The sequence below is a fragment of the Paramormyrops kingsleyae genome, chromosome 1 (assembly GCF_048594095.1).
Source record: "Paramormyrops kingsleyae isolate MSU_618 chromosome 1, PKINGS_0.4, whole genome shotgun sequence".
In the NCBI taxonomy this organism is placed as follows: domain Eukaryota; kingdom Metazoa; phylum Chordata; class Actinopteri; order Osteoglossiformes; family Mormyridae; genus Paramormyrops; species Paramormyrops kingsleyae.
In genome coordinates this window covers 75,685,833-75,827,429 of record NC_132797.1, presented here as the reverse complement: position 1 = coordinate 75,827,429, position 141,597 = coordinate 75,685,833, and the positions used below count along the sequence as shown (strand labels likewise).

Sequence of the window (141,597 nt, the reverse complement as noted above, 5' to 3'; positions counted from 1 at the left end):
CCGGTGCCGCTTACCGCCCAGACTTCCAGCCCTCGTCAGCGGGAATGTCAGGACCACTTTGGATTCAGCCCGGTCCGCTCGCTTAATGCAAAGAGCCGATTCATGCCGTTTATTCTCACACATCACATAACACCAGTTAGCACTGCCGCCAGCAGCCAGACATAAAGGCTCTCACTGGATCCTGCCCCGCGGCTCCATGGGCATTTTAATGAGCGCGCGCCAGCGGGGACGTGGGAGCGCGCGCCAGCGGGGACGTGGGGGCGAGCGCCAGCGGGGACGTGGGGACGTGGGGGCGCGCGCCAACCGGGACGTGGGGGCGAGCGCCAGCGGGGACGTGGGGACGTGGGGGCGCGCGCCAGCGGGGATGTGGGGACGTGGGGGCGCGCGCCAGCGGGGACGTGGGGACGTGGGGGCGCACGCCAGCCGGGACGTGGGGGCGAGCGCCAGCGGGGACGTGGGGACGTGGGAACGTGGGGGCGCGCGCCAGCGGGGACGTGAGGGCGCGCAGCGACCGTTCTGATCCTGGGCAAACCTCAGCTCACCCAGCGATGCAGGGGGCAGCGAATCAGAGGTTACATGACTTTTTTATTGTAACACTCTTGGAAGGAGTGAAACTTCCTGTCTCTACATGCCGTCCATGTTCTTTACACCCAGGGGGGGAGCACGCCGTCTGCTGCAGCCACACACGCGAAGGAGGTACAGCAAGTAAACTCCACCGCCCCACAGGCCGAACAGTAACCTGCCGCACCACCTGCTGATCAATGCCCCCCACACACAATGGAGTGGAGGGCTCTGTTGAGTGACCCCCGCCCCCCCGTGTGGTTTCGGGGGAAGTGGATGCCTGAGTGACCCCCTATAGTTTTTCTTGGAATCATCCTCACCATGGGTAGGAGGGGGGGGCATACCCCAGCATTGCTGAACATGAAGGGATTGGCGGGGGGGGGGGGGGGGCAGTGTCAGAGGTGGGTGGGGTGGTGGAGGGGGCAAATGTGTAGGCGGCCCGCCTGAAGGGGCTGCTGGGTGTGCGAGCGAGTGCGTTACAGCGTGGGTGGGCTTCTTACATTTCCAGGAGGCCCCCCCCCATGCAGGAAACAGCCCTTTGGTTCACATTTGGGAGAGGTTGCCAATTGATGCAGGCATAGCAGGCTGTGGAGTGTGTGTGTGTGTGTGTGTGTGTGTGTCTCCCGGCATGCAGTTAAAGCCATACCCAGGCTCTGTGAGCACATTAACCATTTCAGGGTCTGCAAACTGTGATGGTGATCTCTGTCGTTATCCCATAACCCCAAACGGCTGGCTTTCCCCTTCACTCCCTGCGAGACCAGGTGCTGCTGCGGATCCTACGCTGGCGTCTCCTTGTCACCATGGTGACAGCCACACGTCGGTAGTGGTGACGTCCTGCCCGAGGTGACAAACACACTGTGTGCCTGTGAACTGGCTCCGTCTGAGGCTGTTCTGGGATCAGATTGGCTGGTCACCGTGTGCCCGGGTGAGATGCGGAGACAGTGGGATGCTGCCTCATAATGTAGCTCTTTCTTTACAGCCAGAGCCCTACTTTTCAGCCTCGGTGTCAAATCTTAACAGTCTTCACAACTTCATCGCCTTCCTTTCGCATTACACTGATCCAACACAATGATGTAGGAGAGAGTTTGGCATGGGGGGCGGGGCACAATGTAATTCTTCAAATACAGAGGTCTATTTAATGGGGGGATGAATGAAGCCAAAGTAAATATTGGGGGGTACATGCCCCCCTGTCACACGTGGCTCATACACCCCTATGTACACAGATACACAGACGACGTTTGTGTTCAGGGAAGTCAGTCTAAGAATTTACTGGAAAATATGAGTGAGCTTCCCAAAGTAAGAAGAAACAGGAGCTTAGGGAGTGGCTTAATTAATATGCATATTGGGGGGGGGGGGCTAGTTGAGTACAGTTTATTGTCTGTACCCAAAACTATCTGCGCCCTACATCATGTCTCACCCTTACTCATATGTCTACACTTTTGTTTGTTTATTAATAGCACATTTTCTTATCCTATAGCATATATCTTCATATATATTCTGTTTATTGTTATGTGTGTGTTTTGTTTTAACAGTTTGTCTGATTTATATATACCTATTTGATTTATATAGGTGGGAAGATGGGGAAGATGGGGGAGGTGGGGGAGGTGCGGAAGATGGGGGAGGTGGGGAATGCGATGAAGGCGGTGAGGTGGGGAAGATGGGGGAGGTGGGGAATGCGATGAAGGCGGTGAGGTGGGGAAGATGGGGGAGGTGGGGAAGATGGGGAAGATGGGGGAGGTGGGGAATGCGATGAAGGCGGTGAGGTGGGGAAGATGGGGGAGGTGGGGAAGATGGGGGAGGTGGGGAATGCGATGAAGGCGGTGAGGTGGGGAAAAAATACACCAGTCAGTGCAAAATTCAACACCTGTGCCAGCACCAGACCCAGCTGGGAATGCTAGGGATAATGATGTGGGAATTTGTGATACCCCCCCCCCCCCAAAAGGCCCTGTTTGCATCTGTAGCCATGTGTGGCTGCGAGGTCCGCTCCACCCCATGCAGCGACAGGCTAAATTAAAGGGCCGCATTGCTGGAGCGTCTTCATGTTCCTGGTGGGAGCCGTTGTGGTTTGCTGGGGGCGGGGGGCTCGACAGTTAGGACTTCCTCTTTAGCAGAGACGCATTAGATGCGGCCGCCGCATGCGGCAAAAACCGAAGGTCTGCAGCATGAAAGGGAGCCAGTGCAACTTTGTGATGGGGCCCAGAGTGACACCCCCGTCTAGCTGGAGGAAATGGAAAAACAGCAGCAGATGTGCAACTGGCCTGGCCTCTATCACCCCCCCCCCCCCCCGGCCTCACTGCCAGACAGCTGACACTCCTCTGCGCGGGGGGTCTGACAGCCGACGCACAGTGGGCACTGGTATGGTACCGCAGGTACTGTATGTCTAACCCGACAGGTGATGGGGGGGGCCTTCTGCCGGTCCGTGTCTGGCATACAAACAATGACAAATAACAGACGCTAAAAAACAAAAATGAAATTAATGCTCATTCACACTGTAATGTTCAAATATTAGTCATTTTTAAGGGCATTTAAATCTAGTTCCATTAACCAGCCTTGGACAGCTTCTGCTTGTGTATGTTCTCACTTTCTGCATTAAAATAATGCCAGGAGCGAAGACTAAGAGTGGTGCCATTAAAATACACCGTGACAGTATCCCTGTAATAATATTCCCCCTAACTGCTCAGTCTCCAGAGGGTTGTGGGGTCCTCCAGCATGCCCTCCGCTACCTCCACCAACACCTCCCCTCCCTCACCGCCTCCATGAAGATCATGAGGGGAGTGTGGAGCAGCACCTGCTAATCATGGAGACAAGCTGTGATCTTACCTCTTCAGAGGCAAATGGAGCTCAGAGTGTCTCCCGGCCACCCGGGGCGGAACAGCGGGACGTAATGGAAGTCACGTTCACAACAAGATGAGTGCCATGATTCACCTGCCATGTCCACTAGCAATTACTGAAGGGGAAGGGCACCGACAATGCCATGTTCGGACTGGGTTCGGATAGCCATGGTTGCCAGGCAACAGGACTGCTCTTCCACTGGTTCCAAAGTTGGGTCATCATGTTTTTGGGGTTTGTTTTGTGAGGGGTTTGAAGCAAACATCTCCTCCAGTCACATCTCCTTACCCGTCAGTCTCGAAATGAAAGGAATTTATCCTCAAAAACTTTTTGTTATGGAAATTCGCAAAATTATTAGAGGCCAAATGATGCTCAGTTGTTCTCTCTGAGACTGCAAATTAAACCCGTATTTACATATTCTCAAGCTCTTCTGTGTGACCATTCTATCAACCCTTGCAAAGTTCTTCCAATGTGACATCAGTCCTTCAGAATGACACGTAGTTGGTTTTGTCAACCCCCTTGGATTCGTATGAAGCACTGCATGCAAATCCTGTCCAATGCTCCTCTGACTGTTAGCTGCGACACCGAACCATGCAATTTCACAGATGTTGGAAAAAAATTAAAATAAAACTAAAAGAAGTGAAAAATACCGTCAGAATCGTTGCTAGCTGTATATATGGTGTCATGCTGACTGTATTTATAATGTCAAGACCTGATGCCCGGATGTTGTTTGTTCAATTCACAGTTAGTCACATGGTTGCTCATGAGCATGGTGATTAAATAGCTCCGTTAATGTGTCTTTTGTTTTTATTTATATCGGTCTTATTTTTTATTTTTTTTTTATAAATAATACTCCTAGCTATTAATGATAAAAGTGATGAATGAAAAAATAATTCATAGTGACTGGAAACGAATGTCATTTTCCCGTGTCACTCCCACCGGCGATCTGTGACAGGAGATACACGGCTTTTTGAGAGGAGTGTTGGTGTTGTGTCCTGAGTAAATGCACAGATTTCAGTTCACATCCGTTGGGAGTTCCCCAGCCGGCCATTTACGAGAAAAAACGAAATGTGGCTAAGCCGTGAGACACCCCACGTAACTAGTAACCGAGGCAGGTTGAGTGAAAATCAGGTAAAGGTTTATAAGTTATGAGCAGTGCACACAGGCGCGGCCCCGGCGGGCTCACCGCTCAGCCTCGACACTACTATCATTCCATCAGCACTAGTAGAAACAAAAGAGATTTGTGACATTCTACTGTTTATGGTTGTTTGGGATCAATGTAAAGGCAAATATCACTCGTCTCATTTTAATAAACCCTGCTATTGAACTGAGGATCTTATGCAAAATATTTTTTATTTTTCAGAGGGATTTATTTTTGTAGTATATCTTGAGACTTTATTAAACATACAACAAAATGTTACCTGCATTTCATGTGAAAACTAGCATTCTGTGTGCTGAACAACACACGTATAGTCTGGCAGAGACGCACACAAACGCAGAGATAAGCATCCCTCCCCCCCACCGCACAGAAAAATACACGCCCACGTTCAGCCCACGCGCACTCACACACGCCCACGCGCGCACGCACGCAGGCACAGGCGCGCGCACACACACGAAGCCGCGCTCCGGGCCGTGCGGGTCCCTCAGCCGCGATGTCGCTGCCAGCGCTGCCCCCAGCTCATTATGTAACCAGCCGCAAGTGGTAGTCAGAGTCCTTCAGCTCCATCTCATCGGAGTCACGACTCGGCTGTGTGGGTTTAATGTCACCGCGGTCTCGCCGGTTTCAGCGTCCGCACCCGCTAGCCGCTTAGCCCCCTTTTAGTTCACCCAGACCGTGTGTCGGGTCTCCGCGGCGCGGCGGACATGGTATCCCGGGAAAGGGGGGGTCTGTTAAAATGCAGATGGGGGGGATGATTCAACGGAACCGTATGTCGGCCCCCGCGTCGCCTCGCAGTGTGTGGGTTTTCAAAAGGGCATGAGCCTGGTTTTTTAATGAACCCTTTAGGTGACATTAGAGAGAGAGAGACAGCTACGCCGGAGCGGAGCACAGCAGATACGGGAGGTCAAACATGCGTGTCTGTAAGTCTGTCAGCTGGTATTAGAAGAAGCGAAAACCTGAACTAGACTTCAGAAACCTCTCTTACTGTGTGTGTGCGTGTGTTTGTTTGTGCATGTGTGTGTATATGTATGTATGTGTGTGTCTGCATGTGTGTGTGCGTGGGCATGCATTTGCGTGTGTGTGTGCGCGTGTGTGTCAGCACAGTGCTGTCATGCTAATGTAGTACATGTATTAAATCCCCCCTTATGTGCTACTGCTTAGTTAAATAATTCAGATTAATTACTGTAAGAGATGCCCGTGCCCGTACCCCCCCCCCCCCCCCCCCCCCATGAACACATAAACACACTTCGTATCACTCTGCAGTGCACAGGCAGGGCTTTGGGTGTCACATGGAGGCCCCCGTAAAGCAGAATAAGTGACAGGCAGCGCTGCTCAACACATTAGGCACCGTGGGCGGTCGCCTAGAGCACCGCCTTCTGAGGGGGAGTCAACTTAGCAAGCCCCCCCCCCACACACACACACACACATAGGATTCTATCATCTTTGTCAGAAGTTGTTCACTTGTCCCAGGTAATGCCCATCACGCGATCCACGGAAGTTCAGATACAGTGTGAAAACTTGCTCTACTTCACAGTGAATGGCTGCAAGTTGCATATAAGTCAATTATATAATTAGAATTAAATATAAATGAATACTTCATTCATTTATACACTCATAAAAAAATCCTGGATGAGTCAGTTCAGGAGTCCTACTTTAGGTTAGAACATCAGTGCCCTTCCTGGGACAGTCACACTTTGGTCACATTTGTGTCTCTTTTCTAAAGTATTACACTGCCCACTTACTTGGCTTGTTGCTTTTCTATCCATTACCAATACCAACTGGAGTGTTCTGCAGCTCTGGGAACAGACGGGGGCCATGGCGCAGAACCGCGTGGCGCGTGGTGGGGCGCGAGCGGACGGGGAAAGCCGGCAGGTCTGCCTGCCTCCCTGTCCCAGCTGTCCGAGACCCGTACAGGCGGCGCTGGTGGTGGAATGAGATGGGCGACTCCAGGACCCGGCCTCCTCACCATCTGCTCCACCGAGCCCCGGCTCGTGTCTCTGGGGGTGTCAGTGGTGAGGGTTTTGTAGGGGGTGGGGGGTTGCAAGCTGAGGGGGTCGAAGGTGCCCCTTGATAGAGAGAGCGCTGTGGGGGTGTTTAGGGGGAGGGGGGGCCTTTGAGTAGGCTGGAGTAGGACGAGGCGAAGTACAAAGCACTGCGATTATATCGGGAGAGTGGGAAGAGGAGCGAGAGCGAAAGATTTTTATTGTTTTTTTTTGTCTTCACAATCTGCCTGCACACAATCCTGATCGACACATACAGAGTGTGAACCTGAGATCTAACAGAGAAGCAGAGAACGGCGAGTGATGACATACCAGCCAGGCAGCCGAGGACAGCACCCCAAGGCAGCAAGTGAGCATGTCAGAAAAGCAGCAGCTAAGGACCTTAGAGAGACCTCCCGGGTACCGGGTACCCTCAGGGAGGAAGCGGCCATTAGAGTCAAATACTCACCTTAGAGCAGTGTTTCTAAATCCGGTGCTTGGGGACAAACAGACAGTACATGTTTTTGCTCCCTCACAACTCCTGGAATGTGGGCTGTCTGGCAGGGAGCTGGGAGGGAGCAAAAACGTTGACCGTCTCTGAGTCCCCAAGGACCGGGTTGGGAAATGCTGCCTTAGAAAATTACCTTAGAACCTTATGAAAAGCATGTATAATGGTCCATCCATACATCTTTTCATTTTCTACTGGCTAATCCAGTACAGGATATATCTGTATGTACTTGTTGTTTCTACAATATTGTTGTTTCTACAGCCATGTATTTTGTAATCACCCCAGTCTCTTTGAGATTGCCGCAATCAAGGTGAATCCATTCTTTGAACTGTAAATTCACATGGCAACGTTATCAAACGGCCTGGTGTCAGGAAGGTGTTTCACTAAACACTGAACTCCAGTGAAGGTGGGCAGATCAAAAGGGGTTAGAGATACATATTATTATAAGGATTGTTCTTCCTCCCTGCTAGGTGTAAACATTGAAAACTGACTGGGATAAGTGTTCATAGGATGGATGGATGGATGGAAAAAAACTTAAATGGACGACACAGATTAATTCTTTGCTGGCTGCTTATTTTCAGGGATATGTTCTAATGATTGACTGAGGAGACCATGAAAGCTTTGAGGAATTCTTCATGTTGAGGTGAGTGAATGGTCAGATCTCCAGTGGGCCAGGGGAGCTGCTCTGAGGAGCCAAACGTTGTGTCAGATCTTAATTACGTAAGGGACCCTGGATTCACATGGGTCTGACATGCACCTCTACCCCCAAAGCCTGATGGAGGACCTCTGCTATGGGAACCACTTTCAGCAGCATGGCCCCTTGGATATGGCTCAGGGGAGAACATTTATCTGAATCATTTAGTTCACCCTGGATGGGACGCCAGTCCATCAGAGGGCAAGAGGCTGGGGTACACCCTGGATGGGACGCCAGTCCATCACGGGGCACAGGGCTGGGGATCACACCCTGGACGGGACGCCAGTCCATCACGGGGCACAGGGCTGGGGATCACACCCTGGACGGGACGCCAGTCCATCACGGGGCACAGGGCTGGGGATCACACCCTGGACAGGATGGGGCACATTCACCATCATACTCATAATCATACATATTGCCTAACTGCCTGTATTTTGACGGGACCCTGTGCAATATGAGGAAAATATGCAAATGCCGTGCATGGGGCAGAGGTAGGATTCGAACCCCCTGTGCTAGAGGTGGTTCCCTCTGAGCCTCCATCCCACCCACACACACTTTCCATAACCCATAATGCTTGTCAGCCTGAAATGGTTTAGCATCCAGGTTGCCAGAGTTTCACAAACTGCACCTGAGGCTCCGTTTACCTTTTCTATGTCACGGTTGGTGGAATCCCCGTTTGACAGACTGTGGTATGGTTTGGAATGCACTCTCCACTGAAGGAAGCTTCTGGCTGGCAGGGGTGAAGGAGGCCTTAACTACTGCACACACCCTCTCAGCAGCTGGCCTGTGGACATTAAACATACGTTAAGTAACGCTGAGCTCTGCCTGGCCCTGTAGGTGGAGATATTTAAGAACAAGAGCATCGCTACCTGACAGGATGTCACCGTTCTTGAGAAAACTTGCAAAATTATGTTAAATGAAGCGGGGAGCCATTATTTTCAAACGCTCATCCTCTTTTGATGGTTTGAGGCCTGCTCAATATTTCCACCAGTAGTTTCCAGCACTATCTTTAAGGTCAGTCTTGATGTCATCGTGTTTTCCCATAAGAGCATGTTATTTTTTTATTGTTGTTCTGGACAACCCAAGCTCAACCACAGAAACGCATTTGGTCTGCATAACTGATTTTTTCTCAAACTATGTGGGTGAGGGGACAGCGTAGATTCTGCAGCCTTCCAGTAAACGTAACAACTCTCTTGATGTCATTGCCTGGAGAATGCGTTGAACCTTCTGCTGCGATTAGCATAAAAACAGGCCAGGGGTCAGTTTTTGTAATGCTCCAGGCCATTGCAGAGGCATACAGTGTAGACTCCTACATTTTCTGCTAGCCGCTGTTAAGATGGTTATTTTTTTTTCTGTTTTACTGCTGTCATATGGATTTGAGGGGAATCAGCCAACCTTCTTGTTTTAAATGGAGTCACACCACTGGGCCCCATTAGTGCTGTGGTTTAAGCTGAGGTAAGGGGTGCACCTTCAGAGCATTTTGATATCAAAGGGTTAAATTGGGTGTGGATGATATCTCCCAAAAGGAATGCTCAGCAAAGGATTTTTTTTTAATCGCCTAAGGAAATGATTGGTTGTCAGATCAAAGCTAGGCTTTCACTGCAGGGGACATGCAACAGGTCTGCAAGCGATTATGTTTCCCTTGGTATCTGGCTGAACCACCAAATGGTTAAGTTTGTTTTCCATGGCAGTAAAATCACATTAATAATAAGTGCTGTTTACTGAGAAAAGGAAGTCATGAGTCTCTCTCTGAAACTCCCCTTTTAGGTACAGCGTTACATTACACAGGAAGTGATGTCAGAAGACAGGTGCATTGTGGGTGATTGTATGTGACGCTTTAAGTGATGGAGTGAAGTGATTCTTTTAAACACATGTGACTTCTGAATGGCATGACTAATGGCATTCCCCGAAGGTCACGGTGTCTGTGCTATGCTGTGCATCATTATCGTCTGAATGTTCTCCAGAGAAAACCCAGAGAAAGCACCAGAACCAACCTTACGACTGGCTGACATTCACACTTGAATGTGTTGAGTGTGGGCTGTAGCTCAGCAGTTTTGGGATCTGAGCCCTTGTCTGGAAGGTGATGGGTTTAAATCCTGTGGCCAAGAGAGCTGAGATATGAGCACTGAGATCTTCCAGCTGCTGTCCAGATTCCGGTTCATGCTGCCGTCTGCCCTACGGCTTCCATCGCATTCACATCACTGTGAAGAATCTGCAAAATAAATAGCATGTTTGTATCTTCAAAGTAAATAAAGGCCATTTGCATTAGTGTCAACATGCAGACCCTCTCTGCATCTTACGGAACATTTCATCTGAGGCAGAGAACATGGTGAATTTTCAGTAGCTTCTATTTGTGTGCTGGTTCCTCGTCTGCGAGCATGCGTCCGATCCTGGCCAGGGGCCTGATATGGAGTTCCGGCAGCTTGCTGTATTGTGGCGACTCCCCTTCTGCGTTCCGTTGGCAGACCCTGCATGGCTATCAAAAAACAGACGTACCCTAGGAATTGTAGTGGTTGCCTGGGTAACGGTAGCGGGGCTGAGGAACGGGGAGCTGGCCATCGTCTGTCGGAGAGAAAACTCCAAAAAGACCCCCCCCCATCCTCCCCCAACAGGCTTTCTTCCTCGGCAGCGGACTGCTGCCTCCTGTCCCCACCCCTCTGTACCCGTCAAGGTGTGTCCAAAAGGGGGCTCCTGGCTGCACTATTGCCCTGGCAGAGGAATATGAGTGTGGGTCTCGCCCTCGCCGACCCGCCCGTCCACGTGCGGAGCCCGTCTGCACGCTCACTTAGCAAAAAGTCTTCCGGCAGAGATCTAGGAGAATACAATTGCCACTTCTGCCTTGGTGTAGCTGGGCATATTGGGGGGGGCGTATGCGTCTACATGGCTGTGCTTCTGAGTGTGTGTGACGCTCTTAGAGGCGGCCGTGTAGGCTGGACTGCATTCTTTCTGGTATTAATCAGACCTAGTTGTAGGTGGTTAATTTCTTGTTTGCACTGTACAAGTTTACCTAGAGGGAAATACCTGATTATAGGCTTCTCTCTCTGAAACTAATTATGTTTTTTTTTGGATACTGTTTTGATGTATTTGGCTCCCTTGGTTTTGATTCCTTTAAAAGGGCGGAGGCTGGCAGTGGCCGAGACGAGGCATGTGCTCAGGCGGCTTTCTGGATGCCTCTAGATGGACCCCACATAGGCAGCCTCAGGCCCGGGGGGCTGCTGCAGACCATAATGACCGGATTCCCCAGCCAGCCTCAAATGGCAGGGGTGAGTCAAGGGGACAGAAAGCTGAGTACTTCCCTTCTACAGTAAAAGGAGCACTAATCTGACCCTGTTTGAGTCAGTATCCAGTGATAAGCTGCATGATACAGGGGGGATGTGCAAAGTCAGCCTAGGGGTGGGATTCAAATCCACAACCCTGTAGATTTGAAGCATCCTGCTTCTCAAATAACTGTACTGACAGCCTAAATTACTGAATTTACGTTAAACTGCTTATTTTAGCCAAAGCCAATTACGGCTTTTGCCTTCACTACACAGCCAGGCGTGTTTCTGATTCTGATCCCTCCTGATTTTGGTTTCGTTCAGAACCTGACGAAGCTGAATCAGCCCGGAGCCCATTATGTTCCCTGAAGTTCCTCACAGGAGGAACCGAATGCCGTCAAGTCATCTGCGCTCAGCAGCAGTCAAACCACAGGCCATCTGAGCGCACAAAGTCAAAAAAGGATCAGAACAATTTGTGTTGCAACTGTGAAATTTGTGAATGTCCCCCCCACCCCCCACCCCCGACAGTGTTTGTTCTGTGCTGGGGATCTCCGGTGACAAAAGGAAAACATCTTCTGGTCAGTGTAGCATGGTGATTCGCATTCCTGCATCCATGAAGCCCTATCTACCCAAAAAACACCCTTCTAAATACTTTTCCCCCAGTATACAGGAAAAATAATCAGCTTCTCCTCCTCTGCCGTTAGCAGTATCATCCCTGTCTTTCTGATATCACAAATATCTCTGATTACCTCTCATCTCTGTCACCAGACTTGACTCAAGGAACTAGCTAGGAAATGTCAGCCCTGATTGATAAGGACTCCAGTGGCCCCTGATTGATAAGGACTCCAGTGGCCCCTGATTGATAAGGACTCCAGTGGCCCCTGATTGATAAGGACACCAGTGGCCCCTGATTGATAAGGACTCCAGTGGCCCCTGATTGATAAGGACACCAGTGGCCCCTGATTGATAAGGACTCCAGTGGCCCCTGATTGATAAGGACACCAGTGGCCCCTGATTGATAAGGACTCCAGTGGCCCCTGATTGATAAGGACACCAGTGGCCCCTGATTGATAAGGACACCAGTGGCCCCTGATTGATAAGGACTCCAGTGGCCCCTGATTGATAAGGACACCAGTGGCCCCTGATTGATAAGGACACCAGTGGCCCCTGATTGATAAGGACACCAGTGGCCCCTGATTGATAAGGACTCCAGTGGCCCCTGATTGATAAGGACACCAGTGGCCCCTGATTGATAAGGACACCAGTGGCCCCTGATTGATAAGGACTCCAGTGGCCCCTGATTGATAAGGACACCAGTGGCCCCTGATTGATAAGGACACCAGTGGCCCCTGATTGATAAGGACTCCAGTGGCCCCTGATTGATAAGGACTCCAGTGGCCCCTGATTGATAAGGACACCAGTGGCCCCTGATTGATAAGGACTCCAGTGGCCTACCTTTGTTGTGCCCCTACAGTAGTTGTCTGTTTTCTGCTTACCCCGCCTAGGCCTTATTTCTGCAGCCCAAGTCAGTTGATCTGAACTGACACAAAGATGGAGTTGGACTTTAATGGTCCGTAATGTAAAAGGGGCCACTTAGCCATTATTGGGTGGAGGGGGGGTGACAAGAAAGGCTGGGCTGTAATTAGGGGTAGCATGAAATAACCATGGAGTTGCAGTCGTTGTGGGTGAGGGGTCAAGGTCCACACTCCAGAAATCAGTCCCTCGAATCATTAACAGAAGCGATCGATGTCACTGTAAAAAAAATGAAAAACAAACGCAGTTTCTGCAGGCGGTGCATCTTTAATCACTATGTGCTTTGGCATATGGGGGTGTGTGAAGACCCTTCTGTGGAGTTTAGGTAGCACCAAGCCAACAGGTAACTTGGGGTATCACCGTCGCAGGAGGGGGTCATGAATCATGCCTGCCGACTGGAATAAACTGACTATTCTGTTCTTCTTCCCAGTAAAGCTGACCAGAGCGCCCCCACCCATCCTACCTCCCTTCATGTGGGATCTTCCCCTAAGCACACACTCCAGTTTAATTTAGATTTAATTATGTCACTTTGCCCTTTGCCCTTTCAGTCTCCCCAAAAAAGCCCCAAAAAAGCTGATTGGTACATTTCCTGAATGCAGCAATTCTGTTGTTAGATATATATGAGTAATGAGTAAGAGTCAAAAGTAGATTTAACTTCCCTGCTTTTTACTGTTATAATCTCCTCTGAAACCATGGCTTTTGCCATTAGTTATGCCTTTTAATCTACTCACTCATGAGCTGTTATTTTGTGACAGTATATTTAAAGGGTAGATTTGAAAAGTTTTCAATCGGGCTTTTTCCGGGGCACCTATAAGTCAGTGACCAAACTATGAAATAGGGAGGTGAAACCCCAAATGTGAAACCCCAAATGTGAATCCCCAAATGTGAAACCCCAAATGTGAATCCCCAAATGTGAAACCCCAAATGTGAAACCCCAAATGTGAATCCCCAAATGTGAAACCCCAAATGTGAGTCATTGTCAGAGCCCTGTCATTAAATCGCTGCCGCACCCCTAACAACGGTGCAGCATCAGGCCCCGAAGACGGAAGCTCATGCCCGAGCACTGCAGCAGTAACTGGGTTCGCCCCCCCAGCCCCTCCCACGTCGCCACAGAGTCCTTGCCAGGTCACGGCCTGCCAAAGCCAAAGGCAGAGAACAAACGGTGTGGTGGCTTAGACTGCAAGTGTCGCTGGTCTGGAGAGCTGAGTCAGAAGCCCTTTGACAGCAGCGCTGACCAGCATTTGTGTGTCCGATGATATTTTTTCTTCCCTTTAGTGTGGTTCCGATGGTACAGAAGTGGCTCCGCCTGGCGCTCGACATTCCGTGGCAGCTCCGGTTCACAGTGTCTGACGTCACCTTTCATCTGCGGGCAGTGTGGAAAGACAAAGCACCGCCACATTCTACACGACATCCAGACGTGTCTGATGCATGCCGTTGTCCCGGGGATGATAAACGGCATCGTGGAGGCACGATCTCTGCAGGCTCCTGGTGTTTCCAAATAAGTGTTCCAGCATTTCCGGAGAAGTCTTCCTCCAGTTTATACTTCCACTTTCCTCTGAGTTTCCTCACCTGTGTCATCAAACAAAATCATTGCCAATATCCCACTTATCCCAATTATTAGCTGGAATTGAGGTTTCGCTGCGTATTCGTGGGCTCCAGCACATGAACGATATTGCTTAATGCGTATAGCTAAATTGTTAGAACACATGCCAATGGGAGTGAGTGACATGCTTTCATTTGTCCTGGTGTTTTAGACCACATTGGCGGTCATTTCAACAGGTGATGAAGTCATAACAAATTCACTAGGAGTGTGCCCAAAATCACATACTTGTTTGCTATGTCGTAGTTGAAATATAGTATGTGACATAAGCAGTATGTCCAAGTCATCAGTATGGCTGAGACAGTAGGCAAACAGTACCTGGACGACACACTACATTCTGCTGAATCCTCAGTATGGATGAGACAGTAGGCAAACGGTACCCAGATGACATACTACATTCTGCTGAATCCTCAGTATGGATGAGACAGTAGGCAAACGGTACCCAGATGACATACTACATTCTGCTGAATCTTCAGTATGGATGAGACAGTAGGCAAACGGTACCCAGATGGCATACTACATTCTGCTGAATCTTCAGTATGGATGAGACAGTAGGCAAACGGTACCCAGATGACATACTACATTCTGCTGAATCCTCAGTATGGGTGAGACAGTAGGCAAACGGTATCCAGATGGCATACTACATTCTGCTGAATCCTCAGTATGGATGAGACAGTAGGCAAACGGTACCCAGATGGCATACTACATTCTGCTGAATCCTCAGTATGGATGAGACAGTAGGCAAACGGTACCCAGATGGCATACTACATTCTGCTGAATCCTCAGTATGGATGAGACAGTAGGCAAACGGTACCCAGATGGCATACTACATTCTGCTGAATCTTCAGTATGGATGAGACAGTAGGCAAACGGTACCCAGATGACATACTACATTCTGCTGAATCCTCAGTATGGATGAGACAGTAGGCAAACGGTACCCAGATGGCATACTACATTCTGCTGAATCCTCAGTATGGATGAGACAGTAGGCAAACGGTACCCAGATGGCATACTACATTCTGCTGAATCCTCAGTATGGATGAGACAGTAGGCAAACGGTACCCAGATGACATACTACATTCTGCTGAATCCTCAGTATGGATGAGACAGTAGGCAAACGGTACCCAGATGACATACTACATTCTGCTGAATCCTCAGTATGGATGAGACAGTAGGCAAACGGTATCCAGATGGCATACTACATTCTGCTGAATCCTCAGTATGGATGAGACAGTAGGCAAACGGTACCCAGATGGCATACTACATTCTGCTGAATCCTCAGTATGGATGAGACAGTAGGCAAACGGTACCCAGATGACATACTACATTCTGCTGAATCCTCAGTATGGATGAGACAGTAGGCAAACGGTACCCAGATGACATACTACATTCTGCTGAATCCTCAGTATGGATGAGACAGTAGGCAAACGGTACCCAGATGACATACTACATTCTGCTGAATCTTCAGTATGGATGAGACAGTAGGCAAACGGTACCCAGATGACATACTACATTCTGCTGAATCCTCAGTATGGATGAGACAGTAGGCAAACGGTACCCAGATGACATACTACATTCTGCTGAATCCTCAGTATGGATGAGACAGTAGGCAAACGGTACCCAGATGACATACTACATTCTGCTGAATCTTCAGTATGGATGAGACAGTAGGCAAACGGTACCCAGATGACATACTACATTCTGCTGAATCCTCAGTATGGATGAGACAGTAGGCAAACGGTACCCAGATGACATACTACATTCTGCTGAATCTTCAGTATGGATGAGACAGTAGGCAAACGGTACCCAGATGACATACTACATTCTGCTGAATCCTCAGTATGGATGAGACAGTAGGCAAACGGTATCCAGATGGCATACTACATTCTGCTGAATCTTCAGTATGGATGAGACAGTAGGCAAACGGTACCCAGATGACATACTACATTCTGCTGAATCCTCAGTATGGATGAGACAGTAGGCAAACGGTACCCAGATGACATACTACATTCTGCTGAATCCTCAGTATGGATGAGACAGTAGGCAAACGGTACCCAGATGGCATACTACATTCTGCTGAATCCTCAGTATGGATGAGACAGTAGGCAAACGGTACCCAGATGGCATACTACATTCTGCTGAATCCTCAGTATGGATGAGACAGTAGGCAAACGGTACCCAGATGACATACTACATTCTGCTGAATCCTCAGTATGGATGAGACAGTAGGCAAACGGTACCCAGATGACATACTACATTCTGCTGAATCCTCAGTATGGATGAGACAGTAGGCAAACGGTACCCAGATGACATACTACATTCTGCTGAATCCTCAGTATGGATGAGACAGTAGGCAAACGGTACCCAGATGACATACTACATTCTGCTGAATCCTCAGTATGGATGAGACAGTAGGCAAACGGTACCCAGATGACATACTACATTCTGCTGAATCCTCAGTATGGATGAGACAGTAGGCAAACGGTACCCAGATAACATACTACATTTTGTAAAATTCTCAATGGTGCAGCCAATGGACGCTACGCTATCCAACAAAGCAAGTACTTTGTCTGCTCAGAAACATGGCAAAGTAAGTGCTGTTTCTGTAAATTTAAGTTAAAAACAATGCAGTACAGCAATGTTTTTTTTTGATAGTCTGCGGAGCTCAAGCTATGTCACTGGAATACATTCGGATCAGGTAATATGTGTAGCGACCACAGTGTGTCTGAATGAATGCAAATAGTTCTTATGCATATATACAGTATGTACTCGTATTGTGTATTGTTTGAGTAGCAGGGTCCTGACTGTACGTATGTGATTTTGGATACCCCCAAAATGTGCGGCTAAGCTGGTTAGATGCACAGCATCACAGCATTGTCTACTGGATGCATCCAGTTCAGTGATGTATCTGAAGCTTATTACTAGAGATGGAGACATGTGGCTGTCTGGATAACCCTTTTAACCAATGCAGGATAAAGGTCAAACTGTGTACTACATCACAGCCTGTGACGAACAACAGCTATGTTTAATTCAGGTGTCTTCATTGTGGAAAGCAGGCACTGAAACACCATAGGAGTGCTCTATGGAGTTTGGGTCAGGCTTGCGCCTGCTGACCCATTTTCGTGATGCTGCCCTGTCTGTCTGTTTCTGGGCCCCAGCTGTTGAAGGTACTGCTAATCAAACCAGACTCTCTGCACCTGCTTTAGTGATGATGCTGCACTCTTTAAGGATTGACCAGAATGTCGCTAGTTCGAGCCACTATGACGGCCACTACTATGATAACCGTCAGCTCTAACTTTACCTAAAGTGTCCCCTAAGTAACCAAAAAATGGGGACATTTACTGTGGATTACATTAGGCAACGGCAACACGACGCGGCAGACTCAAGGCCGTGCTGCGCTGTCCTGGCCCGGTCGGCACCATCGGACCATGTCGGTGACAAGGTGCCCTGCCGCAGGCCGGTTCACGTGTTTGCCCGAATGTCAGAAAGTGATTCCTCAGCAGGCTTTGATGATCCGACATTCGTCTGTATCAAAGGCCACGAGGAAGAGCACCGATAAGACACTTGGCAGAGGGACAGAGGCACTTGCCTGCAAGCCAGTCACGGAAATCGGTGTAGCCTAGTTTGGTTGGTAAGCTGGGTCATGATGCAGAATGGTGACAGAGGGATTTAAATATTGACCAGGGCTGCCCCATATGAGTGTGTGTGTTTGTGTAGGTAGGCGTACGTGTGTGTGGGTGTGTGTGTACGTGTGTGTGTACGTGTGTGTGTATGTGTGTGTACGTGTGTGTATGCGTGGGTGTGTGTGTGGGTGTTTGTGTGTACGTGTGTGTGGGTGTTTGTGTGGGTGTGTGTGTACTTGTGTGTGGGTGTGTGTATGCGTGGGTGTGTGTGTGGGTGTTTGTGTGTACGTGGGTGTGTATGCGTGGGTGGGTGTGGGTGTGTGTGTGTGTACATGTGTGTGTGTGTGTGTGTGTGTGGGTGTGGGTTTGCATAGATCATATTTGAGGACCAAATTGTCCCCAAAGTGTTGTAAAATCTGAAATTTCCCTACTTTTGGGGACATCTTTTGATGTCCCCATTTTGATTACCTCAGTTTTATAAAAATCTGTGAATGCAATCAAAAAAGTAAAAATGTCAAAAGTCTCGTATTTTGTTTGGTTACTTATGGTTCAGGTTAGGGCTGGGTGGGGGTTAAGGTCGTCATGTTGGGAGTTACAGGTTACTTCACATGGGTTCTGTGCTCCCAACAGCCTCCCATGAATTAAGTGATTATGGGGGCCATTCTTATTAACATAAAGCCAGGGAGGGAAAGGTGACACAAGATGGCAGTTTCAGATTGGGACGAGAAGGAATGATCATCTTTCTTTAAAAATCGATTAATGGTGGGCAAAGGCAAAGAGGTTCTGGAGGAATACATCCGTTCCGTGACATCATAGCAGCAACATCCTGCAGGACCGACACTGGGCACTGAGCACTAGTCCGAAAGCCTGCCAGTCAGCTGCCAGCACGAGTCACCTTGCAGGTGCTGCAGATGCAAAGGTGCACGGAAAAGTTTGCAGGTTCAGATCACAGATAAGAGAAATGCAGTCGTACCTTTATGAGAACTGAATGAGAAAAATACTTATTTACTGTTAATATAAAGTTAGACCGTCATTTAGGTGACTAAAAATGCACCTTAATGCCACAACAGTGCATTGTCACAGCTTGAAGAGGAGGTGACATCATTCTGTTAGACGTCCTTTCAAAGCTCTTGCACAGAATGACTTTAAGAAGCTGCAGCACGGAGCGTGAGGCCGGCAGACTGGGAGTGCTGAGGGTGCCCCACGGCAGCCGCGGCCCCCTGGGGGTCAGAGCCCGCCCCTTTTCCCTGGCTGACCTCTTTTAAATGCTCCGTGGCACTAAAGGGTCATGGTGACTTAGTCATTCCCTCTCAAGTGGCATCTTTTTGTTGTCCATAAAAGCTCCGGTCGCTCAGGGAACATGAAAACCGTCAGCTGAGTGGGAGAGTAAAATCACTCGGGGGGCTTTAATGGCCATGGGCAGACGGGGTTGGGGGGGGAGGTAAGGGGGCATTATAGGATGTGGTTCATTCAGAGATCGGGCCGATTTGAGAAGGGACAGGGCAACCTGCTGAGCGGATCCTGGGAGAGGCGGGGATTTTTAGCCCCGCCCCGCCTTGAGGAAAACTGGGACCCATGCTGACATACTGGCAGCCTGAAGATTCCTGTTCCTGCTAAACCTGGTTGTGTGTGGACCACCAGCAGACTGTGAAAGCCCCTTGGAGTAATCCTTCACTGGCTCCCTTCCTCCGCCTACCCTTCCCCAAACTGGGCGGCGCCCCGAGAGGGACGCAGCGATAAGAACTCTCTCGGGAATGCACCTACAGAGGGGCTGGGAATAGGAAATGCTCAGTGTTTATTTACTTTAGTTCTGAGCCGTCTTTGCAGGTGTTAAATGTGCTCTTTGAGTTTCTCTCTCTCTCACACACACACACATTGAATTTTGCAGTCGTGTTCGCATAGAGAGTGTGAATTCTTATGGACAGTTTGCTTTTCTGCCTGTAAATGAAGTGGTTTAACTACACGCTTAGCGATTCTCTCTGAAATAAAGTGGCTGCCTTTCTCGCGCCTCCTTTTCGTGACAAACCGACAGGAAAGCTCTCCTTCCCTGGCAGAACAAGCGCCAGTCTGGTTGTACAGAGTGCTGCATGGCATCTCATTACGGTCGCACTCTGCGCTTTGTTAAGTATCCGCACCTCCCCCCCCCCAGGTGTCGTTAATAACCCAGCCAGCGAGTGGCCCGCATTTCACACAGAAGTCGTCGATTCTGCTCTTTCTAAAGACCGCTCACACTGGGCTTTTGAAACGGACTGACTCTCCCCTCATTCACAAGGGAGGGATGAACGTTGAAGCTGTTTTTTTCTTCCATGCCCTGCCTCTGCAGCTCCCAAGGTCTCGGCCCTGTTTCCCACGCTGGGTGCTGAGAGGTTAATAGTGTGTGGGCGCAGTTTCGATCAGTCAGGTAGCTCAGGTTTCTGTTAACGTGACTGCACGCCCCGCAGCCGCATCGGCAGGCACGGCGATCCACCGCATTCTCCGCATTCCCTGCATATCCACCCAGGCGGTGCCTTCAAAAGAAGGCAAACAGTGGCGACCCCTTGTCCCCGCTGCCTATCGCCGGTCACCTCTAGGTCAGAGGTCACGCCGGGCCCGGGATTCTGCCCTGCTCTTCCTGTGGGTGCCATCTACCTCCGGTCTCTTTCATAACAAGCCCAAACTCCATCTACTTCTGAAAATTGTTTGTGCTCTATGGCCTGAGTCAGACAACTAGATCATTTTTACAATATGGGTCTGTAGAAATTTTATACTTGAGAAAATTCCAGAAGTGTCATCCTTATCACCGTCATCGAGCACAGAATGTGTATGAACCATCCCATAATGCAGGTAATGGCAGTAGTCATCCTCCCAGCCAGGACCAGGTCGCCAAGGTTACTGCGAGCCAGACGTCCCGGGGGGCGCAGCCTCATGCGTGCTGCTGCACCAGCGCCCCCTGCCTGGCCGAGCGCTTGTGGGCGGCAGCGGAGAGAGACGCCGTGTGTCTCCCTGGGACCGTGTGAACCACAGGGCCTGATGAGCCACTGCGAGTGAACGCCCTGCCTGTCAGGCCTCTCGATGGGCAGGTCAGGACGGCTGCAGGCAGGTGGGAGGGCCTTAATTCATTTAATAGACAAAATCAAACTTATTAAGATACAGATTTTTTTTATTAACAAGATGCATTTCAGAGCAGGTTGTAAAGTACTGTAATCATTCCATTTGACTATACGTAACTGGACCATGTGACCATGTGTAACTAGTCTCATGGATGCCTTGTGAGCGTATCTTTATTACGCAGCAAAATCTCAGAGGGATCAGGCTGGCGCATAGCTGGAATGTCGTTGCCTTTCTGCTGGTTACCCGAGCGGCTCGTGTTCTCCACGCGTACCGATAGGGAGTTCATGGGTAATGCTGACTCGAGGAAAATCCTGTCGCAAAATTGTGTCACCGAGTCAGAATTCCGAAGATTCCAGGAGCATGCCGGTGACGCTTTGTTTTACAGTGTGAAATGTGATGACTTAATCGTGGATGAAGGGACCAAATGTCACTGTCATCTCACTTGTCTGTAAGCCCTCAACTTTGACCCCCTGCTAGCGAAGATGACAGCCATTCACTGTTCGGGTGGCGTCAGTCGTAGTTACGTGGTCGGTAGCCATGACGTGGTTAGCGTTAGCCGTGGCAGAAATCCGTGTAACAGACATTAGCAGTTAGCATGTTACTGTAGCCATCATAGTCATGCAGGTGCATGATTCAACTGATACAAGGATAGCTAAGGATAGCTAATCTCGCTCAGGAAGTGCAGCCAGTGCTTTTAGCAGGACACGGAGACAACTTCTGCTACTCAAGCCTAACAATGGCGACAAAGATGAAAAGGGAACAAGGCGAGTTGCTGTCATAGAGCGGGTGGGGGAGGCCCTGGGGAGGGGGGTTAGGGTGCCTCTTGGTCCTGGGAACAATGGTCTCCTCGAGATGGGAGGTTGCTGGGGCGTGACCCTCCGCAAATGTGATTCAGACTCCTGCATTCCAGCCCTGATTGGCACCTTGAGGTAGAAAATCCAAGTAGACATCAGGAAATGCCACTTGTTAAATGAGCTATTGATCGGCACTTTCTTGAGAAAGGAGTTCAGTAGAACCTCTCTAGCCGTGTATAGATGTAATGAGTGTCAGGGGTATATTGTATTGTACATATTCTGTCAATTTACAGTCTAACAAGACATGTTATTGGGACATTTTATTTGGTAACTGTCCAAGTGTCAGGATTTTGTCTAAGCTGCACTCTAGCCCTATAATTGTGTTGGTATATCCCAGTCATTAAAACACATATCTCAATGGGTTGTTACAGCAACCCAGTGTCTGTAGTATAAACAGTGTCACAATCAAAGTTCTAGAAGGTTATAAAAACTGTAGTAAACATTGAAATTACGCTATAATAGTTATTCCAAAATACAGCAGTTCATGCCATGGCGGTCGGCTTAAAACATTATATCAGGTGATGTGAAATGCACCCATAAATAAAGGGTTATGGCCTTGAATACCGCTTGTTTTTCCATCACTGATTAACGTCAGCGTATTACCGGGACGCTAATGTATAGCTGCTGTGTACAATGTTCACACACAGGAATGTTAGAAGGTTAAATTCCAGTAGCTTCTATCACACTCTTTACGATACACAGGCACATTTGCTTGGCAGACTGTCACAGCACACTGGGTCATAATCGAATGTCTTGCTTTGATTGAAATACTTTTTGGCCACAGATCTCCTGTAAAAGCTTACGTGCCCAGTGACAAGGCACTGGCCAGCGTCTGCCCACGTCGCTCAGTACCTGCTGGGCTGTTAGATATGTCCCAATGGAGCCCCACCCCGCAAAAATGGAAACTGATAAAATCTAAAGTGCATGGAAACTGTTTGTTTGCGGCCTTATGTCACAGCAGTTTCTCTCCAAGCTCTGTCACCTGCGGGGTCATTGCAGGGACTTCAGGCCCACACTCCAGGTTCTGGCCTGTAGGGACCTCCCAGGACCACCCAGCCTCTGTGATCTGGAGCAGGGCTGGGCGCCTCAGCATCAATCAGGAAGGCGCCCACACAGCCACACCCACCACGCTTCCCTGCGGGACATTATACGGGCCTGTTCAGAAAAAGCAGGCTTTGGTTAATGTACTTTAGATAATGGGATGGGCCTGGGTCCCATGAAGGAAGCAGGGCAATCATTAACCGCTAGCAACGCTGTCCACCGCACAAGGGCACCGGTATGCAGCCTGGCCTTGGGGGAGACCACAAAGGCGTCCAGAATGTGCACGTAAATTAAGAGCCGCTTGTCACATTCCCACTGTCTCAGCCCATTAAATCCTGGGGGGGGGGGGGGCCTGGGAACCGGTTTCAGTGGACTTCCACCCCTCTGCTCGCCCCCCCAAGCCCAAACATGTAGGCGAGCCCCAGCAGGACTCTTCATGCTCTCACGGCACAAGCAGGAGTTCAGTGAGGAAGAGCCAAGGAATCTGGCTGAGATGGAAGCGGATTTTGGCGAAGACGCCTCATTGGAAATGCCATGCCACTGGCGGGGAGGAGGGTGATGAAAGGAAAGACGGCTCCCCCCACAGGGACAGCATTCCAGCCTAGGACACCACAGGCAGCCCCCCCTCACTGAGAGACAAGGTGGACGGTCTTTACATTCCTGCACAGTTGCACAAATGACACTTGACCCTTGACCAACACAACCCATAAGACTTGCTGCAATCTGTCCTTCACAAGCACCCAGGAGACCATCTCCTCTACTTTGCAGGTGACACTATTCGACCTGCACTTAATGATGATGCTCTTGGGTGGCATGGGGTGGCATAAAACAGTACGGGCTTACAGATGGGTAATTCTGCCTCGGTGTTGTGTTGCTCCCACCTCCTTCGATACCCCCTGTAATTTACTGCCGCCGTCTGCAGGTCAGCATTGCTCTACTGTGGCATTCTCACGGATGTGAAAACAAAAAAAACTCAATTTGTCACCAGGGACACGATCGCGATTAAATGTGGGCCATGGGTGAACTTTGACATTCTGTGAGTGCTTTTAAAATGCCTTTGTAATCCCTTGTTTGAGAAGTCTGAAAATGTCTCGTCAATGTCATTCAGCCGGGCCGTGATTAATAAGGCTGGGATCCTTGGAGAATTCCATGAAACACAGGTGACAAATGATTTTAAGGCATGGAACGGCAGTGTGAGCAAAGTGCACTGGGCCAGTGATAATGCAGGAGCTGCAGATCTCGCAGAGATCAGTCACTGCAGGCTATTCTAATGGGCCTGGACTGGTGAACTGTTTTTTGTTTTTTTTTTAATTACGTCAATTTTAACACTGACTCCTTGGGGGACTGATTTTAGTTACTGCTTACATAATACAATGCGTTTCTGTTGATCCCAGTTGTTACACTTTCAAATATAGTTGTCCTGCTTTCAATACAGAGATTGTGTAATTCTGCCACCAAGCTCTGAGTGTGTGGTTGAATCTTCATGTGATCTCGTGAATTTTGTGCTGCTTGAAGCGGGGGTAGTGAAGCTTAGAGGTGATCTCTTGTGATCGTTCTTGGGGAAAGAAAGTCGGACCTTCTAAAGACTGACTCACAAACGACCAAAAAACAGCATCTTTAAGCCAGTCCTCATGTTCGTCAGAGGGATGAACTCCAAGGAATGTGCGAGTCATTCAAAGAATGAGATAAAAACGATGTGAATCAACACGTCCTGTTTACCCTAAATAAGCCCGAACAAACACTCGGAGGTCGGAGGCATTCCTGAAATGTGCTGCAGAGGTGAGCCCCCACACACCTGAGTAGGGGCCCCAGGGCTGAGGAATGCCCAGCCGCCCATCTCAGCATCCTATGGTCAGTAATGTTCAGCAGCTGGTTGCATAAACGGCAGAGGAAGCTGCCAGGGTGAGCTTACTGCAGAATGAGGTGGGGCTGAGGGTTCACCAGGCGATTTGAACCTGTATCCTTCTGAATCCACAAGCTAACTTCCTTAACGAACACACACTCTACTCCCCGGTGTTAATGCGACAGGATGTTGTAGCACACATGCGCATGGAAGGTCCCTTCTGGCTCGTCCTTGTACAGGGATGAGATGATTTAGCTTCAGTTCTGACATTATCCTGTCTCTAAGGGGGATTCGATCTTGAGAGGGCTTTTCAGTGTTGAAGCCATAGAATATTTATCAAGAGCAGATTTCAGAGACTCTGATGAGCTTGACGTGCAGAGTTGATCCATTCACAAAAAAAGTAGCTTGTTGCCTTGGGAACGAGTGCAACATCCTGCATGCATAACAGATCAATCCGAGACCATTATGGCCCATTTCAGTTCCTGGATACTTTCGTGCTTTTTTTTTTTTTTCCTTTTGTTACACAGGCATTTGAGGCTACTGCCCACTCAATAAATCTCGCCCACAACAGAAGGGATGTCAGGATGAAGTGATGAACATTGGAAATGCCATCAAACGTTCTGCAGAAGAACAATTATACCGTTTGTGATGGGGAAATAGGGGGGAGTTATATGCTTCCGAAACCGACAAAGTACTGACAGGTAAAAAAAAAAGACCCAGATGAAAGATGCAGATGCAGAACGTTTCATTTCGATTCATCTTCGCACTTCAAAGGCGGGGAGATTATAACATAAGCGTTGTGTCTCTGTGTGTATTCCCTTCATCACATGTAACACTTGTTGCAGTCTTATTGCATGCAATGCACCCGTTACAAATTATTTAATGAGAAAAGTGCAAAAACACAAAGCTTCAACGGAAAGGCTTCGGGCGACATGGCTGATGAGCTGTAACGGACATACTCAACAACGACCCCCACTGGCCACGCGCGGAGGTTCCCAATTTTTTGCGCAGAGTAGGAATCGCGCATATTCTCACTTTCTGCCACCCTCAGTCATATTTAATGTTCAGTGTGGGTCATGTTCGGTTAGGGTGGGAAAAGTAAGCGGGTATTTAAGAAGGAAATAGCCGGGGTTTAACTGTCACGATGGACCTTTTACATTCGCCTGCTCCATTGACTTACAGAAAAACTGCTCTGCTAAGTACAGGTGGGCATGTAGAAACGAGAAGACGGCGGCCTGCGGTTTCAAGATGATCAGAGGTAGGAGGCTTGAAATGCCTCATTTTTACCGGATTGCCGCCATAGTTTTTGACACCGGCCACCTACAGTTTGAGGAAGCGAAGCCGCCTTCCCCAGCGTTCTCGTACGAAGGTGCCCTTCGGGCCCGGGGATAAACCGAGAGTAAGTGGACCCCCGCCCCCCGCACCACGTGGCGGCGCACGCGAGCAGCACGCGGCGTATCACTCGTGTGTCCCGATGTGCGCTTTAACTTGGCTTTAACTTTGGAAGTTTTAAAAAAATGAAAGGAGGGGGAAATGGATGAATGTCATCTAAACATGATAAAACTACATGAATATAAAGTACAATGTATTAAAACTGTAGGCTAATTGAATGCAAGCCAGTATAAATAGGACAGGGTTTGGATGTGCTGCCACCTGTAGGAATAAAATGAATACAGAACAATATTTAAATTTGAAGAACTCCATACGGCTTGCATCTGCTTATCCAGTACATGATCATGGGGTCCGTAATCACTGACTGATTGGAGCAGTTTAAACACAGTGAGAGGTGCAGTGCCGGAAAATGTACTCGATTTCGATATTTAAGTAAAAATACAGATACAAAGTACAGATCAAAATGTTACTCAAGTAAAAATCCTTTTAAATTCACTCAGACAGGTTTGGGTGCCCGTTTTAAGTTACAGCACAGCACAATAAGGAAAACTGAGTCACATATATTCTTTATATTCAGAAAAAAAAATGGTGAAACTTGCCAAACGTGCTGCCGCAAATGAAAACGAAAGACTGATCTATGAGCCGAATTCAACAATGAATTATCAACATTTGGTGAGCCAGTACTTTTAGACCTCTTATAGGCGGTGAATGAGCCGACTAACACCCCTTCCTTTCCCAGGGAAAATGGCTGGTCGTGCAACGCCGTTATATAAAGGTTAAATATCGGACGGCAATTTCAGTGTATGGTTATACCGTGCATCTCTACATATTGTCTGTTCCAGCTTCATAAAGACATAAGACCTGATAATAATAATAGTAGTAGTAGTAGTAATATATGGTAATAATGGCGGGTGCGCTGCTTGAAATAGTATTTATCAATAACAACTTAAAATGCTCAAATAAAATTCATTGCTTTACATCTCTGTCGAGGTCTAGTGGTCAAAGTGTTGTTGGGCCCTTAAAAATCACAGTTACATTTTTATTTTATTTTGCTTTTTGCTATATATTTATCTTGCGCACACTGGTATAAAATTCTTGTAAAACTCTTATGATCCTGAGCAGCAAATGCGATTAGTTTAAAGATGGATGTTTCTTCATCAGAAATCAGCACCAAAGCCTTACTGAATCAAACAGCACCAGTAGATGGTAGCGCTCCCCCATTTGCGCATTCAGAGGCAGATCTGTCTTCCGGTCATGATTTTCGTAGCTTATGCTAATAGCAGAGGACTGTTCCCAGGCTCGCTCAGAACTTGTTGATAATGGTCACTGTATATATTCTTTACTGTCTGGCCGTTGGATGGTGGGAAGCTTACTTCGTAGATACTGAATTTCCTCTTATTTATAACAGTAGCTGATGACCCCGTTTGCCGTCCCACCTCTCATAGATCTACGCTTCGCATCACAAAGTAATACGAAGCGCTTACATTGTTATTAAATTGCAGGTTTCGTTCTGAGCACTAGAGGGCGGTACACTGTCAGCTGGACTCCAAGTTTCAGAGTACCTCGCGTCTTGTTAGATGACAGGAGTATTGTTTTAGCTGAAAACTTGTATTTGCAGGAGGTCGAATCAGAAGGCCTACATGCAGTCTGGTCTTTAGCCCCTCTAGCCCCCCCGTGACTACCTTAGCTGAGATTTTTCTGTCTTCCTTCATTTGACTAACTCCATTCCTCATGAGACAGAATATTTTCCCCTAGGAAGCTCTCTGTGCGGGATAATGCAGACCTACCAGGGCGAGTCATTCTGTGGCCACAAAGGCCAGTGTTTTATCCATGCTGTGTAGAATGTTCCAGTAATAAAAAGATGTCATTGCCAGTTAAACCCTCCTTGTTTGGGTTAAAAAAATCTTTCAGATTCAGAAAATTTAAGCTTCGCCAGATTGTTCCATTTTTACCAAAAGGAAAGTGCCCGTAATTATACCATAAAAGTGTCATTTATATAAACACTGTTCAATTGTTCTTCCAAAACGCATATCCTGAGAAACAATAAAATACAGCCCAGCAGCCATAAATCAATAACATAAGTTCATGCGACTGAACACTTAAGCCTGGATATTATTTCTGTATGTTATATTTAGAATGTCTGTCATCTTTTGCAATATAGTTGCATGTGTTATTAAGAAGAACCAGACCTGATTCCCCAGTAAATGATGTGGTTTTTGCCAACGCTGTGTGTATGATGCATGATGAATGGAAGGCGACTGAGAGACTCGCTTACATGCAGGAGGGCGGCCATGTGCTGGGTAAAGCGGCCCTTTTGATTGGCCGAGCTGTCTTTGAATCCACCTACCCCAGCGTCGGTATATTCTATTTTATTCCTGTCGGGACCTTGCTTGGGGGTGCCGCACGTTACCAGTCTGTGGCCGGGACACACAGCCAGCTCTCCCTTACTGCTCTCTCTGTGGACTCTGGGCAGAAGACAAAGAGGACATTGTTGCCCCTAATAAGACAGGAAGTCAGGTACACATGCATGGGGGTCAGCTAGCGCCCCCCAGTGCAGAACGCCCCGGCTGCCTCTCGCAGTGGGAGCTTCTCACGGACGGTCTTCACCACCTGCTTCTCACGAACGGTCTTCACCACCTGTTTCTCATGGATGGTCTTCACCACCTGTTTCTCACGGATGGTCTTCACCACCTGCTTTCAGTTTGAATAGTTTTACTTCTAGAGATGGACTGAAAGTTGTACAGCACTGTATGTGGCTTCTCTGTGGAGAATCTGGCATGGACACACAGCTAGTGCACACCATGTTCTCCAAACGGGCAGAACACTGCTCCAGGTATCATTAACCATCGTCTAAATGCTACATACTGCATTTAGTTTCCTTCAATGATTTCCATCAAGCAGAAAAAATGAACAAATCACTACTTCAGCTGAAGAGTACTTAAGAACGATAATGGAAAGTATGGGACATTTGTTTTAATTTTATTTCAGTTGGTTTGTTTGTGGTGCTTTTTTAGTTGTAGTTCTTGAATTTAATTTCATGTCATTCTTATTTCAGTTTACAAAAAATGTTTTCTCGTACTCTTACTATCATTAACGTTAATAAACTTACAAACGGAGCTACAGACACAGACGCACTCCCCCCAATTTGGGTTCCCACGCACATCTGCAGCAGATCCTTTTGTGAGGGAAGATTTGGTCATGAACTGGAATAAAGAAGCATTGCTTCACCGCTTAAACCTCTCCTGTGTCACTGTGTTCGCACTCTGGGGTGGCAGGTCCCCTTTGTAAGTCTTACAATAATTTCCTGAGGTGTTGATTGCACATACTGAGGGCTCTGCTCTGCTCATTACCTCCATTATCAGACGCCATTGGTGACATGGAAGGTTTCAGAAAGCAGAATTAGTGCTATTTGAAGCTGTCAAGCACGTGGCAAAGAGTCATGGTTGGAAATTGTATGTTATTTTAAGATTCATTTCCTACAACTGAGGTTTAGAGTTTAATTTACTCTGATGGATATTCTGTGTAAGCGTGATGTCGACAAGCTTTATGGGACCGTCTGCTTCCCTTAGCTCCGCAGAGCTGTGGGATGCTTCTGTTCAACATGTGTCTTTGTGGGAGTGCATGTCGGTCACCTGACCTGTCTGCCGCCTTCTCTGTATACCTGCTGCCCTCTCCAGTGTTCCTCACCTAAGGAAAAAAACAACAGAAGTAGACAAAGAGGTTTTATCAGCAGCAAGGTTTACGGCAAAATTCTGTTCCTCAGATGTGAGTCTGCATCGTTCTGTGTTTTTCCTGAGCCATCGTTAGGCATGTGGAGGATGGCTCTGTAACAGAGAGGGGAGGATCAAGGCAGTCCTGTGGTCTGCACATCTGGCCAGATGTTTGATGTTGAGGCAGTGGAGGGGTGCGGGAGAAGGTGTCTCCAAGGGAATCGGCAGCCCAGATTGAGCTGTGAGAAGCTTGTGTGCCCTCATTCTCTCACACTTTTACACACAGAGGCTCTTATCCAGGATATAAACACTGACCTCTAGAATCCGTTTGTGCAGTTCAGACGTCATTTTTAACTGCTTGGGCGTTTGCGCTGAATTATTGCTGTCCACTATCACGCTTGTGGTTCACCACTGTAAGCTGCACGCTGTGGAGTCACAGTCGGGTGCATTGTGGGTTTTGCAGTGTGGTCTGACAGAAACTGCAGGGTAGGAGATTCTGAGATAAAAGCAGCCAGCAGAGATTTTGTGTAGACATCGGCCAACCCATGAAACATCTTCTTGTTTATCCAAATGCTGTGTTGAAGCCGCTCGCCCTCACTCTGTCTGTGATAGCTATATCCCTCACCAAAACTAATCCCTTTGTTTGCTGTTAATTACCAGACATTTCCACTCTGCTGAGAGTAACAAGTCTTATACTGAAAGAACTAAGATCGTTATGGGTTTTTCATTTAATTTTTGATATTGCTGCTAAACTTTTCTGTAATTTAGAATGACTGAGTGTCTGAAAATGTGTGAGTGTGTGAACACACATCTGTGGACCATTACAGCAAGTTCAAAGAACCTGTGAGATCTTCCTTGCCGAAATCCAAGTCAGACTTATAACAATGTCATAAAGAGCAACAGAGCATTGAGTTTGGGCCACGAAAGCCTTCTTTCCATTGGATGTCTTTCCTCTGGCATTTCATGGAAAAACCCCCAAGGCCCCCCAGTGCTGGTCTTTGATGTTCAGATCTCTGAAGAGGCTGTGAGGGACAGAGCAGCTGGGCACAGGTAGGTGTTCAGGGGACACTGAATGGGATTCAAGGCACAAGAGATCACGGGCAAGAGGGCGCCCCCTAGTGTTGCTGAGGCTTTGTTAGATTTTAGCAGAAACTCAGGCCATCTGCATAGAACCGTGTTTCCCAATCCGGTCCTCAGGGATCCACAGTCAGTCCACATTTTGGGTCCTATTGGAAACTGGGAAGGAGCAAAAACATGGACCATTCGCGGGTCCCTGTGGATTGGATTAGGAAACACTGACACAGAGGAAGGGGCCAGCAATCAGGGAGCAGGTGGTACGGCTCATTTTAAACATGCACTTCAGCAGATGTATGTGTCTGACACTCTCCCAGCTTTCGTTCAGGCAAACCATCTCAGACACAATTTTCCTCCACTTTACAAATGAGGAACTTCTCATCCAGAAAGCGTGAAACCGCTCGAATCCACAAATTCACAGTGGCAGTCATTTGAAAAGTCTTGAGCTGAGGCCAGCGGTGTGTTTCAGTCAGAAGTGTGCGGCCGGACTCCCTGAATCGCACACGGAGAGCACCGCCGCTGAGCTCGCTCACGCTGCCATGACGGCGGACAGGTCGCTCCACGGGGGGGTGCGATATGGCCCTGTGCACAAGTGAGAATATTACAAAACGATGACGGGGAGGACCCGCGGAGAAGCATAAAATGTTTTGCGAACTTTCTGGGAAACACTGCAGCCATGAATCTAAGCTGCCAGTAACATTTAAATGCATGAGTCTTCTCTCCCAGAGGTCACTTAAGTCTTCGTCTGACCTCGTTGAGGATTTTTGGAAAAACCGTTGCAGAAATTTCGGTTGCTGTTCAAACTGTGAGCAAGACGATGAGTGAAGTCAGGTCTTCTGATTATACCTGCATGGGCCTTCTAGTGCATGTGCAGACTCACTGTAGTGCACAAAAGCTTCCTTAAGCTTTGAAGACCACAGTCTGTTTATCTGCTCTGCCTGGGGCTGCTTGGCAAGTTATCCACAATGAAAAGCATGAAAAAAGGATTAAATAACAGGCATATGGGACACCTAATTAATGTCACCAATACTGGTAGCGCTTTGATTAAAAGACTAAAGGATTGTTTGAGCCCATCTGTAGGTTCTCTGAGTCTCCTGTGTTTCAGGCTGTAAAAAAAGATGATTTTGGTTCTACTACTACATGTGTGTCTTTTTATTGAGATTTTGCCTGGTGTTTATTTTGGTCCTCTGTCTGTGAAGTGATTACAGTGCAGGGTGTTTCTGTCACAGGCAAATAAGTGCAGTGTTGAAGCCACGACTCAGGCAAAAATCTGTTTTTGAGTCATTATACTTGGGTTGGGGAGCGATGCCCTCACTGGCAGGTCAGAGTGTGACCGTCGGGGACGATGTGAGGCTCTGGAAACCATAATCAGAGTCTGTGAGCAAAGCAAATGTCACACACAAACGTAAACACTTCAGTCCTGGTGCAGAGGTGGTTTTCCAGAATTCACAGCTGTTGATTGAGCATGTTTCCCTGTGAATTATCCATGGTCGCCCTTTGGGGCATTGAAGCAATGCAGCATGAATCTGCTTATCAGGATGGTCGGTCTGGTTGGTCCAATTTACCCAAACAGATCCCAGTTTCCCACCATGCCTGGAGAGCGTAGGAAGTGTCAAAAGGAAAAAAACACACATATCCCAGGAAGTAACACGCCAGGGAAACGGCTAATGCTGGCCTGCTGTCCTGTGAATTACCGTCACAGGGCTGGTGATTATGTCTGACATCATCCACGAGCAGCCAGGGCGGCTGGACTCCCCAGGAGTGGTGCTGATACATCCTGCAGCTCCAACGCTCCTGTCATGGCTGAGCTTTATGGTCAGAGCCGCAGAGGATGTCTTCATGAAGGCATTTTCACAAACAGCTCATCCATTAGCAGGGTTTCTGGTAGCCGGCTGTTCTTCCTCATTGCCCATTTCCCAGCATCCTGTACTCTAATCAAGGCACACATTCTGCTGTTTGTTCAAAGTTTCACCTAGAAAAACCCAACTTTTGAAGGCGTGCTGAATGTTGCCTTCCTGAGCGGCTCCCCGGTAACAGCATTTTGATATGGATGTGATCTTAGCAGCTACTGCCTGTGATCTTAGCAGCTACTGCCTGTGATCTTAGCAGCTACTGCCTGTGATCTTAGCAGCTACTGCCTGTGATCTTAGCAGCTACTGCCTGTGATCTTAGCAGCTACTGCCTGTTTATAGCAGCACAGAGATACTGTCCCTTTGCTGGATGTTTACAATGTCAGTGACTCACTGACAGTAATTTTTGGCGATAGGTATTTTTGCATTATCTGTCTAAATTATTTATTATTTGCTTTGTTAATTTGTGACATGCGAGGAGATAGGAACACTGAATGCAAACATTGCAGCGTCTCTCCTCATTGGAGTGTGATGTCACTAATGTACAGAAAACTTGTCTGATTCCCCCTGGGCACGTATGCCCCTCCGGCATGCCACGGCGTTGGCAGCGTGTGCCGTCAGCAGACCCATGCGCTCCTGAATGCTGTGTAACAGAGGACTCCGCTTTGCCCCGCCGGGTTTCCCAGATCTGATGTCCGCATGAGGACTTTCGGGACCATCGGCACAGAGGGAGCTCGGCCTTGGGGCTTACTGGGCAAACGGAGTGGGGGATGTGAAATCTGAGGGGGGATGTTTTCAAAACTGAACTTTTGCGGGGGGGGGGGGGGGCGCATTTCCCCCGTGCCTCCAAGTTCTGAATGGGTCTGGTGTGTGTCGCTTCACCCCAAATGGCGAGTGAGCAACGCAGTGCACCTGGGGCTATAAACAAACTCCACAACCACGTTTAGCTCAGGCAAGACATCAGATATTTTACTGCTTATAAAAAAAACAAAACTAAACATAACGATTTGGACAAACAGCCCCGGGACACACAGACCACCTTGTTTTGGGAGCCCAATGATGGCAGAATCCTCTGTAGCACTTGGCAGAGCCCATCCTGCTAGACGGTCTCCTTCAGCTCTGCACCTCCCTCCTACTGCCTGCCCGCGTGGCTGTATTCCTCCTGCGATCAGTAGAAAGTTATGGAGCCTTTCCTGTCTCACGACACCCTTTCCTCCGGGATTAATGAAGACCTTGCAGCATGTAGTCTTTAGATCAACTGGAGATGTGTGTTCAAGACGCCCATGAGAATGAAGGACTTTGGTTTGACCGAAGATCAACACTTGTGACAATGTCACCTGTGAGACAGATTAGTTTCTCTGTCAAGCCTCCTGCCAGTGAGGTGAGGAAAGGCTCTGGGGCAGGAGGGACACAGGAAGGAGCCCCTTGGTTGTGTGGTGATATTTACCTCCTACCGGAATGTTCTCTGAGCAGTAATCATAAATATTCACCTGGTCAGACATGGAAAGCTACAGCTGCAGCCAAAGAAGACATACATTTCATCTGAGCGCTTCAGTGAATATGAATAATGATAAAAATCTAACTGACTGAGGGTGATTATTATCAGGGGAAGCCAATCAGCACAAGGTGACCACAATTTAGCAGCAGGTTTTTAGCACCCTGTGCTCAGGAGTTGCTGTATTTGGTTTCTGTTTTTGCCTGTCACCCAGGCCACTGGCAGTCAGGCCACTGTCACCCAGGCCACTGTCACCCAGGCCACTGCCAGCCAGGCCACTGCCAGCCAGGCCGCTGTCACCCAGGCCACTGTCACCCAGGCCACTGTCACCCAGGCCGCTGTCACCCAGGCCACTGCCAGTCAGGCCACTGTCACCCAGGCCACTGCCAGTCAGGCCACTGCCAGTCAGGCCACTGTCACCCAGGCCAATGTCAGCCAGGCCACTGTCACCCAGGCCGCTGCATGCTGGTTAGCATGAGCTAATGGGAGGGACCCAGTGCTGTGCCTGTCATCGCAACGGATACATTTCCGAGCCGGACCGGGTTCGCTTTGAAAGGCGCGGCGCCTCTCACATTTGAGCCAACTGAACTGGCGGGGGGTGGGGGGGGGGGCTTGGGAGATGCTAGGGTCACTGGCTCGGTCATGGCTGGTATCCAGCCAATGGAATGGAAGGTTACTATACCTTTGATTGTGCAGATGTGAACCTCTGCTTACACCCAGTGATGCCCCTACCCCACACGATGCATGTGGCAGGCTGCCCCGTGGGACCGCTGCCTGTGAAGCTGGCCCAGTGATGCCCCTACCCCACACGATGCATGTGGCAGGCTGCCCCGTGGGACCGCTGCCTGTGAAGCTGGCCGTGGGGGCCGGTCCTGTGTCACGGCTCTGTGGGTGTGATAATGGGCACCTGCCGCTGTTCTCCAGGCTAGCAGACGCTGGAAGCTGAGCACACCCGGAGGTCTGAGGCCGTGCTGTGGGGTTTGCTATTCAGCCTGTCCGGCTATAGGTAACATAGCTAGTTATTTTAATCATTTAAATTATAAATTATAACATAACATGTTACATGAGCATTAAAAAAGTCTTATAACCTACCCTCATCATCATCATCATCATCATCATTATTATTATTATTATTATTATTATCTTTCCCACATTATGAGAGGCTGATCACTAAGCTTCTGTCTCAAATAGAGTATAATATTTGGTGCATGAGTCATGGATAACGGCAAACCGCTGTGGGTGTGAGGGTGACTGATAGAGCAAGCTGGCTTCCCAGTGGCTCCGCATGGAATGTTGTTCTGATGACAGCATGTGGAATGTTTTGGAATGTCCTGTTCAAACAGAGCGTGCAGCCTGGCATCCTGCGTCTGCCCATCTTCGGGCCGGTTTATGCAAGACCACTGGCTCCATTCTTCATGTGCTGCCGGGAAGATTAGCAGGACCCGCCTGGAATAACCGCACGTGACCTCCACTCAGGCACTTTTTCAGTCTTTCATTTTAAGCCTTATTAATTGTGATATTCCAGCTGTTGATGGACAGGCTACACTTTAGCTAAATGTGGTGTTTTCAGAATGGTTCACATCCTTCTCAAAATCACAGCAGGTTGTACCAAGGGAATTCAGTGGCTGATAGTAGGATGTACAGTTTATTTGGCAAGGTTAGGGTTAATCTATGTCCCATAGTGTCAGGAGAGCTGAGGCCACAGTAGGTAGAATAATCAGTGGCTTATTTACGTGACCTTGTTTAGATTGCTTACTTTCATTAATTTATTTCACTTTGTCTCAACCCAGTCCTTGTGGACCCCAAGACAGTCCAAGTTTTTGCTCCCTCCCAGCTCTCAGCCAATCCAGACCACAGAATTCCATGTACAGGCGTGGTGGGAGCTGGGAAGGATCAAAAATTTGGACTGTCTGTGGGTCCCTGAGGACTGGGTTGGGAATCACTGCTTTATTTATTGGTCCCTATCACATACTAAAAAGGCAGTAATATACAGCAATTGGGAATCCCACCCACCGGCACCACCATTACTAATTCTGCCACTGCACTTCCTGGACCTCCCCCCCCAGCAGGAGCAGTCAGGGAAGTGCTGTCCATCTCCAACAATGTGCTGGTCGCTCCCTCACTAACAAGTCATTACTGTATGCGGCAGAAATGTAAACACAAGGAGGAAGAGACGCCTTGGGGCTTTTTCACTAAATGAAAAAGCGTTAGCATTTGTTCCCCAAAGACGCCATTCTCAGAATGCGAAGGAAGCGTTGGTGCTTATAACTGCCACGGCTTTCCCTGTTTTTGCAGAGCGACCTTGTTTTCTGCAATAGAGTGAGTCTGATCAAAGGACTTTGTTCTCTGTGTGTGATAATGGCGGCAGACCTGCAAAGGCATTCTCATCATGTCTCTGTTTATTTTGACAACACCTGTCATCACTTTATGAAATGATCAGTGCAACAGAGGCAGCTGGGAGGCCAACAGAGGCAGCTGGGACACGCTAGCCAGCACTGGGGCGGAAACCATAATTGAAGACTGGTGTCATGGGTCATTAAGACACACAAAAATCCAGATTGGCCTGAAAATCCAGATGAAAGCTGGCTCAGGCCCCCCTCCACCATAAACATTGGGTTGCAGTTTAAAACTTCCCCTCTCAGCGTGGCCAGGAGATGCTGTGAGAACAAGGGAGTGATGTATCCCCAGATGGACGAGGAGGAGCGATTAACACGAGAAGCTGGTAGCCAGGCTGAGTGCGGACTCCCAGGCCGGGCAAGGATTCTTGAGCCGGCTGCGGACTCCTGAGCTGACCGCGGACTCCTGGGCTGAGCATGGACTCCTGGGCTGAGCATGGACTCCTGGGTTGAGCATGGTCTCTTGAGGCGGCCACAGACTCCTGGGCTGAGCATGGACTCCTGGGCTGAGCATGGACTCTTGAGGCGGCCACAGACTCCTGGGCTGAGCGTGGACTCTTGAAGCGGCCACGGACTCCAGGGTCGAGCGCGGACTCCCAAGCTTGGGAACGGCTCGCGTCTGCTTATGTCTATATCAAAAGAATGGCATCAGCTTCAAATTATACACACAGTGGGGTTCAAAAATGGAAAATGACTGGACTGGGGAAAGGACTGGGATTCGGGCTGGTTGTCGGTGTGCCGTAAAGTTCACTAACGACTGATTACCAGAGCACAGACCTGATGGGGATTTGCAGGCGTGTGATGCACAGTCAGAAACTTAAATCACATCTTTTATGTTGCTCTTTAACTCTCCGCGGCCACTTTTCCGTCATAATATGTTTTTGTACATGTGGTTTGCAGTATGACTCTGAGTTACTCCAGTATTTGCTGAACACTACATCTATTTTTTATATGTACTTTCTCCTTGGACCTCCCAGCTCTCAGCTCACATCAGCACGATCACTTATGTGGTGTTTGGGTAAAGCCCTTTGCATTAGTGGAACCTGAAGCCATTTTGGCGTGTCTCCATGCCAACCCCAACGAGTGCATTCAGATGACTGTTATTACCCCACGACCACTGAAATATGGCAGCAGGACCATATCAATATGAAGCCAGTTACTACTGCCCACAGGCATTGACTTCATAAAGCTAGATCACCATAGCGACAGCTATGCTCCCACCCTAGAACAGAGAGAGGAGTTCCTAACATCTTTTTATAAACTGATCTCATGAAATGGGATAATTTTCTCTCTAAAACCAGTGAAGGAACCTGCCTCAGACTGGCTAATACAACATGAGGATAGAGTACCAACAAGACCACGGACCATAATTGTACCAGCTAGACCACAGACCATAAACGGTCTCTGTTGGATTCCTGTTGCTATGGGCAACGCATCTTTCTCCATGTCTCGTTCCGTGGACCCAGCGGTTCTGCGACAGATACAGTGGTATCTCTGCCACAGGAGGCCAGACCTTAGTTTCCAGCAGAACATGGACACATACAGACACAGATCAATCTTGGCCACATTTTGTCTGGGACCTGTTGGAGGTTGTAGCAAGCTGGAGACATCTGTTCCTAGGGCTCATGTTAACCAGAGATGTGTACTTCCGGTCCAGAAAGTGTAAATCCAGACCAAGATTTTATTTCAACCAACCAGTTGAGTACTCTGTGACTGTGACTTTTTAATACTCAACTAGTTGGTTGGACTTTCACTCTCTGGACCTGAACTACCCACCTCTGGTGTTCGTAATCGGTATGGGTTTTTGGAATATGGAGCCTGGGATTGTAAGCCGCTGACTTGGTGTCAGACACACCCACGGGATTTCCTCTCTGGCGTGCCTTGGAACCATCGTCCGCTTCGGCCGCCTCTTTATGAGCGACAAAACAAGGGGCTTATGCCCCCCAGGCCAGCTGTGTCTGCAGAGCATGAGGGCTACGGCACATCCAGTATGGTATTCCAGTATAGTACCCGAGCACAGTACCTGTTTTAGGTGCGTGTGTAATTCAGGACACGCACGAAACATGCAAACAGGCCGCGGGTGGGGAAAGAGTCACCATGGTTTAATGCATGACATCATAAGCCTGAGTCTCCTACAACCAAAGCGCAAAGTGACGACACACTTGGAGCAGAAGGATACAGATAGGAAACAATCACAGCTAAGGTCGGGTGGGAATCAAGCCTGCAAAGTATTATGGTATTATGATGCTGAGAAGGAACACAGCCCAGAGTCAGACTTCCAGTGCGACCACAGGGATCTGAGGTACAAAATGATGTATTAGGAGAGATCATTTTGATTAGATGGTTTAATGTTTGAGGCAGTTCCAGATTTAAAGATGAATTCATTTTGCCCAATAGCCAGACAGTATTATCAGCAGCACATGTTTCAGCTGTTTTTGCATTAATGGCTTCCTTATTTAAGTGGTTTTGGTTGTTTGCCACTGCAGCTGTGTGCAGTGATCAGCAGTGAAGTGTGCCCGAGGGACATTGCCTGTAGGTGGGGGGGTCGCTAGGCCCCAACCAGTTTGTTTTTCAGCCCTTGATTAGAGAAGGAAGCGTTTCTGTTTTGAAGCCTGGCATAACGTTTGTGTTTGGGCAGGGTCTGTGACCGTGACCTGCCCCCTGCCGGCTTCCTGCTGCCGTTAAAAGGCCAGCAGCTCGTGTTCTGTGTAAAACTCACAGCCGTCTAACGGCTTTACCAAAGGCAGCTTGCGATGCTTATGGCCGATCTGTGGCCCGTACCCGGGTTGCTGAATTGGACCTGCACTTACATCCAGCACTGATTGATGCACCATTTGTTAGTTAATTAAGGCAGGCTGTCTTTGAATGGGGAGACTTGGGACCTGGGCTCAGACCCCCTGCTGTGACTCTGTATTGCAGGGCAGGGCGGCAAACCTCCTTTGGGCAAGGTAACACCTCTCGCCCCCCCCCCCATCCCACTGGACACGTCGCCGGACATGACAGACAGGAGTGTCGGCAGTATTCGGCCCGTCTGTGTCGCATATTAATGAAGCGTTGAGCAGACGATGATTTCCAAAGGTGGAAAAGCTAATACGTTTGTGGTTTTTAAAAATAATGCATTCACTTTGGGCTCTATTTCAGTAGCCAAGACAAGAACTAAATGAGTAAAGTAATGTCTTATAAAAACTGAGCCAGAAATCCTGATATAAAATGTTTTATGATGTGTTGTATGAATACTATCATCACTTAGTATGATCATACCATGTTGGCTTTCCTGTCTTTCAGCGATTTGCGTAAAACCCTCAATTTGATTGATGGTTAGAACTGGATCACTGAGAACCTGGTTATGTTGTCACTAGCCTGCAATCTGCCAGAACACACAACCTTTGTATAAATCGTTTTGGACGAAGCCAAGGTCAGCAAAACTAATCTACAAAGAACTAAAATTTGAACAATTTTGCCAGAAACTGACCACTTCTAGAGCTTAAAATAGAAATTCCGGCTTTACCGTGTCGAAAATTTGTGGTGTGACACTGAGTTAGAGTAAGAACTATGTGCTTTTTTGCAGTGTGATGTAGTTACCATTTCTTCACAGACATGACTCACTTTACAAGTCTGGCAGGGTGGGGGCCAAGGCTTCAGGGACATGCTTCAGACAGACGGCTTTTACTTCCAGTAATTCGCCAAGGCTCTTGGCGCGATGGCCTCGGATTTTGGGACGAGTCTCCCTGGGGGAGCCATTCAGACTTGGGGAGTAAAGGACAAGGCTTACTGCCTGGGGGGGCTTACTGCCTGGGGATGAAGGGCGACAGTGCGAACGAAACTGCCTCGTGTGGCCTCTGTGTGTGACCCCCACAGCCGCGTAACCAGCGTGGTCACGTGACGTGCGTGACATTGAGGCTGTTTAAATGGAAACCACATCACTGGAGCACTGCAGACTCGTTTCACCATGATTCTGCTTCCCACCCCCCCGCCGCCGGAGTCACCGCAAAGCGTGTTTGTTCTTATTTTAACTAAATGTCACGCCTCAAATGTTCAAAACAGGAAGGCCAAAATTTCTATTCTAAACACAAAGTGCTCAGTTTTGGCACAATATTCCAAATTTTAGTTCTTTGCAGGGTAGTTTTGCTGACCTTGGCTTTGCCCAGGGTCAAAGGTGAACAGCTGTTATAATTGGTGTTCAACAAGCCAACATCCACAGTGCCTCACTGTGCCTCTGGCTGCCCAGTGACGCCTTTTACTGCGTCAGTGTCACGAACGGAGCGAATGTCCGCATGACACAGTGGAATTTTCCAGCAGTTCCTAAGCTGCCGACTTGTATGCTGGCGAGGCCGTGCGGAGCGAGAGAGAGCCGACCGACGCTCCGGGGTGACGAGTGGCACACGTGACTGTGCATGGAAAGATTCGGGCCCTTATTGCTGTGCGCAGAGTCGAAAAGCCCATCACAAAGACAGACACTCCTGATTACTGACGTTAAAAATACACACTCTGCTGGCCGGAGCTCCGTCCAGACACCTGAGTGTCCAGCTGCGTTAAATAAGTTCTTGCTGCTTATTGCAAGTTTAGAAGAAATGTTAACGTTACTGTGAAAAGAAAGGCTTCGCATTACCCTGCATGTAGGAGGCACAGTGCCAGAGCTACGTCATCACCCACTCCTCTGTTGAGCTACGTCATCACCCACTCCTCTGTTGAGCTACGTCATCACCCACTCCTCTGTTGAGCTACGACATCACCCACTCCTCTGTTGAGCTACGACATCACCCACTCCTCTGTTGAGCTACGTCATCACCCACTCCTCTGTTGAGCTACGACATCACCCACTCAGTTGAGCTACAACATCACCCACTCCTCTGTTGAGCTACGACATCACCCACTCCTCTGTTGAGCTACGTCATCACCCACTCCTCTGTTGAGCTACGTCATCACCCACTCCTCTGTTGAGCTACGACTTCACCCACTCCTCTGTTGAGCTACGTCATCACCCACTCCTCTGTTGAGCTACGACATCACCCACTCCTCTGTTGAGCTATGACATCACCCACTCAGTTGAGCTACGACATCACCCACTCCTCTGTTGAACTACGTCATCACCCACTCCTCTGTTGAGCTACGACATCACCCACTCAGTTGAGCTACGACATCACCCACTCAGTTGAGCTACGACATCACCCACTCAGTTGAGCTACGACATCACCCACTCCTCTGTTGAACTACGTCATCACCCACTCCTCTGTTGAGCTACGACATCACCCACTCAGTTGAGCTACGACATCACCCACTCCTCTGTTGAGCTACGACATCACCCACTCAGTTGAGCATGTGTGTATGGAAACAGAGAAAGTTTATATTATGACAGGAGAACTGAGGTAGCGTTCTATGACACCTTGCAGCGGTAGGATACAAACAGCCATTTCCAAAATCAGATGAAAGTGAAACTGAATTGTTTTTTTTTTGCTTTGGGTGCCTGTATGCTAATTAGCTTCATGTTTGGATGGGTTAATATGACAAACACAGGACACAAGACAGAGGACCACCCTGGGAAGGACAGCAATCCACTGCTGGACACAAACATTATGGGCAGCTGACCTCAATACTTTTCGCTATGGTAGATTCTTCTCGTGACCCATGTCTTGCAGATGAAGAGTAGATGAATGGGGTTTTTGGGGGCTGAGATGACCTGGTAAATAAGGCTCTTTGTTGGCCCCTGCCTCACCCTGGACACGTAATGTGGACAAACTGAGTCTCTGAAATTGGAGACTCATCTGAAATTGGTGAGAAGGGGGGTGGGGGCACAGTGCCTTGGCCATGTGCCCATTGTAACCAGTACAGCCCTAATGTCGCTCGGTGCCCCACAGCATTGTGCTGTGGCTCCTGCATTCTCCGTTTCCCACGTTCGCTTTTTGAGTTGTGCCCATGTCCCCATAAGCCCTGGAGAGGAAATCCCACCCCCCAAATGCGTCTTCACTTCCCAAACCCCTGCTATCATGCTCCTGTTCACTGTCTCCACCGGAGATGTTCTCTCTTCAGCCTGTCCTGGGATCTCAGCTTACAGCATTACTTCAGCACCTTAAAGTGCGGCAAATGTGTGGTAACCTTATATGCATTATGCTGCACATTATGGCAGACTGAGGCCGGACAGGGACACCCATGCAGATGTGTGGAGCGGAAGAGGAGCAGAAGATACAAAAAATCCACCGCTGTCTCCCCATCGTGTCTCCGTGACTAAGGAGACCATCTCTCCTTCTCCGTCTCGCTTCCAGCTCCCCATATTACGTGATGCGTGCTGCCTTCTTGGGGAGTGAGTCACTCAGCATAAACTGCCGCTGTCTGGGGCTGTTAAAACATCCAGCAAACCCTACAGGACCAGCTGACCAGCAGCAGAACACAGGCTCTTGGATATGTGATTATGTGTGTGTATAGCATGTGTGTATAGCATGTGTGTGTGTATAAGTGTGTGTATAGCGTGTGTACATATGTGTGTATAGCGTGTGGATCTATAAGTGTGTATAGTGTGTGTGTGTGTGTGTTTGTGTGTGCATAGCGTGTGTGTGTGTATGTGTGTATATATGTGTGTGTATAGTGTGTGTGTGCAGTCTTTACTGCTGTAGATCTCCGAGATAAAAGACATAGCATAGCTTTTCCTGGTACCCGCAGCTTGCCTGCCTGCCCATGTGCAGGATATTACCTCACATCTGGAAAGAAGTGTAAGTGTGTTTGCCAGGCTTCTGTTCGCAGACGGTGGGAGCGAGTTAACGGGGGTCAAGACGGTAACAGCAAGATTCGTCTAGAATACACACCACTGGTAAACCGCTGTGTATAAACGGTCAAAACCTCAACGAATTTAGATGTGAGAATGCGTTCATGTGTTTGTGTGTTTGCGCTGCCTGTATTCCTGAGGCTAAAGGAAAAACAGTTAAGTTAGCTGGGCGTCATTCATTCAGAGTGAATGGGCCTTTTCTGCCGGGGGTGAGGTAATGCAAGCCGGGATTTATGTCACCCGCTAGCTCGTGGTGTGGCTCGCAATCGCTGATGGCCAAGGTATAATCGCTCAGGATGTCCCCGTGTGTCCCCGTTTGTGGATGCCGCCTGTGCATTAGCATCACCGGCCGAGGGAATGTTTATCGACGCTGATGTGCTCCCGGCAGTCTGTGGTTTGGCTAATTACAGATCCCTACAGAGGGCTACTTATGTTCCAAACATAGATGAAAGACACTAGTCCTTAGTGCTGTTTACCAAGAGGTTCGAAGCCCCTGCCTGATTGGGCGTGATCTTCACGTTACAGACTGTGTGTCTCAGGAAACGTTTGTGCTTGGGAATGGGAATGGGAATGACTTTAATTGTGGCACAGAGCTACCTGACACTAAGAATATTGCTCATTTAACCTCGAATGGCATAACACTGAGAATGAAGAGTGAAGGTTAAATTACCATTCAGTGTTAATACAGAGAGTTCATTCGGCGCTAAGACTAATGCACTGAGGTGGCAGGTTTCACTGTGAACTTTCTGTAAATTCAGAAATGGCAGCTGCTGATTACTGGGTGGGACTGTGACCCAGTAGCGGGAGAACCACTGGCGATAACGGCCAGTGATACCAGTGACCACACTGCATCTAAACCATAAAGACCTGGAAAAATGTTACTAATAGTGAATCAGCACTGCAGCTGATGTCCGGCACAATCACTGATTGAGTTTCTTATAATATCATGGATGTTGCAGCTAACAAGTATTTCAATCTATGCCAAAAACAAATTGAATCTAGTGTCTATTCCTTTGCCCCAAACATTAGACCACCAGTTGCATCGTTTTGTTTAATTACAGTTACCATTTCCCCCCACAAAGTATCACAACAACCACAGACTTAAATAATCTCAATTACATGATTACAGTAACTTGTAAAAAGCATGTATTTACCCACAAGGCCTCTAATATAAAACAGAGCATGACATAACAGGCCTCGGAGGAATACTCTGAACCGTCCTATTGAGCTAAGCTAAATCCAAGTACTGTGCACTAGCCTTTGGTTCTGCAGTTTCTGTAACAGTGAACCCAGGAGGACCACAGCCGACGTCAAGACCGCTGCAGGTTTCGCTTTGGCGGAAAACGAGGTGTGGTTGGAAACGTGGCGTGTGAGGCCCAGTGTGCGGGCGTAGGAAGCCGGGGCTGAACACTCCCTACTTCCTGAGCGCCGTCCAAACCAGCACTGACTTCCTGTCTGTGGCTTCGCAGCCACGTCGTGTCAGTGTCCAGCCAGGTCCGGCAGGATGCCGCGTTCCGGCGCAGAGCCGCTCTCCCAATCCCGGATGTTATGGTCAGTTGCTGTATGGTAACCCTCTTCACAGCTACAGCGCGATAATTATGGGTCATTTTTAATAAAAGTGTCGCACAGGTTACTTCAGAAAGATGCCTTTCTTAGCTTGAACCAAAGCATTTATTGACACGTTGATATAACAATGTTTTCTTTGACAACATTCAGACCTTTTTCCAGGTCTACGTTAAAGTTAAAAAAGAGCCTTTATACAAACATACGGAAACCTTATCCTGCATAAATCTCTTCACTTCTTATTTGCCCTCGGGATAACGCGTCCCACACTGTCTGAAGAACATCAAGTAAGTATGAATCATTTAGTTCCTCATAAGTATCACAGTCTGTAATGGAGACTCGGTCAAACAAATTATTTCCCTAATGTTTGCAAAAAAACCACACCACATGTCACTAGAACCAGTTCAGTATAACTCAATCAACCATCAACGGTCAATCAACCATACTCGAAGCCCACCAAAGTGTAACAGTAGCATACAGGTATAATCATTCCAGGTTTTCTATGTGTAGGTTCAATGAAAGAGCTCGACTTTTGCTTTGAGCCTGTAGACACTGGGTTACAGATACAAGGCAGATAAAGTTAATGTGACTTTAGAAAGATTTTTTTTCTGCTTTATTTTACACAAAGCTGGCTAAGGTATTTATGAAGAACCCTATATTAGACACTCATGTTATAATGTTAAGCTTTTCAAACAAAGAATAAACACGTAATTTCAGTATATTCCAGACCGCCGAGGACATGGTTTCCCGAGATCCGTGTGAGAAAATGACCTGCCTGAGTGATCCCCTTGGGGGGGTCAGTCCCCGCCCGGCGTTTGCTCTCCTCCCCCCGGACCCTGTCTGTTCCGTGGAGGGCACGGAGTGCTGTGCGCTTCCTGACTTTTCTGGGACAGGTTCCAGCGGTAGAGGGGATCACCATCACTTTCTGGGATTTTCTTCGCTCCCAGACGTATATAAAGTCTCTCTGTGCCTCTCCTCCGGAAACAGAACCATCTGCTTACGCTTCTCGGAGATGGACCCGGCGGCACCGCGCCCAGGGAGAAGCGGCGATCAAAGATAGATAATCCGAAACAGCTCGGGTTGTAAGGATACCTGTCATCCAGGGTGACAAGCAGCTCCGGCATTTGGAGCACAAGCATGGCGTTTGGCTGGAAGCGTTTGCCGGTGCACGAGAAGGACGCTGCTGGGAAAAACTCGGAAATCTGAAGTTTTGCGTGACATTTAAACTCGGCGGTTGTATTATGTATTATGTATAAAAAGCGTACGACGCAGCCGAGCTCCGAGATACATTTAATTGCAGGATTTTTCGCAATATTTTTTTTAAAGAACTTTTGTTTCTAATTGACTTCCTTGGGTGTTAAATAATCATTTTGCGCCTGCCTGTCAGATTGTAATCAAAAGAATCGGATTAATTTTGCTCTGCGGTATACTCTGAAGACATCGCCCTAGCACGGTCAAACGCGGGCTGTTTTAGAAAGGGGGATTACTGGAGGTTGCCCAAACCTATGTTCCGCACTTGGACTATATTTCTGCTGCAGTGGGTTTTCCTTTGACGGAGGCTGGACATGAAGCGGACGCTGGCGCTCAGCGTGTGCCTGCTGTGCTGCGCTTTATGTCGGCTGGGGGGAGCTTCTCAGCCGGCTAACGGACGCACGGATCTCAGGCGCCTGCGGTTTTCTACTTCGAGACTTAACAATACACGTTCCCGGAGCCTGGTTCTGGGAAGTGATGCTCCCTCTATGTCCGTTTCCTCCTCGCCGGAGAACCGTAAGAAACCCAATGAAATGCAAGCAGACCAGAGGAGCGTGCAGCCTGGCAGAAGGCACCCTGGTCGTAATCAGCCGAACCCTGGACCCTTTGGCATGGTCCAGGACGACGGCATTCGTACTAGGCAGGCGCGCATGCCAAGTGGGGCCGGTTCCCCAAATCTCCTGGCGAGCTTTGCTGGAAAAAGCCGCCTGCTGGTCATCTCCGCCCCACACGAGTCTGATGGATATTATCGGCTGATGATGAGCCTGCTGAAGCCAGATGTGTACTGCGAGCTGGCAGAAAGGCACGTGCATCAGATTGTGATGTTCCACCAGGAGGGAGAGATGGGCGGCAAGGTGAGGCGCATAACCAACGAGGGCAAGATTCTGGAGGAGCCCCTGGACACCGCGCTCATCCCCAGGCTGATGAACTTCCTCAAGCTGGAGAAGGGCAAGTTTGGGATGGTGCTGCTGCGGAAGACACTGCAGGTGGAGGAGCGCTACCCCTACCCAGTGCGACTGGAGGCCATGTATGAGGTGATCGACCAGACACCCATGCGCAAGTTTGAGAAGGTCAGGCAGAAGGGCTTTGTGCAGAAGTGCAGAGCAGCTGGCTTGGAGGGCCAGGTGGTGGAAGGTGCTGGAATGGGAGCCTCCAGTTTGGTCCCACAGCCAAAAACACCTGTGGGGAAGAGACCTGAGAAGGAGTGGAAGCCTGTGAAGAAGCCTGTGCCCCCCTCCTCGGCCCCAACATCTACGAGCACCAAGCCACCTAAAACCACCCCCGCCACTACCACAACAACGACGACGACGACAACAACAACCACTACGGTTCGGCCAATGCAGTCAACAACCACTACCATTCCCCCCACCACTCAGAAGCCCACTAAAGCCCTGACAACACCCTACTGGATGCTTCGACTTACCCCCACAACGGAATACTACTACCCCCCAACCAGGGACCACCGCAGGGGTAAAAACCATCCTAAAGCAACACCATACCCCACTTCTAACATGGGTTACTTCACCAAGGCCCCAACGGGCAAGTATAGAGACAACCGAACAGACAAAGACGACAGGAGCCCCAAAGAGGCGGCCGTCGAGCCAATAGACCACAAGCCTAACAAAAGCAAGACCAAGAAGAACGAAATGAAGGTGCTGAGCAACAAGTATGATGGGAAGTTTGATGCGGGAAGGCCCACTGTCGCCAATCCGGAGGAGGTGGAGGCTGTCCCAAGCAAGAAGGGAAAAGGCAGACATGACAGGATGGAAAAAAGGAAGAAGAAGGAAGAGAAAGCCCACAGGTCGGGCAAGAGGGACAAATCGGAAAAGCGTATCAAGAGCGGTAAGGAGGGCAAGGGGCAGAATCAGGACAGAAAGTTTGGGAAAAAGGCAGCGAGAACTCAGGATAAAGATGACTTCCAAAAGCCTTCAAAGAAGCCAGTGACTCCCAAGGGAACTTTGTCCCACTTCCTGGATTATTTTGAAAGCAGGCGACGGCTCATCGTAAGTACAGGCTAAGCAGGACCCAGCAAATTATATTCTTCTTTACATTTTTATATGTCCGCTAAAATGCTGATATTTCAGCGGCATGCATGAGAAATGAATGGCTTCAGGAGCAGACCGATGTGTTGGTACATGTCACAGTGCATCTGACCACCGAGATACGTCTGTGCTTGTGGCTTCTCTCGCTTGCAGCTACACGGCTGCTCTTACAGCTTGAGATGATATGACCTGTCATCTCACGCTATGATCTTACTTAAAAACACTTCAGAAAAATTCCTGATCTTGGACTCCTTCCCTTGAAGGTTTTTTTTTTAAATTGCTGGTTTATACACCCTTATCACGAAAGATGCATTCACTGTTCTTTAAGTTGCCTTCCATTTGTGGCCTGGAAGTAACCTTCACCAAACTGAGTTGTTGTTTTGTTTGAGTAGACTGTACAAGGTGTGGTAGACACCTGAAACTCTGAACGTGTCTGAGGATGCCTGGATGGATGATACCACCGCGTTCCCCACACAGTGCTGTATCTGGCAGTACCGTCTGTCCTGATACCAAGTAGCGAGTGGTTTGTTTATGGTTTTAAGGCATACCTTCATATTCCAAAACATCTGCAAGCCCAGCTTGCCGAGAGTTTGCATGTCCTTCCCGGCCTTCTGTCCTTCACATTCTCTGCTTTCCTTCCTGAGTACAAAGATGTGCTGTTCAGGGGAACTGGGAACTGCCGAAATTGTCCCATTGGTGGTGCTCACCGCCGCCTGCTTCCCAGAATGTGCTCCTAATCGCTGCCAAACTGAATGAGCAGAAAACAGATGGATATTTAAGACGCACACAGAGTGACTGACCACACCTACACTCGCTCTGTCTATGCCAGGTGATCACTACGCCCCATGACGAGCACAAAATGTACACGCAGCAGAGGGATGAGTACCTGGAGAACGTGTGTGAGATGGCTGTCCGGAGAGTCTCCATCATTACCATCTTCGGCACCCTGACCAACAGCACCATGAAAATCGACCATTATCAGCTGGGTAAGATCTCTCTGCCCTTATTCTCTGTGCCACGTCTCCCAAACACATGTATACACACACATTTCTTGAGCCATGTGGTCTGTGTAGAGATCCAGCAAATAATAATCATGAAGGTCATATATACACACACACAGTCACAGTCCTGGGTAATAAACTGGGCCAAACCCTACTTGCACTACGTTACGCGGGTGTCGTGCTGGCACAGGGCTTGGCCGTATTTTCTCACACCCCAGGACTGTGTGTGGAGTTTGCTTGTCACCGTGGGGTTTCCTCTGGGTTCCCTGGTGTCCATGTGTCTTTGGAGAGCTGTAGTCCCGTCTGGGCTCTGCTCTGTTCAATGTAACCTTTCTCTTGTTCTTCATATGCCAAATAGGGATTAGGAGGCGGTAGCTGAGCCTGAGCTGCCAAATTGCAGAGAAAGTTATTACGTGTTTTTATGTAGGAAAAAAAAAATAGCTGAGTGCGGGTTGTGCAGACACATGCCTCAGAGGCTGCACTGTGCCCTTAAGGTGTCGGCTCACCTGAAACGTCTCTGGCAGTAATACAGGGCAGCTTTGTCTGCTGGCGTCCTGCATGCTCGTGTTTAACTGAGCTCTCCTCCCCCTTCCAGAGCACGACAGGCCGATGAAGGGACTTGGTCAAGACGACCTCGTAAACCAGGACCTCATCATAGATCTGCGGAAGGAGTTTGGGATGACGCACGACGCCTTCTTTATGGTTCTCACTGACTTTGACATGACGGTGAAGGTCAGTACCCCCTCCTCAGAATGTCACAGGAGATGAAGCCTGCATCTCTAGCATCTGGGGCCGACCCACACCTCCAATAAGCTGGTGCCGTATACTCCAACTGTGTCTTCTGAGTACATATGACTGTAATGTAACTATCGCCTCTCCTTCATGCACCTCAAAGGCTGATGGTGTTCAGCATGAGCCAATGACAGCATGTTTGGCTGCTCGGGGCTTTTCACAAAGAGGCCACGGTGCACCGCCGTGCTGACAGAGACCCAATAGTTTAATAAGGCCTCCTCCATCCCGCAGACGGACCTTCTAGCTGCTTATTGTACAAAGAGCTGGGCTTCTCACATGCACTGAAATGACCAAGGTGACCACTTCAGTCAGGAATGATCAGGAAAGGAACATCTAAAAACGTATTAAATATTAGCTTTGGCTTCAGGAAGGTGGTTTTGGAATCATCATGAATCTTTGAAGGATTATTTTTGAAGATAAGTGAGTAAAATTCCCTATGTGTAAGCTTTGTAGTAACTGATAAATATCTTTTTTTTTTTAAGCTGAAATCGGTGCCTTTAGTAATACTTTTGCTCTTTAATAGTACAACACACGTGGTTCCACTCTTCGACTCTTAGACACACATGTGAGGCAGAGTATCTGCTTAGTAAATTTGTGATCTTCTCGAGGGTGGAGCATTGAGCTGCTGCTCTTCAGGCCTGCTGTCCAGATGGGTTTAGGAGGCCATGCAGAGTGATTCAAGAGACCTTCTCCCTCATTCGCTGTCCCCAGCAATTCTACGAGGCGCCCATTGGCATGAAGACTGTGCTTAACTACATCGACACCTTTACATCGCGCATCAAAGAAATGGAACAGCAAAAGAGGGAAGGTGTGACATGCAAGAAAGAGGACAAGCCCAGATCCTTGGAGAATTTCCTGTCAAGGTAGGTTCAGATCCATGCCCCAGATGTGCGGCAGGTTGCCCCCCTACCATGTACATAATGGGCACAAAAATTTAATGAAGTTTGTAATCATGGGTCCTGTGATTAAACTGAAATATATGCTGCATTTAGTTAGCTGTGATTATTAAAGATGACATAATTGATCGACAACATTTGCAGAATGCCCACGTCCTGCTGCTGGGCAACCAGATTGCGCTGCATAGCCAGAAACTAATCGAGAACGAACGGGCCAATCGCCATGGTTACGCATTCCTCCGTGATGAATGTCAGTGTTCTGAAGGACGACAAGGATGATGAGAGGATGAAAGTGTGTGGGCGAGCAGAAGGGAGATAAAAACGAGTCAAGGTCCATCAAAAGAGAGAGAAATAGCCACGTGAAATTCAAAACGCAGTGTAGATGCTGGCATCTCAGATGGCTATCCAGACATCGATCATGTGTCCTCTCTGTGTTGTCGACTCTTAGAATTACCATACAGACCTGGTATTTATCTGGGTAAATCTTCTGCAGCTTATGACATGCCTTATAAGTTTTTTACAATGCCAGGATTTGGGGTTCTGAGGTTCTGACTGGACCGTTCATCCGATTCTAGGTTCCGCTGGAGACGACGGCTGTTCGTTATCTCCGCACCCAGCGATGAGGAATGGGCCTATCAACAGCAGCTGTATGCTCTAAACAGCCAGGCATGCAACCTGGGTGAGTGTAACATCAGCCAATCACGTTTGTGACTCCAGCAGATGAAGACTGCGATTGGACATTTGGTTCGAGTTCTTCGTTTTTTTGGTTTCCAATTGAACTTTCTAGGTGATCGTTGGTTGAGCAAAAGCAGTGGCAAACAATCATAAAATCCCAGGCTCTGTCCTGGAAGTCTGGTGTTTATCATCCAGAATGGAGGCTGTTCATGTACACGCATCCACATTTACATAAAAAATAACCTCCCAGCCTCTTGCAGTGTGTTGACTCTCTGCTGCAGATGTCTTAGAGAGTTGGGCTTTTGGAGCGAGCGCTTGCATTCACAGTCCAAAAGCAGTGGCCTTGGTTGCTCATTAGAACAGGGTGATGTAACCCACATTTTACTTTCAGGTGTCTTGCAGTAGAAACATCTAATTCCTTTGTCAAAAGGGACGTGTTTGTAACATAGTTTCATGTGCATAAATAATTGCACTGGATCGTTTTACACTCTTGCATTTTTTCATGCGATACAAGGATAGGTGAACAAGGCCAGCCCAGTCACTCTTATAAAATTGCCGAATTCCTTTGTAGCTCCTTCTCAAAAATGTAGAGTCTAAGACCTTTGATAGCCTTCTTAGCAATTTATCAGGATTGTGGCCCAGTGCCACCCAGAGATTGAGCAAGCGGGAGATCGACTTCGGGGCTTCAAGGTCCAAATAATGCGGGGGGGGGGGGGGGGGGTGGCACTCCGACAGACATTCCTGGTTACCGGCATATCGCATGACAAGTGGAGCAACCCTGCACAGCCTAAAGTTCAGCTTCAGTAGTTGGCATGTAAGGTAGAAATGCGACAAGCACCGATAACCTGAAGGCTCAATCCTCAGCAGAACATCTGTTGTTTTCACTGAAACTCTACATTTTATTTAAGCAATGAAAGCTGGCTGATAACAGTTTGATGGCACGTAGCGGTCTTTGTGGCACTGACTGGCTGCCCCCCCCCGCCCAGGCCTGCGTCATGTGTCCATTCTGAAGCTGCTAGGCGTAGATCCTCTGGACACGGGTGGCGTTCTGGAGCTCTACCCCATTAACGGTAAGCGAGTGTATCTGTCATATGCACAGTGAACTGTGCAGTGAAGGTCTTACTGTACATCACCTACTGCTAAACACAAAATAGCACAAAAACACAGATCAGATCTGAAAATGCCCTCTGCAGCCACCCCCATCCACGGGGCAGGTGGGCTGCTCTGGCCCTCACCTCAGGCAGGTAAACAGCCTCATTCTGGGAAGTTTAACCATAAGGCCGGATGTTCATCTGGGAGAGCACAGGCAGAAATAATATTTTGCAAAGGGGGAAAAACAGAGAGTTAACATACTTTCTGAAAAGGACCCGACCGCAGTCATTTTAGCGCCTGTCCAGTTCAGCAGTGGGTGAAGTGAAGGAGCGTAAATGAGGAGGGGTAACCAGTAACAATCACGCCATTAAGTCAAAGGCTGGTTATCCGGGCTTCATTAAAGCTGACGTAACTAGTGTATTCTCGTCCCTTTAAATGAAATAGTTCTAGGATGCAAAAAGTTTTGGAGAGTTTTGGATGGAAGTATACCAGGTGGGAGCCTAAGAGCAACATTCTCCCCAAACATCTCACTGGTTCCACAGAACATCATCTTGGCGGTAGAACACAGGTTCCTCAGCATGTTTGTTTTCACAGGAAGCGCAACCGTGGAGCGCGAGGGGCTGTCCGCTTCCCTGGTGAAGGACATCAGGAACTACTTCCAGATAAGCCCAGAATACTTCTCCATGCTCCTGGTGGGGAAGGACGGCAATGTGAAGTCCTGGTACCCCTCTCCGATGTGGTCTATGGCCATCATCTATGACCTGATCGACTCCATGCAGCTGCGTAGACAGGAGATGGCCATCCAGCAGTCTCTGGGCATGCGCTGCCCCGAGGATGAGTATGGTGGCTATGGCTACCATCAGCATGGCTACCAAGATGGCTACCAGCATGGCTATAATCAAGGCTATGGTTACTAAGCAGAGCAGTGCAACCGCTGACCACAGTACTTTTTTGTATATTTCACTGAAGACATGTACAGGGATGAAGTGCCTCTTCTTCACTGTTATTTTAAGTAGCTCCAGCCAGCAGTCAGATGTTTGAACGACACATTTCACACTTGCACCTAAACAGAGGAGTATTTTTACTGTAGATAAGGAAACTTGTATAGATACCTTTTTTTTAAAAAAAAAAATAAAAATCCCGTTTGTATTTATTGGATATCTGCTCAATTTAAGACATAGAATTTAGTAATCATATCTAGCGTTGTTGAGAATAAACGTGAAAGATACTCTTATTTTTTTTGAAGATTGCTTTTACTGGTCATTATTTATATTCAGCTGGGCTATAAGAGAAATAAAGTGTATTGAACTTTTTTTGCATATGTTTCTGTCTAACCACAAGCAACCTGAGAGGACGATTTTTTACCTTTGTTCCTCCTGTTTGAATAGCTGTAATTTGTGTAAATAAGTTATTTGCAACATTATTGTCTTGGGGAGTTGAATATATCAAAGTTCTGAAAAATGATTATAATCAGTTTGCTATGTAAGTTGTCGTCGGGTGAAGAAGCATAGATTTTAACTTAACAGTAATAACAGGTAACTAACGCAAGGTACCAAGCCAGCTGCTGAAGTTTGTGGATTTGTCGCCCTCTACTGGAAAATTCTGTGGCGTGCAAGTGCTTATCATTGACAAAATACAGGTAGATCTCGACTTTACGAGCTAATTCGTTCTAAATTATCGCTCATTAATTGGGAGGTTTTTGTCACAGAAAATTATCGTAAAGATATAAACTCGTAAATCAGGAGCACGGAACGCGAGAACTACCTGCATGGCCTAAGCGTAGCTTCAACACTTCCCGTGTTACCGTGGAAGTGAACATTCTATCCTTGGACTTCGATGTGCAAAATGGCATAAGGGAATAGTGAGGAAGCATGCAAGTTGAAGGTAAAGTTGAATTATTCATTTTAATTTTTTACAGTTCAATATTGTACAAAAATCATACATTGCAAAGAAAATAGGAACAAAATAAGACCAAAACACCAAAATATTATTCATCACATTAATGTCATGCCTCCTGTCAACACAAACAAAAGTGCTGCACTTATGAGGATAAACATTATTCAAGTACAAGAGGTCTTGTACTCAGCTTGTTTGACGCAGAATGGTGTTTCTCAAAAGATTATAAATTAAAATGGACAAAATATCCTTCAGACTCAAATTTAGAGATATCATATCACAGCACAATGCACTGAAATTGTGTATATTATTTAATCATGGTGATGTAATTCCTTGACAAACACAAGTCAGTCCCTTTTAATACCCTTTAAGGAAATAAGGATTTCAGTAAAACTGTAAATCAGACACTTTAAAAGTCATTATAAGCTGATCAAGTTAAGAAAAACACACACGGGTGGGAAGAGAGACATTATTTGGCATCTTCTGCAGAAATGCTTATCAAAGAGTCATTATAAAATTGCAACGTAATGCTTTTCTGGTACTAAAGCATCACTAATAGCACAGAAATACCTTCGAACGAGGGATGTGTAACTTCTGTAAATGAAATGATTCCCAGCAGACTACAGCAAAACCAGCTGACAGTTAGGACCTCTGAGTAAATACCACTCCTGCACACAGCACTGCATGCATCCCGCAGACCTGATATCTACATGACATACATTTGTCCACTCTGACAGTTGTCACAGTTGCTGAGTCTTCCTAAAAACAGAGGACTGTGTGCCAGCTGTACAGGGACCAGGCGTGTGTTGCATCAAGCTATTTACAGAGCGTCCCTGGGGCAGACATAGGGAATCCGACAAGCCTTCCAGACTTTCATAGAGAATCCTCCTCTGACTCGCTGTCCGATTTTGTGAGTCTCACAAACTCCTCGCCATCCTACGAAAAAAAAGAGAATGAAACCACATGCTCTTATGAGGCATCATTATTAAAATCAGGTCTTACAGACTGGAACCTTAACACCTGCTTATCAGCATCAAGTGCAACAATAAAGTCAAACACAGCGCTAAACACCAGACAAAAAATACAAATGGCAGTAACTGCAACTGGGATCGAACAGTAGAACAAACAACTCGATTGTCTAGGGGAATGACTGATAGGTTTCCTACAACTAAAAATAGTCGAAATTACCCTTAATGAGTCACCTGCTCCATCTTAATATGAAGCATCACGTTTATGATCCTCCCCTTTGCTGCACAGGAGAGCTGGGTGCTGTTCTCACATTCGAATATTTGGTTTCCGCTAGACATTACACCTACTGAAGTTCTCAGCCTTTTTGGGTCTCTTTGAGCAGTTCTAGGACTTGACTCAAACCCGCCATCTTTTCTGTTTTACTCGTGTGTTATGCACGTGTTAATTGTGAGAAGAGCTTTATCTGCTGCTATGCTGCGGTCAGAATATGAACTGCACAATGATGGGGACTAACCAGATATTTGAATGCTTTCAAATTTTTGAATTTTTCAAATATCTTGAATATCTGTTTCAGCACTACTGGGGAGAGACGGGTGGCTGAGAAAGGGACCGCTGGGGGCACTGCTTACCCCTCGCAAGCGCTCAGACATTTCCCCGTTGATGACCCGCAGCTTCTCCTGCTGCAGGGCGAACTCGGGGTCCTGGGCGCGACTGCTGTTATAGATGAAGATGGCCAGCATCACCACGGGCGCCTGCAGGAAGAAGTCCAGCGAGGGCCGGAAGTCGAAGGCCAGCAGCGAGATGGTGGTGACAAGGACAGTGGTGACCTGGCTCGTCAGCACGTGGAACATGTTGTCACGGAACTTGAGGATGAAGGCCACTGATAAGCCCAGGGCCGCCGTGACGACAGCAAGGGCCAGCGAATACGTGTTATGGCCGTGAAGAAGGCCGCAGTGCAGAACCATGGAGCGAGAGTTGGAGTGCAGAGTCAGGGAGAGCATGTTGAAGACCACGCCGAACACGTACAGCCTGCTGTTCTGGATGAAGATGCTCTCGGCCAGCTGGTCGCCTTCCTTGAGGATCTTCTCATTATAGATGTTGGCCATGGAGGAGATGAAGCACTGCAGAAGAAGCAGGACGTGGCCCAGGCCAAAACGCAGATCATGCACGAGCGTCACGTTCCACGAGCCCCCAGCCAGTGCCCCCCCCCTGTCTGAGGCGCTGTGGTTCAGCCGCTCTTCCTCCAGGTGAGTGTAGGACAAGCAGCTGTTGGAGGAGACCAAGATTTTGCCGGGGTGGAGCCCGTGCACCGCCGTGGCATGCTGGCTCCCCCCTGTGCCCATTGAAAGGGCTACCATGGACAGGAAGAGAATAACCAGAGATGCCCATTGCACTGTGGACAGACGCCTCCTGCAGGACAAACCATGCAACAGCATCAATGAAAGTATCTAAACCCACAAAGAGATGGGAAAAAAGTCTTGCATAATAATATAGTGCTACTTACTTTAACACAATCCGGAACAGTATGGCTGTGGTCAATATGACAAAATTGGAAAATAAAACTGCCAGAGCCTATGGGGGGGGGGGGGGGGGACAGTTTTTTTAGAATGGAAAAAAAAGATTATCCAATACTTGAAAATTTCTATAAATGACAGACTTACGGGCTGCAGGTATGTGAGCACGTAGAAGATGATGAGGTTGTCGAGGAAGTAGAGGAACGCTGGAATGGACCATTTCATGAAGCCCAAGAACTCCGAACAGGAAGAGAAGCCAAGTTCTCTGCACGGTCGTCCCTCTGAAAAGGAAAGCGTGGCCTGTCTAACGAAAGTGGCCAAAGAAAACCCATGAAAGAAATGCAGGATCTGGGAGCTCAGACTTACCCTTGACTATTACCCGCAAAGACATTATGATGCAGAATACCAGTTTAATACCCTCTGCCATTAGATTGACAGAGGCAGGTAGGAAGTCATACTTGTTTTCTGCAAGAACAGGCAGAAATAATATGCGTTAGAATATACTTTGCAAGTGGCACCCTGTGGGAAAGGGTAGCCCATGCTGGGCGGCACAGTGGCAAAACACCTGCATTAGCAGAGAGCTTCAGCAGGAGAATTCGCGTTGTGCCCAGGGAGATGAAACCAAGGCCCAAGGCCAGGGTGTAGGCTGATGACCTAGAGCAGGGGCTTGGCTGGCAACACCTGGCCATGGCTGAATCCTGCCTGGGCAATCAGTAAGACAGGGCGGGGGGTGCCCGGTGACTGGCGGCCTGCAAGGACAACAAGCAGGGTGAATCCCGAGGCGGCTACTAACCTGACCATAACCTGACCAGCTTCAGCAAAATATGAAGGGAAGTAACTGATTAAATATAAACAGCAAATACATGTCTCACAACTAAGCAGGCAGTTCGTCGGCAAAATTCCTTAAATGCTTCCCCCTTTGCTGACATTGCGATTGTTACTAGATAAAATTCATTCAAAACATATGGTCTTGTCCTTCAAGAAACATATTTGTACCTTGTTTCAATGGTCTTCTAAGCATTTATGCATAAGTTAACTGCAATCTGTTTTATTATTATTATTTTTAACAGTCATCACTATACATAGATAGAAGCCAGGTTCCGCCACATAAAACAAAAGTAGTACGTCGTAACTACTGACGAATACATTGTGAATAGTTTATCTGGTAATTTCGACTGTGTACCTCGTGATTCATACTTAGTATCTCAATTATTTTTTGTTTTAAATGACTTGATCTCCACGCTTTAAAATCCACGTAACAATTCACACCGTCCAAACATAAAAATCGAAACCCAGGAACCATGCAAAGTGATTAAATAAACATGTTTTAAGTACAGATAATCGTTAAACCGATTCAAATGTATAAAAAACTGATCGTGGCAATTGACTTTCAGCCGTCCGCCCTGATATTAAAATATTATTAACACCTTACTGCTACATTGACACGTATAGTGAGTGGCTATATGTTACTGTCTAGAGAAACCAGGAAGGTAACAGCAGGAGACTAACAAATTTACTGATGCATTAGTAATGAATAACAAAAGAGTTGATCGATTGGTTATATCAGGCAGACTTTCTGTAAAATTATTTTAGGAAATTTCGCTTTACCTATCCCATCGGCATCATGCCAAAGTCCGCACTTCCCAGATCGCTACCAACTACAATGTTATTTTTAATATGCGCATGCGCAATATGCTGTATCTTTCGGACGTGTATTGTAAATATGCTATATTTATTTTTCCACATTTAAATATTTCATGTGAATTATATGTGTATACAGCCTATAATTTGTATTAAGCTAAAAGTGTAAAATTTGGCATTTTAAATTTATCATCAACAATTTTAAGCCGCTTAGCTTATTTACTATGCCGAATCTAAATGTGTACTTGAAATCCCGCGAGATTTGAGATACGGAAGTAGTCGTCAGGTGACAGGGGTCATGTGGGCCGGCGCTGGCGTGGTCTGTACACACAATCCACTTCTGTTTGCGCGTGAGGGCGGAAGTGCGGTGGTAGTTCACTCAAAGGAGAGCCCTTTTTGGAGGCTTTAAGTTTGCAGCCGTGACAAGAGAGACAGCAGGTTGTTTTGGAACATGCAGAACGTTATAAATTCCGTAAAAGGCACCGCACTGGGAGTGGCTGAGTTTTTGACACCAGTATTGAAGGTAGCTGAACAGTTTAGCTGTCAAAGGACTAAGCAAATTATCTCTGATGTTTAGGATGCGTGCATATCTGCCTGCGTTAGCTAGCTCAAGGCAGGTTCTTACTTAATTGGAATGCATTTCAGATTTAGATTACTCGCTGTTTTTGGAATCTGCTAATTTCAAAACTTTGTTGTCCTGTTGTTTCGTTCATTGTTAAGTCCAGTTAGCAATGCACTGGATTCGGCTCGGTTGCTGTTCGGGAATGATCGCGCACGTTTTCGAATTAGTTGAGTCAGTCTGTTCAATATACAGCTTACTATTATTTTGTCTACTTGCTGGCCTGTGCTGTAGATTCAGCTGAAGTTTTCGTAAAGGAAAGTTAATCATCCTGCATCAAGTGGTGTGTCAATTTTGCCTTTGTCAGAGTTTTAAATACAGCACGTGAACGGCGAGTTTCGTTTACACTTCTATTTTCCCGGGAACAGTTTGTATGACTGGTTTAATTTCGAAACCACTTGGGAATATTTGAATATACGGCTTTCAGCAGCAGAGATATCTTAAATTCGAAGGGTCTGATCCGCGTATAGGTCAGCATTTCTTACTTTGCTATTTGTATTGTTTTCAAGTGAAAACATTCCGTATGTGTGTTTACTTTCCGCCACAGGAGTCCAAATTTAAGGAAACTGGAGTTATTACACCAGAAGAGGTAATTTCCCCTTAGTGTTTTTGAAAGTGCACATTTCAGCGAAGCAGTTCTGCCTTAGATGAATAAATGAATAATGTAACTTAAGTATTTCCTTGTTGCCTTAAAAAGCATTTTCAAAGTTCTAATATCAAGCCATTTTACAAGAATTTTGAGGATAAAATGAATTTTGCAGTTCTGCTAATTCTGTGGCATGAGTTAAAAATTGTAAATGTCCTGTCATCTTTAGAAGACAAATTGATATGTGATATGTTCTTCAGAAGTCTTGAATAGAAAGAGCCCGGTGTCATCTGGATTTTCTTTCCTTCAGTTTGTGGCTGCTGGAGATCACCTGGTCCATCACTGTCCCACCTGGAAATGGTGTGTGTGTCTGTGTGTGTGCCGGGGGGGGGGGGTTGTTAAGTGTCCTTTTGATGCTGAGCTTTTGGTGCTGAATGTATTCAGATTTCTTCATTGGTCACCACCTAATGAACAGAAGTTCATATGCTCTGCTCTGTTAGAACTTAGTTGGAACTTGTATGTTAATTGTTTTGTGTTTTTCATTTCTGTCAGGTCAACAGGAGAAGAGGCAAAAGTAAAACCTTATTTACCAAAGGACAAGCAATTCTTACTAACTCGTAATGGTAAGAGAGTACAGATAGATAAAGGAAAGTGACATTGTGAGGACATCCTCATGGAGAATCTGCTTTCATACTTAAAAATTAAAAATACTACAGTGCTTTTATCAGGATCGTTTCATTTCGCGTTGTTTGAATGGGATCAATAATAATGTATAACACTGAATCAGTGGGATGTGTGTGAGAGAGTACACGGGCAGTAAGGTTACTGCATTAATACTGGATCAGTGGGATGTGTGTGAGAGTATGATGGCAGTAAGGTTACTGCATTAATACTGGATCAGTGGGATATGTGAGAGAGTATGATGGCAGTAAGGTTACTGCATTAATACTGGATCAGTGGGATGTGTGTGAGAGTATGATGGCAATAAGGTTACTGCATTAATACTGAATCAGTGGGATGTGTGTGAGAGAGTATGATGGCAATAAGGTTACTGCATTAATACTGAATCAGTGGGATGTGTGTGAGAGAGTATGATGGCAATAAGGTTACTGTATTAATACTGAATCAGTGGGATGTGTGTGAGAGAGTATGATGGCAATAAGGTTACTGTATTAATACTGAATCAGTGGGATGTGTGTGAGAGAGTATGATGGCAATAAGGTTACTGCATTACTGTGCATTCTGACATCGCTGCCATGTGCATGTCAGTACCCTGCTACAAGCGTTGTAAGCAGATGGAATACTCTGATGAGTTGGAGGCCATTATTGAAGAGGATGACGGAGATGGAGGCTGGGTGGACACCTACCATAACATAGGTGGGTTTCTCTTCCACATAGCAGGTGCAGCTGCGTCAGTTTTGTCTCTTCGGAATGTCTGTCGTATCCTGATCTGAGGTAAACAACATTCGCTGTTTCTTTCCAGGTGTATCAGGTATGACTGACGCAGTGCGAGAAATCACATTGGACAATAAAGTAGGTGTCAAAGTCTCCTTAATATTTTTACATCTTTTTAACAGCTGCATTGAATGTCCATTTTTAAATTCTATAAGTAGCCTCAAGCTCTGTCTGGGCAACAGGGTTTAATGATTTGCTTTCGGTTTCCCATGAAGGACAATATCAACATGAATGTGCATGTGGGCGCCAGCAGGAACGATGAAGATGATGATGACGACGAAGAGGCAGCTGACATGGAAGGTGTGTGCGCTGCCCACATGAAACCTCCAGATGGCCTCCATCCCTGTGACGTTGCTTTAAGCCCCCTGGTGGTGGCTTTGCGTAACTAATGTGGGGGTTGCCTTCTCGTTCCAGAGTACGAGGAAAGTGGCCTTTTGGAAACCGATGAGGTATGGAGTCCATTCCCGTTTGTTTACCAGGACTCGCACGTGATGTGTTGTGTAATAGGTCCACGTGCCTGTTTGCATGAGGGTCTGTGGCCTCTGTGTCCCTCCCCAGGCAACATTAGACACCAGCAAAGTGCTAGAAGTGAGCAAATCGAAAGTGGACCCTGGTGGCGAGGATGTCATTCTGCAGACACGGACCTATGACCTCTACATCACCTACGACAAGTATTATCAGACTCCGCGCCTCTGGCTCTTCGGCTACGACGAGGTGCCCGCCTCCTCCAGCGCGTCGTGTGGGCCGGTCGGCCGTGAGCGTGTGGCTGCTTGCATGTTCAGCTTCTGACAGTGTGACTGATCTCCGTCTCACAAAAGCACAGCTTCCAGCATCTAGCCTTCCCTTTCCCAACATCCAGAGCTTGGCTCATCGTCCTTTGGATGTGTGTGATGGTCCCTCACATGGCTGTCGGCTGTCCCACAGGATCGGCAGCCGCTGACTGTCGACCAAATGTATGAAGACATCAGCCAGGACCACGTGAAGAAGACGGTCACCATCGAGAACCACCCACACCTGCCCCCTCCAGCCATGTGTTCCGTACATCCCTGCAGGTGAGTGCTGGCCCGCGCCTTCACGGCCGCACCCCCCTGCCGGCTGAGCTGAAATGGTCACAGGTGCTCTCGCCCTCTTCTCCAGACACGCAGAAGTGATGAAGAAGATCATCGAGACGGTGGCAGAGGGTGGAGGAGAGCTGGGAGTTCACATGTATCCTCTAGAATGTGCCGGGGGGGTGAGGAATCGCAGGTAACCGGCCGAGGAGACGACTCCTCTGTCAAAGACTGAAACATTCAAGGGGGGGTGTTAATTAAGCCTCTTTCCATTTCATCTTCTGTCCAGAAAACTGGGATTCCTTAACGGTTCAGAAGCATCACCAAAAAGTCATAACTTTCAATAAACACATTTACTCATTGATAAAATGAATTAATTCATAACAGCTCCCTTTTGCAATATTCCAGCATATTTTAATAATTGAGGAACTGACAGTCTGGCTACTTAGTTGATCACTGTCTGCTTTTTCAGTTCTTTCTGTTCACTTTCCCAGCTTGTGTGGTTTCTCTTAACTCCCAGTTTCAGGTATCTTCTGATCTTCCTGAAGTTTGTGCAAGCCGTCATTCCCACCATAGAGTACGATTACACCCGACACTTCACCATGTAATCTGCACACGGCAAGGCGGGGACCGCGGGGGCCGTGCTGCGGCTCTCCTCGCACCTGTCTCCGCTTCCCCGTTTCTTTCCTGGATTCACTTTCGGAGCGTTATGGGTCGTTGGGATTTTCAAGAACTCCTTGCATGGGGATTCAGATCGTTCCGGAAATCAAGACCGACGGGTATATTTTATGTTTGTATTCAGATCCACAACGAGCAAATTACACGCATATTCTGCAGCTTAATGTGGTGAAATGGTCCATCTGGGCTCTAGTATGGAAAACTTGTACACCGTCCCCAATAAGTAGAATCATTAATAGGAATCTGAGTTCCAGATTGTGCACAAAAAGCTACCTTCTACTTCAGAACCATTCTGCCTAATCTGCCTCAGAATGTTAGGTGAATGTTTTTAAATCCTCTTTCGCTTCATTCTTTTGAAACCTCTTCATAAGCACATGTGATCTCTCCTCCCTTCCCGTTCTACAGAATTTATTGCGTAAAGCTTTCGCTGCGAGCATAATAGGTTAAACTTCGTGAAGGTCGTAACATCTGTGGCTGGGGACGGTGGGTGTCCTTAAATGTTATAATGTGATTGGGAGCGATTGGATGGGTTCTCGATCCCCCCCAGAGTCACGGATTTCATGTACATTGACATTGTGCTCCTACCTCCAGTGTCTCTTAACCACCTGTGCTGCTGGTGCTAAACTGCAATGTGTGTCAACCACCCTAAATCTCCTGATATCAGCACCATCCTTTTCCAGCAGTCGTTTGGAGCCGTAACTAGCTGCAATTGTCATCTATAGCAATTAAGATGTAAAGCTTCGGTTTGGAGTGAGAATATGCACTTTTTGTCTAGTAATTTAAAAAAACAGCCCCTCTTTCAGGAGCTAGCCCATCAATTTGAACCTTAAAGCGTGATTGCTTCCCTCTACGTAAAGCTTACAAAACGCCTTTAGGATCGTGTCACAAAATATGTTACTCGTATATTACTCGTATTCCGGTATATGTCACTAAGTCATGTGTGCCTGTACATTTTAAGAAGAAAAGTTGTCGATGTTATACGTCTAACAAAAAACAACATGATAACTGAATGCGGCGTTTATATTACGGTTTTAGACGTGGTGTGTTTGCTTTTTGTGTCCTCCATGTAAAGCACTTCACGTACAGTGTGATCTAACACTGCAGTTCGCTGTGGGCCCACGTGCGTTATGCGTCGGCAGTGGGCAGTAGGAGAGATGAGTGATTCTCTGCACGCGAGTAGCCAGGGTAGTAATTTACATCGGATTTTTATCTCTGTTACCTTACTTAAAATATGCAATTAAGCGAACGAAGTATTTCTTCATTTTAAAATACTTATACCTTGCCATTAGACATTTAATTGAAAAAAATACTTGCATAGTTACGACTGTTAACGGTAACTGATTAAAAACGAAAAATTTCTGCATCCTCACATTTATTGTACCATATAGCGGCTAATTAAACAGCTTTTCAGGTGTTTCTATCAGCTAAGTCGTCTGTATGTTCGTGTGGAGCTTTAAGGCGATGTAAATTATGCGTCAAAACGTACAAGACGCTTCGTGTGAAGATTCTTATTTTGCTCAGTTTCCTATCGGCTTCATTTTTCATTAAATAACTGGCTTGCATCATAATTCCCGATGTCCCGATGCCTTGTCTGTGACTGTTGTTGGGGGGGGGGGGTCTTGAATGTTTTACTACATATAAATAAAAGTCTCACAAACAGTGTTTCTGTTCATCATTGCGGAAATAGTGAAGTCTGTAATTGTCGATTTTCAAATAAAACTACTGCTGATGCACAATTTACATCTATATTACAAGTAATCTAGTTGGGATTGGGCGATGTACTTGTAGATTTGTTTTACACACATTTCATTTTATGGCAAAGTTTGGCTTAAATGTTTGTTATAAAATGTATTTGTTCTAAAGGAACGATAAAATTGAAAATAATTCCTAAATTTATTATTAATAATAAGAATTCCTATTCTAGGCCTACCCCATGCCAGGGCGTACTGTCACAAAAACAATATGTTGGTTTTAATTCCAAATCCATTATCTGTAGAGTTAATTATAAGCCGTATACTTACAAGTTTCCATTTTAAAAATTATGTTTAAAAATCAGACCTGAGCTGTCGATTAAGTCCATTGTGAACTGTACAAATGGCAGAGTTTTAATTTTGTATAGAAAGAATAAAACCCCGGCTCTTTGAAACTAGAAGTGGCAAACCACGTGTACGCGGCTGTTTTATGCGTTACATTACTATTCCGCTTAACTTCTAATCTTCTGTAACAGGGCTATTCAAATCACTGTCCTCGAGCACTGCTGGTTTTCCAGCCTTCCTTTACCTGTGAGCCAGGTGTGAAGCCTCTGACCAATCAGAATCAGTAATTATTAAACTAACTACCTGGGAGAACTGAAAACAAGGCCTGGATTTGGAATCGAGGTCCAGATTTGAAGAATCCTGCTCTATAATTATATCACCCCAACTGATAATTCTTCTCTTTAAAAGGTTGCAGATGGGCTTGTTTCATAAATTCCCTCAGAGGGTGTTTTGAAGCTGTAATAGATTCAGTTTCAATATTTAGTAGACCATTTACAAAGAATGCAATGGAATGTTCATTCCTTCTGCTGCACTGAGTACAAAATTAATTGATTAAATATTTCATTTCTGCCTTTGCGGCCTCAAACGTATTTGATCCAGTTCTTATAATGATCATTCGTGAATTCCGGAACAATAATAATTGCAGGCCAAGTGAACTAAAATTTGCATGGATTACATGACTTTCATCAGCAATGTTAATATTTTACTTGTATTTTATGTATCGCTTTTTGTACTTTTGTCTTGCACCAAAACAAATTCCTTGCACTTTTTGTACTTGGCGAATAAAACATTCTGATAATGATTCAAAGTGACAAATCTATGATGCAATAATGTGTCGCTATTTCATTGTTTTGTTGCTACTTTAGATGATGCAATGCCGATGCAATGCCGTAAACTGACGCTGCAAATAAAAATGTAGTCTTTTTTAATGAATGAACATTGCAGAGTACAGTTATATAACCATAATACAATAACAAGAAGAAACTACGGAGCGCTTTTTACAATTCTAAATAAATAAATATAAAATCTTCATCACGGAACAGAACTGTGACGTAGAAATTCTACAACGGAACAGAGGGGGTGCATTTAGCAACCGCGACCTTCCATCGGCATTTCTGGTGAAATCAAAGACGATTCCAATTGGACGAAACCGTTAGACACGCCTTTCACTTCGTAAAAATCCGATTGGCACGACGTCGGTGTCAGCATTCTGTCTCCGCCCACCGAATGATGTTTCGCTGACTGCCGCTCGCTAGGAAGGTCAAGCGGCAACTGAAATGTCGGAAGCATGGAGGTATCCCACGTTTTTATTATGCGTTTATGGGTTTTTCTCAAGCCTCAGGCCTTTAGAACCCTTCCTTACCGCATATTTAATGGGACCTGATAAAAACTTAACCGAGACCGAGGTAAGTGGACGTGGATTTTACTTACTTAACCCGACGGCTCTAATAGATGTTCAAATAACACAAAATTTGCAGATATAGTTAAGTTGTATGTCTTTTTGCAAAGCAATCATTGTGTACACGGATATATTGTGTAAGCCGATATTTCTACGTGCGTGCGGATAAGGTAAGGAAGTGCTTAGGGTATGCAGTATGTAACTAACAACTAAATACAATTAATGTACGAGAATTCATACTGGATTTTACACATACAAAACATCAAGGCTGACATTGTGTACAGGCTTCTATTTCTCCAGCTCGTGATCAAGTAGCCTAATACCCAGCAGCACGTCGGGTATTTCGTAAATCCGGCGCCTGGTGACATGTAATACTTTTATTTGAGCTGGATAAATGGACACGCCGGTTGAGCGGCCCCTCTACAAATAATAATAATAATTAAAAATATTAAAATTTTCAAAGCATCAGTGCGTGTATACTGTTTATCAAAAATGTTAATCTCACTGTAATGTTTACATGGAATTAACGAGCACAAGAGAATACTTTCCCCCTCTTAGAATTTTTCTTTAGCTGTTCCCCAGTACAGCATTTCCTTACATGAACTATTGTATTTGATGCGATTTCTAATATAACAGGCTTTAATGGCTTTCCATGTCATAAGGCTTTAATTGGCTGTCCATTTCATAAGTACGAGTTGTCCGTAAGTCGGGCGTTTTTATACCGGGGACTGCCGGTACTTAAGCATGTTCTTTGAACTGTACACCCCCCCCCCTCCCCCCACATGACCCCATAACCTTCACATTTAGCCGGTATCCATGCGCTGCCTCCTGAGTCATGTACTGTTTAATGTTTCCTCTTCTCACTGTAGGTCGTCAATGAAATATACCCAGTGTGGACCTACTCCTACCTGGCACTGCTGTTTCCCGTCTTCCTGGCCACAGACTACCTCTGTTACAAGCCCGTGATCATCCTGCAGGGGGCGAGCTTCGTCGTGACGTACATTATGCTGGTGAAGGCCCAGGGGCTACGGGCCATGCAGCTGCTGGAGTTCTTCTTCGGGGTCGCCACGGCGACTGAGGTGGCGTACTATTCGTATATCTACAGTGTGGTGGAGCCGGCGCAGTACCAGAAGGTCACCGCCTACTGCCGAGGTGTCACGCTGCTGGGCTCCACCGTGGGCTCGCTGGCCGGGCAGGTCCTGGTGTCTGTGGCGAAGGTCCCCCTGTTCTACCTCTGTGTCGCCACACTGGTGTCCATAGGACTGGCTTTCATTGCTCCCTGGTTCCTTCCCATTGCCAGCAGGAGTTTGTTTTTCCACAAAAGTGACAGCATCGTCCTGGCGGTGACAGAAGACCCTTCAAAAGGGGCAATTTGTGTCTCCATGGAGAATCTGAGCAAGGAGAAGGTGGAGGACAATGAATGCAAGATACTGCTTGAGCACAACATCCCTGCGCCTGTGACCAAGGTCAGCCAAAATGCACTCTGACGTGGCTCTTTAAATGCATTAATATTAAACATGAATGAATGACAAGCTAAAGTCCCGAGTGATTCTGTGGAATGTTCTTCATATGCAGTGCTGTGTACTAGAACATCTTTCTTTAAACCAGGTTCCAAAGCCAGTCGTTGGGAGCGCTGGTGCTCTTGATGTGTTGAAGACACTCTGGCGCGACTTCCTGCATTGCTACTCGTGTCATACTCTCCTGGCCTGGTCTTTGTGGTGGGCTTTGTCCACCTGTGGCTATCTACAGGTGGTCAACTATACCCAGGTCCTGTGGGAGAACATTCTTCCTTCTCAGGAGTTTATGATCTACAATGGCTATGTGGAGACGGTCTCCACTGTGCTCGGTGAGTCTGCTAACCAAAAAGCAGCTATTTTTCCATAGCAGAAATATCTAGTTAATCTCTGGATAACAATATCTGTCAAGCATCTGAATGATGTGCTGAAATTGCATGGTCTCTGGAAGGTATTAGCAGGCATGTAGACCCAGTGTCATGATGCATCTCAGCAACACTTCTCTGCTCTGTCCTGGACCAGGTGCTTCCATGGCATTTAGCGTGAGCTTTGTGACGATCTCCTGGACAGCCTGGGGAGAATTGTGCCTTTGCTGCTTCACTGTTGTCTTAGCAATAACAGTGTATCTTATGGACACGGTCAGGAACATATGGCTGTGCTACGCCTCCTATGTTGTCTTCAGAGGCACTTACATGCTACTCATCACAATTGCCACGTGAGTATGAGTATGGGCCATCAAGATAGAATGAGGTCTTGTGAAGGTCCACCTGAGCGATGATCTTATTCTCTCCATCAGCTATCAGATTGCTGCTAACCTCAACATGAGGAGGTATGCCTTCGTCTTCGGAGTGAACACCTTTATGGCCTTGTTGCTACAGACCATACTGACTCTGATTGTGGTTGACTCCATTGGACTGGGCCTTGATATTTTTTCTCAGGTATGTCTACTCTCTTGCCATTTGTTGTTTTTCTCTTTTTTTTTTTTTTTTTGGTAATATAACTGAACTCTCTTGCGCTTCACACCTGCCTTTCCCTCCCTCTCAGTTTTTAATCTACGCTTGCTACTTTGCGACGATCGCCGCCATCTTCCTGGCAGCCGCCCTGCGCCGGCTGGCAGTGAGGTGCCAGGCCCAGCCGTCGAGTCAGAGCGGGAGCAAGGACACGGACTTGGACTCGCTTGGGGGCGTCTCGTCTCTCCATGACGCAGAAGCGAGTCTGCCTGTGGACGACCGGCTGCCCCCCCAGGGTTAGGACAGTGAAGACACCATTATTTCTGTTACCGTTTTAGGGAATAAAGATGGACCTCTTTTTCCCCAGGACTGTTATGATGTGAAGAATGGGGACTGCAACAGCCTTCAGTGTCTCTGTAAACCTGCCTTTGCACACGCCACATTATCCGCACCAAAATACAATTCTTAAATGATGCACAAAGATACTCGTAGTAATGGCAGGTCCAGATCTTGCAGGCAGGACACTCTGTTGGCATGGAAGGAAACCAGATGGACCAACATGACCTATTTTATGAGGAGAGTGTTGATACTTGAACGGCCGATAGTGTTACCACTGTTTTGGTACAAAAAAACAGTGTTTTGTTTTCTATGAATGCAGATATGTTATGTTACGCACAATGAAGTATTATGCTACTGTTTTGATAGTAATGGGGGTCCCGCGACTACCCCAAGTGCAGCTCGTCATCGTGGTGGGAAAAATAACATGCCTGTGGACAGAGGAGTGTCACAGGGGCATCGAGCACTTGACAGGGCCCCAGAAATATGTAAAACTGGGTGGGGTGGGGGTCAAGGTGAAATTTCAGTTAGGGGCCCCAGGACTTCAAGGTGCCCCCCTCTGGTCTGTATGACAGGAACGCAGATGAGCTGCCATGGGTTTTGGCCACATCAGAATTGGGAGGAAGGTAAGAGAGCTTCAGTGTGCCACGTGTAAGCCATGTGTAAATGTATCAAAAATCCATCACTGCATATAGCAATGGGAACCTCTGTGATTTACTACTCAAAATATAAGATTTTCATGAGATTTATACCGAATAAACTAGATATTACCTTCCTTGGCAAACAGTGATTGAAAGGAACACTTCAAAATGTACTTGCACCATGTGCCTTAGTATTTTAAATGGTAAACTTGTAGTTAAGAGTCGTTCATTGTTACGTTAAGATGAGAACTTAAATAGATGTATACACGTAATTTTGTTTGCACAAGTATTTTTATAATAAAGAACTAAAAATGTGTATTGGTGTATTTTTTAAACTACCAATGAATAATGAAAAAGATTTAAAGCCTGCTAGTTGCAATGAACACAATAAGCACAGCATCAGCTGCAACATTTTCACTCTTGTGCCCAGTTGTCCAGTAGTAATCTGATTGGATTTCAGACGTTGGGTTGGATCAAACCTTAAAAATGGAACATCGAATTAGATCATGTAATCCAGTTTTGGTTTTGATCTGGATCGAGCCTTCAGTATGTGTTCAAAACCTTTTCAGTAGGATTGGGATACCTTTGATAAAAAATAGGATCACCCTGATCCCAGCAAAAGGGTGGATTCAGGGTGGATTTCAGGAACAAAATGTAACAAATTCTTACAATGCAAAATGAATAATACAACCTTTGTATTATGTAGTATATGTGTACTTATTCATTTTGCTATTGATTTCTTCAACTATTACAGTGAAAAAGCAGATAGAACAGACATTAGTCTACCTCTTACGACTTTTAGTACAGAAAACCTAAAAGGGGTTTTGTTCCCATAAAATAATCCCCAAAATAGCTGTCAATATCAAACAAAACTATTAAGTTAACTGTAGATGTCATTCATCACTGTAAATTGATTACAATAGCATAATCATCAGAGATGAACCAGCCATAAGCAAACTCTAACAATTACATGCCTTCTTGTTAACTACTGAACCTTTATATGATTTAAAAATGTGTTCAAAATACAATGTATTTGTGAATACTGTATATTTGTTTTATTTAATGATGTGATAACGTATATTTGATTTATTTAATGATGTGATAATGTATATTTGTTTTATTTAATGATGTGATAACGTATATTTGATTTATTTAATGATGTGATAACGTATATTTGATTTATTTAATGATGTGATAACGTATATTTGTTTTATTTAATGATGTGATAACGTATATTTGTTCATGCTACACCCGTGATCGGAAAGTTGCTGGTTTGAGCCCCAGCCTCGGCAAAAAGGTCACATGTCCATTGGCCCTTGAGCGAGGCCCTAACCCCCCAGCTCCGCCCTGCAGGTGGCTGCCCTTCACTGCCAAGCTTGCTGCCACCTATATATGTGTCTGTGTGTCATAGACAGCAAGATGGGGTCGGCGAACAGAGAATTTACCCACAGCGATCAATACAATGTCATTTTTATCATTATTATTTATTTGTTGCTAGTCAAATGAGGGCTCTGACTGTTTAAAAGCAATTGAAAATTGAAGGGGATGCTTGTGTTATTTTATTGTTCTATCTTCTGTCTATTCAAATAACACTCATAATGACCCTTTACCAGAGGTGTAAAGAGTACCTGAAAACCATACTTGAGTAAGAGTACAGATACCTTACTGTATAAATTACTCCATTACAAGTTACAAGTCAACAATTCCAATAAGACTTGAGTAAAAGTCGTAAAGTATCCAATTTTAAAAGAACTTAAGTATTTTACTCGTACTGAATGTAGGCTCAAAGAACACCAAGAAATGTGGAAAACAAGGAACTATTTATTTATGAGGCTTTATTTCCTAATATAGACATTAAATTGAACACCTCAATGTTTCAAAATGGCAGAAGAAGAAAATAGAACAAAAAGTCAGTCTCAGTCAAACTCAAATGTTCAAAAAAAAGGTAAAACAATAAAAAAAACTAATAAAAAAACAAATTCAGAGCTGACTTTAATGGTGTTTTAAGGGCAATTCTTAAGGGCATTTCAAGCAAAAATGGAGCACTCATAGTAATAAAATAATGACTTGAATTACACCATGATAATTATCAATATCGTTTGATATGATCATGATAAAAATATTTTTGCTATATCGCACAGCCTTAATGGATGCTACCACAGTGGCTTTGCTAACTAGCTAATAACTAGTAACCCATAGGAAGCAAGCTGAACAGTCGTTTGAGCAGACAGTAATATCTGATGACGCACAAAGTCTTTAAGTGTCAAGTCTTGTTAACTACATGGAAGCTATATTATCAGCAAGAAGGTCTTTACCTAGTTACCATAGTTTTGGTAGTGAGTCGGCTAGATAGTCAGCTAACTGATGGAAACGTTTAACCAGCAGCAAAACAACCACAAACAACCATGCGGGTCCCACAGTAAAATCTTTGTGCAGTAATTGACAGTCAATAGTGTGTCTAGCAGAAACATTAACAAACAAAATAATAAATAATAGATAGCACTGTTATTACACTGGGATACTAAAGATTTTTAACTTAATGACATAACAGGTACTACAACGATTCCGTTCTGCGAGTTCGCTTTGGCTTCCGCTTTAAGACGTGTTGGACAAGGGCGTGGCTTTCGCGGTACGAATGGGCCGGGTTGGATGTGGGCGGGGTTGGATGTCCAACCCCGCCCTCCTGCAGGCTGCAGCCAGACATACTTGAAGAAATTAGCCGTGGTAGATAAAGATCCTGACTTGTCGCACGCAATCACAATGTAGCGAGTAACGGTAAGCGTCCGTTCAAATGTAGTGGAGTAAAGAGTACATATATTCAGTCACAAATGTAGTGGAGTAGAGAGTAAAAGTTGCTTATATTTTTGATACTCAGTACAAGTACAAAGTAGCCAAAAAAATACTTAAGTACAGTAACGAAGTCCATTTACTCAAGTACTTTACACCACTGCCCTTTACATAGCTAGTAGCCTACATTGTGGTATGTAGCCCCATTCAGAATAACGGTAATCCGGATTTGGAAATCTTAAAAAAATATATATCTGGATCACGGTGATGCAAACCAGTGTTGTTTTTGTTAACCGGCACAACAGTAAGATGGACTACCTGATCCTGGAGAACAAAACATGGGATTTCCAAATCAGGAGCATTCGGATCCAGATGAAACTTATTGAACAGCCGGGGCCGGGAGACACGAAAATGTACTTGATCGGAGACAGAAGGAGCTCCTCCTTGGCGCCCTGTGATTGGCTCTGTGCTGACACGTGACGCGGGCAAGCGCCACTGCGGGAATGTTTGATCTGCCTTGGTGGTCCGGTCATCCAAAAGCGGGATCTAATATATTTATTTATGTTTAAAGATTCCTCTGAATTAGCATGAGTGTGCAAAACTCGTACTATTCGTACTATGTCCTTCAAACACTAAAATAAAGCAATCCTGAGCGTTATTTTATCCCTTGAACATTGCTGTAATGCCCACTAAATAAAACAATAAAGTAAAATTTGCTGAAATGTACAATCTCAGCGTCTAAAATAAAATCATGCGTTTTCTGCTGTGCATGTATTTATTCAGTTCGACTTTGTCCTTTTTTCGGGGGGGGAGGCACGACGGTCTTCTCCGAACTCTAGAGCGAAGGGCTACGGCCGCCCCAGACCACCCACGAACCGTTTTCTTCCGACGAGGGGGGACTCGCCAGCTGGGGTGGGGAACCGAGAGGGAGAAGGAGCCGTGAGTGCTGGGCGCCATTGTAGCCAGCAGCTCCGTCTCTCCGTTCGGATCTGCCAGTCAAGGCGAAGAGGAAAAAGTTTCCAAGTCGTGCAGCGGATCGGACCGATATCTGCGGCCAGCTTGTCGGATGGAATGGAGACATGAGGGTTGGAATTAGCGCGTACGAGGTAAGCAGGCGGAGAGGGACGTACCGGATGGCCATTGTGCGGACAAAGAGAAAGTTGTAAGTCGGTACCGCGGGGTATAGCATCGTCCGGGTAGGTCGGGCGCAAACGCTCTCGATGCATCAAACTTAGATTTTGCTTTTTCGAGTGCGGAAAAATATGAGTGAACGTGCATTTCAGGCTGTACGAGCCAGATTAACGAGGCCAGGGTCACTTAAAAAGGGGCCTTGGCAATTCATTAGTTACAATGCATGTAGATGAACCGCTTATTTATCTCACGAAAGATTTAGATCTTAAAGGAGCGAGGACAAGACATTTGTACTTTTCCCCCTCAAACAAACCATAGTAGTAAACCATTTTAGGAGTTGGTGTATGTGTGTAGTAAACGTAAATTAATGCGCAATATTTAGAATGCTAGAAAGAAAACTTAAGTTTGTTTGGGCCGTAAAGGAAACGATTGGCGAGACTAGAGGAAATCCTGAGCCATTAGGTGGGAAGCTCAGCAATGCCAAAGAAATGTGCGATCGGCCTCCCAACTCAGCCAGTTTAGGGAAAGTACGAGAATGTGTTTCAGTGACACTGCGTCTGTTTGGTTGTCTTAGATATAATAAAACTAATTCAATAATCACATTGTTTTTAAAAAGATATTACTTTTCCCCAGAAATTCATTGCTTAAAGACGGAGTTATACAAGCTTAATTTTTGATACAATGCTTTTAAAACATTAATCAGAAAAATTGTATTCAGGTTGTTTCAGTGTTTATGGCGGTAATTTTGGAAGCGTGTTAACGTGTAGTATATTAGATGTTATTGTGGAAACTATTTTAAACCAGTTTCACTCCAGTAATTAAGGGAGTGTAGACATTTTCCTACCTGTCCCACAGGGCCATGAAGCCCAATGTTGACTGGGCTGTCAAAGTGTAGCCTGGTGATGTATGAGGGAAATGAACGTGAGGCTGATGAAAGGCCGCCAGTTTAAAGGTCTGAAGGTCCCCGCTGGTGCCTCTGTCCCCCTTGCAGTATCCCAGCATGCCTGTCTGGCTCCAGTGGGGCAGTCCCTCGGAATGAACAGCAGTAGGAATGGGTCTGAGGAGGACCGGTGGCAGAGTGGGTCCAGCGGAGTGGTGGTGCTGGAGTCCGTCTCCCTGCTGGCGATCACCCTGCTCGCCTGCCTGGGCAACCTGCTGGTGGTGGTCACCCTGTACCGGAAGCCCTATCTGCTGACTCCCAGCAACAAGCTGGTGTTCAGCCTGACGCTATCCAACCTGTTGCTGTCCATTCTGGTGCTGCCATTCGTGGTGACCAGCTCGGTGCGGCGCGAGTGGCTGTTTGGCGTCGTCTGGTGCAACTTCACCGCCCTTCTCTACCTGCTGATCAGCTCTGCCAGTATGCTCACCCTGGGAGCCATCGCCATTGACAGGTTGGGGTCCTGCCCAGTGCAGATGGGCATTATGTTCTGGAGGCTTGTGGGCGTGCCCATTTTCTGACATCAGTGATTAAGACCAATTGCTTGCAAGGACATGTCTTACACATCTGTGCTGTAGAACAAACAGTGACAAAGCACTATGTATGCCCTCAGATCCAGTCTTCATCCAGTCGTGAGATCTATCGGGTTTTGTTACTGCCAAACACAAGGTTAAACTTCATTGCTGTTCACTTGATTTTGTTGTTGTTGACTTCATTGGTTTCATTGTTACATACAGAGCTACTTTATGACTTTGAGACTTGCTGTCTGCTGCGTCGTTCTCTGTGATGATCATTATATCTTACCAGTTTCTACCTGTAGATGGATGGTATGGCGGTAAATCCATCTTGCCATTGAGGCCCTGGGCTCAGAAAGTCTCTCTCTGTGTCCTTCCAGGTACTATGCTGTGCTCTATCCCATGATATACCCCATGAAGATCACGGGCAACCGCGCGGCCGTGGCCATCGTCTACGTGTGGCTCCACTCATTGGTAGGCTGCCTTCCGCCGCTCTTCGGCTGGTCCTCCTTCGAGTTTGACCGCTTCAAGTGGACATGTACGGCAGCGTGGCACCACGGGGCCTCCTACACGGCCTTCTGGGCCGCCTGGTGCTGCCTGCTGCCCTTCCTGGCCATGTTGGCCTGCTATGGCGTCATCTTCCGGGTGGCCCGCATCAAGGCGCGCAAAGTCCACTGCGGCACTGTGGTGGTGGCCCAGGAGGAGTCGGCATCCAGGAATGGCCGCAAGAACTCCAACGCGTCAACCTCCTCCAGTGGCAGCCGTCGGAGCCTGATATATGCTGGCAACCAATGCAAGGCCTTCGTCACTATCTTGGTCGTGCTCGGAACTTTTCTAGTGACTTGGGGGCCCTATGTGGTGGCCATCTGCACAGAGGCCCTCTGGGGCGAGGGAAGTGTCTCCCCAAGCCTGGAGACTCTGGTCACATGGCTGTCATTTGCTAGTGTGGCCTGCCACCCGCTCATATATGGCCTGTGGAACAAGACTGTGCGTAAGGAGCTTCTGGGAATGTGCTTCGGCGACCGCTACTACAGGGAGCCGTTCGTCACGCGCCACAGGACTGCGCGTCTCTTCAGCATCTCCAACCGCATCACCGGTGAGTGCTGGGCACGTCTGGAGGATGGGTGGAGAATAGGTGGGGTATGAGCTCTCCCTCTTCACCTTGTACAGAGGGACTGTTGTCCTGGTCGTGCTCGGCGATAAGCATTTTGTAAAGTGAGCTGTTTTCCTTAGCAAGTTCAGTCAGGCTTACTGATCATCTAACTACCATCCCTTTGCAAAGATCAGCAGCCACCCCCAATCACTGTTCGTTAAATAAGATGTCTGTTGAGAATTTGCAGTTGCGGAGATGTGTGAATGAAATGATGCTTTAATTTGCCCTCTGCATGAGTACAGGTATATTGGATGTACCATTTTGTTTACCTTTGAGAAACACACACACACACACACACACACAGCATGGGGCCAGGCTCAGCGTTTTGGCTTTTGATCACTGGCACAGAGTCACATACTGCCTCCTGCTTCTATGCCCATATGAATTGCGTAACCTTCATAACCAGTGACAGTCTCAGCTATGGACAGTAGAGTGACTTTGACTGGGGACATTTGGAAATATTTCTCCTTGTGTGTTAGGAATGTGAGAACTCCCCATTTGGGCATGTTGTCCATGTCAGAGGAAAGCTTCTATTTAGGCACAAAATCAGTACTGTTCTACTCGACCTAATCTGAGATACGGATTGTGAAACAGTGTTGCCAGGCACTGTCTGTCAGGCCTCCTGGTATTAACTGTAGCGTGAACCAGGCACTCACGACTTCACTGTGCTGTCAGGCCTCCTGGTATTAACTGTAGCGTGAACCAGGCACTCACGACTTCACTGTGCTGTCAGGCCTCCTGGTATTAACTGTAGCGTGAACCAGGCACTCACGACTTCACTGTGCTGTCAGGCCTCCTGGTATTAACTGTAGCGTGAACCAGGCACTCACGACTTCACTGTGCTGTCAGGCCTCCTGGTATTAACTGTAGCGTGAACCAGGCACTCACGACTTCACTGTGCTGTCAGCTGAACACTTTACCTTGAGAATCCAGCTGACTTTGATTCTATCTCCTATGTGAAGATCAGGTAAGTGTTTTTGTTTTAAAGCAGTGACTCAGGTCCGTTGCATCACTTCCTGTCACGCATGGCTGCAGATGGTATGCATGTGGTCATACAGGGCTGGCTGAGTGACTGCGTCTCCTTATAGATCTGGGGATGTCTCCACACCTAACGGCTATACTCGCGGGAGGGGGTCAGCTCCTGGGACACGGCAGCAGTACAGGGGACACCGGCTTCAGCTTCTCCCAAGACTCAGGTGAGCTAAGTACACTGGGGGGTGGGGCACGTTCGTCACTCCTCCTCCACCCTGCGTTTCGTAATCTTTCTGCCCCAGCTTGCCCGGGGCTGCAAGACGCCCTCCCTGAAGGCAGAGCTGTTGTTCACCTGGTTTTTTTCTGAGTTGCTAGTTAGATGTCGCCTCCTCCGCCATTCACTCGGCCCCGGAGATGGGCGTGCAGGGGTGCTGTGCACACTGCCTTTTCACTCCTAGGTGATGAGAGCCGTTGCAGGAAGCGTCCCTGTCTGAGGTACGGTGGCGTCCAACATCTGCTGCTCTTCTACTCAGGTACAGACGTCCTGCTTCTGGATGACTTCTCCTCGGATTCACACCCTGCCCAGCACACTGGCAGCTCGACAGCGAAGAGGAGGAGCTCTGTGACGTTTGAGGATCAGCATTCCCGAGGTAAGTGTGCCATTATCTCAACAGGCTGCTGCTGCTGCGTCTGGTGTGCAGGCAGGCCTAGGGTACACAAGATCCCTTCCCTATGTCTGTCTTCAAATTCAATTTATAGGCAAGTCGGGAAAATAATACAATACTGTGAGCCAACAAACCGCCACCTGAGCCTCACACTCATTTTTTGAGTATCTTTATACTCATTTTATGTTCTTGATTCCTATATTTTCTTACAGTTTAAGGTTTATCCATCTTCTGTAATCACTTATCCTAGGCAGGAAATAGGCCAGGAGGGGGCGCCAACCCATCATATTGCGCACACACACACACACACCCCCCTACGGACAATTTGATAACTTCAATTACCCGCAGCATGTTTTTGTACTGTGGGGGGAACTGGAGCTGCCAGAAGCAGTCCTACAGTGACAGATGTGCACCCACACCCACATGGCGTGGTGGAGATTCAAACCCAGGTCACAGACGAGGCGGCAGTGCTCGCCACTGTGCCACCCACATTCGATTCCTTTTAAATGGAAAAATATGCCATGGAAAATACCATTAATAGAAAAAAATGGGTAGCAATTATGCAGTAAGAACTTATTAAAATAACATTCTTCATTGTCTTTTTTTTTTTTTACATTTCATATATTTACATGATGGTTCATTTTTTTAATTGACCAAATGTTAAATACGGTAGAGCACACGACGTTACACTGCAAAAAACAGAAGCTTAGCACATCTTTGCTAACAATCAAATGAATAACCTGAGAGTCTTGCAGACAGTGCAAACTTAAACTTAAACTAGGTTTTATCCAGCTTGAATATTTGACCACAGTGTCAGTTTGCTGATTGCTGACAAACTGCACTTTTCTTGTGAATTTTTTTTTTTTGCAGGTCGAATTCTTTGTTGCAGTAGCCCTTCTGTTTCCTGCAAAGTTTGGCTGAAATTTAGTATTTTGATAATTTACAGTTAGACTTTGATCTTGAGCAACATTACTAAACTATGAAAAAAAAATTGCCAGGAATACTTGTTCACAATGCATCCCAAAATAAAAGGGTGAATGCATGAAAAACTGCCATTTTAAAATGTGACCCATTAGCTAAGGACCATCCTAAAGTACTGTCACCTGGAAAACTGTGGCTGAAGTTCTTTTATGTCCGTTGCTAACTTTTTTTGTGGGATTTTTTTTTCTTTAGCAAATGTTGGTTCTCCTCCAGTCCAAGTCAAGGCTGAGATCCACAAATCCCTGGACAGCTACGCCTCCAGCCTGGCAAAGGTGATTGAGAGCGATGCCAAGCTGCAGCTCTTTGGGGAGGAAGGCATGCTGCCCGGGCGCACGGCAATGCGGACGCCACGCTACCTGGACGGCCAGAGGCTGAGGCTGGAGAGCATCGATGAAGGCATAGTCAATGACCAGCTTGAGGCCGTTTGTGTTTAGTCAGTTTTTTGCTTTTTTTTTTTTTTTTTTAAATTGTGTGGTTAATTCCTGTTATATATATATTGTAGTGTGGGGTATTGTATGTTTTTTGGAAACTTTTATATGTTCATTGGAAAATTGTACGCATTTAATTTGTGCAACTAAACCTTTTCCATCATGGTTGTTGCCTTGGTTCGAGTTTGAATTCAACGTTCAAGGTTATGGGTAAAATCCACCTTTCTCAAACAGAATCGGCACCCCACTTCGGGCTGTGCAGTGGTGCCTTTTATTGACAAGGCAGAGGAGTCTTCCGTGGCAGTCTTTGACACCAGGGAGCACTGTGTGAACAGATTTTACTTAGTGTGATTTCTGGCCATAAGTTTACATGCAGGTATACAAAGTCTTTCAGCCTTCAGCTATGAAGAAAGCACACCTCAAAGGGTTAAACAATAGCTTTTGGGGCAGAGGAAAAGTATTGCACTTTAAATGTTCAAGCTCCAGCCACTTTAAAACCTGGAACCGGACCCCGTTCCAATGCGCCCGTAGACCCCGTTCACACTGTCCTTTACACAAACGTTAGTACTAAAAAAGGGGAGGAACTGGAAATTGCACTACTGTTCTGTTACAGAAATATTCCACGCTGGTACAAAACAAAATGTTCAAGTACTCTGTAGCAAAAGTTTAAAAAGAACAAGTCACTATGGCTCATCTTCATTCTCCTGGCCGGAACCTTCTGAACGATCGCCCTCAGCTCGGTCTGAGGAAGAGAGAAGAGAAGGCAGCTCTGACAAAGGACAGTGGACACTGAAGGAACAAGACTTGGTTTTAACAACGGCAACCCAAGCAAACTTTATAGCAAAATGCACCTGGTTAATACAATGCCAGCCTATTCCTCTAAACGGATGCTAGCTAAGTTGCTTAGTACAGATGAAGCACAAACACAGATGGACAGAGCCTGTACATTGCTAGACAAAATTATTTATTTTCTTAAGCAGGTTTTACATGTATTCATTCGCAATGCTTGATTTTAGTGTCCGCATCAGGGATGCAACACGCTAAAGCAGCTGTCCCTGGGTGTCACCATGCTGGCTGTTGGCTCTGTCAACATGCTCACCAGTCCTGATGTGGTTGAGTGAAGCTAGCATCCTCAGCATGAAGGAGGCAGGGACTGTGATGGTGTTCCTGGTCTCCTCCAGCATCAGCTCATTGCGTGCTATCACCTGTGAGGAGATCCAGGTGTTGACTCAAGTGACATAACATTTTGCATTCAGACTCACTACCATCAAGGGAAGGTTGGCTTGATGCATTCATACGATGTGCTACTACCAGAGAACAGGCTTTAGAGTGGTTTGGTTCATGAGCAGCAGGACAGGTACCACGTCAGATACCTCCTACTTGGGGGATGCAAAGCAGGGAGCAACCAGAAGAATGAAGTTCTTATAATTGTACATGGACACAAAACAGGCAAAACGTGTTCAGAAGGCAGGAAGGCCACGAAGTCTGCTTACCTCGTCGGCAAGAACCCTGTTGAAGGACGGCAGCTCTTCCAGGGGGGACCAGATCTTGATATCATAGTCTATTCCAGAAGAAGCCAGGACTGGAAAAGAGTGGAAGTAACATGAATGAGGAACCACTGACCACAAAGTTTTACTGCCATGTACCAACGTTGTGTGAAACCAAAGTAACGCATTGCATTGTGGGATAATCACTGGGGTCGTAGGGGTGGGGTTGCAGGCAGTTGACCACATGGTTGTCGGCCTCCAGCAGCATCAGGTGCTCCGCTGTACGCCGGTCCCAGATGAAGATGTGGCCGCAGTCAGACCCACTCATCACAAAGCTGTTTCCCCAAAAGCAGGACTCTTTGATCTGCAGAGAAGCGAGTGCTTCTGTTAGGCCGACGCACGCCAGGCAACCCTCCAACACGCCTGAAGGAAAGCCTGCTAAGCAACGCCTGCAAGTCCAAGTGCTCCGTGCTGTGCAAGACCACTGGAGAGACGGTCTGAAGTATTGGGCAAACTACTCATGATGATGCGTCTTGAGGAGTTACACAGTCCTCAGCTGCAGTACACACCATTGTCCTGGAGTTGCGGTGGCCCTTGTATACCATCTTGACTGTGGGCCTGCGGATGTTCTGCGTCTCGCTCTCCTCCATCTCCCGCCTCTCCTTCCTCCTACGGAACAGCTCCTGAATGCGGGCTGCCGCCGAGCGCCTGGGGTGGGGCAGGGGGGGAGACAGAAGTCAGGACTGGAAGGCAGCTGCACCTCCATCACACAAAACCTATTTGCTTCCGATCTTTCATGATGAAGGTAATCTGATCACCCAAGGAGCTAAAACTCCATTTCCAAAAATAAATCTCATGCTCACTAACCACAAAATGCCACTGATCGATTGTGAAACGACCCCCAAGAGATATACTTGGCATACAAGCCAGCATCCACACCGAGATGGTAAGTGCTAATGTTCTGAAGTGAGAAGTCGATAATGCTTGAAAGTCCCAAACAGAAGCCTTTTTCTGCCTGGAGAAATTGAAATTCTATTTTTTTTTTCCTGTGAAACAGTCTGTAAACATCAGGCTAACGATCATATCTCCAGTAATTTGGCCAATAGCACAGTCCAGATTTCTCCAATAGGTTTCACTGAAGGGTTAGGGTACACATACTCATTTAGCTCAGATACATGAAGTACTCTATCTTTGTTCTCAAATACCAGAAAGGGGGGATTTGATATTACTTAATGCATTAATCAATAAACTACCATCTGATTACTCATCTCTTGTAATTTCAAGCCAATCAGATAACTGCATGCACCCAGTCACTCACTGACGAGCTTTTCTGAAAGCTGGCTGAAAACTCTGCTCAGCAAAGGATATTTATTAGGCATATTATAATCTGGTATGGGCAAGGTATTACTATTTAGTGTGAAATTAGAAGATGAATATTTAAAACTATATAGTGCAACTATGAACTTGACACAGAAATAGTTACAGCTCAAGTAAAACAGACAGTAAATATACTTTTCTTCACTGTGGTTTTACGTCACATTGCATATGCTGTATTTTTTGTGCATTTCCATTTTTAAACAGCAGTTATACATTGCTGTGCACATTTTAAATGTTACATTCATGCGAGGTGAGCCTCATGGGTTAGGGTGCTATTAACACCACAGAACACAAGTCAGACTTTAGGGTGAGGTAACCTCTTACAAACAGGTTCCATATCATTAACAAATACAATGTAGCCATTTATCATGCAAACAATGCGAGTTGTATCTGAAAAAATAGCACACTAAATCCATACACCGTATTTATGAAAAACTGCTGTGCTCATCCATTCCTTGGGCCCATAGCTTCTGGGATGGGCTCCGGACCCCCCGTGACCCAGAAGGATAAGCGGGTTGGAAAATGGATGGATGGATGCTGTGTTCCTCATTGCTGAGGACTCGAATGGCTCGACCAAGCCAAGGGGACGCCCACGACCATTTCCGGATGGTGATACTGGACAGTGTGACGGCCTGGGGGGGGGGGGGTTTTCACCAGCCGGGATCCGGAGGGGGTCTTGTTGTGTGGTAGGTGTGGCGATGCACTGAACCTGTGCATGTTCCCCAACCTGACCTGACCTGCTCCAGTCAAGCTCTGTCTGACCCTTTCTGTTCATTTACATAGAATATCTATGCAAACATTTTCTGAACTTCAAACATTCATCAACTGAAAGTGAAAACTGTATGCAGTAATGTTTACAGCCGCCATATTAGACAGGCACACTGCATGCCCCCAAAAATATGCCTGTCATGCCTGGAAGAGAGAAATCGGAGGATGTTGGGGGAGAATTTTTATTCTGTGTGAAGCCAGACCAGTGGGTGCAGGACCTTCTACTCTGGCAAAAGACTAACGGAATACAAATGAGATTGCAATTGTTTAGGAAAAAACTAGCGAGCTACTGTTAGGAAGATGATTAAATGATTTTAAAATGAGTTTCTCAATTGTTTTGGCACTCAAATGGCAATTAGCCTTTGCACAACAATGTGTAATCCCCACACCATGAAGTCACTTCTACACAGAACATTCCTCATTAAACTTTCGCAATGTGTGAAACAAACTTTTGGAAGGATTCAGGAATACTTTCCACAGTACATGATTTTGGTTGATTTTGTCTAGATTTAGAAACTCCATCAGATCTTTACATGTGCATGTGAGTGTTTCCTCTTAGCAGTGAACTTACTGCAAGCCCAACAGAAACTAGGGCCTTTGACAAGAATAATGGTGCTTTTCCACTGGCATTCGGGAATCGAGCCGCACCGCAAAGAGAACCTAGTTACAGCACGGTTCCAGCTTGCTTCATTTTTGCACTGCAGAAGAGTCGGATCGGTAAAGGCGTTGCTAGATCTGGAGAGTGAGAGTGATGTAAAACCGAAGAGAGTCTTATTTAATTTACTGTTCATATGGTGTATATCATGATTTACTGTGTGCTAATTTCCACTAGCACATCTGTGAGAATTGCCATGTTATGTTAGCATCAAGTGCTAGCAGAATTAGCGTTCACTTGAGCAAATTTGCAATGCAAATCAGTTCCTTTCAGCTGTTCTATAGTACTTTAAGCAGGAGGCTGGAAATTTTCAAGGTCCGAGTTATTGGGAATGCATCAATACATGCGATGTGTGATACTACTAATGAAGAATATTCAGAAAATGCCCTCTTTTCCTTCAGATATTCCATGCATAGATGCAGATCACCAGCGTGTCTGTGCTCTGCGACCAATCAGATGGTGGTGATGCATCCAGCTTGATTAGGTCATGCTTTCAGTCCTGCTATTAAACAGGACCACGTCAGCTAGGTTATGGTCTGCGTATGGCTAAGATACATTACAATGGAAAAGAGTTCGGTTCTTCGTGGCAGTGGAAAACCACCCAAAGAATCAGTTTGCTTCAGAAAAATGATCAGTCAGTGAGTGAGAACGAAAAAAATGATTATCATTGTATTAGAATTGTAGGGACCAGAAGCATTACCTGCACTGGCATTCTGACAATATATCTAAGCATTTTGACTCATGGCTGAAACAACGATGTACATACTTTTTGTGGCAGTGACTATGTCATTGATGGAATCATTTACTTCTGAGATATGAGTTAGTTTTGGGTGCAGACAGGGACATACTTACGGCCTTTCGCAGTTTAATCATACTGTTGTGCTATATGCATAAACTGATTTGAGAAATGCTCAGTCACGAGAATGTTATGTTTCATGAAATGTGCCAAAGCAATTGAGAAAGTTTCAGTGCTCTGTCTCCATTTACATCTCTTAAAATTACCTTCAAATATTTCCAATAAGGCTCATGATTTTTAAATTAAGTACTTTGCAATGAGCTTAAAGGGTATGAAATGGACCCACTAAGTAGAGTCAGACAATTCACATTTAAAGATTAATATATTATAAATTAAAGGTACATTTACATTAGGTTATGCATCTTTAAATAATAGATTGTTTCATTATAGCATCACTTCATCTGCTAGGACCAGCGTTTTATATTCTTAAAATGCCGTATCTGACAGAACTGGGCAGGGCAACCCCGACAAACTAATATTTTACCAAATCTAACCACATTAGCTGATGATATTCAGGAGGAAAACAAAAAAAAAAGAAAATTCAAAACGTCAAGCTTCACATTCAGAATTTAGCAAAGATCCATTCCAAACACATGCCAGGTCACAAACACAGCAAGCATTGCATTATGGGAATCTCATCTGGGGGTCGCAAATCCAAGAGTATGGATGCTGCTGCCCATTCCCAGTTTCCCCCACCACTTATGACAAGGGCACACAGGCATAACTGAAATATTCAATGCAATTAATTCACAACCCCCCCCCCCCCCCAACCTAGTGGTGCATGGGGCTGTGCAAACCGGCTCCGTACGCAGCCACGTACTTCAGTGCTCCACAGAGGTGCGGTTAGTACCCGACACGCGCAAGCTGCCGGGTCGAGCTCCTCAGCACACAGTCTATAAACCGTGACTTTAGAGGGTCAGACAGAATCAGCCAGAACCTCCACATTCAAACCTCATCGAGGTGTTAAAACAGGTGCAAGTTATAATGGACGGGAAGTGAGAGAGCGGCCTTTTACCTTATCATCCTATCACCTACGGCCGATCCTCTGAAATTAAATCTACGGGGAGGAACACAGTTCACTTATGACAAGACTAGACATTCTTTAGAAACATCTGGGACAGCTAGAGGGGAGGGGGGGGGGCACAGCAAGAGACAGAATAGAGTATTTTGGAACAAAGGCACCAGTTTGCCATCTGAGTAAAAATGTAATTTACTGGGAGCTGGTTGAAAATGACAGATCAGCTTTAGGGAGATACGGTGGGGGGGGGGGGGGGGGTTGGCAGGGTTACAGGGCAAGCAGCATGAAGGCAGGCTGCACTCAGAGGAACTAAACTGTGGATCAACATGCCCTGGTTACAGGCTTACAGATGCTATTAAATGCCTTCGCCTGGGACCCCCGTGATCCGGGACAGCCAAAGCCAGACATTAATCCTCCCAAAGCAGGAGAGGGGGCCACAAAAAAAACTGCAAAGCCACACTTAGCACCACGTCATCTCATTTCCTGGACGTGGGAGACGAAGCTGCCTCACTAGAGGGCGCTCTCTTAAAATGTGCCCGTTACAACCCCAACAGAGCTCTATGGTGTGTTACAACCCCAACAGAGCTCTATGGTGTGTTACACCCCAACAGAGCTCTATGGTGTGTTACACCCCCAACAGAGCTCTATGGTGTGTTACACCCCCAACAGAGCTCTATGGTGTGTTACACCCCCAACAGAGCTCTATGGTGTGTTACACCCCCAACAGAGCTCTATGGTGTGTTACACCCCCAACAGAGCTCTATGGTGTGTTACACCCCCAACAGAGCTCTATGGTGTGCTGCTCCTCTTACCTGGGGCTCTGTCCTGAGCGGAACCGCGAGTGTATGAGGATTGGGTCATCATCACTGTCGTCGGAGTCCTGGCGGGCCTGAGAGCCCTGCGACGCAGAGCTTCTCCTTCCCCCCGGCTCACCCCTCCAGAAGGACTCCCTGGGGGCCTCGGGGGTCTGTGGGTCCAAGAAGCCCTCTGTGGGTGGCTTGTCAGGGCCAGACTGCCCCAAGGGGCACTCTACACCAGTGGAGGCCTTTTCCGGACCACTCTCAGTGCTCTGTGCTTCTGCTGGGGTCTCGGGCTCCATTCCACTCGTCCCGGGTACCTCTGATACAGGCGGATCAGCTGTGAGACATGACAGAGTACGGTCTGCCTCAGATGCATCCATACATAATCGCTGCAAGATCCAGAGACATCACACAACTAACATCTCAGTGCGGAGTCAGCAAAGGCCAACATGTTTTTTGGGGGGGAAATCTACGCTCAGGGTCACATGTCCTGTCTCACAGCCCCCCCCGCAGGTCTCACCAGGCTCCCGGGTGGAGTCCCCAGGGGTTGACGGCTCCATGCTCGGAGGGCTCCGGCTGTCTACTTCGCCCCCCTTGTGGCTGCTGCTGTTACTGCCCCCCCTGGAGCTACAGCCCCGACCACTCCTGGGCAGTGAGCAGGAAAAGGAGGTGGTCACTCCCAGAAGCAACAAAGCCACACCCAGGGGGAAGGAGGAGGCGGCCACACCCAGGGGGAAGGAGGAGGCGGCCACACCCAGGGGGAAGGAGGAGGCGGCCACACCCAGGGGGAAGGAGGAGGCGGCCACACCCAGGGGGAAGGAGGAGGCGGCCACACCCAGGGGGAAGGAGGAGGCGGCCACACCCAGGGGGAAGGAGGAGGCGGCCACACCCAGGGGGAAGGAGGAGGCGGCCACACCCAGGGGGAGGAGGAGGCCACACCCAGGGGGAGGAGGCCACACCCAGGGGGAGGAGGCCACACCCAGGGGAAGGAGGCCACACCCAGGGGAAGGAGGAGGAGGCCACACCCAGGGGGAGGAGGCCACACCCAGGGGAAGGAGGAGGAGGCCACACCCAGGGGGAGGAGGGCCACACCCAGGGGGAGGAGGCCACACCCAGGGGGAAGGAGGAGGAGGCCACACCCAGGGGGAGGAGGAGGCCACACCCAGGGGAAGGAGGAGGCCACACCCAGAAGCACAGAAGCCACAACCAGGCTCCAGTGTCACACTTGCACAGACAGACAGAGACAGACCATGGAGTTGTGGCAACGTTCAGTATTTAGATACTTGTGTCTAGATTCCGTTCCAGCAGACAGATCATACGGGGAAATAGATGCAAGTCAGACTGGGATAATCAGACTGATTGATAATCAGGTGTGGGAATCTCACTGGGAGCTGCGTGTGAGACTGGAGTGGTCATGCTGCTGGGAATACAGCCGCCTGAAGTTTATGCACATTTACTCAAGCAAAAGACAGAAGGCTGTCACAGGTTGGGGGTCTGGGACAATCCGTACTCAGTCCAAAATAATACTCAATAAATAAGGAGTTTGTCCAGTGTTTCCAGTCCAGTCCCTGGGGACCTCCCAGCACACCAGTACCAGGTGTTTTCATTGTTTGGTTCAGGTGTGTGTGTGTGTGTGGGGGGGGTAAGTGTGGTAAGTGTGGCCTAGTCAGTAAGTACCAGGTCACTGGCATTACCTGAAGCTTGCCCCCCCCCCCCCCCCAACTGTGCACTCACCACTCATCTGTGAAGTCCAGCTTGATGGTGCTGGTGGTCGTTCCCTCAGTGCTGTAGTGCAGACTCAGGACGGGCTCTGCTGCTCCGGATCGCACACCAGCCGAACTAGAACTGGAACCACTGCCGGTTCCGGGTTCTGTGCCTCCTTAGATGAGCACAGAGAGGGACGGCGCAGAGCTTAAAAAGGCTGCGGTACACGCACACGGAACACACGTCCCCTCGACAAGTCGGAGGGAACCTGAAGTATACAGATTACAACCCCCAGTCCTGACAGATGCACACACAGCATTTTGTGAACTTAAGAGCTAAAGGCTGCACTGTGTGCGAGACGCTCAGCGTTACACCAGGACCTGCCCCCCGCACACTCCCCATCTAAGCAGTAATGGCTTCTCCAGGGGGGCACTCAAAATGGCATCGCACACGTCCTAGCGTGGCTGTGACACCCATGCAGAGGGGACACGCAGGCGCGAGCCATGCATGGAGGCAACATGCTGAGGACACTGCGCTGGAGACACTGCCTGCCAGAGCCCAACACCGACAGGGAGACGTGTTCAGGCACTACCCAACGTAAAGGCTCCTGCCAGGTGAATCCTGTGTCACCGAGACCGACGCCAGTGACCAGCTACTGCAAGGGACACAGAGCCCTGACTTTGTATGTCCCCAGTCTAACACACAGATTCCCACAGTCTTTGTCAGGACAAATGACACAAATGAGAAAAGGGTGAGAGTTCTGAGGAAGAAAGAGATGGACAACTAAGAAAGCACAATGAAAGCTTTGGGGGGGGGGGGCGGTCACTGGCAGTGGAACCACAGCTGCATCTTGATGGTAACAGACTAGAGGTGCAGTAGAAGACAGCCCACACATGGGGCAGCACGAGTCCCCTGAGCACTGAGCACCAGTCCGAGTACAGGGCACTGGAACACACGGCTGGGCTGCCGATCGCCATGGAGAAAATGTTTCTCCACAGATGGAAAGAATGTCACTGTCGAGACGGGCCCCGAGACTGGAAGGACTTGGGAGAGGGGGGGGGGCTGTCTCTCACCACAGGCAAAAAAGTGCAGCTGACGGGAGCCGTATTAAGCGGACGAACACCGCATGCTGAAACTGGGGGCAGAATAACACAAAGCGGTTCAGAAAGGGGAGGGGCCAAGTCGACATGGGGGTCAGGTGGAGGGGCAGAGAGAGAAGACGACACGCAGATGAATGAGGGGGGGGGGGGGAGAGGGAGGGGAGGGAGACGCACCCTGCTGCTCGTCCAAGGTCATCGATCCGAGCTGTTTGTTTACCATGGACGAGGGAGAATCTGGAACACAAAATCAAACTTTGACCAAAACATCCAAGGAATAGCATGTGTGCAGAACATCAAACAGACGGAGGGGAAGAACCTCTTTGGAAGGGACCGGACCGCCTAGAACAGGGGTGTCAAACTCCAGTCCTGGGGGGCCGAAGCCCAGCACAGTTTTTGGTGCACCCTCCTTTAACACACCTGATTCACCTCCTTGTGCTAATTACCACACAGCTCTTGAGCGGAATCATTTGTGGTGGAACAGGGAAAGAACTAAGCTACACTGGGCTCCGACCCCCCAGGAATGGAGCTTGACACCCCCTGGTCTAGAACCATCTACATGATGCTAAGCGTCTGTCAGGAAGGTGAACTGGGGATCCAGTCACCGGCACGGGCGATTACCGGGACTGGTGAACCATCCAAAAAGCCAGCACCATTAAACCCTCTCGCAAACGCCTGGAGCCACATTCCAGTGTGGAAAACAGGACACTGACCAAAGACCGATTCTCCAGTTTCTGGGCCGATTCTCCCTAAAACTGCAGTGCCCTTTAACGCACCTAATTACAACCAAAAATAAAAGCAGCACCTCCAGGCTCTCTTCAGATTAAGAAGTACCTCAGTGCTATGAACTGCACGTCATGAGTCGAGTTTTAAAACGGGCATCTTCATAGACGGCGGCACAATGGAGAGGCTTAAGAAGGACCCCGCAGTATGACCGGGGACAGTGGCACTCTTGGTCTGAGTGGCAGTGCTGGAGTCCCACAACAGATGGCGCCATTACTGTACATTCAAGAGCTTTCTGGCAAGGATCTCTCAGTCTTATGAGACATCAAAGAGCATTAAGGAGCGCTGTTTCAGCATTAAGTGGCATAAGCCATGGACATATTTTTGGATGCATGTTCAGGGGTAGGGGGGCACCTTTTTGTGCTGGGGGGAAGGGGATCCAAAAGCAGCAAAAGTAGGGAACAGAAAGAGCTAAGGAGAGGAGACTGTGTAAACCAGCGCAGTGTTGAGTTAAAAGCCTGCCACTGCAGTCACAGCCGTTGGTGCGAGTGAGGGGGGGGGGGCAGTCACACCACAGAAGCAGTGCTCTAGCACACCATGGGTGATCTGGAGGGGGGTTATACAAAAATCAAGTGTAGCCAAGCATTAGAGCAGAATTCCCCAATTCCGGTCCTGGGGGGGCCAGTCTGTGACGCAGTTTGCACACCTTATTCAGCTCAGCAGCAATTCGGCAGGTTTAGTAGGTTTGTCTGCAAACTGAGCCACGGACTGGGCCCCCCAGGACCGGAAACGGGGGACCCTGCATTAGAGGATGCGTCTGGTTTGAAAAATAGCACAAAATGTTGATGGTTGGAGACCTGCTGTGGGGGGCACTGAGGCCCCCGAGGCCCCCGAGGCCCTGCGGGCAGGGCTGGGGCCCTCAGCGGGTGGGTGGGTGGTCGTGCGCTCCTGCGCTCTCGGGGGCCCCGGCATCAGAAGCAGCCGCTGCAAGCGTCTGCAAACTACACTTACCGGCACGCCGTGACGGGCAGGCTCTGACAGGGCAAAGAAAGGGAAAGAAATACAGAGGAATGAATGGTGGGGGGGCGTGGGGGGGTGGGGGGGGCGGCGCAGAAGGAAGGAAACAGGCAATGGTAGAGCGAAAGAGGGGGGAGAGAAACATGAGGCTGGGGTGAATGGGCCCTGAGTGACTATGGGGGGGAGGGCAGAGCCCGGGGGGGCGGGCAGGCCCCGGGGGGGGGGGCGGGCAGAGCCCGGGGGGGGCGGGAGAGCAGGTCCAGGCTCACATTGGGCCTCCGGTCTCAGCAGAGAGCACTCAGGCTGAGGCCCCCAGAGATAAACAAGACTGCCTGCCTGCAACAACTACAGTGATGAATCGACTCCATATAAATAGCACTAAATCAAAATGAGCAGCCATTTATACAGGAAGTATGAAGCAGTTCACTTTATAAGGTATAAAAAAGCACAATGTCAGTCATCCTGCCATATTATGTTTTAGTTGGGAACCATTACAGGCATCCCCCAATCTTACCAGACTGTAATGGCTGCGTCGTCTGCACAGAGTCTGTTGGGGGGGTAGAGTCCGATGTGGGGGCGGGGGCAGGGGTAGGGGCAGGGGCGGGACAGCGGGCGGCGGCCAGACTCTTCTGTTCCACATCAGGGGAAGACAGCAGTGAGGACGAAGGCGGGCTCTCCAGGGATGAGGAGGTAGAAGGGGGCGGGGCAGTGACTGTGGAGGAGGAGCTGGAGGACGAAGAGGCAGACTTGGGGAGAGGCTCGGCGGGGGTCTCCACCTCCATGGAGGCCTCGGGGGGAGCAGGGCCTTCCTGGGCGGTTTCTGGGGCAGATGCGGACCCTTCAGGCTGGGCTCTGGTGCCTGCGGCAAGCAGAACAAAATCGGCCCTTTTTCACTCATTGTCAGTATGAGCGACTCGAGAGTAACTCAAAATTCCCTCTCAAGACAGACAGCCGGTTAGCCTGCGGCTAACGGGGGAGCGGGTTACCCCTGGGCCGGGGCTGGGGCTGGGGCTGGGCCTGGGGCTGACTGCGCCCCCTGCTGCTCTGTGCTTCACTGGCCTCCTCGAACCACCGCGACAGCATGTCTGACATCCTCTGCATCAGAGACACGTTGGGGCTCTGTTCACCTGCATGTGGGGAAGAGACCAACGCTAAGCCCTCTATCCACACAAGGCCACTGAATCCCAAATCAGTCCTGCCTACCCGCCGCCGTGAGGTAGCTCTTCATGTGGGGATTGGCACTACACTGAGCAAGAGCGATGCTAGGAATATTAGCATTAGAGAGATAAAGATAGTACAGTAAAGGCTTACAATTTGTCTGTACTCCCTGGGATTAGAACCCAAAACCTTTGCATTGTTAGCATCACATGACGGATCTGCTAGGAGTGTGTTGTGGTTCTGCTGAGGTTGGCATGTCGCAAGTTCAGCTGCCTTGATAATGTGTGGCAGCTGTGTCTGTGCGGCCAGGCAGCTCCCTACCGTCTCGCTCCCGCTCGCTCTCGGGTCGAGCTCGGGGGCCCGTGTCGGACCAGTCGCCCCGCAGCCGGAGGCGTTTCACCGGGGGCTGACGCAGCTGGGAGGGCGATAAATAACCCGTCACTCTGTGACAAGGGCAGCAGCTGGTCAAAAATAGCCCTGCTGGGCACAATATGACCATCACTGACAGCCGCTACCATGTTAATACACCTTAGAACAGGGCAGCTTGTGGGAGAAATGCAGTGGAAAAACAAGATCTCAGCTCAGCGTGGGAGGCAATGTGTCTGGTCAGTCACCCAGTTATCCAGCTCCCCACTGGTCACTTCTCTGGCTTTACACTGTAATTGCCAGCCAGGATAAACCCCACCCACTGAGCCCCTCACAGCCTGGTTTCTCCGGTCTTGACAGAGCCATGTGGTTTCAGTTCTAGAGTTAAGCCATTCCCAAAAGTACCATGTGAGCAGAATCACAGCCGATAACATGGAGCAGGTGAACCTACAGCTGGCCTAAGGCCACCAGAGCTGGGCTATTCCTGTCAGTGCAGGAACAGTGCGTGCAGAACTCGGGGGATGGGGCTGGGGGGGGGTGCCCATATTTGGAAAGGCATTCCAGCTGAATCACTGCAGGTGCAGCTGAACACACGGTGTCTGGAGGGGGTGTCCCTAATCTTCATACTTAGTGCCCCCCCCCCCCAACCACCCCCACAAGCAGAAAGTGTTGATGGGTCGTCTTCGAAAGAAAAGGAAGTGGCCACTGAACAAACAACCAGGCAAACGTCAAAATCAGAGCCAAGCCAGAGGTAGGGGAGTGCCGGTGCATCTGCTGAAACGCACCAATCAAGCCAGCAGGTGGGCGGGGCTCCAGAAGCACATCACTACAGACAGAGCCTTGTGTCACTTCCTGTTCCCTCCTCTCTAGCCACTGCATTACCAAATACCCAAATTGTTTTGCATGCACCTCCAAATTCCTGCCATAATAGTGCTCTGCTTTCCTGTGATTTTCTGTAGTAGTGCACCGAGGGGAAGGGGGGGGGGGGGGGGGGGAAGAGGCATTGAAACTTGCCAGAGCTCATTGTCAGAAAACAAGAGATCAAGCTGCTAATCGTATTTAATAATGACTCATAAACATGTTGCACTCTGTTCTAAAATTTACCCCCAATCCTGTAAAACACATTATGGATAAAAATCTGGAGCCATTTATCATGACCCCCCCCCCCCCCCACCCCACCCAACACCCTCCATTGTTTTGGGGAAACGGTGCAGCTTGACCACATACAAAAGCACATGTGAAGTTCATCCTGCATCTCCCAGGCTTCTTTATTTAGCATAAAGGTCCCAGTTCCTGTCCTGCAGTGCGAATGCAACATGCCAGTAACCAGGGACTGAAAAAGTTCACGGTTCAGGCCACCCAGGAACTCGGAACCTGGGTCCTCCAGGTGCAGATGATTCAGGACAGCAAACAGAAACAGCAGCTCATGACTGTGACAATGTCTGAGGACATGCCTTCCAAAACGCATGACTTTCTAAAGTTGTGTGCAAATACAGCGGTGTTCTAAAACTAAAGCCTCAGGCTACGGGAGAATTAAACCCATTTCCTGTCAGGTTCTGAAATTCCAAAGTGCTTGACTGCACCTTTAGGGTTTTTCCGGAGTCACGCCATCTCACTGTAGACAATGGTAAAGGCACTTCCATGCGAGCTCAGATCATTCAGGGTTCCATCCACAAAAATGTGCAGCACTGCAGCAGAAGGAAGTTCAGAGAAAAGCCACAAGACGAAGGGACCGAGACTCGGCGATGGATCAGATGACAGACGCAGCTCACCTCCTCCCTTCTCTCCTCGGACGGCCCCTTCAGCTCTCGCGCCTGGTCGTCCTTCGGGTTGAACAGGTAGATGTAGTCTGAGGAGTAGCTGACCAGGATCTCCTCCCCGTCGCCGCTGTAGCACAGCGACGTCACACGGCAGGACTTGCTGGAGAGGTGCGCCGGCACGAAGCGCACGCACATCCCCGTGGTGCCACGGCCCATGTAGTTCCCTGGCGGAACCGGAATCCAAAGAACCAACCAGAATTTCACAGGAACACGCAAAACTCCACGGCAGATGAGGGCGGCGTCCTTGCGGAGGCTGCAGCACTTACCTGTGGCCCGGGTACCCAGCATCCTCCGGTCGTAGATGCGGACAGAGCTGTCGGAGCATCCCACGGCCAGGTAATACGGGACCAGTGGGCTGATGGAGATCGAGGTCGCGGCACGCCGGCAATTAATGAGGATGTCCTGCGTGGAGGAAATCGGACATGTGCGGCGACAACGTCAGAGGCGATTCTTCATCCGAGTCTTATGGACCTACATGGTTAACAGGTTCTAACAGACTGCTTCAGAGAGTGAACTGAAGCAGAAAACTCAGTGCACCACATCCCAGGCTTGAAATGGGAAAAGCACTATCAACATATCGAAACGGCGGAATCACATCTGGGCAGGAGGCCAGAAAACCCATACACCACTTTTCATTTGCACAGAGCAGCTCAGCTGGGACCCATTTTAACTGGAGAAGCCAGGTTTGTCAGGAAGGCGGGGCTTAACTGAAACGCGCAGATTCACATGACATTGAAAGATGTGCAAGCATGCGATCAGCCGGCACCTGGAGACGTCTCCTAACCACACCCCAAACTCCACCCTCATTTTACACGGCGAATCCACTGGTACCTTGTGGAAATGCCACCGTCAGAATCCCTTTAATTCGAGCATAATAATGTACAGTGAACGTTACCATTTTTCATGTTAGTAATGTACTACTCTGCTAATTTATCAATTACCATATGTAAATACAGGAAAACCACGCAAATGTGGGGATTGAGGATGGGTTACTATTAAGGATGGTTTTGGCCATATGGGGCGCATTCCCCAGAACAGCTTACTAGAACTGGTACAAAAAATGCTTTTTGCAGATGAAACTGATGGTGCAGATAATACAAGACTTCAAAAGAGCAAACAGGAAGGTTCTTGGAAGAAACTGCAAACGGCGGCAGCTCTTTCTAAGTACAGCACTGATGAAAATGTGCTTACAACCTTCAAGGAACTCGTGCAATGGAGCAGGCGACAAACGAGAATATCCGACTGCGGCATAACCCACACTGGGATACATTTCCCAGAAGCATAACTGCTAAGTGAATGGGTACAACTACGCAAGTCACTAACGGGAGCTTGTGGGAAAGGTAACCCTGCACGGCCATCTTGTGAAGCTGCTTAATAAAGTAATTCAGGACATTTCCTGGCACTCATATGCATCTGTGCTTTCATCTGTGGCTCATTGCTCGTGGCTCCGAACTGCAGCCACCAGAGGCGGGTCTCTAGGAAGCACTCAACCAATCACTGTGACCGCTGTATCGTGATGGGTGAGTGACAGCTCGCATTTCAAAGCTTATTTCATATTATGTGCGGCATCATTGAAATAAATGAATATATAAATAAGACCCAAAAATAATTAAGACGGAAAGAAAAAAAAAATCTTAAATTTATCGCCACATTTTACAATAAATTAATGTGTGCATCAATAAATATAATAATGTCTGAATAATCTCTCCATAATCTCCCACACTTACATCTTTGCAGTCCTCTTTTGTGCAGCTGGTCTTCATTCGGACGTCGAACCACCGCACGGTACCGTCCTCGCCACATGACAGGAAGGTGTAGGGGTCGTTCGGGACAGTCATGATCTACCGATAAAGAAACCAGCTTCCATGACTCACCCTACAGGCATCTACGGCTACCGCTGCTATAAAGAGCCCAGCTTAAGATGAATTAAACATGGCCAAAGCAAACACTCCATTACCATGAAGTGACATCTGCGCCTGGACCCTTCAGGTTGAGCGAAGCGCTCGCATACTTCATGGATACGGTAGATGGGATTACCTCGTAGGCCGTGCCATAGTGACAGGTGAACTGGCACTGTCTGTTGAGCTCGGCGCTCTTCTCTGTGTTGGTGTAAAAGATGACGCCGTCGCCGGAGCAGGACACGATCTGCTGGTCGTTGGTTTGCGGTATGAACTTCGCGCTGAAGATATTGGCACGGTGCCCTGAGTTAATGGTAGTCTTGACCTGATGAGGGAGCAGCTGTTTGAGGTCTCATAACCAGTGACTTTCCTCACCAAGGCTATTGCCAGATAAGTTTTTTTTTTTTTTTTTTTAACTATATATCAAAGCATCAGCAAATGACTGATATTTGGGTTTGGTCACAACCACCAGAATGCAACCAATGGCATTAAGTCCGTTTGGGGAACTTTCAAGTCATTTCTGCCTTTGCAAATCTTTTAAATCTTCCATTTACTTATTACTGCAGTGGTTAGAAGCCCCTCAAGGAAACAGTGTTGTCCCACAGCCGTTTCACTTGTTCTGCTCCATAATGTTTCGGTTGTATATAACGGTCAGAGGAGGTATAGCTTTAAGAGATGCACGTATCATCAGGGTAAGTGATGTTGGCAGAATATAATTAGCAGTGATGAAGGTGAGGACCACAGGGGAAAATCGGGTGGCTGTGAGCACAGGAACTTTCCAGAATGGAAGCATCACACTCGGAGAGCCCAGATGTGGGAAATGCAGTTTGAGAGAGAGACTGAGCTCATTCTACCTTCCTGTTGTATGGGTTAGTGATGACCAGGTTGGTGTCATCGGATCCTGAGAGGATGTACTCGCCGGTGTCATTCCAGCAGATCGTGTTCACCTGAGCAAGAAAGTAGAGCAAGAAAAATGAAAAACCGCACCACAGGCAGATGGGCAACAAGTACAGCAAGGCTGGTGCCGTATGTACAATAAAGCCTCGGCCGCAGATCCCAAACCAGCTCTGCAGTCAAAGCCTCCATCGAATGGTGACGCTTCATGCATGCAGAGGACGACGTAACGCACCCAAAATCCCAAGTCAGAAACCTTCTGTTCCGTTTCCCTAACAGCTCAAAGTACCTGACAAGCCAGCTGCTGGAGTTTCCGCATCTCATCTGGCTGATGTTCCACTCTGAGGGAAGGCCCAGGGATGTAGGAACCAAAGAGCCCCTTTGCCAAATCCTGTCATTTGCTCTTACAGCGCCTCTAAATTGCACCTCTTGTACAATCGATCTTTCATCCCGGGGGAGAGATGAGACGACATTGTTGTTCATCAGACTCCTGAGCTAATGAATACTGCATTTCACTAGTGATCAACGCTGAACGGACTGGAACAAGGAGCCAACCCTGAAAGTAACTGATATGTCATCCAGACCACGGCCTACCTGAGACAGTGACGCAGGAGGCCCCGGAGCTGCCAGCAGGGCTCAGGTGACTGGGCCACCCTGCTTAGAGGCAGCCAGTGTGAGATGTTCCCCATCAAACTGGCAGCTCTGGCTTCGCAGGACTTATACATGTTGAGGTGAACACCTCTGCAGGTCACCTTCTAAAGAGCATGGGTCTTGTGTTCAGAAAGATCATAGGTCAGGCTGACTCATCTTTTTCAAAGCAAGATGGGAAGATCTGCCAAAGGGAGCTTTACTGGACAGTGAAGAACAGACTGACTCAGTGGATCTTAAGGCTGGGACAAGACATTCCAGCCCAGAGGTCCAAGTACACTGCGAGCAGTGTCACATGCACCCTAGATGGTAGGCAGACACCCAAGGCAAGCTGATGCCATTCTCAGTTCACTTTCAGAAGCTGTCTGTCCAATCATAAAGCCAGTATATAATTTGAAAGAGGTGAGGGGGACAATCAATGATGTCATATCTCCATCAATGATGTCATATCTCCATCAATGATGTCATATCTCCATCAATGATGTCATATCTCCTTGTGTGCCAAAAATAACTAGCTTGTAAAGCATCAGGTGACAAAAATAGAGGCAGTACACTGTGTAGTGACCAGCTAAACCCCCTGATCACACAGGATAGGAGATAGGCTGCTCTGACAACTCAGAACATCTTTCCAGGAACAGAGAGAGTTCTGAGAGCAGTCGGGACCTGGGAAGACTGGGTCTGTGTCACTGACAGATGGAAGGACGACAACAACCATACAGGAGGACTAGGCGAGCTCTTAAAAACAATATTTTAATTTTAAAATACTGGGAGAAACATTAATTTAGGCTTCTCAAAGCGTGCAAATGTGATAGGTCATGAGCTGAGCTGGGGGGTGGGGGGGGACAACACAACGTTGAACTTCCAAACTTAGAAGAACAGAGAACACAGTATCACTGCAACGGGTAATGGGCAATAATAGCCATAATCTCTCTGAATTAGGCTAGCTGGCTGCTGAAACTGAAAGCAAAATCATAAATCCTTCTGCCGTCTTGCTTGGTGTGTAGCCTACGTTACCTTTCACGACAGACGATAATCGCTCGTTACTCACCGTCAGATACTGACACTGGGATACTTCTCTGATATCCGATTATATCGTCATACCACCCAGCCTTAATACACGTACCAGTCACTGAGCCCCTGCACTGCGAGGAACCTTCACTGACATGACCGTTCACTCAGCTAGCCGGCATAAGACACGCTGCCTAAATCTTCAAAATCTTTTTTTTTTTTTGTGATTATATTTTTATTGTCATTTCATCAATTTGTCAGAAGGCATATACAGGACAGAAAATCTTTAAAATCTTAAGTACCAAAAGCAGAATGAATCATAGTATAATCAGTAGAAATAAAGCCTGGAGCATAGATGACAGGCAGATTAGCGGGTTAAGGAACAGAAAGCTGAATGAGGAGATATGTGCAAAGACAGATCACCCATAAGGCTTCAAGCCATTGGAACAGCGAGAAATGCAGGACAGAGGAGTTTATTTAGCAAAATAAGCCTGCAATCTTAGCACCTTCCATGGTGAGGTGATTGATAAAGGTGGACAGGAGCTGACAGCAGCATGGCCCGGCCCCCGGGTACTCACGCCCGGCCCCCGGGTACTCACGCCCGGCCCCCGGGTACTCACGCCCGGCCCCCGGGTACTCACACAGCCATCGTGCACAGTCAGCGTGGCCTCCAGTTTGAGCCTCTGGACAAACTCCCTTCTTCCTGAAACAGAAGGCAGACAGGTTTCCAGCATTGAGCTGATCTTTGTACATATTCACATGCAGACAGAGAGAACCATAATTTAAAACGCTAATCATGCACAACAGCAACAGATCAGTCAGCTGACAGGCAATGATCTTCGGGGAGCTGCTGCAGGGGCCAGAACATGGATGCTAATACCTGGGCCTGCACATGGATGCCAATACCTGGGCCTGCACATGGATGCCAATACCTGGGCCTGCACATGGATGCCAATACCTGGGCCTGCACATGGATGCCAATACCTGGGCCTGCACATGGATGCCAATACCTGGGCCTGCACATGGATGCCAATACCTGGGCCTGCACATGGATGCCAATAACTGGGCCTGCACATGGATGCTAATACCTGGGCCTGCACATGGATGCTAATACCTGGGCCTGCACATGGATGCCAATACCTGGGCCTGCACATGGATGCCAATACCTGGGCCTGCACATGGATGCCAATAACTGGGCCTGCACATGGATGCCAATACCTGGGCCTGCACATGGATGCCAATAACTGGGCCTGCACATGGATGCTAATAACTGGGCCTGCACATGGATGCTAATACCTGGGCCTGCACATGGATGCCAATACCTGGGCCTGCACATGGATGCCAATACCTGGGCCTGCACATGGATGCTAATACCTGGGCCTGCACATGGATGCTAATACCTGAGCCAGAACATGGATGCTAATACCTGGGCCAGAACATGGATGCCAATAACTGGGCCAGCACATGGATGCCAATAACTGGGCCAGCACATGGATGCTAATACCTGGGCCAGCACATGGATGCTAATAACTGGGCCAGAACATGGATGCTAATAACTGGGCCAGCACATGGATGCTAATAACTGGGCCAGCACATGGATGCTAATAACTGGGCCAGAACATGGATGCTAATAACTGGGCCTGCACATGGATGCTAATAACTGGGCCTGCACATGGATGCTAATACCTGGGCCTGCACATGGATGCCAATAACTGGGCCAGAAGAGGGATTTTCCCCCACTTCACTGAACCGCTTGGAACGCAAGATTTAACAGGACAGGTTCCCCCACCACCTGCATCGACCTCGCAGGCATTTCCTGAATATCGTCAGTTTGACAGTGCTCTCACCCCACCTGCATCAAGAGTAACCAGCTTTAGCAACTCATTGCACAATAGTCATCCATTTACCACACAAGTTGCTATGGGTCTCCTCTCCATGCAGGAGGGCACAGAAATCGTGTCACAGCTAGTTCAGTCCATATAACAGACCCTTCAAAACTGAACAGCTTCTTGAGGCTAGCTGAAATTTTCTATTACAAAACAGGCTTAAACATGAAAAGCTCACTTTAGATGCAACTTGCCTGCCACATGACATCACCAGGGGTTCCAGAAGAGAGTTCCTGCCCACCCCACACCCCCACCCCCTGCCACCCAAAAGGTGTATTTTTAACCTGTGCTTCAGTTTACAGACCCTCACCACCATTCCGTTGTCTATATTTAGGTTGTTTGGTGGTCCGTCTCACTTCTAAGCGTGCACGAGCCTACCACCAATGCATCATGAGAGCCTATGATGACCTCATCAGAGGATCATAAAACTGGTCTTTATAGTTTCTGGAACTGTGGCCCAGTTTCAAGATGCAACTACCATCGATTCAACTCACAGACGTCCCACAGTGGTCGCCGGGCCAAAGAGGACAGACTGATAGACGCATGTAGCCCTGGGGAACCCATGGGGTCATTTATGACCCTTCCTTTTATTTCTGCCTTACACTCAACCCACTCATCAAAGTTAAGAATTTTTTTTTACTTTACAGTTCATTGTACCATATACGACCCAGTAACAGTGACATCCAGTGGTTACTGACTGATTTAACCAGATTTTTCCCCACATTAAATATGCCCCCACCGCATTTTGAGGTTCTTGCTGCACATGCTGCAAAGATTCACCTGTCTAGCTGTGAATAGGTAAGTGGCAGAAATTTTGCATCATCAGTTATAATGTGTAGATCTTATTGAACATGTACAACTAGGTTTTGGATGTTTTGAAACTTTTCTGGCAACTGTGATGATGATGTTCCATGTGCTCAACATCAGCCTCAGACAAAAACAGAGGGAATACAGGTGGAGCACCAGACCTTACAACCCACCACAAGTAAACTTTCTGTGTGCAGTGCACCTTTTTGCAGGTCTGTTCACTTGACCTGGTTCTTGATGGGTTGGCATGTTTGAAGCCTGTGTTTTATTGCCAGCACACGGTGAATGATGAAAAGAAAAACTCAAATGCATTTTGAAAATGAGAATGTTGCAAAGATTTGGTTTTTTCTTCTTTTCTGTCCTTATTTCATAGGTGACATTAACAAGTTGGAACAGCATGAACAGTCCAGTGGGCCGTATATGGCACATTCATAACATGGACTGGGAAAGGGTTATTTTTACAAAACACCTGTTTTTGAGTTCACTGGGTCTGTATGATCATTTTAGCCAATGGACATATTTTTCCTATAATGATAAGGTGGTCTGGGTTCCCCAGGGTTAAAATAGAAAAAACACATTTGGTAAACAAACCCATGTGACGCCACCATTACATCATGAAGCCACAGAATGGGGACTCCTTCACTGCCACTAAGCATTACCCAATTAGCTTTGCGGAAACACTGATTCAAAAACACCCCAACACCCCCTGCCAACCTTCACAAAGAACAAAGGACCAAATGAAAACTCCCAACCCTGTGGAACAACTTCGGGATAAGAGGTATGGGGGTATGTTCCAAAAATACCCCTCCACCCCAGCATGGAGAAAGACTTTAAAAATAGACCAGGCGTGATACACAACAGGCTGGATGACGCAGACCAACTCGGAGCTTCTGGGCCTGAAGTGGGGTGGGGTAGAGCACCAAGCCCCCCATCCCCCCCACCACAGCACAGCAGCCAAAGAAAGTCTGGGGTCTGTACGCTGCCATCACATCCAGGCTAATCCTCCAGATAAGATAGATAAGGGAGATTTTTTAATTATATGTGACAGAAAGCTGAGGGAGGCGGTTCACTGTTGGGGGTAGTGGTCATGGATTAGTCACTCCCACCAGGAAGAGGTAGGAGCAGCCTATAGGACAGCCTTTGACAGCCATTGCCTGAGTACCGTCTTTGGGAAAGGCAGCATTTCCAGAGTCCAAAAAGCGGCGTCTCTCCATGCTAATCAGCTATGCGTCAGTGTTTGCCGATGCAAATAGGAGGATGGTGCAGAACCAAAATTACAGCTCACAGTCCACAAATTAATAGCAGCAGGTTAACAGCTTTTTCTTTTTAATCATGTTTAATAAAATCCAAAGACAAAACAGAGTTCTACAACACAGACTGAAAGTGACTCAAAACAATAGCTGCAAGCAGCAGTTCTGAAATCTCTGCACCAGCAGGCAAGCTTCAGTCTCAGTGAGCACAGGTAGGTCCGTTTCATGCAAGAAAAAGCTTCAGGCCCCGTCATACAAGAGCAACACTGGGGGGTCAGCGAGAAGAGGACGACTCCAGCCAACCAGAAGGATCTGTGTGGCATATCACAAGATGGGCATCTCCAAAGGGCACCATCTCACCTGCATGATGAACACCAAGCGACGACCGAAACGAAGCCTCGTCCCCTGGGCCAGTGGAGCACTTACGGTTCCAGGGTAGCGTTTCCACTGCAAGGCTCTGATCAGTCGTAATAAAGAGCCTAGAAGCATCTTGCTGTGGCTCAGAGCTGCTTTTTTGCAGAAGTTGGCATTTCATCAGCAAGCTTTTAAACGTCCTTTCAAAGGCCAGAAATGACCTGAAGTAACTGGAGGCACGTGTGAATTTCACAGTCATGATCAAGACTGAAACAAACAGATGCGGTAAACCAGAGGAACACAACGGTGCTCTTGGGGGAACAGACGCACTGTTCGCGTTGGACTTCATTACAGTAGGGACCTGGTTTCCTAGCCGGGCCACACAGCAGGCCAGGGCAGCATCAACAAAATCGTCCCCGGCTGATAAGAGCGGCGGGCCAAGCAGAACCAGACCCCGGAAGAATGGCCGGCACAGCCCCCCCCCGCCCCCCAAGGTGTCTTACTCAACCGGTATGACATCCTGCAATATCCTACACAACTGATACAAGCAGGGAGCCTGATCACACCCACTCGCCTGTGGCAAGTAATTTAGACAAAGGGCAAGTACAAAAAAAAAAACCCTTGAATGCCGGACTATATTCTTTACTGAGCTAGCCTGGGTGGCTAGCAGCAAAACCTCTTAAGCTCCACCCATGGATACAAGTCTCTGGCCAATCAAATCAGACATTTAAAAAAAACCCAAAGTGGGACATCAGCTCTCTGCACAGCTGCTATCCATCTTAAGAGGACCCCAACAGCTAGGATTCATTTCCGACAGTCAGGTCAGCAAACTTACTGAGCTGGGGTAGAGCACTGCAGTGCATTAATGAGACCAATGTTAAGGAACGTCAAGCATAAACTGGTAAAGCATCCATGTAACTGTATATGCTGTGCATTTATGGCATTAATGGAGAAGTTGGAAGACTACAGCTGCACAAAGCAGGTCTGGGATTGTGTCCACATGCAGTCCTCAGTCACAAGGCTATGGGCATAGAAGGGTGTCTTAAACTGCCGCCTAAAATCCGCAGGCACTGGCACAGCACCTGATTGGCTGCAAATCTCACAGACTGGGTTTCAGGAAGGTGAGGTATTGGTCATTTTCATAAAAGGCTTGCATTCAAAATTACTGAACAGATGGTCATCCCCCCTCCCCTCTGTAATGCTGTCATGATTTGACCCAAGAATCTGGAGACAAATGCATCTTCAAGCACAGATTGCTGGGGTCTGGCTACAAACTTTCAGGTGTTTAGCGAAAAGCATACTGGCCTTGAATAAGGATGGAGTATGTCACACTGTGCTAGACAGAGCAACGCAAAGCCACTTCAGCAGACCAGCCAGGCTCATTCTGAATAATTCACCTGTTACCTTGCAGGGCTAATGCAAATTACATATATTACTAAGGCAGCGATACTAGAAACATAGGTGGGTGTACAAGAAGGGACAGCAAGGGAAGACGCAGCAGGTGTCCGATGGGATCTGCTAGGGTGTTGTCAATCTGCATGAACTACTCAACAGCCAAATCTGAACTCGCAAAGCTAAAGACTGCCTGCCAAAACAAGCCACACAACAACTTAAGATGGGAGGACAGCACAAAAATGTCTGTACACCAAAGCCAGAAAACACAAATGAAGCACGGCGGAGTCGACTGAATGCAGTTTGGACCAAGGTCATGCCGGCACTGACACAAACACCCATGGGCTCTGCGTTTCTGTACAAGGCCCAGCATCTCCGCAGCCAAAGCAGACAGATACTCAGCCCAACACCCGGGCCTTAGGCACACACAAGCCCTTCTGCTACACTGCCGTCTGGAGCAGAATCCAAAAACAATAACTCAATCCACACGCTCTTCAGACCGACACCTGACCACTCTCCAGCCTCTGCTGCCCTTGAAGCAGTAAGTCCACCGCCATGAACTGGGGGGGCATTATTGTAGGTGAACCTACCACCCCAATGGGCAAACTTAACAGCCAACAGACAATGTATGTCCCCATAGCTAAAAACAAAAACAGGTCAACAATGGTACCCCAGCCCTGGTCATTATTACTCTGAACTGACAGAGACAACCGAACACAAATGCCTTCATCAGCTACGAACTTGCCATTCTTCATCAAAACGAGTCACCGAGAAACTGGTTTATAATACTCCTTTTCCGGCTACTACAATCCCATACCGGGGTCTGATTTATCTGACCCACTGAATTAAAAAAAAATCTATGGGCTGAGTGTGATTGCAGTTTACTTTATGTACTGCCAAAAACAGCAACAGATTTATTCGACAAAAAGAGCATTACAGATATTAATAGCCAAGGCAGTGCGGAGACGACACAAGTGACCTTAACAGGGCAAACGGGCAGGTCACAGTCTCAGTGAGCACAGGTAGGTCCGTTTCATGCAAGAAAATGCAACACCTCCAAAGCCGCAACAAGAGCGGAGGATTCGCAATATGAAATGCGATATGCATTCACTTGGGTGACTACAGGCCAACACGAAACTAAATTTATAAACATTTAGACATTATGAAAAAAGAAGCTTGAGTACAAAAAACTATGGGACTGAGCAGAAAATAGTTTTCACAGAAACCACAAACATTTCTAAAGGTATGATATGCAAGTTTTTTTGTTGTTAAGTACTTAAAACCTAAACATCAATCGACGGGAGCGAAAGCTCAGCACGGCAAAGGGCGCACGGCGGCCTTATTTCACTCTATGCTTAATTTAGCGTAAAAAAGGACAACGCCTTCTGTCTGATCACATTTTCCTCTTTGACGAGTGATAAAAACAAACTAAACCGTGAACTTGTAGTCGCAGTTTTAAAAGGCAGCCTCCCGGCCAAATGCCAGGAGAGCCTGTAAACAAACGCACATCTGAACGGGACTGCGGACTGCGACGTAAGCTTACACGCTTTTAATTACCGACCGCTACTCATGTACAATACGCGTATCAAATATTAAACTTCAACAGTTGTAGGCATTATTTAATTGAATGCCGTTAACACTAATAGATGTTATTTTGAGTCAACAACAAACAACCAAATTTAGGGAAAGAAGATAGAAAAAAACAACCCCGTGCGGCCTGCGTGTGTTACTTGACTGTCGTGTATATTCAGAAGCTTTCTTTAGGACAATAACAGGCAACTCGTGAAGCAGATAAGGGGAAAGAGGGAGACGAGGCGGCGAGAAAAGCGCCCGGCTGCGCCGAGGACGAGCTTTAACCATCAACGCAGCGGGAAGATGATTAACCAACTAATTATCCAACTAATTAACTAACTCTCCGCAAAATAGAAAGTTTCCTAATGTGTATTAGGGTCGGCTTGATGTCTCGGGGTACAAAGTCTTGAACGGGGCAAATGTATATAAACTAGCAGCCCGTTATGATGCTGTGACGGACAGAAATCAAGCACATTCCGATAAACAACAGAAAAATGAGAAAACTGTACGCGGCTAAATAAAACACCCACAAAGACACTGAAGACGTCGACGGCTTGGAAATGAAACCGATCACTCCGTGGCTAAGAGGCAGCCCGCACGGAAACAGAAATACAAGCATCTCTTCTTCTGACAGCTGCAGCCTGCGAGCCCCTGTCCCCGAAGACGGTGCCCCTTGGCCCTGCCTTCGCATTATCTTACCCAGGTAGTTAATCCTGATCGAATTCGGGTCGTGAAACCCGATGGAGCGCTTCCTCACATCCCAAATTAGATTACCGGAGCCGGACATGATGCTCAAACAGCCCGACTTTTAAAAATAACATTGAAAGGACTTTGATTCCGCCGTTGTCAGGCTTGCCTTCCCTTCAGGTTGTTGTCGCACCGGGAACGGAACTAAATCATCGCGTCCCGACCCCCGCCGCCAGGCTACACGGGAAGCACAGCGGTGCCCCTCGGTAGCTCTTCGGATATTTACTTCGCTTCTCTCTCCAGCCCTGCAGGATCTCTCGTCCAATGAGAGGCAGGCTCTAAACATCGCGATAACACAGATACGCCACGCCCCCCAACTGCGTCGCGGCAGTGTCACAGTCACGTGTCGCCACGCAGCGTCTGTTGTGGTTATGGTTGTGGTCATAGATATATGACCCTAACCCTAACCCATCTATGGGTTGTGGTGTTTGTCCTCGTAATCGGAGGCGTTGTGTTCCTTATCCCAGCCAGTTCCGGCCATCTTACAAAATATATAACTTTGCGGTGAGAATCTTTCGCTAAGGCTTATAAGACCCGAGGTTCTGAGAAAAATAACACACACTGCGGCCAGGAGGATGAGAGTTTGACATCCCTATTAAAACCTTAGCAAAATCCGTATTTTAAAGGAATTGTGAGTTAAATCCGTTTAACTTTTTAATTCACGAAGCCGTAATTATAACACCCAACGGAGTTGTATTTGACATCTGTAGTTCTTAATATCACAAAAGCCCAACCAACATTCATTAACAAGTTAGTTGTTTGAATCAGGTAAACGTCATTAGCCTACTTATGGGTTTCGATAAATACAATATGTTATGCAGCTCATATAATGGCTAAATCATGTTTTGGAACATTTCCAATTATTATACTTATTATTAAGGGTCAGGATATCACAAAATCAACACAGCTGCCCTCTTGCTTTGGGGGGCGCTGTTGAACGTGGGTGGATGCGGGGTACTGAATATGCCTCAAACTAGTCTATTTCGTTCTAATCCCAAATAGCCTAAATGTAACCCGTCCAAAGTACATTAGATGGTTGTCCGTGTACAGGTGAAAAACATTACCAACCAATTGTATATGCATTTAAAACGACATCGTTACGCTTTAGCACCTAACAATGAAATGCATGGTTACAATGAAACGCCTTTGGCGGAAAGGATCGGGGGCGGGAGGTGGCCAGCCAATAAGATGTCACCGAGGGCGGGTTATGCTTTACCGGTTGCAGTGACTGGTCCGCGGAGCAGCATCCTTAGACCAGCGCAACAATGGAATTAGCTTCCCAGTAGCTGAGGATGAGCAACTATAGGTGTTCAATGGGAGGTCCTGACTGGGACAGGGAACAGTGAAGGGACAGCATCGGCATACTTTGGTCGATCGATCGTACTCCGCATTGCTTCTGACTGAACGTGCTGTTATTTTTTAATATACACACTACTTCGGTCGTCGTCACATCAGTAAATCCGCGTTCCCGAGAAAAAAACAGACATGGCTTTCGTCGGACTGAGGGCTACTTATCACAGGACCCTGGACAAGATCGAGCACATGCTACCGGCTAAACTGAGACCCTTCTACAACCACCCAGCAGGTAAGAAAATAGCGATGCATGCGGCGGACTAGCACGCAGAGTGCTTTAGCCGTATTTGAAGATTGAATTTAGCGCCATATGTTCGCGTTTTTGTTACCATGAGCCATGCAATATGTGAACTAGTCAACCATGAAGGGACACTTGGGATTTTACGCAGTTAGTCAAAAATCATCCACGCACCATGTAGGACTAGTTCCAACACCAGTGAATGGGGTCAGCTATTCTGCAGAGAATCCTGCTCCACAATGAATAAATGACCTTATTTTTCGGAGCCCTTTGAATAATATTACTTAAACCGGCTGCATTTAATTTCCAAGGTATTTGTGATTTAAACAAGTTTTTTTTTTTTTAAAAAAAAAGAGATCTATATATGCGTGTCTAGGTGTAATGTCCTTTCTGCCTTTCATCCAAAATACGCCAAAGCGAGTGACATGATGCTTTTATCATACTCAAAAACTGGCAGTGCTGTAGATCTGTGGAGATACCGATCATCCGGCATCTGCTTAAATTTAACCATGCAAGCAACGAGGTTAAAAATACAAACGAACTCAGTCCTGTGGTCTGAAACGTTTCACGATCGTCCTTAGTGTATACATTTTTTTTTGTATATCTTACAACTATTATTATAATAATAAACGCGGAGAAATCACTGCGACAATTTCTTAATAATCTGAGGTGACTGAGGTGAAGTTTGCCGTATTTCATAATGCGGTACAGAAATGTAACCCCTTTTTCCGTGCAATGTCACAGTTGTGCTATGCAGCCATATTACAAATACCCTCTGTCAAAAAAATATATTTTATGGGTCCATGCATTTATGAATCAGCTGCATGCATTTAAACCATTGTTTTAAAATAAACCTCTTGTCTCTACTGTGAAGGTGAAGTCATTTTTTCATTGAAGGTCAACTTTGGGCTATCACAAAAGATTAACCCTAGCGATTTGTGTACAAAACACAATTAAGACTCTGTATCAGTCCGTATCCAGCCAACAGTGATACGATAGAAACCCAGCACAGCAAGTGACTGAAGAGGAGGCGCCAAGACGACGCCCCGCAAGCCGATTGGCTGAGAATGTAACGGAGAGTCCAGATTCAGGAAGCAAGAGCGATCTTCTGGAATGAGCCAAGCCAGAAGTGCGCACATGTGTTTATTTATAGAGCCGAGCAGCTGATGGGGAGGTCTAGCCTGTCCGCACTGAGATCCATAAAAAAACGCAATGACACGCTATCCACAGACAGTTAATAAACCTGAGTCCAAGCCAGAATAAGAGGAAAACATTATGCTGCAAAACTAAACATTTGGGCATTTGCTGAAATACAATGGTATGAAAATGAAACCTATAAGTTTTACTGAAATACCCATAGTTTAAAATAATCGTGTTGCTTATGCTAAAGCATGATTTTAGAAAGTTAGACCATTTACATTATTAGAATATTGTATAGTGTCACAACTTAGCCTGTGAAGGTTTCCAGACTTCTTTGTTCTTAGGCTCAGTAAGTATCAGTGAGTCTTTAACCTTTCTGCCAGACAGAGTCTGATATTGCCGTTTGTATCGATTCCCTTCCTCACAGGGCCTAGGACTGTGTTTTTCTGGGCTCCGGTCTGCAAATGGGTAAGCAAAAGTAGTTTCGAAATACGGACTTCAGCATCAGATCAAGATGCAGCCATAGTGCTGAGCCAGGCGAGAGGGCGAGTGATGTCATTTCAGCGAGGGTGTCCATGTCTCCTTTTCCTGCAGGGCTTGGTTATGGCCGGCCTGGCAGATATGACTCGGCCTGCGGAGAAACTCAGCGCGTCCCAGTCTGCAGTCCTGACCGCAACAGGTGCGGGATCACTAGGGAATCACATGACTTGCATTTGCTGCTCCTGAACCTGCTGCAGCAGACACAGGACTTATAGAAGTACCTGAGGTTTGGGATGGTGAATCCAGTCTTTCCATCCTTGTTCTGTTTGGCCCACAAAATGTCAGGTCTGTAAAGGCTGCACTATGTATTCAACGTTTGTGCAGCTCTGACAGACAGGCTTCCTCCTCATTGACACTGTTCTGGGATCAGCGATAGGGCCGAGTGTGTGATCGTATGAGCTGCCTGGTGAATGCTCATCCTTGACCACGTGTTGGGTATTACCTGATAACACCACACCACAGTTTTGCCTTATCCTGGATTCTTTGGCCTTTGTGTGCTCTTCTCATTGGTCCACAAAGTGTTTATTTTCACCAGAAACTTCCACCTATCCCTGGCCAATCGCTCATCTAACATAACAGGTCTGTAGGGTAAATGCAACCCATTCAACTCAGAAGGCAAAAAGCAAAAGGTATGTATGTCATTTAGAAACACTGGGGTGGGAAGCTTCAATATTTGACTTGGCTGTCTATTGGGAAATAGCTGAATATTTGACCCCCTTGCTGTAATACTCCAACTGTGCAGCTAAGTTCAAACTCCAGCCGCTTCTTCCCCCCCTCAGTCAGGTTACTTTGTTTTTAGTTAGTTATTTGTCTCTCAGATCTGCTCCTTATGACTCTCAGATGGGAAGCAGAAAATCAAAGCAGCTACTTACGTTGCAAATTCAGAGCCAATACTTAACGGCTCCATATCCCCCCCCCCTCCTAAAATATGATGTCTGCTTCTCCCCTGGGAACCTGCAGCCTTTGGATCACATGTTCAAATCTTAAATGGTGCAGCTGCAAGTGCCAGATATTTAGTCAGCGGTCTATTCAGTGTGGTAGTCTGCTTAAGGCAGGCCTCAGGGGTAAGAGCCACTGTTCTGTACCTCAGTACCTTATGTAACGCAGACCCAGCTGGTCGTGGTTCACCCTGGTGTAGCTCACTGGAGGTGTGTCCCACTGTGAGTCACCTTTGTGGAACAAGATATGTCACCTTGTATGCAAAGACACGGGGGCTCATTGACGCCAGAATGGACCATGTGCCGTTCCATCTGTCTGTTGCTCTGTTTACGTTGGAAGGGTCAAGCACATGTTCACGTCAGAGATCCCCAGATCCCATTTTTGTGTGTTTTTTGCTGGTTCCTGCTTCTGTGTTCCCAGCATGCACTGCTCCTTCATGTGATGGGTGAATGAGGTCTCTCATTGTTGAATTGTGGCAGGCTTGCGGTGGGATGTCTCACGCCCTGTCTTCTGTCCTCCAGGATTCATTTGGTCCCGCTACTCACTGGTCATCATTCCCAAGAACTGGTTCCTCTTTGCTGTCAATTTCTTTGTGGGAGCTGCGGGCAGTTCCCAGCTCTTCAGAATCTGGAGGTATGTGTCTCCCCACCAGATCTAGATTCAGACACACAGACACACACACACACACACACGCACGTGTTTGTATTCATATCTTTGTGGCGACTCTCCATTCCATTAATTTCTACTGACATAACCCTAATCCCAGCAATGACAAACCATAACCCCTACTCAGCCCTAACCTTAACCATAAATAACCAAACAAAATAACTAAAAATGCCAAAAGTCTTGTATTTTGTTTGCAATCACAGACTGAAACAATGTCCCCACAATGTCAAAGTAATAGGTTTCTATTGCCGCACGCACAAATACTGTACATTTCATTTTTTATCCCTTCACTTCTTGGCCACATCTCGTTATACATTAACTTTGTTTTTCCTCTTTAATGTGAATATTCTGTTACAGCTATCTCAGCATATTTGAGTCTAAGTCACATGTCTGTCATCCAGTTGATCGAATGAGTTTCGGTCTTCTCAGTCTCCCAAAGACGACCATGTTGGCACTTTCTCCATTGGTGTCCTCATCTCTCTTACTAAGATCTTAACAACATTGTTTTTCTGTAGGTATAATCAGCAGCTGAACAGGACGGGGCAGAATGTGTCATAAGCTCTGCACTCAACGTGTTTGATCCTACAGCCTGAAAGGAATTTCTCGGCAAGTGGAGGAGGGGGTCGCGATCAAGGCCCTCCCCCAAAGCTAATCTTTCCAAGATAAAATTCATTAAATTGAGATTATATAATTTATCAGGGTTTGAGGAAAACACCAGTGTTCTTGATAGTTCTGTAAATGTTCTTAAATATGAAGCAGTCAGCAGTGCACCAGTTTTAAAAAAGTGTTTTTGACCATATGTCTTTGTATGATTATTGTTTTAATTTTAATTGTTAATTTTTAGCATTTGTCACCAGCTCTGTTCCATTGATGAAATTTCTAGTTTGACTCTGTAAGGCAGTGTTTCCCAACCCAGTCCTCGGGGAACCGGACAGTCCACGTTTTTGCTCCCTCCCAGCTCCCAGCCCCCAGCCAATCAGGAACACGGAATACCTGGTACAGGCGCGCTGGGAGCTGAGAGGAAGCAAAAACGTGGACTCCCGGGGTTCCCCGAGTACTGGGTTGGGACTCGCTACTGTAAGGAATGTCTCCTAATAAATGCAATACTTGAGATTGACTTGTTTATATCTCGTTTTTACTTTTAGCTGTTTTTGTAACAATGGAATACGCAATTACAGATTTCTACGGCCACACTAATTTATATTTCATTTAGACAAATAGCGATGTAATTTAAGTGACTCTGCACTGTTGACTCAGTATTGCTGTGTATCCTTATTTGTAACGCACCGACTTCATCCAGAACTACAGTGCGTTACTCCTCTCTTTCACAAAGCTGGACATTAACTGGGCGTCTTCAGGATAAGCGAGCGACGTCCGAACCCCGATCCGTTTCTAGCGCAGCAGCCGTCCGCCACTTTGCGATGCCCACCGCTAAAATTAGCGGCTCCAGACAGGTGTAGCGATGCGACTACCCCACTTCTATACCTTTCCGGGATAAATCGGAATGGACTGCTTTCAGTTATTCAGAAATTCAGGAACAAATTCCACGTGAACGGCTCGCAATCTGGTCTCCAAAAGCAATGCTATCAGAAGACACAAATACACATTTTTGAGCAAACCTAATGGACAAGCCTTATGTCAGATCTCAATTTTGTGATACGCAATTGTACCATTCGTTATAATTTCCCTTGGTAAAAATGTAAGAAGTGTACAAAACATTTGTCTTTAGTGTAACATAGATAGATAGATACAGACATGCATACATACATAGGCCAACTTTACTGAGGAACTTTACTATACTGTAATTATAACTTCTGAACTTCGCCATAACCAGTAACATTACAAACGTATCTACTGTCTCTCAACATTTCGGTTGGTCATCTTAAAATAATGGTTACAGATCTTAGCTGTAAACCCTGTTACGGTGTTCTGTCGAGTTGGGCTACTTTGTCGAGTTAGGCTACCTTAGTGCTAATCGATAGCCCTAACTCTTACCCTAACCCCCGAAAACCCCTAAAACCTAACTCTAATCCCCAAAACGGTGGAACTGCACATGCGCTAAAAGGCTCGATAGTACGTCTCGATAGGTAGCTCAACTCGTCAGAACAACGGATAAGGTATGGTTGAGGTAAACACTGCATCTGCCTTAAATGCACACCTCGAGATGACCACTAGGTGGCAGTGAAATTCTACTATAACGAACAACAATCAGGCGCCAGTCAGCACGATTTACTTAAAATGTACTAGATGGTTTAAAAGACTTATTTGCTATGTAACAGTCAGAACAATGAAATAAATTGTTATAACAACGTAATAAGGACATCTTTAGATTACATAAAGTAACGTCTTAATTATTATGTGAATATACGGTAAATTGTAGTACGGTTTACTTGTACAGGAATGTACCGTGTATTAAGCAATAGTACGTGCCTCGATTTAATAATGCCATCTAGTGGAAAATGCTAAAATCCTACTTTCACAAAATGGAGAACATTGCCGTGACGCACCACACGGGCAAGAATCCTTAGCATGATCGCCCTCTTGTGGTAAAGACAAGTAGTGCACTACCAACCCATAACAACAATTTCCAGTTTATTTCGAAAAGAATTATATATTCCAAGACAAGAATAATGTGTTCTACTGAGATCAAGCCACCTGCAACAGAAGGATGCAGAGAGGACAAACAATATGCTTCAGTGCTGTTCCACGCATCATGGACATTTTAAAATGTTTCCTCTCACAGAAAGACATCTCTGGACAGCAGAGTGAATTGACAAAACTGGCAAAACAAGCATAAATCACAGCATTTTGAATCTTGTGTAACTGTGAAAATCTGAGAAAAAAACATGCAAATGCACACCCGACATCTTTGGAAATATTTTTCATAATCAAAGAAAATAAAAGGAGCTAAAAAGGCTATTAAATACGTTCAGACCTGAGATTAACGAGTAAACAGCTTTTAATACTGTATCACTTCCCAAACGTGTTCACGATAAATCGAACGTGATTTTTAGCCACTGTTAAAATGGACCAATTTCTATCAGGATCCATCAGTACAGGAAAATGAGCTTTGCCCGATTCTGAAACGGAATTTGTCACAGACCTGCTTTCGTTAAACTGCGATAATGGCTTGGTTTTATTAAGACTAAAAGCCATTGATGGTGACGACACTAGCCTCTGTCTCACAGCAGTGAGGGGGAATGATCCCTGATGGAAGAGGCTGGAACCAGGAGCAGCCGTTGCCCAGGCAACGAGGATGACTCATCACGGTCACATCAAAAGGCAGTGTGAGTGCAGTGGCAGTCTCGCAGCCAGCCAGTGATAATATCTGGTCGGGCCCCCTTGTCTGGAGTGTTTGGACTCGAATAGTCTTGGCACCGTGCCCCTGGGGGACAATGGCAGGAAGCCTCCAAAACACCCTCCCCCCCCCACACACACACACAAACCCAAGAGAAATGCAGTTTAGAGTTATGCCAACTAGCAGTATGGAGGCATACACACACACACACACAGCCATGTTGCTCCCATGCATGCCTGGATGATGTGCAAAGTCTCTGTCCAATCAGGGAGAGCCAGCTAAATATACCCATGCACGCACAATGCTGTGTGATTAAAGACGTACAACTGGGGGGTCTAAAAATAGCAGGCGGAGCCACCGCCAAGAAGCAGCCATGACGTCACAGGCACTACAGACGCAGGAGGACGTCAGCCCCGCCGGCGCGCCGCACAGCCCCCCCCAGGACCCCATCCCCCTCTCCTCCTTCAACAAGGCTCCTTTCTTCAATGCTGTTTGGGGGGGTGGGGGGGGGCAGCACTGGTGCTCTGGTTTAAAAAAAAGAAGGATATTGGGTTGTCATCCTGCAGCTGGAGCACAAGCACATAGCGGTGCTTTGGGGAGTAACGCGCTTGTCTGTCGTGCTGCGTGGCTTCGTGACGCCACGAGACCCGGCGACCGCCACACGAGACCCAGTGACCGCCATGCCACAAGACCCGGCGACCGCCACACGAGACCCAGTGACCGCCACACGAGACCCGGCGACCGCCACACGAGACCCAGTGACCGCCATGCCATGAGACCCGGCGACCGCCACACGAGACCCAGTGACCGCCATGCCACAAGACCCGGCGACCGCCACACGAGACCCAGTGACCGCCACACGAGACCCGGCGACCGCCACACGAGACCCAGTGACCGCCATGCCATGAGACCCGGCGACCGCCACACGAGACCCAGTGACCGCCACACGAGACCCAGTGACCGCCACACCAGGCGGACAGACACGACATCATGGGGGCAGTTACACCTCCGCCTCTGCACAGGGGGGGCTGGCCCTGCGGTTCCCTCACTAACAACTCAAGCATTTCTTTAAAAAAAAATCTGTTGCATACATAGATCACACATTTTTGCTTTTTAGCCTTCACTAAGGAAGCGATGAGTTTGTTTTTCTCCACAGTGAACGTCAATATAGAACCAAGACATCCTGTCGTCTGGAAAGAGGAGCTCAGCCGGCTCCAAGGAAGGTTCAAAATTCAAGTTCCAGGGATGTTCCGCCCTTGGGTAACGCAATAAAAACATTAATGCAGTGAATGCTCTCAAACCCATAGTTTGAAGATTGTGTTATCTGCTACAGACGACAACAGGTCATGACTGTACCCTGAGGGTCACAAGCAAACACTGCAAATGGGCGACTTTCTCATATGCAACCAAATGTGTGATCTGTACTGATCCAGCACTGATGAGGAAGCTGGGTTTGTTCTCAGGCTGGTCTGATGAGACTAAATTCTGAACTGTGGGTCACATGTTACTACTGCATTAATTAAAGTTTTTTTTAATAATAAAATGAACAAGGAGTCAGTCAGGCAGAAACATTCAGCTGTGCTCTTTGGCCAAGAGGAGGTCCCATAATGTTAATGTGTCCTTCTAACCTCAGATTACCAAATTCTGCAGTGAAATATCGCCAGACCAATGATGGAATATTTCCCCATTTTTTGCATATGATTGTTTTAGAACGGTATGGTGGAGTAGATCCAAACCAAAGGATTAGTGTTGGTGATTGTTGGTGATTGTTGGTGATTTTGGCCTTAGGAACGAAAGTAGCTAACCTGACTAATCGCTAATGAAGGCTTCCCTATATGACGAACCACAAGATGCCGCTGTCTGAGCCTGCCTGTTAGGCCTATAGAGCACAGTGCTGCTGTTTTGCTAATTGCTCTATTTTTCTCTCCTAAAGTAACATTCAGGGAGCAATATCTGATAGTATATTTCACTCCCTACTTGCACCACAATATCTTCTTTCCTTGCCTTACTGGTCATAATAAACAGCAAGCTGGGCCCAACATGGTGTGTCATGTGATTTAGACTGAGATAGGATATTTAAGTCTGTAAGCTTGGCGATGAAAGTTCCTAAAGTGATAGAAAATAAATAAATAAAATGACATATTTTGTTATTTTAAAAAAGTATTTTGTTACAAATTACATCTGATTTTTTTTTCCGTCCAAAAAAATATAAATTACAAAATACTTAAAAGTGATTAAATATGTATTTTAAATACTTTTAATTAAAATACTGCCCATCTCTATTACGTGTGAATTAGGTGTCAAACATTCGCATGCAAGGATTCACAAATACGAGCAGCCTGCAGCCATGAGAATGCGATACGCATAATGCTTTCTTACCAGTGATTACGTCAACAGCAACATTAGCAGGGACGAGTTTTCATGAACCAGGGTTATTTTTTACATATTTCTTTATTGTTTACTGTGTTTACTGTGTTTGAGCTTTATTTTGCATTTCTGCTCTATGAAATTTGCTGTTGTGTACACAAGAATCCTGGGACCTGGGTTAAAGTCTAAATTGTCTAATTTTGTCCAAGATGATGACTGGCTTACGATCCAGTTTAGGCTTCCAAGAACCATTCACCGACTGTGATAATGGCGCTTCAAATCACATCAAGGTCTATTTATCCAACGTACAACAGTACAGCGTCCAGCAGCGCATGTGGGCAATGTAATTACTGCAAACATAAGTGATCTGTGATCAGAAGTAAAAGCTATTTGAATTTATTGTAAATTTAACTTGCATTTGGAAACTAATTTAATTATGTGGAGGATTGGATGCTTGGGCTCTCTATCTTTGCTTCTCCTGGAAAAGCTGACAGTCGCCAATGAGTGTGAATGAAGTTGATTTTGTCGATTCAAAGCTGCTTCATTCTATTCATGTTCACGTCATCTGCAACGCCGACATGACATCGACGGATTCAGCAGCTGGACGGCCTGCGTCAGCTTTTGATTCTTTCGTTTTGAGTCCCACATACCAGATGAGTATCAGCCAACTGCTCCAGCACAACATCCCATAACAGGATATCCCCTCTTATAGATTCATACCAGTACATGTGTAGTTTGAGGGCAAAGATGTGGTTTAGCCACTGACGCCCACACTGGTCCTGGGTACAGCGAGTAATTTCTTTCTGTCTGTTTTCATATCCAACGAGTTCTTTTTTACTTCAGGTATAACGTGTTCTGTAGAGCTGATACAATTTACCGTAGTGCAGTGAGTTGGTATAGTGGTAGAAACGCAAGTACTGTAGTGCCAGTCAAAAATGAAAATAATCTTTTCACCTACTGAAAATCATTTGTTTTTCACTTACTTCTTGTGAACAGGAAAAGTGCTGTGACAGATGATCTACCCCCAACCGCCCCCCCAACCTAAACCTTATAGACGTGATTTGGGATGAGTAAGATCGAAGAGGAAGGGTAAGATAGCCAGCTTGTGCCCTGAACTTATGGACAGTCCTTCAGGCCTGTGGGAGAAGCATTCCAGGTTGCTACATCTGCAAGCTGGTTGAAAGAAAGCCAAGAGCTTGATGGGCCGAATGGCCTCCTCTCGTTTGTGAATTTCTTATGTTCTTAATAGTCTGCAATGCAATCATTGAAGCAAATGGGGCTAATGACTTCACTGCCTCAAGGCCTTTTACTACAAGGTGAATAACAGCTAAAACAGAGACAAATGTGTCAAAAGCAGGTGCATCCGGACTTTGGACTGGTACTGAACGTGTCATAAATAGTTGGAAAATGTACATCTATACATGTTCTTCTTTGTGATAAATGTACTTTGCCCATCACACTCGTCACAGTTCCTGTACTTAATTTTTGTCACTATATTTCTGACTTTGCAACCAGAAAGGTTTCATTTGGGTATTGAATGAGCACACAGTTCATTTGCATTGACCATTGTGGGCGGTAACTGGGCAGGATCTCAGATTTGTGGATGTACGCACACTTACAAGATTAGTTCCTATTTATCAAGGGGAAAGTGCATACATCTGTGTGCATGCCAGCTGTCATAAATCCAGATTTTTATGTGCATATGCAATTTTATGTTTCTGTACATACACATTTTTTTCACAATGAAATTTACACAAACGTTGATAAAGGAGAAGCCTGGAGATTTTAGGCAATACAGTTTATATACACTCAGTACATATTCAACACGCTCAGTGCATGAAGTGGTACAGATGCATAATTTATTATGTTCAATCTAAGAACTACACACAGTATGATGTATGAATTGCACTTGTATTACTACATAATATTTTATGTTTAAGATCTGCAATTTATCATTTTGAATGTGAACATTCTCAATTAAGTTATTCATAATCCATGCACAAGGTCACAAGTCAGTCACAATTAGTGTGCTTCTAAAACCATAATTAAATAGTTTTTTTACTGTTATTTTATGAAGCTGCTTACAATGTCCTGTGTTAAATGGAGCTTGGGAATTTCCTGTGAGCCACCATTTGTCCAGGCAGTGAGAAAAAATACAGAATATAAAGAGGAAAGTGCTCCTCTAGGTGAGTTCCACTGCTCCTCTAGGTGAGCTCCACTTCTCCTCCAGGTGGCGCTCCACTGCTCCTCTAGGTGAGCTCCACTGCTCCTCTAGGTGGCGCTCCACTGCTCCTCTAGGTGAGCTCCACTGCTCCTCTAGGTGGCGCTCCACTGCTCCTCTAGGTGAGCTCCACTGCTCCTCCAGGTGGCGCTCCACTGCTCCTCTAGGTGAGTTCCACTGCTCCTCTAGGTGAGCTCCACTGCTCCTCCAGGTGGCGCTCCACTGCTCCTCTAGGTGGTGCTCCACTGCTCCTCTAGGTGAGCTCCACTGCTCCTCCAGGTGGCGCTCCACTGCTCCTCTAGGTGGTGCTCCACTGCTCCTCTAGGTGAGCTCCACTGCTCCTCCAGGTGGCGCTCCACTGCTCCTCTAGGTGGTGCGCCACTGCTCCTCTAGGTGAGCTCCACTGAGTCCCTGTACCTCAGGTCCTCTTCAGCTTCTGCTGTCAGACCAGTTTCCAAGCTGCTCATAGCTGTGAGCTGAAGGAGAGTAGAAGATGGAGGACGGGTCAGGTGTCAGGATGATCTAAGGCTCCCTCCCCCACCTGCAGACAGGGGGCTGTCTCACGACATAGATCTTACCTCCTGGGGGGTGCTCATTCTTCTTCGTAAATAATCTCCAGTCTTAAAGGAAGATGGTGGGACGGTGTGTGTGTGGGGGGTGGGGGGGTGGGGGTGGGGGGCGTGATGCTGTTGCTAAGGAGAAAGCGAACACTGACTTGTCCTTCCCAGAGGGTCTCTGGGGCTGTGAGTGTTTTATAGACCCCCCCCCCCCAGTGCCTGGGACATTCTGGTGTAAATAAAAGGTGAAAGTGTCCTCTGAAGGATCTGATAAGAACTGAGGCCTGATGTTCTACAGGAGAGATAAGTGAGCTTCTCGAGCGCGGCTGTATCTACTCGCTGGAGTGCCGGACAGACGGCAAATAAACCCAACACACGGTGTTAGGAGACTGCGGGCTGGAGCTGGGAAGGGGCTCGCATGCTAAGTGCAGACGTCTGCCCTATCTGCTCTGGGCATCACGTCTGAGTCCATCCACTGAGCTACTGTTTAAAAAGGACGTGCAAGACTTTCCAACAGATGTAGCTGGGTTCAAAAATACACAGCGGAGACATAATCTAATCTGCTTGTAGCAGCTGAGATAGGGTGCAGGCGCAATGTCAACAGCGAAAGGAACAGGGAGAATAAAAACTGCTACGAACAATCATTGTGTGTGTGTGTGTGTGTGTGTGTGTTTTATGTTTATATTACATTGTGGGAACCAAATATCCCTATAATGTGATCAAAACCTGTTATTTTGACATTGTGGGCTCCCCACAAGGGGAAACTCAGTTTTCAAAAAATCTGTAACTACAATAAAAAACTCAAAATGCCAAAAAGTCTCGTATTTTGTTTGGTTACTCATGGTTAAGGTTAGGGCTGGGTAGGGGTTAAGGTTGTCATTGTTGGGATTCTGGTTTTTCCCATAGAAATGAATGGAGAGTCCCCAATATGATACAGATACCTAATCTGTGTGTGTGTGTGTGTGTGTGTGACTGAGGTGGTGGGACAGTTATCAGTTTCTTTTTTAAGCCTTTATCTCCTCCGGCTTGTTCTGCAGGTTCACCCCGTGACCCCTTTCCCTCTTTGCACTGGCATTGAAATGCCTACAGGAGAGAACGTATGAATTAATGGGGTCTCTGTTGTGCAGTGCGGTCAACTGGTGCAGCCTTCCCACAGATTCTTAAAGGGACAGTGTCCAAGAAAACAAACCACACAGTGTCCTGAGCATCGCCTGCTCTTACTCAGCTTTCCAATAATAATCGCTAATATACCTGAATATTACTCATCTGAACAAAAATCACTAAACATACTTGAACATTGCCAAGGTTTCCAAACATTACTAATACACCTGACCATTACTGATCTGAGCAAACATCACTTCAATTCAATTCAATTCAATTCAATTCAATTCAACTGAGCAGCTTGAACATAATGACCATTAACAGAATGGCATTAACATCACGTCGGACCATATCTGGAAATCTTACAGCTGCACTTTGGTTAACAATTCAACTGTATATTGTATATCAATATTGTGTATATCATTAATAGTTTTATTTCTTTCATTTATTTTTATAATGTAGCATTGGTGTGAAAGCACTATGTGCACAATGACAATAAAGGTATTCTATAAAGATCACCCGGCTGCCTTAATCTCACTATGCTGCCTTAACATCACCCGGTTGCCTTAACCTCACTGAGCTGATTGAACAAACACCATTTCCCGCTACACATTTCACACCCTGTCCTTGACTTCCTGAACATTCTACCTGCAAAAAAATACTATATTAATCGGGCTGCACAGTTGGAATGGCAGATCTGATGAATGGCAGGTCTGATGAATGGCAGGTCTGATGAATGGCAGGTCTGATGTAGACCAAACGTAGGTTATTTGATTGACACTAACACCCCCATTCTGCACAAATTTTCTGCAGCATTACTCATAATTGCTAAAGTACACAAAAACTAAGCTGCGAATACAGTATCTCACATTATCTGTGCTTGATAGAGACACCATTGAGTGTCTTGCATTGATAGTCCTACTGTAGGCAAACTTGAGACAGTACATATTTACTGTGACAATGTCTTTGTAAGGAAATGTGCTAACAGCGTGTCTGGATGAAGAAGAAACCACAGCAGATATGATACAGAATGAGAGTGAATACAAGTAATGTAAAGTCAAAATCCTGTTTGTATTTTACTTTATTGACAAGCCTGTGTACTTGCATTCATGACCTGTGTCTCCCGATAGCTCATGTCTGTCACGAGCTTTGTGGAGAGTCAGCCATCTCTGATCTCACCGTGAATCCTGCTCTGCAGGAGGAGGTGCAGGCTGGCTTTGGAAGGAGGAGGGAAATGAGATGTGCTACTAAAGCAGAATGGAGGAAAAGCAGCATTCTGGGGGCCATGCAGAGTCACTAAAATACGAAAGATCAACAATGGGTCTCACTGTAAAATCTGTTTTACTATTGCAAGATTGTTTTGAGATTTGAACAGGTGGGCGGTGGTTTCTCAATCAGGATTATAAAGAATGTTGTCGTTATCGCTACAGTGCCACTCATTCTGGTAAAAAAAAAAGCACAGAGCTCCTGACAGATATTCACTTAGTGCAAAAAACAAGGCAGTCTGTATACTACACCAGAAAGAAGAAAAAAACAATTTCCTGGATGAATTTACCCAGCGGAACTGTGGTGTCTGTTCTGTGTAAACTGCTTGCCAAGGTCCTATTTGATCGAAGGGCTGTTCTATTAGAACTTCCATTAACTCCTGTCAAACATTAGATTGATCGATTTTCAAGGCTCAGTGTTTCAGCTGGAAGGGAAAGCCACATCTTCACACTCTGCATCACATCGAAAGCCTCTCCAAACCTCCTTTGAGACCTCAGTTTATGTCAGAGTGCAGAGATTACCATCAGGACTTTTAAATGGCACATACAGGCTAACAAATCATCAGCAACGTTCAGTTCAATTTAGCTTATACTTATATCGTCCTAGTCTGGGGCATAGCTTTCATATTAACTTTGGGGGGGCGGGTGTATTGCGGTCAGAGGTGTGTGTATTGCGGTCACCTTATAATACGATTCTGTATGCAGTTTGTTTTATTTTTGGAAACTATTGCTGTCATAGTTACAATATATAAAGTGAAATTTATCTTTCCATTTTACTGTTATTCATCTTCACTAAAACGGAAGTTTAAGTACGTTAAGTCCTGCCTTATGTACGCTGAATTTGCAGGAATTGTTAAAATCATGCACAATCCGCGAGATTCCACCACGAGTGTCAGGCCATTCATCGTGGAAGAATGACCTCACCTCAGGGTCCACGATGATGCCCCTGTCACTCCCCTGCACCCTGTCTCTCTCACAACCATCCTAACACACACAAAATAGTGACTAGAAGATCTTCTCCTTCCTGAATCTCTTCATAGTATAAATGGGGCTTTCTGGCACCACTATTTATGAACTAAATGAGTTTCTAGTAATTGAGTGACTTACCTTATGGTAATAAACGCCAGGTCTGTCCCCACTTTTGATGGCCTCCTTACTCATTCTTATAAGATAAATAAGATCAAATAAGAAAATCTCTGTGAAACTTAATCGACTTCAGACGATTAAACTCCACCCTTTCACTTAACCATTTATTAATTAACTGTTGCTTATGATAGAAGGTCTTCAATAAGTTAAGGTTACACACAAAGTCGTACTGCGCTTCTGCGCTCACCGCTCTCTATGTTAACCGGCTCTTTCCTCACGGGTCTGGAAGTGAGTGCAGAAGCACGGTGGGAAAAAAAAACGTTTTAGCGAAGGGTTAGGGTTAGGGTTAGGCTTAGGGTTAGGGTTAGGCTTAGGGTTCTCCAAATAAAAACTGTAAAAAAAAATTTTTAAAAAACTTTAAATTATATAGTAACATATATTATTAATATATTCATTGTTTTTTGTAAACCAGGCATTATATGTGATGCCATTGATATTATCTCAATTCCCACCCTAAATCTGCCTATGGTCTTGCACTAAGATAGCTAGCAAAGTTTAAAGAACAATTTTGACAGTGCATCTCAGACAACCTCAAAACAAGATCACAGACAGAAGCATAATTAAATGTCAACGTGAAACACAACCAACAGGCAGAAAATGAAACAGAAATTAAATTTATGCTAGATTTACAGTATGCCAACCTTATACCAGCTAATGCCTTTTAAGTATTTATAATGGCCCAGTAATTCAGCTTGATGTCTGCTTGTTTATCGACCTGTGGATGTCACAGCCTGTCTTTGTTCTTTTAATTGTCAACGCTGACAGAAGTGGCAGGAGAATGAACAGGACAGGCTGCTGGCAGGGACTTTGTATTGTGTGACAATACTTTAGATGCTGATTAACAGTTGTTATTAAAAGAAAGGTCAAGTCCTCACGTCGTCAGGGATTGATTTATGATGTCTGGCAGAGATGTTAATAGCATGAACATTCTGCTGGGTGGAACACTGTCCTCTCGCCCCCTAACTGTAATCCCTAGCAGTGCACATGTGATGGATCCAGTGCTGTCCCCACCGCATACCAGTGCCTGAGTCATCAGAGTTACCCGTAAAGTGATTAACAAAGATTTAGCAACAAGAATAGCATCGTAACTGATCTGCCAACCAGGGTGTCCCCTGCCTCATGCCCTGTTCCTACTGGGACAGGACCCTGTACTGGATAGGCAGTTATGGAAGGCAGATAAATGGATGGAAGACCATCATAGAGGGACATAGAACATTAAAGTTAAGTATGGAGCCACATGTGACCGTCTGGGCAGACAGTTCGGCAGGACAGCCAGCGGTGCCACTAAATATGGGTCAACAAACAGTGACTCAGGGCGAAGCAGAAGGTCACCTTGTTCTGGTAAGGAGATACCCTTGGTCTTTCCCCGAGATGTTGCCTTGCCTTTGCTCTCTGAAGATCACAAAAACAGATCCTACCACTGACATTGTCTGAGAACCAGCAATGTGATCATGTTAGATGTTCCCATCCTTGACAAAACAGCTACTCTCATTAAACCATAAGCAATACTACACATGCAAGCCATTAACAACCCATTACATTTTAGTGCTTAGCTGTTAAATGTAATTATCTGTGGGTCCGTGTTTGGATATTACATTTGTAGGAAAAGATATGACTAAGAACATCTTGTTCTGTATTAAATACAATGTAAAAGAACATAAGAACATAAGAACATAAGAACATATGCACTTATGTTCTTTCTTACAATGTAAAAAAAAAAGTTCTTGGTGTGCCAATATGCCGGAAGGTATATTCTGTTCCTGTTTAGCAGCCTGTTAACAGCAAAGGTCCGGGGTCCCCTGCACACGGCTGCCTGGGCCACCTGGACCACCTGGACCCCTCCCCAGATCCATCGCTAATGATAGTGTTAAGTCATGCTTAGAAGGGCCTCTTAAGCCATGTCACCGTGGGTTATCTCAGCCCATTCAGCACATACCGTTCAAGCAAAGGATGATAATAGGGTCCCCATAAGCCACAATTGATCTGTGGCATGTAAATATGGGACCTTGATACCCGGTGTTGTGGTAGAGTACAGCTAGGAACTCGTCCGGATCAAAGCAAGCAGACTCAATACCGTAGATGCTGACTAACGTCAAAGAGCTCCAGCCAGGCCGATTGGCACTATCGATAAATAGGAAGAACAATAACATTCTTCAGAAGGTGATGGCAATCGGGTCTTTGTTCATTAATGCATTGTTTAAAAGCGAGCAAAAGAGCAGTGCATTGTCTATTGACAGAGGCATTCTTTGTCTTCTGTCTGTCTTACCTCCCTGCTGCCTTGCGGCTACAATATTCTGGGATCAGATCTAATTTGTCCACATTGATGACGGCGCCTCTAGCATTAGCCTTTTGTTGAAGGATCAATGCAGGCTGTATGCCTGCAATTCCACACACAGTGCCGCCCCGAAAGGGAATGCGTTTCCTATTCTTCTCTAACTTCCAATGGCCACACAGCTTAAATAATGAGCCCTGAAATTCATATGTTTGCATGTTTACCGCTCCAACCTTTACCAGCATTATGCAGATATTAGCCATCTGTATAGCCAGGTATTTAGGGAAGCCGTTCTGGTTGGGTATCGCATATGAGCCTTTTGGGGGATCAGAACCTGAGCTCAGTTCCGGGTTCTTTGTTTTCGCCTCAGGAGAACAGCGTCCCGTCACCCAAAGCTGGTGTCATGTCTGCTTCATTTAATCTGTCTTCCCGAGGAAGCGGGAACAAAAACTGGGGAGAGAACCAGTAAGGATTATGGAAGCAAGGGGACAAATCTAGGATGATTGCTTTCACTGTGTCTAGAAGCTTTGCAGACTGGAGCTCCGTGTTTCCTCATTTGCTGCTGGAGAAACATGCATAAATAAATAAAAATGTGCAACAAATGCGGGGGGGGGGGGATGGGTAAACAGAGAGAAGAGAATGACCAGGGGTGTTCATTAGCAGCCCCTGAGAGAATCTGGCCCTATTCCCCAACCCCCCACCATACCTGCTGCTTCCCCATGTGGTCCCTCCCACTTGCCCCACATCTCCCAGTATGCCTCCTGTCTCAGTAAGTGGAAAACCTACGTTTTGTGCTGCTTCCGTCGTTGAACAAGCCAACATCATCAGGTCCCTTCACCACAACCTGCAAACATTTCTCATGTGTGGTTCGTCGATGGTGGAGTGAGCTACCCATTCCCATCTGGTCAGCACGGTCCCCCTTGACCTTCATCAAATGCCTGAAGACCCAACACCTCAGCTCACTCATATAATGACTGAGATACTCTGTCTTCATCTCTTATCACATGCTTATGGTCACTGGTCAGTACTGGAAGCCCTTGTATTTTTGCACTTGTCTTGTAGGAACCTCATCCTAATGGTGCCTTTGATTGGAATGGCTCCCCTTTTGGGTTCTTGCAGGGTTTTGTCCTGCATTCAGCTCTTCCTTTTGTTCAGCCAATATCAGTCCAGTTGACATTATGCCTACTTGGCCCATTGACAGCCATATGAGGGTAACATATTATTTGCCTCATTTGTATTGCACCTTGGACAAAGCATTGGATAAAAAAATAAGTACAATTGCAAAACACTCTGTGCACACCCTCTATTCTTCTTACTTACCTTTCAGTAGTATTTATATACCCTGAAAAGCTTAGTTTTCGGAATCCATACCCATTTCAAGCGAAAATGACCTGCAGTTCAGCAGAAACAAAAACGTTTGTAAGAGTAATAACAATAGTAATAGTAAATGCATGAACATGGCTTGGAGCATCAACGGCACAGATTTAGGGTTCATAGTAAATGGTGTTTGATTATGGGATACTTTCCATAAATAACACTGTTTAACAAAGTAATGTAGGCTTTCATCCATAGTGGCGCCTGGCAGACATCAGACACACGAAGAAATGAGAGGTGTGATGGGGCCACTGCTTAGAAGCAGTAGCAAGAAATACAGTGAATCAGGAAGAGCAACTTAAATTGCAGGGCAGAAAAAGCAGCATTTCATAGGGAACGGGAAGGATTCAGGACTTCCTGTCTGAATAGAGTGACGTTGTCGGGTATGCCTGGTCACCTGTCCTTTTCACTTTCAGGACTGCCATTTTTGTTCCATGTCAGTCTGCAACGGATGGGTCTGGGCAATGTCGTCATGAGAACAAAGTTCTAGTGTCCTGATGATTCCGCCTTTATCTGGTTAGTACCGGTTAGGGACACAGAATGAGCCGAGGTTATGGCTGTGAGTTGCCAGGTAAACAGTGAGGCGGAAGCCTTGCCTTTATCACGCATTAAGAGTTCTACATGAATACCTTTCTTGGAGCTGGGCTTTGAAGAGGGACCTCCAAAGCCGGACCTCACATGGTAAAGAAAAACATTTGAATGTTAGCTAATCGTTTCATCGCTGCGAGCAAATAATTATAACAGACTCTTTCCAAATAAATTTGTTGTTTATGATTGATCCGTTCCAAAATTAAAATCCCAAAATTTAAGTGCATTAATCAAAAGAATTTTTCACAGACAGAATAGAAATACATTTGGGAGCTCTTGATAAATGTCACAAGCATCTGAGGAACAAGCCAAGAATTTATAACACTGGCTTAATACGATTAGGGAACATTCAAAGCTTCTGAACTAAATCAGATTTACGCTGCTGGAAGCGGGATTTCAGTACCTCCTCTTGATTTAAAAAAAAAAAAGTGTTTTAGCACACAGTTTCGGAATGGGACCATGTGACACAAATGGACAGCAACACCCAGGATGGTGAACAGTGGCTGGAGCGAGACTGAATGGAAGGTAATAAGGTGGAAGTGGATCCCTGGGAATGCCTGACAAATCCTCCCACACCCAGTGATGTTAGGAGTGACAACAAAAGCTGATTCAGCCTTATTTCCAGACATACAGCATGCAGAATTTTCTTAGTCTTGCTGAATATACACAAAAAATGAGGACTTCTGGGGTTAATGCTTATTTGATAGCCTTCTCTGAGTGACCAGTAGAGGGCACTATGGGGTACTAAAATGAGAGCATTGGTGCTGAACCCTGGTTTAAACAGCATGTGGATTTCTCCTGGCACCTGGCATGCTCTCAGTGCCACACGGTGCCCACCCCAGCCCCTTCCGTCCTCTCTTGGCAGTGTGCAGTTTGTCCTTATCTCCTTGGGTGAGATGGTGCTTAGCAGAGAATGGGCTGTTCCAGTCCGATACAGGTGCATGGAATAAGATCCTCATGGAAAAATGTACTATCCGGGGTTTGCCTTATGCTGGCTGTGTTCCATGCTTACCGTGGACACGGTTCTAAAAATGGGACTATGAGGCCCGACTCAGTGGCTGTCATTGATCCTCCGAGAGAAGAGGCCAAAGTGACCACAGCTAGATACTTAGTCCCAGAGACCCAGTTCCCCCTAGAACTAATGCAAAGTCACAGTTATCTCACGGTGGGAAACGTACATGCAGGCCTGCCCAAGTGTAACACAAAGAACCATTGCTCAGTCCATTCCTCTGCTCTTTATTGTTTGTATTAGCTTGCCAGCTTATTTCTGCTAACCGCCATTGTGTTGAAGGCTGGGCGACTGGGGTAGCGTGTGGCTCAGGGGGCTAAGCCTGTGTGCCTGTAATCACAAGGTTGCCAGACAGCTTACTCTACAAACAGCAAGTTGAGGGAGGCATAAAGACAATTTCCCCACGGGGATTAATAAAGTATCGATTGTTATTATTATAGCGCCATTTTATCAGAACCACACAAGAGTCAGACAAAAGACGAGACTTCCATTGATTACACCAAGTCAGTAACTCTCATCATTAGTGCCGGCAACTGTGTACGAGGCCACAGGACAATAGGAAAAGTGTAATGCATGCTAACCATACTGTATGGCCCTTCCTGATGTTCTGTCAGAGTCCCGCTAACAGCAGTCACAGCGCTGCACTGCCGTCCTTATCAAGTTTAGCTACAGATGCTTGTGGTTATCTCAATGCGGTTTACTTACGTGACGGAAACAACACTATAGTTAGCTACAGTAACTGGGTGACTTTATCTAGGTCTCTTGCAAATGATAGGTATGCTATGTGCTTGTTTGTTTTTAGCTAAGTTAAGCTTTGAAGCTTGTTGGTCAGCTGCAGGAATTTTTTCTTAGGGAGTGGATCATCTTCATGGTTCACCCAACAACAGTGCCACACAGTGAAGCAATAATGCAATGAGAAACCAAACTGCCCAAAATGGTTTAGAGGCTGAAGCAACGAATGGTAAAGTGGGTGTGATATGGTCGATAGAGAGGTTAGCAGAAGAGTACAAAAACTTGTCAAGCAAGGCCCCCTTCTGACTGCTGCAGGGCAAAATTCCAGCACCTGTTTCCGAGGAATGGAGTTACCGAGAAGTGAGGAGAGGGGTGGTTAGTCCCTCGGCGTAGGGCCAAGAAAATGGCGGCTCCCTCCCGATAGAGCGTGGTGACCTGTAATGGGCTACAGGACACAGGGACAGACAGACCCTAAGGACCCCGCTGAGGAACAGTGTGCTGAACATTATGGCAACGATGTATGTTTATGAAGCACCTTCATAAGGCCCTTGGCTTAAAATGAACCACCGTCACACTGAATGATAAAAAACCTCAGAGTCCGCCTGGCGTATCCAGGTACCATTAATACACAGCACCCATAATGATGTCTAAATCACTCATCCTCAAGTAATGCTTCACACAGAAATGAGAGAATGCAGTAATACCTGTGATGAAAAACTCCTGGCCTAGATTTCTGTGCCGTGTTTGTGTGTTTGATGTGCCATCAGAGATGTTCTCACTTTTGTTGACAGAAAACACTTGCTTCAGCTTCAGCGTGGAAGGATCCTCTGAGACCCCCCCCCCCCCATGACTGCAGAGAGGTCATTACAACCCTCTTGGTTAACGAAGACTGTTCCTAATGGCCTGGATGGGGACAGTCTAGGAAAGGTGTCAAATGACAATTCAATGGTACAAAAATGTTTCTCAGAGTCTATGTCTGTACCTTAAAAGGTACGATTACGTACAACTAGGGTACAACTGCCGGACCCTCGAGGGTGCAGCCCCAGTGACAAGCAAAGGTACAAATTGGTGCTCTTTTTCTGAAAGTGTACGTATGAGCTTTGTGCTGTGTTAAATTGTTTTAAACAAAAAGAGTAAAACGTATTTTTTCCACAATTGGCGATGACAGATATTTACTAGTCAGAGATGCTAGAAAAGGTCTGAGGTCCCTCACGCCCAACCCAACATTTCAGCAGGATGTCTGCACACTCTCTCCTCACGTCAGATAAAAACAGACGCTCAGTGTACAGAGCAAACTCTTGTTGGTGGGGGTGGGGGTGGGGGTGGGGCTGGGGGGGCAGCTGACATACATGAGACTTTGAAGAACTGAACCAAGCAACTGCTGGTTCAAATCCCAGAACAGACCACCATAGATAGCAAACAGGCAAAATTGGTTCTTTTGAACCATCCAGCTGTATAAATAAACTGCAGTATATCATTCAAAACAGTCTAAATGACTTGAGATTAAATTGTTAGCTTAGCGAATAAGTCCTGTAGTAGTAATAGACATAACTGTGGTTCAGTGTGCTGTACTGAGCAGTGTTATGGGGCAGACCTGAAGGTTGGGGCCTGATTGTCCTGCTCTAGCTCACGATCCTCTGCTTACTGCCCTCAGGCTGAATGTAGACTTTGGGCAGACAGAAGTAAGAGGAATGACTACCTGTCACAAAGGGCGTGAGACCAGCAGCGGGGCACGTGTGGGGGGAGTGGCTACTACGCATGCTAATCTATCCCTCGGCCTATCCGCTTTGACCTTGGGGCGGGACTACTACGCATGCTAATCTATCCCTCGGCCTATCCGCTTTGACCTTGGGGCGGGGCTACTACGCATGCTAATCTCTCCCTCAGCCTATCCGCTTTGACCTTGGGGCGGGACTACTACACATGCTAATCTATCCCTCGGCCTATCCGCTTTGACCTTGGGGCGGGACTACTACGCATGCTAATCTATCCCTCGGCCTATCCGCTTTGACCTTGGGGCGGGACTACTACGCATGCTAATCTATCCCTCGGCCTATCCGCTTTGACCTTGGGGCGGGACTACTATGCATGTTAGGTCCGCCCTCGGCCTGTCCGCTTCGACCTTGAAATCCCAAGCCTTTTCCCTTCTTACCCATTTATGTTAGCACCCCTATAGATTAGCTACGTTAAGTGAGACGTGTTCAGCCGTGGTGGGGTGCAGTTTGTAGTATTTTTGTGTTGTGTATGTGTGTGTGCACTTTTTATGAAGGCCTGATTCCATTTACACATGCTGAGGAGTGTTTACAGTACACATTAAGTTACAGCAAACTTTGACCTTGACAGGGTTAGGGCACCTTAAATGCTTCACCGGTATAATTCAATATTCTCTAGGGTCTGTTTAACAGATTTTAGTTACATACATCTTATAGCTTCTTCCGTTATTTTGATAGTTTTTTATTCCCACGTAATGCCCCAGTTGTCTTCTGTTGATATCTATATTACTTAGTTTTATTTTTTCCCTCTGCTGTTTGTTGGGGAGCAGTTTTAAAGCAGATTCCACAAATGATGCCTCTTCGAATTAAAATAAAAATGATACAATGCAGTCCTGCCCGTTTAAACACAGTTCGCCAGATTATGGCTGTTCTTTCGGCACCCGATGGTGAAATAAAAAATAGCAAGAACTTTCTGATGCATGTAAACCCTCCCGCACAGATTGATGTATCACATTGTCACTGGTGGACTTTGGCACCTATAATATTTCACCCATATGAAGCACATTTGGGATTCCTAAGCTGACCACAGAGATCTAATATGACATCATGTTGGACTCTCCTCTGTGTGCGAGCTGGGAAATGTTGGCCTGACATCAGTAACTGTGTCATTTTCTGCAAGGCTCCCTTTCCCACAGAGTAGGGTGTGAGGCACCGGGCCTTATTTATATGTATTTTTATTTGTTTTTTTTTGGGGGGGGGGGGTTGTGGGAGAGAAATGCATTGGACTGCAGTATAAACTGGAGAGAGTCCTTGATGTGAGGACAGTGTTCTGCTCTGCTTGCACTGTTCCACTCAGCAGCACAATCAAACAGACTGCAGAGCTTTCCCAGTTGTTGCTAATTGGCGAGCCTGGTGAGGCTTGTAATGATCATGAAGTCTCAATAGGGGGCAGACTGACCCTTGTGCGTGATGAATGGCCTCACGACTGTGCGGGCAGATCACAAGGTCACTACACTGACAGGTGTGTATTTAGCAGGCGGCTGATGGTCGGATGTCAGTGAGCTACTCCACCGTGCGATTTCTTGAGCCTCAAAAGCTGGTCGGCTTCCGGTGGGACTTACGGCTTTCAGGGTTCATGCCGAACCAAGATGGAAAACCGCCAGATCCTTCGTCGCTCGCCTGACCTGGAAAAGCCGTTCAGAAAAAGGGCCCGAATTGATTTTAGAAATCTGTTTGTCGCTGACCAAATGAATGGCTAGTGTCTGAGAGCGGAAGAGGCGAGTGGGGTGACTTTGTGCTCATGGTGCACACCTGTCTCAGGCTCCCTGTGCCGATGAGGGACCTGTTCGGCAGGATGGGCTAAAGTCGCTGCTGCTGCTGCTGCCAGAGCAGAGATGTCTGCTCTCTTCTCGGTCCATCTCGGCTGAGACCTGCTGCAGTACAGAGGGGTGTCCCCTTGCAGAGTCGTACAGGTTGGGGAGCGACCGGCCCGCTCAGCCCTCACTTGGAGTGAGCTGTAACCCGACACCGGGCGCTCCTTTGACAATGACAGCATTGTTTCTATTTATGAGCACGACGTGTAGTCCTTGCTGGGGAGGAGGCTCAGGATGCACTGGAGGGCAGGGCAGGGACACACCGAGGGCCTTACACTGTCATCCAGTGCGCCAGTGTGTTGATGGCTGGCTGTGTGACCTTCCAGTTGTTTCAACCCCGACCCACTTGCTCCCCTTCTCTGACACACCTTCCAGCAGTCTGGTGGGACCAGATTCCACAGGATGAGCAGGTTGCCCAGCCAGTATCCCAGCTACCCTGGGGTTGGGGGTCAGGGGGTTCACAAACATGCAGGTCGGCTGATCTGGGAACAGAACGATCACCCTGGGGAGGGTACAAAAAATGTGAGTGGGCTGTTCTGGGAATGCCAGGTCACCGTGGGGGGGGCACACATGTTCCAGCAGACTGATCTGGAAACAGTACAACCGCCTCAGGGAACGTGAGCGCTGGACTGGAAGGTAGTAGCTGAAGGTTACCATGCCATCATTAACGGTGGGGGCTACATTTGCATGTGACCTCGTGGGGGGGGGGGGGGGACACACATGGGTAAATATGTGGGCGGAGCCTAACTGAGCTGGACTCCTGCACTGGAATACCCACAGACTAGTGCCTGAAGTGGAACTTGTGACAAGTTTGGGTTTTCGCAGAGTGGGTAAATCTAGCCAGAGTCACCTCCTTAAAATAAATATTTGTAAAATAAATGCGCAGACTTCGGTAAACTGTGGAAGTAGGTGGGAGGTAGAGGAGCACTAAGGCACAGCTAGACGTCTGGGCGTGTTGCCTACTTTCCTAAACACCTCTGAACAACTGCTGTCCCAGATCCTGACTGTCAAGTCAGAAATGATGCCAGTGTGGCACCGTACCTCGTTGGCCTGCTGCTCTGTGGCAGTTAGCATCAGCCTTTTGATGACTCAGGCACAACGGCGGGGTCATTGCGGGGTCATTGCAGGGTCATTGCCGGGTCAGAGGGCTGACCTGTTTTTATCCTTCATGGTAACCCCTTGGCCTCAGGTGCACTTACACACAGCAAAAAGGAAGGAGGACTGGCCAATCGTAAATCTTTTAAATGGTGCATAACTGCAAATCTCCCCCAACAAATACAGGTGCACACACACACACACACACACACCGTGGGAGAGGATCATGCAGGTTCCCCTGGCATTGAGAAACAGCCGTGACTTGAGCTCTGGTAAAGCAAGGGCCACGAAAACCCCGACACATGTCACCGTGTCACCGTGTCACCATGTCACCGTGACGGCACGAGTCAATGTTTGGGGATAAACAAATGCAAATTCCTTAAAAATATAGGAATGCTGTTATTTCCTTTTATTAATGTGTTTGTGTGTTTTAGTGTGTGTTAGTAAGTTTTCTCGTTGCCAAGCCTCTCCAGAAAGACCAAAGAAGGTCACAAAAGTCTGAAGGCCGTGGGCCTTGCCAAGCGGCCCCCCCTTGGAGAGCGGCGAGCACGTCCCGCTAAGAAAGGCCTCATTGTGGTGTAGCGTCAGCCCTTCTCAGACACGGCCATGGTTTGGAAAACAAGCGGCGCCCTTCTTCACAGCATGCTTTCAGGATAACTGCCCTCAGTCTCCACCTTTACATTCCACACCCCGGCAACCGGGCAAAGCATGTTTCTGGGTAGTTTTAGCCAGATTCCACCAAGCTGAGGGGGTTCTCTCCAGCCTGTACCGGAGAGGGGGCCAGTTACACTGGGGGGGTCTGCGGCTCGTCTTCCTGCTGCCTGGGAATTAGGGCAGGCCTAGGAATTACCTCGCTAAGAGTCAGAATAAAGCAAATTTGCCATTCTGTGGAGTTCAGAATGAAAGTGAGGGCTTGAAGGAGGTGTTTGAGTGTCCGTCACATGTCAGAAACCACCTGGACAGCTGCACAGGTAAATCCTTCAGGTCAGCTGAGTACATCAGAGTGACACTAATGTAATTGAATTGAATGTGTCTTTCCTCTAAAATCTAATTAATCCATGTATTTATGCTTTCTGCACAAGCCCAAACAAGACCAACATGTGCAGAAGCTTGGAAAGGTGATCATTTTGTTTGGATGACTTTCAAAGTTCTGAAAGTCAGTAGCTGAACCTTAGTGGAACATGGATCCCTGTGTGCTGCTTCAAGTCCTTTCAGGTCGAGTCACTCGACTCCGTCATTTTAGGTGAATGGAACGAATGGAGGCACCGAAGACCTGGCAGTCAGGGTGGGTCAGGAACACGGTCCACTTGTGCTTGGCCGTCTGACTCACGGACCACAAAGGACAAATTGTGGAAGACAGATTAATTCCGCTCGGTTTGTCTATGAAGTCACAGCAGCACGGAGTGGCAGCAATAATAGGCCCTTTGTAACTGCTGTACCTCCGCGTCCATTGTAACCGGCGGGGAGAGCTGGGAAATCAGGCCCCGTAATGAGCGAGGGCTCTGCAGTTACCAAGAGCTCTTTTTGTGAGTTAGCCACAAACCCCCCACCCTGTCCCAGAATGCACTGGCTGCCCCCCAATTTAAGATAACTACCCTGACCGCATGTTGACAGAGCTGCAAAAGGTGAAACAGAGAACCAGAGAAAACTCAAAGCCCATCAGCAGGTCCTCATAGACACAGAGATTCGCCGCTCGCCATGGTGGCACTCAGAGTGCTTTAAATGCTTCCTGGGTACATCAATAATAAATGTAGCTCTCTTGGATTCTAAAAGCCCTTCATTAATTTGAATGTCTATTTGATTGCAGTTGACTCACGTTCATGACTGCATTAGAAGTGCATGTTTCACAACATTTTGTTAATTTCGCTTGCAGGTCACTGCTGAAATGTCAGTCTATCTCTGTAAAACTATACATATGTGGCTGCAAGGGCTAATCAAAACACAAATGTCCCTTATAAAAAGTTACCATGGTATTACCTTGTTAGCATGGATGTACTGGATTGTACTTTCAGTTTTTTTTTCTCTTTTGTGCATGGTACATTTATGGTATTATGACATATATGGTATATGCTCAGAGCATTTGAACAGTGTTTTATTTTATACTATTGCACTTTGTTCTGATACCATAGTATTCTGTTGTGTCCCATGGTACTATGGTATTTAGTACTCATGGTATTGCCAAGAATCACATATTATATAGTTCAGGTTGGGTCAGGTTGGGGAACATGTATCGCTGCAACATGACAAAACACATCAGGATCCCGATTGGCGACCCCCCCCAGGCTGACATGCGGTCCAGTCCCACCCTCCGGAGATGACCGTCTATCTGCCGCAGTCGGGTGTTGCGTGGACGTTCCTTTGGCCTGGTCCAGTCGCTTGGGTCCTCAGCAATGAGGATCCTGCGAGCCAGATCACCCTCAAGGAAACACGCCACACTCCAGGGTGCTCTACAAGATGAAACACCTCCTTCTGGAAACCCTGCATGGCAACACCAACGCAACCCTCAGCAACCTTCAGGGTCTTGTTACGGAAGATCTCCCATATCACATTAGAATCGCCAGTTGCACCCAAGTCTGCAAGTTCCTCACACAAACTGCATGCAATTGCATGCAAGCTTACTGGATCTAAACTGAATCTTCAGAGTAACAACAATACGTCTGTGGCCAGAATTCACAAACTGGGCACTTCTGTAGACCCTGCAGTTCTGCAGGAGCCTCCAGCATCTGCCCACGAGGATGTGATCACTCTCCTTTGCTGCACCACCAGTACTGGAGTACCAAGTCCAACGATGCGGGTCAGGGCACTGGATCCAGTAAGCTGCCGCCCCTGACCTTGTACAAAGTCAAGGAACATGGAGTCGCCCAGCCCATGGGGATCAACACAATCCTCATAGCCAGCCTGTCAGTGCCAGTGGTCACACTGAAGTCACCTATGACCAGAGGAGAGTCACCTCATGGGCAACCATCAACCACCTAGTGAAGTTGCGAGTGAATTGACTCCCTCATTGAGACATTACCGCGGTCGGAGCACACACTGAGATACTCAAGGAGTACTCTAGCCTGAGTCTGAGTAATATGCTCGTTGAAAGGAGTGAAATCAGACAGCATTGGGAGGAGCCCATCCGCCACAGCAACAGGTACTCCCAGAGTATGGCGGCCGTCAGAGCAACCAGACCAAAAGTAGGTGTACCCAGCTACAGAGATCTGGCCACTCCCCGGTCTGTGCACCTCAGAGGCCCGCCACCCAAATGTGGAGTTTATGAAATTCCCCCGACAGAAGAGGAACATGGTCATCTTGCCGGAGAGACGTTTCATGCGCCTCCCCGGAGGGTCGCCTCAAACTGGGACCAAGTGCCGCCCTGCAGTGGGTGACGCCTCAGCACTAAACCAGCCCCCATCCCCGAGAGGCCCGACCCCAGTGGCTCTCTGGTGGGTTCCACTCTTCCGTAGATGAGGCTGCCGAGGGCTTGGTCTCATCTCCTCCACGATGCGTGCAGCCTTCCTGCGGGCGGCTGTGTCAGAGCTACTCCCACGGAGAGCAGAAAAGAGTCCTGTCTGCTTTTTACAGAGGCTGGAGTGCCAGTCTAACCACCAACACCCAGATTTTTCCCGGCAAGTTGGAGGATGGCTTGTAGAGCCGGATGCAGTTTAACGTCACACCCAGGACACATAATATCCCCTCACAAAAAAGTAACTGTTAAAAACATTAGACATTAAACATTAGCTGCACTTTGCCAATGAAGAATTTCATCAAAGCAGCAGAAGTCAGTTATTATGACGCTACATTTTATTTCAGTCATTTCAAATAAAGTGTAAAATGTGAACAGTTTTATTGTGGGTTTTCTGGACATGATTTTGATAAAGAAAGTTTCCTTCAGCTTTTGCCATTGGTATGTGGTTCATTGGTTTGATGGTTTGACTAAGCCATAACAGATACATTTCACACATAGTCCATTTAATGTAATTATGATGTCTAATTTCAGTGCGGCATCATTACAATACTATGGCAAACATTATGTAAAATGCTACTGAAAATAAGCTTACATTACCATAGTATAGCATATTTTGATTGATTGATTGAGCTTAACGGATTACCATTGTATTTTAACTGAAAACACATTGTAATACTATGTAGTATACCATGGTATATAGGTGGACAAATTACAATGGATTTACCATAGTGCTACTACTGTGCTCCTAGTTTGATGATAATACCGGGGGGCTGACAGCCCTTAGCACAGTGTGTGCTGCTTCTCGTGATCCACAGCTTCCAGTGTATATCACCCTCCACTCTGGTGGGAGCTCCCTGCGCCCCGCGGTTGCACTCGCGCATTACTCGCGCATGCGATGCAGCATTGTGCAGAGAAAGGGCTGCTCATAATTTAAGGTGCAGTTGTGAAAACTGAGAACCTTGAAGGACCAGTGCCTCGGTTTCAACACGTCTACAGCCAGACGTTGAATGTGAAGAATATATATTTTACAAATCATGGAGATATTTCTTCAAGGCACTATCTGAACATGTGGCTTCTCACTAAACTGTAATGCTTCTGGCTAAACTGGAATGCTTATGGGTAAACTGGAAAAAGACTTCCTTTCCTTTTCATATGTTTTTTTGCAATTACAGCTGACAGCGCCAATTACAGAGCCAGATCCATCACCATATAAATTATACAATGCTGGCTTTTTAAATTTATCTAGGATTAATGACCAGTTCCCTCAAATGGCTGAATGATGGATGATAATTTGCACCTGTCCCGATTTATAAATGAATCAGGGCACATCAGTCATGTGTACTTTGAATGGTGTGTTTCTATAAGCCAGCGATTCATTTACAGAGAAGGAGACTGAGACAGGACTGAGGTAGATGTTTTGCGGAAAACAGATCCATAGAAGGGAAGGATGTCCTCTGGACCGGATGGACAGAGAGAGAATTCAGAGGCTCTGGACGCTGTGATTTGCACGCATCGATAGCCATGTTACCTAAACAGAGAACCACTATAGGTAGGGGTGAGGTCACGCCACCTGTTGTCATAGCGATGGTTCAAACACGCCCACGGTGTCATGGAAATCGCTGACTCCGGGGCTGGATGGAGTATTGAGTTCATTCACAAACCTGCCCCACCTTACGCTCTCCCTGGATTTGCCCTGGTGGGTGAAAACATCATGTTTGTACAGCATCAAAGAATGTTTGTGAGTGAATAGTTTATTTGCCAAGAAGGCTGATAGACACTCTCTTATAAGCCTGTGTCACTGGATGCCTATTTTTACGGCCTCGGGCAGCTTGGAGCGATGGAACCACAGGGGGTGCAGTGTGCATGTTGTGCCCATATAAACTAACAGGAGCTACTTTCTGACAGCGGACCACATGCAGTGTGAAACAGGCGCTTCCCTGGCTTCCCGAAGGCAGCCAGGCTCACCAGGCCCCCGCCAGCAGGGTCACGTGCTTCATCGATCGCCGTGGTGATTTCTCCCATACGTACGGACACACCAGTGCCAACACAGAGTCAAGACGCGGACGCTGAGTAGCTACTCACACAAACACAGTCTTTATGGCTTTTCTTGTTCGCACATGGGACAGCACACAGCCTTTAGACTCATTTCTTTAAAATACTCACACACACCCACACAACACGCACACACACAAGTTTGTATTCATATCTTTGCGGGGACTGTCCATTCACTTCTAATCCCACTGATGACAACCTTAAGCCCTACAAATAACCAAACAACTAAACAAAATATTTTTGGCATTTTTATTTTCTTGATTGCAGTCACAGATTTTTATAAAATTGAGTTCCTTTTGGAAAAACAGGTTTTTGTCACGTTGTGTTTGTAATACATACAGGACACACACACACACACACAGATAATGATGAAGGTCGTTGCTAGCATATGTTTGTGAACCTCCTATTGAGTCCCATTTTATAATAATTCCCAATCCATTGCCCCAGTAAAACAGAGACTGACAAAAAATGATAAATAAGTACTTTTTGAACTTTTTCTTTCCCGTTATGAATGAACTGTTCAAAACATGGCTGTAAGAGAAGCTATTTTGTGGGGGTGTCTCTTTCGGGCCATGTCTTCGGGTTAGCGTTAGAGGTATGTCCTCACAAGGAGGGAACAACCCACAGACACACACGCCCAAGCACGCGTGTGCGTGTGCACTCAGACCGGAGGACAAACTGGCTTCCTTCCTCACCTGTTGCCAGATATCAGGCTGTGCAGCTGTTCCAGCCCCCTAGTGAAAGGGCTAAACATCTTAGCAGCTTCTTAAATAAACCAGGACCCTTGGAGCCTAGTCCCGTCAGGGTGACCCCTCACCCCGTCTCACATGCTGACCCTTGTTTTACCAGCTGTTTCATCACTGAGCGTGCTCACACCGCCTCTGCTATCTGCTATCCTCTCATGCGTGCAGGCTGCCCGTCCCATTCCTCAATATACAACGTGTCACTGGAAATAAAATATCATCAGTACATAGGCCTGTTCCTCCTGTGCTTTCATACCAGCCCTCGGCAAGTAAACAGCTGCAATTCTGAAGTTCAAACGAGGTTGTAACTTTTTTTATCATTTCTTTATGACCATTATAAAGATGCCCTTTCTCGGGTTCTGGCTGCATCGCAGAGGGGCAGCGGCAGGAGGAACCTGAGCCGCGGCAGAGGTGATACACAGATACCAGCTAACAGGATAAGCAAAAAAATTTTTTTTCTAGTCGTCCCATAATAGAACTGATGTTTTGGCTGAGGGGGCACACACACACACGCACATGCACACACACACGCACATGCACACACACACGCACATGCACACACACACACGCACACACACACACACACGCACACACACACGCACACAGACACACACACACGCACACACATACAGACACACGCACATGCACACACACACGCACACACACATACACACACACAGACACAGTCGTGTAATCATGTAACATAACCTAAAAGTCATGATTGTCCAATAGGAATGCTCCTTACCTAAACTCTTATTGGACAATCATGACTTGTAGCTTAAGTTAACCCAACTAACTGAGAAATCCTGCTTAGTTGAACACCTTTTTGAGGTCTGCTCTGTCCAGTATAACAAATCTCGAACAAAATGGTGGCACTGGGGACGTCACAATACCTTCGCTGTCCAGATAGATTAGCAGAAGCAGCTTTAGTCTCTCCTGGTCCATACATGGCCTAAATGTTGGGGTTTAACTTACTGTAACTGGAAGTGGTCTAGTCAGGCTCGCTGGCTTAGTGGGAACTCTTAAAAACAAGACTGTTTTGGGACAACCTATGGTTTTAATCACATAATCTGCTCCTAATGAGGAATTATGGTATGGCTATGTTGGTGACTTAACTGCTTATCTCCAGGCTGGAGTGTTAATCCCCAATTAGACTTCGCAGTATCGTGTTCCTTCTCTGTGGATCAAGCCCCTTCTGCTGCACATAACTAAT

General features: G+C 47.0%; 7 protein-coding genes across 14 annotated transcripts; 5 read left to right on the top strand and 2 right to left on the bottom strand.

The window, feature by feature from the left end:
- Nucleotides 1–45,644: 45,644 nt before the first annotated feature.
- ccdc80 (coiled-coil domain containing 80) lies at nucleotides 45,645–53,870 on the top strand. Its single transcript, XM_023800847.2, has 7 exons — nucleotides 45,645–48,062; nucleotides 48,931–49,087; nucleotides 49,698–49,834; nucleotides 50,606–50,757; nucleotides 51,366–51,469; nucleotides 52,452–52,535; nucleotides 53,152–53,870. The coding sequence occupies exons 1-7, from the start codon at nucleotides 46,374–46,376 to the stop codon at nucleotides 53,472–53,474; spliced, it is 2,646 nt and encodes an 881-aa protein (XP_023656615.2). The 5' UTR covers nucleotides 45,645–46,373; the 3' UTR covers nucleotides 53,475–53,870.
- A 572-nt stretch (nucleotides 53,871–54,442) lies between these two features.
- On the bottom strand, nucleotides 54,443–58,761 carry slc35a5 (solute carrier family 35 member A5). 2 transcript variants are annotated; one of them, XM_023800850.2, is made up of 7 exons: nucleotides 58,545–58,761; nucleotides 57,502–57,685; nucleotides 57,303–57,401; nucleotides 57,084–57,217; nucleotides 56,927–56,994; nucleotides 56,052–56,832; nucleotides 54,443–55,389 (listed from the first exon to the last, which is right to left on the bottom strand). In XM_023800850.2, the coding sequence occupies exons 2-7, from the start codon at nucleotides 57,623–57,625 to the stop codon at nucleotides 55,327–55,329; spliced, it is 1,269 nt and encodes a 422-aa protein (XP_023656618.1). In that variant the 5' UTR covers nucleotides 57,626–57,685; nucleotides 58,545–58,761; the 3' UTR covers nucleotides 54,443–55,326. The 2 variants fall into 2 exon arrangements, with proteins under 2 accessions (XP_023656618.1, XP_023656619.1); XM_023800851.2 differs by lacking the exons at nucleotides 57,303–57,401; nucleotides 58,545–58,761 and having other exon boundaries at nucleotides 57,084–57,240; nucleotides 57,502–57,641.
- Nucleotides 58,762–58,878: 117 nt separating this feature from the next.
- Nucleotides 58,879–64,626, top strand: atg3 (autophagy related 3). Its single transcript, XM_023800852.2, has 12 exons — nucleotides 58,879–59,100; nucleotides 59,744–59,785; nucleotides 60,093–60,142; nucleotides 60,335–60,405; nucleotides 61,052–61,159; nucleotides 61,266–61,315; nucleotides 61,453–61,537; nucleotides 61,652–61,686; nucleotides 61,796–61,951; nucleotides 62,162–62,289; nucleotides 62,375–62,443; nucleotides 62,813–64,626. Exons 1-12 carry the CDS (start codon nucleotides 59,029–59,031, stop codon nucleotides 62,892–62,894), a joined length of 948 nt encoding a protein of 315 aa, XP_023656620.1. The 5' UTR covers nucleotides 58,879–59,028; the 3' UTR covers nucleotides 62,895–64,626.
- A 1,566-nt stretch (nucleotides 64,627–66,192) lies between these two features.
- slc19a2 (solute carrier family 19 member 2) lies at nucleotides 66,193–70,156 on the top strand. The gene is made up of 7 exons (XM_023800769.2): nucleotides 66,193–66,406; nucleotides 67,269–67,865; nucleotides 68,008–68,245; nucleotides 68,436–68,628; nucleotides 68,710–68,851; nucleotides 68,958–69,159; nucleotides 69,231–70,156. The coding sequence occupies exons 1-7, from the start codon at nucleotides 66,278–66,280 to the stop codon at nucleotides 69,239–69,241; spliced, it is 1,512 nt and encodes a 503-aa protein (XP_023656537.1). The 5' UTR covers nucleotides 66,193–66,277; the 3' UTR covers nucleotides 69,242–70,156.
- Nucleotides 70,157–72,600: 2,444 nt separating this feature from the next.
- gpr161b (G protein-coupled receptor 161b) lies at nucleotides 72,601–79,577 on the top strand. Of its 3 annotated transcripts, XM_072699544.1 has the most exons (7): nucleotides 72,601–72,615; nucleotides 72,933–73,733; nucleotides 74,750–75,149; nucleotides 75,591–76,306; nucleotides 77,452–77,559; nucleotides 77,869–77,985; nucleotides 79,174–79,577. In XM_072699544.1, the coding sequence occupies exons 3-7, from the start codon at nucleotides 74,794–74,796 to the stop codon at nucleotides 79,413–79,415; spliced, it is 1,539 nt and encodes a 512-aa protein (XP_072555645.1). In that variant the 5' UTR covers nucleotides 72,601–72,615; nucleotides 72,933–73,733; nucleotides 74,750–74,793; the 3' UTR covers nucleotides 79,416–79,577. The 3 variants fall into 3 exon arrangements, with proteins under 3 accessions (XP_072555645.1, XP_023656768.1, XP_023656767.1); XM_023801000.1 differs by lacking the exon at nucleotides 72,601–72,615 and having other exon boundaries at nucleotides 73,727–73,789; XM_023800999.1 differs by lacking the exons at nucleotides 72,601–72,615; nucleotides 72,933–73,733 and adding an exon at nucleotides 73,773–73,823.
- Nucleotides 79,578–79,730: 153 nt separating this feature from the next.
- dcaf6 (ddb1 and cul4 associated factor 6) lies at nucleotides 79,731–106,913 on the bottom strand. Of its 5 annotated transcripts, XM_072699527.1 has the most exons (21): nucleotides 106,604–106,913; nucleotides 99,285–99,346; nucleotides 96,948–97,040; nucleotides 96,233–96,418; nucleotides 95,923–96,036; nucleotides 94,462–94,597; nucleotides 94,148–94,359; nucleotides 92,331–92,424; nucleotides 91,838–91,978; nucleotides 91,366–91,710; nucleotides 90,692–90,868; nucleotides 89,289–89,348; nucleotides 88,045–88,189; nucleotides 86,831–86,955; nucleotides 86,323–86,647; nucleotides 85,508–85,549; nucleotides 81,466–81,604; nucleotides 81,104–81,260; nucleotides 80,903–80,991; nucleotides 80,509–80,614; nucleotides 79,731–80,151 (listed from the first exon to the last, which is right to left on the bottom strand). In XM_072699527.1, the coding sequence occupies exons 1-21, from the start codon at nucleotides 106,689–106,691 to the stop codon at nucleotides 80,093–80,095; spliced, it is 2,895 nt and encodes a 964-aa protein (XP_072555628.1). In that variant the 5' UTR covers nucleotides 106,692–106,913; the 3' UTR covers nucleotides 79,731–80,092. The 5 variants fall into 5 exon arrangements, with proteins under 5 accessions (XP_072555628.1, XP_072555632.1, XP_072555636.1 ...); XM_072699531.1 differs by lacking the exon at nucleotides 85,508–85,549; XM_072699535.1 differs by lacking the exon at nucleotides 89,289–89,348.
- A 941-nt stretch (nucleotides 106,914–107,854) lies between these two features.
- On the top strand, nucleotides 107,855–112,640 carry mpc2b (mitochondrial pyruvate carrier 2b). Its single transcript, XM_023801001.2, has 5 exons — nucleotides 107,855–108,236; nucleotides 109,810–109,850; nucleotides 109,977–110,061; nucleotides 111,383–111,494; nucleotides 112,043–112,640. Exons 1-5 carry the CDS (start codon nucleotides 108,137–108,139, stop codon nucleotides 112,083–112,085), a joined length of 381 nt encoding a protein of 126 aa, XP_023656769.1. The 5' UTR covers nucleotides 107,855–108,136; the 3' UTR covers nucleotides 112,086–112,640.
- The last annotated feature ends 28,957 nt before the right edge of the window (nucleotides 112,641–141,597 follow it).

What these genes read in the sequence shown, in the direction of transcription:
- ccdc80 (XM_023800847.2), top strand. Translation starts at nt 46,374, where the DNA reads ATGAAGCGGACGCTGGCGCTCAGCGTGTGCCTGCTGTGCTGCGCTTTA. An exon ending in AAAGCAGGCGACGGCTCATC is followed by an intron (nt 48,063 to 48,930) that starts GTAAGTACAGGC and finishes TGTCTATGCCAG; the next exon opens with GTGATCACTACGCCCCATGA. An exon ending in CAGCCAGGCATGCAACCTGG is followed by an intron (nt 51,470 to 52,451) that starts GTGAGTGTAACA and finishes CCCCCCGCCCAG; the next exon opens with GCCTGCGTCATGTGTCCATT.
- mpc2b (XM_023801001.2), top strand. Translation starts at nt 108,137, where the DNA reads ATGGCTTTCGTCGGACTGAGGGCTACTTATCACAGGACCCTGGACAAG. An exon ending in GGGCTCCGGTCTGCAAATGG is followed by an intron (nt 109,851 to 109,976) that starts GTAAGCAAAAGT and finishes CTTTTCCTGCAG; the next exon opens with GGCTTGGTTATGGCCGGCCT. An exon ending in CAGCTCTTCAGAATCTGGAG is followed by an intron (nt 111,495 to 112,042) that starts GTATGTGTCTCC and finishes GTTTTTCTGTAG; the next exon opens with GTATAATCAGCAGCTGAACA.
- gpr161b (XM_072699544.1), top strand. Translation starts at nt 74,794, where the DNA reads ATGAACAGCAGTAGGAATGGGTCTGAGGAGGACCGGTGGCAGAGTGGG. An exon ending in GGAGCCATCGCCATTGACAG is followed by an intron (nt 75,150 to 75,590) that starts GTTGGGGTCCTG and finishes GTGTCCTTCCAG; the next exon opens with GTACTATGCTGTGCTCTATC. An exon ending in TGAGGATCAGCATTCCCGAG is followed by an intron (nt 77,986 to 79,173) that starts GTAAGTGTGCCA and finishes TTTTTTCTTTAG; the next exon opens with CAAATGTTGGTTCTCCTCCA.
- slc35a5 (XM_023800850.2), bottom strand. Translation starts at nt 57,625, where the DNA reads ATGGCCAGGTGTTGCCAGCCAAGCCCCTGCTCTAGGTCATCAGCCTAC. An exon ending in GAAGCTCTCTGCTAATGCAG is followed by an intron (nt 57,402 to 57,501) that starts GTGTTTTGCCAC and finishes CTGTTCTTGCAG; the next exon opens with AAAACAAGTATGACTTCCTA. An exon ending in TGCTCACATACCTGCAGCCC is followed by an intron (nt 56,995 to 57,083) that starts GTAAGTCTGTCA and finishes CCCCCCCCATAG; the next exon opens with GCTCTGGCAGTTTTATTTTC.
- dcaf6 (XM_072699527.1), bottom strand. Translation starts at nt 106,691, where the DNA reads ATGTCCGGCTCCGGTAATCTAATTTGGGATGTGAGGAAGCGCTCCATC. An exon ending in TGACTGTGCACGATGGCTGT is followed by an intron (nt 97,041 to 99,284) that starts GTGAGTACCCGG and finishes TTTCTTGCTCAG; the next exon opens with GTGAACACGATCTGCTGGAA. An exon ending in GGACTCCACCCGGGAGCCTG is followed by an intron (nt 86,648 to 86,830) that starts GTGAGACCTGCG and finishes CATGTCTCACAG; the next exon opens with CTGATCCGCCTGTATCAGAG.
- atg3 (XM_023800852.2), top strand. Translation starts at nt 59,029, where the DNA reads ATGCAGAACGTTATAAATTCCGTAAAAGGCACCGCACTGGGAGTGGCT. An exon ending in AGAGGCAGCTGACATGGAAG is followed by an intron (nt 61,538 to 61,651) that starts GTGTGTGCGCTG and finishes TTCTCGTTCCAG; the next exon opens with AGTACGAGGAAAGTGGCCTT. An exon ending in GCCTTTTGGAAACCGATGAG is followed by an intron (nt 61,687 to 61,795) that starts GTATGGAGTCCA and finishes GTCCCTCCCCAG; the next exon opens with GCAACATTAGACACCAGCAA.
- slc19a2 (XM_023800769.2), top strand. Translation starts at nt 66,278, where the DNA reads ATGTCGGAAGCATGGAGGTATCCCACGTTTTTATTATGCGTTTATGGG. An exon ending in GACGGTCTCCACTGTGCTCG is followed by an intron (nt 68,246 to 68,435) that starts GTGAGTCTGCTA and finishes GTCCTGGACCAG; the next exon opens with GTGCTTCCATGGCATTTAGC. An exon ending in GCCTTGATATTTTTTCTCAG is followed by an intron (nt 68,852 to 68,957) that starts GTATGTCTACTC and finishes CCTCCCTCTCAG; the next exon opens with TTTTTAATCTACGCTTGCTA.